Genomic DNA, 115,652 nt, shown 5'->3' on the forward strand with positions numbered 1-115,652 from the left:
TAGTATACTTACAAAAAACGATTGCCCGACTATCGCCTTGGATCAAACAGATTTTGCAAGCTTTTGACGTGCTGCAAAACACACAACAATAGCCTGAATAATTTTTTTTCAGGGACAACAGTGAAACAAGTGCCCATCACAAGCATCACTGGGTCTAGCATACCGCCTTCAAAAAACAACCCTCCCCTCATCTTCTTTCTCCAAGACATAGACCTTTAAAAGAAAATCGTTCCAGTTCACAAGACTCAAATACCACCGCTAGAAGCACAGATAATCTTTGCTTACTGGTATCAGGAGTTTAGATCAGGGCCTTTTAGGTGTGTCACAAGATGAGATAATGGATGAGAATGTGTGTCCCCGTCTTCACTGAGCACTGCCAATGGAGACGTTTTCAGATGCACATCCAATCTGTGCCTGTGGTCACCAATACAGCAAGGGGAATGGGAGCACCAGTGCATACATGGAACCCTGCTGCCATTCACAGATGTCCCTTCTTTGGTCTGTGGACAAATGTTTCAGCACCAAGTCATACACATGTTATTCATAGGGCATCCCCAGTACTTTGCCAGCTCCTGTTGACCAATTCCACCATAGCTTTGGCTCTGAAAATGTTTTGCTAACAGTTCTCTAGAGACACAACCATATAGACAAAGTAATGCAACTCTGAAGCATTTATTGAATAGATGATAATACATTTGCTGAACAGTCTGGCATTTCCATTATATGCATTTAAAATATAGTGAAATTTGCATAATTAATGTCCCTGTTTTCTATTAAAGGTTTTCACCTTTGTAATAATCAGGATAAACCTAGAATTTTCATGGAAAAAAGAACAACCTCGTATTGGTAGAATATAAAGCAGCTGACTTGTGCAGTATTTACGTTATTGCATTCGGTTTTCATTCGGTTTCATTTGGTTTTCTTTGGTGTTACAATTTATACTTTATACTTTGGTGTTACAATTTATACTAGTTATGAGAAAACACTTGTTTTTCAATCCCTTGGCATTATTAGTACTTTCTTTTAAACAAAATCAGTTATTTCTATTATATTTTTTCCAAGTAACAATCTGCAACATTTTCACATAGTTCAAAGCAGACATTGGTCAGTTGACCCAAATTTTATTTTTAAAGTTCTTGTAAAAAAGAATGTCAACGATTGCTATTTTTTTTTGCAATGTTCATATTTTGCTTGCATAAGAGAACCTCAGGGAGCTATAGATGCCACCTTCCGAATACAAAATATTTGTTCTGGTGAACCTATTTTCGAAACCTTCATTAACATCTCCGCAGAGCAACCACAATATCGTGTTTTTGGTGCTGTGCTACCATAGCAGTACATATATACAGGGCTTTTTTCTGGGAAAAGAGGTGGTGGAACTCAGTAGGTTGCCCTTGGAGAAAATGGTCACATGGCTGGTGGCCCCGCCCCCTGATCTTCAGACAGAGGGGAGTTTAGATTGCCCTCCACGCCGCCGAGTGGCGCGGAGGGCAATCTAAGCTCCCCTCTGTCTGGAGATCAGAGGGAGGGGCCACCAGCCATGTGACCATTTTCAAGAGGTTACAGAACTCCGTTCCACTGCATTCCTGCTGAAAAAAAGCCCTGCATATATACCAACTGTACCACTCCTTGGCTGGAACTACAAACCCTGAAATGTTGGGCTACTGTATTTTTTCCCAGAAAGTTGCTCCTGTGCTACACTGGAGTTCTCGTACACAAGAAGCCACTTTTCTGCCTTTTCTGGACTACCCAGTGTCTTGGTAGCATTAGTGGAAAGCAACCCGGAGTTAAATAACTTTGAAAATATATGAATATGTATATAGCATGTTGAAGAAAAAAACTATTCAATTTATATTTATTATACATTACTGAACCAAATGTCCAGTCTTTATCCAGTGATCACTCAGAAAGTAATTCATTTATTGTGTTAAATTTCTGTCTGTTTCGATTTTTGCAAATACAGCTGTGGCTGCGTAAGACAAAAGGATTTATTTATAGTGCAAAGTCAGTCTGGCTTCTACCAGATGGAAAAAAAGGGAAAAGAAAATCCTAGCAATTCACCTATAACATATTTTGGTAGCATTGGTGGCCACAAATGTCTGGTTGTATAATAATATCTGCACATATCACATACTGGGCACAATCCAGCAAATGTTAGCCCCGCTAATGGCTGAAAAGAGATTTCCTGTCCTTTTCAGACATGTACCTATGAATGTTGACAATCAGATGATTGTTAAAAAGCACATACACAAATAAGGCACATACACAAAAAATGTATGGAACATTTTCCATATGATTGTTAACACTCAACAAATTTTGGGCATTCACTGTATCATATGCAAGCTCTGAATGCTGCCTTCGGCAAATGGCGTAAATCACCTGGTTTCTTGGTTCTTTAAAGAATAGCCTTTACAAAAATAACATCCTGCTCCTTCCTCTACAAGAGTTTTAACTGAAACAAGAATACAATGACACAATTTGTATTTAATACTAAAACTAATGTCCCAATATTTTTTATAGCAAGAGTGAAAAGTGATAATTAATTTCTCATACATATTCTGAGAAAGATTCCAATCTATTTGACAAAGCTAAAAAGGACTTTCACGCACAAGTTTTGCATTCCTTAGTAGGCTGAGGCTCCATTTTCCCTCCTCCCTTTTTTTTAAAGCAACAGCAATTTTGCTAAAATATAGGCAACAGTCCTTGATCTCATAGTGAATGTGTGCTAGAATTGTTAGGATTTGGCCTCATTTATTCCACCATACAGGAAACATGCCATTGCACGCTATTTTGCTGAGTTCAGCGTCAGGCTCAGTGCTAGCTAGCTACGACGGAATTCAGTTTCCAACTGTTTTATTCTGCCTCCCCATATCCAGGCTGTCAGGCACACTGTGCTGAACTGATAAGCAGTCTATCCTTCAATTATATCCATCCTTTAGAGCTCACCTCTCTCAAAAAGCCTTTCTAGTGTATCTCTTCCACTCGGTCAAAAGAAATCTCAAGTACAAATATTTTGACAACATGGAATCATTAGATCTCTGGGCAACTTACCATGGGCTGGGCTAGATCCTTCAGTCACTTCGATATAAGCTTAAATATAAGCAGCAAATGAACTTGGATAGGGGGCAGGTTATGATTTACCACTAGCGCAAAAGGTAAGAATACTCCAGAACCTGGGTTTGTGTTAGGATTTAATTATATTTTTTGTGACGGCTGGGATTGCGTGGTTCTTGGTGATTATAAATCCAAGCAAGTGTTTATTGTTAATAATAATACAGCATTATTCTTGTGCTTTATGACAGGTCTTTGTCAGAGCTCATCTCCTGGCAGTGAAATCCAAATCATACATCAGATCCAAGAGTTCAAACACAAGACAAAATGCTAACGTATATTCCTATCCTTGCAGACTTTGTTAGAATATTTAATAAAACAGAATTGTGGGCAAGCTAATTAACTAGATGCATTATCAACTACTTCCCCCTTAAATGCAGCTATTTTTATTACTGATGCTAAAAGTCTCATAAATGCAAAATTATTCTTTGAAACAGGGAGAGTTCTATCACAATCCAAAACAAAACTGAAAGATGTTTGGTACTTTGGTTGGACCAGGTCACAGTTTCTCTTTGTTTAGTACTTCACATCTAGAAGCACTTTCTCCTCTCCCCTAACTTGAAGAGTGGAAAGGAATTCATATCTAAAAGTCCATGAAACAAAAAACAACAAACAACACTATTTTTTTTTGCTTCTAATTCGGCATTTCCTAAAATAGGAGGGCGGGGGCAGTAAAGCACACCTCAAAATGCATATAGCAATGGTAGCTGTGGTGTCTATATAATATGTGCTTCACAGGATATAGGCTGTTTAATTGCACATGTTCATGTCCAAAATGCATGCATGGTGTCTTATGGTATGATTCAATATACCACTGATACACAGTTAATGGAATATAAACACACACACATTTTAAAAGTTATGCTGTATATAGTGGTTCCTACATACTATATTTATCCAGCTTTGAATTCACCAGATCTCTTATTGATGTGTACTCTGATTAAAATGATCATCCAGTGGTTTTTTAAAATTCATTTTGTGCTCCATGACCATCAGCCGCCTTTTCAAGATTACATTCAAAGTCATATGGCTTACCTTCGTTCAGAATGTATCACAGTGTTGATACTGCTGCTGCTAGCTCTCAACCAAACATCCAGAAACCTTCCTATCACCTGTTTTAGGCACAATAGCTTTTTAAGAAATGGAAGCAGTAAAAAGAGAAAAGCCCTTCTTCCAGGTTAAAAGCTAGGTCTCTTCCATGTATAGCGCTTTGGGGGGGGAAAGAACACAGCACTGAACTTATTGCACGGCATCTACACTACCATGATCCAGCAGTATGACGCTGCACCGAGGTCTTATATGTTACTCACAGGAATTCCAGCAACAGTACACTTATTAAACAGAGAACAGTTGCTTGTAAACCTTGAGTCTCCCAGCTTGTACCTTCCATTCTTTTTCATAGTTCTTTTTCGCAGGTAGGATTGGAACCAACAGTTTTGTTTTTTTAAAGTTCTTCACTTTCCACAACAGGCTTGGATGGTGATGATGAAAACCGCCCTGGGTTCTCCACAGCAGAGAAAGCAGAAAAAATGTCGAGTCCTTGCCCGGTGAGATTTGCATATCGAGTACCACCAGGGCGAATCTTTATTGGCTGAGGGATCTGTTGATGCCATTGAGCTGAAGTGACCAAAATATATATTAATGTGAGACACAAATTTCTGTTTCAAATATCTGCTTTCAATCATATGTTAAAACTGTGATAATGTCTACTCACAGTTCATAAGTGAGATCCTAACAACTAGGGTGAACATCTTGGGTCTGTCACATTTGCCATAGACTAAATTAGTTTTTGCTTAGGTGGAGTCTAACAAATATTAAGCAAATTATCAATAGCTTTAGACCCTCTCCCTTAGCACTTGCTTAGCTGCTTAAGGAACCCAAGGGACCACAATATTGTTTGTGATGCTGGTAAAGAAGCAGGGGCTAAGAGATGATCCCAGCACCCTTTGCAATATCAGAGAAGATATTGGACACTTCCTCTGGACTGAATGCAGTCAGATACATTCTAACGAGGAAAAAAGGAGTCATTAAAGCCTCTCCCCATCCAGTTAATGGATACATTCAGGAATGTTCAATAAGCTGGAGTCCAGAAGAATCTTAAAGACTAACATTTATGCCAGAGAAGCGTTTGTGAGTTACTTCTTCAGACACCTCCAAGGAAAACTGAAGGGTTAAAAAAGAGGCAAGAAACAGTAGCATGGGGTGGCTCAGTAGCACTTTGCCTCAATAGTCCCACACGTGGACAACTGGTGCTGCAATTGCCCTTCCACAAAAAGAATCAGGTCTGAAAAAGGATGGAAAAACAATGCAAAAAAACAACGGGGGGGTACCCAGTTGACTATGATGCCTCCTAAATCTCCCATTAAACCAGTATGACTAAATCATGGTCTTTCCAACTTAAATTGTTGAGCAGAACCAACTTATGCCAACCAGCTAAGTAAAAGGGTGAGGCCTGACTCAAAGAAGCTCTGCAAATGAACAGCATGAGTCAGACATAGAGTTCATATTGGCAATAAGTCCTGTTATTGTATTAATTAGACAATAACCACTTACCATATATATCAAGCCTAGCAGTGCAGGAAACAATACCAGCTTCATTTTTTGCAGACAAAGTGTACCAACCGGCATCCATTTTCTTAGCAGGCTGAATCAGAAGGCAAACATATCCGGTAGCATCTTGATGCATACTAAAAACAAAATTACCCAAAAAGTTCTCAATATTTTAGCCTATTGGCTATTAGGTATGCCAAAAGTCCTGTAAGTACTAATGCTTGGTAACAAATTTGCAGGTTTTGGTTAAGTGTGACTAAAGCCTTGTTTCCTCAACCCCATGGAAAATAACACTTGCTTTGAAGCCTTTCCTCAAGCATTCTTTGGAGTTCATAAACACCAAGCCCTGGTGTCGTGTGTGTGTGTGTGCGCTTAAACTTGGTGGGTTGATGATTTGAAGGGAGGACTGTGTTCTAGGCAATTTTGGTGCTGTTAGCTGCAAAAACAGCTGCCCCAGAGCCTTGTTTCCCCAACCCCCCTTGAAAAGAACAATGTGGATATGTGCACGTGCAGCCAACACTCGCCTTGCGTATACTCAATGCCAGGGCTTTTTTTCTGAGAAAAGAGGTGGTAGAACTCAGTGGGTTGCCCTCAGAGAAAATGGTCACATGGCTGGTGGCCCCGCCTCCTGATCTCCAGACAGAGGGGAGTTGAGATTGCTCTCCGTGCCGCTGAGCGGCACGTAGGGCGATCTAAACTCCCCTCTGTCTGGAGATCAGGGGGTGGGGCCACCAGCCATGTGACCATTTTCAAGAGGTTCCGGAACTCCATTCCACCGCGTTCCTGCTGAAAAAAAGCCCTGACAAGAAGCAAAATTAAAACCTGGTTCTATGGGTCTTCCAAATAAATGTGCTTAGAACTGGAAACAAAGCTCCTTAGTATTGCAGTGCAACATCAGTGCTTTTCATTTAACACATCTCCACACAGAAACACCCCAAGATCCGTCCCCAATTCAAAAGTGAAAATGTAGAAAGCGGCCTGCTCTCCTTGCAAGCAAAGGTATTTTATGCATCACGCTGCTTGTAAACCTTCCACACAGAGTGTAAAGAGTACAGGGCTGACTTACTCTGGCGCTGTGCGGCTTGTAGAGTTCCAGAGTGTTGAGTATGTTTATGGTCCCTGGAAGGATGCGGGGGGGGGGGGGGGCGGAATAATTTTTATTTATGTATTTATTTCATTTATGTCATTTATAGTCTGCCTTTCTCACTGAGATTCAAGGTGGATTACGCAGAACTCAGTGGGTTGCCCTCGGAGAAAATGGTCATGTGGCTGGTGGCCCCGCCCCCTGATCTCCAGGCAGAGGGGAGTTTAGATTGCCCTCCGCACCGCTGAGCAGCGCGGAGGGCAATCTTAACTCCCCTTTGTCTGGAGATCAGGGGGCGGGGCCACCAGCCATGTGACCATTTCCAAGAGGTTCCGTTCCATCGTGTTCCAGCTGATAAAAAGCCCTGCTCAATGTGTCAAAACTCATGATAATGAAAAAACCCAAATGGATTAGATTCAAACCGGCATGAGCCCACCTGCTACAAACCAATAATGGAACAGAGTTCATTCAGAAGCTCTGGATTGGAAACTGAAATGGAAATTTCCTCAGAGCACACCTCTACTACCAACAAAGGAAGAATGGACCTTTTTTAGAATATTTTTGCATATATGCAAACTTCTGCAGAATTGATTAATTGATCAATCAATTAAAAGCCACGCGGTGACTCAAATTAAGATCAAGTGACAATCTTAGCTATAATGGAAGTCATCACTGAAGTAGAATCTAACAGTTATTCAAACAAAATAGATGTATAGGTTCTTAAATTTAGCTGAAAGTACATTAACAATGCAATCCTATGAAGAGTTACTCCAGTCTAAGCCCATTGAAGTCAATGGGCTTAGACTGGAGTAACTCTCCATAGGACTGCACTGTCAGAATACTTACAAACAGATGATAAATTCAGTAGCCAAGTTTCTGCATTGAAAACCACTTCCTAGAATCCTACAAAAAACACTGTTCTATGTAAGAAAAATCCTCAGATGTAAACTGTTGTGTAATGATCCTTCATGTAAATACAGTTGCTGCATTTACATGCTCTGGGAAGCCATGCGCATGCAGTGATTTTTATGCATATATGCTTCAGTTACGCACCCTCAGACTCCCTACATATAGGAAATGACCAAGGCCATAAACTCTCTTATTCCCCTCATGGGGATGAAATAGACGAATTGGTAAGAAGGAACATGTATAGGACAGGGTCCCTATTGTTCTTAGGCCTTAGGAAGGATTAAATTGACCTCTTGCAGAGGACCTACAATTCCATTTTCAAAGCACTTAAATCCTGCAAATACCTCATCCTTTCTCTGTTGGCAGGAATGGTTTCATTGTCCTTTTTCCAATAAAAGATTGGGGGTGGCATTCCAATCACTCTGCATTCTAGTCGGACTGGGTGCCCTTCCGGGACTCCACAATTCTGTAGCTTCTCCAGGATTACTGGAGCTTTTTTTACTTCCTTTGCTGGAAAAGAGGGAGGAAAAAAAGCAGGTGTGATTCTTGTGTGGTGAATTGCATTCAGCCACTGGAAACGGTATAATGCAAACTTCCATAAGATTCTAAAAGACACATGTGTGCGTGTGTAGCGAGTGTGTGCTTATACTTTTGTATGTCTACAGTGGACACTGAGAATGGTAAGTGTTCATCTTGCTTATGCAAAACATATTTTTCCTTATTGCTGAAATTCGAAAGTGGAATCTTAATCATTTTTATCCTTTTACTGTCCTACTCATATTAGCACTTTGTTTATTAAATAGATATCCTGCCTTTCTTAATTAAAAACTCAAGGTTGGTTTCATTAAATTCTTTAAAAAACCCACCCTAAATATAAACTATCCAATACAAGACAGAACTAAAACAATATACAATTGGCACGGTAATGCAAATAAAGTATCTGCTGATTGGGTAGGACTCATATAACACAAATACTTTCATTGTTTTTCCTTATAAAAAAGAGACTTACCTACAACACTGAGCTCCAGGCTGAATGAATTTTGTCCTGTTTTGTTAGTTGCAATGCAAGTGTAAATCCCAGCATCGTTTTGTGTGATGGGATCAATAAGCAGGGAGTGCACTCCAGTCTCTCGGACAAGCATCTTGTGAGTGGTATCTGGCAACACAGGCCTGCCGTTCAGAAGCCACATCAGGTCTGGAGGGGGCAACCCGCTCACCTGATGGATAAGAAAACAAGCTACAGGCAAGTGACAGAATGACAGACGTGTCTATTGCTTTATTTTCTGATGGCATCTTTTAAAACCCTGCACCTTGGCAGGTGGTGGTGGAAAGTGTCATCAAGTCATAACTGACTTAAGACAACCCCTGCTGGGGTTTTCAAGACAAGAGACTAACAAAGGTGGTTTGCCATTGCCTTCCTCTGCTACCCTTGTCTTCTTTGGAGGTCTCCCATCCAATCACTAACTAAGGTTGAACCTGCTTAACTTCCAAGATCTGATGAGATCGGGCTGGCTGGGGCTATCCTGGTTAGGGTACTGCTTGGCAGAACATGTTAGAAAGTAAGAATACTTGCAGAAAAAATGATTGCTTGACACAGTTAAAGAAGGAGAGAATATTTAAAGACGATTGTCTTCACTCATGAGGAATGTATGTGCTTTTTGAATCCCTCATGTACTATTAATAATATGTATGAACATTGTGAACCAACTGAAGCCTACTTGAACCTCCTGTATAAAATTCCTCTTCTCGTGTGCCTGCTTCCCCATAAAGTGTGAGGTAACATGTATTGGGCTAGCTTCAAGGAAAACAGGGCTCTTCAGGTAGCCAATCCTATTGGGAATTAGGATTATCAGCAACCAATAATTTCCCCTGGATAGGAGCCAATCGTGGTCATGTAAACATGTTACCTTTTGTTTAGTGCATGCAAATGAAGGATCCTAGTCCCTGTGTTCTTATTGGGGAGTTACAGAAATGGGGTGGAGTTGGAGGTGTATATATCTGGCTCCCTCAGGAGCCACGTTGTTCTTTTTGCAAATAAAGTTACTATCATGAGCTGAAGTCACTGCCTGGCTGACATCACTTGAGCACTAGGCTCAATATTCAATTGTAACTATGCATCTTTTTGACCCTTTATGTGCTTTGCAGATATGACTTGTGGCATGTTTCTATTCCATGGTGAACACAGGCAGTGAAATAAAGCTATGTAGCTCTCTGACACATTACTGGTGGGAAGAGTGGCACACAATGAATCTTCAGTTACTCAAGACTTATTTTGCAGGTCTTTCTTGACACAGTAGGGCTCAATAATTTCTCTGTTCTGCTGTGTTAGTAGAAATTAAGAAAGCCGATCTGTGGAGGAGGTGGGGAAATTATGGGTAATGATGTTTTGGAAGGTTGATCTTGAATTGGTCTCCTGAGTTCTTTCAAACTTATGCAATTTGGTGGGACAAACTTCTACAATTTTTTTAGGAGTCACATATTGATAGTTTTTTTTAAGGTGATGATCCTATATCTAGCCTGCATGGCATGGGGATTTGGTACATATTGCAACAGGATGAGCAAAAAACGGCCAGGAATTCCAAGTACCTTGCAATCCAGTCTACAAAGCCGTCCTTCATGAGCTACCATGTCCCCAGGAGCCTGTAGAAAATATGGCCTGAAAAATCGTTCCTGTACTGGCTCCTTATCGCCTTCTGGTACACGGGACCTTCCTCTGCAACACAAAATCCTGTATATTTAGATCAGGATTATTAGGCATTTTTCTGATCTAGAAGACATGGCCTCCAGACTTGACCGACCCCTGACATCTTTTTAATTTTCACGTAGAGGTCTGAAAGCTGCTGCTGAACTCACACGGACTTTAATTTGCTGAATGTACCCGTGCTTACCTCACAATTTATATCCCAAGCATTAGTTTGGTTACCTGTGAGACTGGTTAGCTGTTGTCAATCTACCACGCATTGGAAAAGTCTGCACCATCAAGTGACCAGAGCAGCTGATCCTCCCCTGTTAAAACAGTACAGAAGACTAGCACACAGGGGTGATTACCAGCTTTAAACAGTAGGGTAGGGCTATTGCCATCATCAGGTCTTGCTGTAGGCTCCTCTGAAGCCTTTGGCTGACCAGTGATGGAGAAAGGAAGCTGAATGAAATGTACTTTTGGTCTGCCCCAGCAAGGCAATCCTTATTTTTTATTATTTTATTATTATTACTATGAGTGATTCCGCACACGTTGGATAATGCACTTCCAATCCTCTTTATAGAACATTTGGAACGGATTTTTTTGTGTGCGGAACAAAAAATCCACCTCAAACGATTGATAAAGTGCATTGAAAGTGCATTATCCAACGTGTGCGGAATCAGCCACACATCTAATATTTAAATGGGCATTTTGTGTCAGCCACAAAAGCAGACTGCTTGCAGACAACATGAGAGTTCTTATATAGTCAGGGGATTCCTCAAGAATATTAAAAACATAACTTTGTAAATGAAACAACAGTAACAACAACAACAAAAAATCTCCTCCCCAACAAGGTCTTATGATGGTTGAACATGCTCTAGGATGCACCGAATATTGAGAAAGGTTGAGAATCAATTAAATGGAGAAAAAATAAAGAGGTGTGTGGATACTGGCCTTCTCAAACTCTACAGATCTTATAGTATGGGGTGGGGGTGGGGAATGTCCCAATCCCCTCTCACCATTGCTTTGTTGTGAGCTCTCAGCTTGAGTGGCAGATATTGAGAAACAACAGCAGGAGACAATGGCCACTGTAACTTTGATCTTTATAATATTATGTTTATCATTATCATCCAAAATATTGGACTTCAGTATGTGATAATTTCTGCATATTTATATATATGCATAAATTTACATGTATGCAAATTCAATAGCTCAGTCAAGAAAATATTAGACAATTGGTCAGCTAAAATTTCTTTATTTGAATGACAGTCCTAAATATTTGATTGGATCCAACTTGCTTTTCTGCTGTTGAAAATGGAAGGAGGGAGTTCTCTTTGACCACCCCAAAAGGCCAAATTAGATGTGGCAGCATCCTTGTGGCTACGGCAAGGATGCCGCCACCTATTTGAAGTCATTTAAAAATACTGCAAGGGCCCAATCAGAGGGCTGAGGTGCTATTGTCCTCCCTGGCATATTATCACGTGCCAGAATGGTTGACCCCTCAGTGGCTATTTTAGCACTTGGACAGATAGGTGTGGGAACAAGAGCACCAAGCTGCAAGCGGGCCCATACAACATTTTGAAATAACTTTAAAATAGCAGCGACATCCCTAGGGTGGCCATGAGGATTCCATAATGCCTAATTTGGCCCTGAGAATCATAGAATGTACAAGTATGAAAGCCATGTGGGATGGCGGCTGTAGCAGGAGGGGAACTGGATGAGCTGAAGTGAAAAAAGCCCAGTTAGAATTTGATCATGATTGCTTCATTGCTTTATCATTTCTTTGTTGTTATCTGACGGGATTTAGGACTGGAAAATATACTTTACATAATGCTGTGGTATGCGCAAATAGGCCTTTCACCGTTACGGCCCTTTGTGCACTCTACTTAAGCTTGTGGGAGAAAGTGGAGCAAACCGGTACCTGTGGATTTGCAGCCATGAATGTATAGTTTCCGTCGTCATCATTGGTGGTCGCTTCAATATGTAAAGAACATGTCCCGTCACCCTCCCTGCTCATTTTGAAATGTTCATTTTTCTTTGAAATCTGCTTGCCATCTTTAAACCAATATACCTAAAGAGATGGTTAAAAGAGAAGAAGTATTTTAGTGCAATGGCTAAGGCCCAAACAGGACAAAGTTTTGTACTGTTTTTTAAAAAAGGAAATTGCAGCAGTAGGAGATTGCTTAAGAGACTGATCTGAGCTACAAAAAAATTTCCTCAGTTCAAATCTTATATCCAGCATGAACTTGTATTAGGTAAGCTACTATATATGTTTACCTTATGGTATTGTATTGAAATGTACTTACTTGATACTGATTGTATTAATCTCATACTGTGTAATCCGCCTTGCATCTCAGTGAGAAAGGCGGACTATAAATGACGTAAATAAAAATAAATATTGCCCAACTCCTCTATCTGCAATGTGAAGACCAGCCAACTGTCATCACCGTACATTTCAACGGATGTTCTGGGCTCTCCCTCTCTGCCCTTAGAATGTGAGAAAATCTACTGTGGTGGTGGGGAAGGGATTGAGGAGTGTTCTTCCTGACAACTGACCATCTCATTGCTAGGAGCAAAGGAGAAATATGGTGTGAAAGATGATAGGAGCAACCACAATGACAAAAGGAGAGCTGGGATTTGGGTGGGATGTCACCCCAGGACGGTACTATGTGTAGGAGAAGATTTTATTGTATTGGTGTTTTCTTGTATTTATTTAAGCCTTCTTGGGGATCCTTCTGGATTAAAAGGAAATATAAAAATAAAATACACACTTTGCTGAATAAGTAGTTATTATTTGCTTCTCAATTTGCTTCTGCGCTGGTATTGATTTTTAAAGTCCAATAGAGTTTGGGGCCCACATAGCATTGCCAATCCCCTGCTGGGGGCGAGGGATCTCCCAATCCCACCCTCCACCCCCTGCCCCTGCTTACCTGGCCAACGGAGGAAAAGGTGGGGGAACGCGCCTCCTGGGGCACGTTCTTGGGTGGCGTGGGAAATCTAAGAGATCTAAGAACTGTAGTATGTTTCCTTTACTCCAAAGTTAAGGTTCACTTTAGAAATTTGTGGCTTCAGAAGCACCCAGTCCCTGGGAAGGAATGCTTACAAATACTAGATACATTGACACTAGAAATGACTGGGAGGTGACCTTAATTTTTCAGTTGCTTTTTCTCTATGCCATCTACCTTAGGTATAGGGATTCCAACAATTTTGCAAGTGAACGTGGCAGGATACCCTTCCAAGACCCGGAAATGCTTGAGTCTCTTGTCGAAGATTGGGGCAATGCACTTGCCCGTTGGGATCTCGTCATGTTGGATTTCATCATCTGATTCATCTACTGGGGTACGTTCCAGACGAAACTCTATTTCATTCATCAACCTCTGTTCAAAGCTGGATATCTTGTACTCCTGAAAAACGGTTTTGGAAGATCTGTGTAAATGTCTTATCCCAAACTGCTAAATATCTCTTGGCATGCATTCTCTTCAATCAGAGGTTGCCATGTTGCTAAACAATGCCAACCTTGAGCCATTTCACATGTAACAAACCTGGAAATATGATTCGGCAAGGATGGAGCTGTGGGTGAAGCCCCAACTAGCTCTTGCCTGTGGTGGCCATATTTTCAGAGAGGGATCAGCAACCAAAACGTGCTTTTCAAATTCCTTTTCATCCCTTTGCTTGTCTCTTGGTAGTGTTGTGGTCCTTAGGGAAACAGTAAGGCAAGAAAGCAATTGCGTCTGCCCCATTCTGCCTATCAGCAGCAACCTGTAAGTGTGCGTGCAAGTGTGTGTGTGTGTGGTGGGGTGAACCTTCTTCACTCCAGGCAGAAGAGTTTCTCCCTCTCTTTTTATATCCAAGCCTTTACCTTTACATCTGGCCTGCCTCAAGTAACATGGACAAACACAGGCCAGGCCACACTCAAGTAAAGATTGTATCTCTTTCCCTGACTCTTCCTTGTCCTACAGCAGCCGCATAGTCTGCGAAGCAGGAGTAGAGGTTCCCCTTGCCCCACAAGACTTTAAGGCCAGGGATCGATCTATTCTCTCACACAGTGGCCAACCAGTTACTCCAGAGGACTAACAACAGGTCATAGAGTTTGCAGTCTTCCTCTGAAGTTGGCTCTTGGCATTCATATCCAGAGGTTTACTGTCTCTAAATGTGGAGGTTCCCTTAGTCACCATGGATAGTAACCCCTAATAGATCTATCCCCCATGAATCCTCCATTGCACATCCTTGCTCTGAAGAACTAGTTCATCTCAACTTTCATCTGCTTCACTTAACAGAGGGGCATACACTTTTCTTTCCTCCTTTTCTGTCACTTTCTTCCATCTTCAAAGCTCTTGGCTATCCCCACCGCCAGGGCTTTTTTTCAGCTGGAATGCGGTGGAACGAAGTTCCGGAACCTCTTGAAAATGATCACATGGCTGGTGGCCCCACCCCCTGATCTCCAGACAGAGGGGAGTTGAGATTGCCCTCCGCACAGCCTTTTAGGCCAAGTCCAATCAGAGCCAACCCCAAAAACTGCCTGAACCTCGGGCACTGCTTAGCCAACCCCTCATCAGCCATGCCAGTTTATGCCAGCTCACCAGCAGCCTCTTCATGCACTGCTTCCAGTTTGAGGGATGATGCATTGGGTGAGCTCATGCCCAGTGTTGGCCACAGTGAGCAGTGCTGGCCAGCAGCACAGCAGGGGCTACTCAGTATGATTTGCTCCAGGGCCATTTTCACTTCGTAGTCCACTCCTGGCACCCATCTGCTCCCCCACCAAGCCAAACCATGCCAAGCAGTAAGTAATCAGCATGGAGCTGCCTTTGAGCAAGAGCTGTGTTCGTACATAACTATGAAGTCTGTCCGTCCACTAGATGGGGCCACTTCCCTTTCTGTATCGTTCATTATGTGAAAGTCAGCATGCGCCATGGCTTTTCACCAGCTGGCAGGCAAAACAGGCTGCTAGAATTTCACCCTGTTTAGTTTTCTCTTTCATGAAGCATGTCTCAGCAAATTGCTTTACAAAATAGGCCAAATTCCCATCTCAGTTGTTTCTGGAAACTGTTACACAATGTCTTTAAAAATAGAAAGGCCTGTGCTTCTGAAAGTTAATGACCAAAATGTATTTCATGGTGATAATTTCCAGGAAAAAAAAAAGATCAACTATTCTCTTTGGTGTGTTGTGCTCTGAACTTCTGAAACAGTAAAACTAACATTAGTCTGGACCAGGGATAATGCTGGACCTCCGAATCCTGAGCTGAGCCATGTAGTCTATGCAAACTCATACTTTACAAAACTTCCATATATTAACCCATGCATAACAGCATCAACTGTGAATAACATATATATTTTAAGCAGGAAACCCATTTTAAGCAGGGAACTGCCATTTCTACATATCACAAGGAAACCTGGACATTTAAATCTGGCCAAGTGAGTATCAAAACCGAAGATTTTTTTTTTTTTGGTGTGTGTATTGCCATTTAAACAGTGAAAATGTATGGTGTGAATTCGCTCATTGACCCAAAAGTTGGCAAAAAACCCCAACAACAGTAAGTAACACATAACACAACAAACATACTGGAATCGGTTGACAGTGGGAATATTATCCTTTCTTATTCAATAACATTTTGTAGATCATCCTTACCTACAGACACCTAGTTCTTAATTCAGACACCTAGTTCTTAACACTTTTGCTGTGTGTGCAATCCTAAGTAGAGATATACTCTTCAAAGTCCATCAAAGTTAATGGGTTTTAAAGGGTGTAACTCTTCTTAGAATTGCATTGTTAGGTACCTTCATAACATCATACATCTAATAGCCAAGTGGAACGCAGATACTTAAATCTGAGACCACTTGACTACAAACTAGATACTTCTGCTTTTATATTTTATATATGCCAATAAAGGCTTGCTTGACTTGAGATACTTCTGCAACCTTGGAAGATGCCCTAGATCTGCAGAAAAGTCTGAAAAGTTGTAAAAATTACACTAGGGGGTTTAACCCCCCCCCCAACAAAAGTATTTTTTGTAAAGACACTTATCTCTTCCACTATTGGTGACAGAGGCCAGGAGGGCCTGGCATAGGGTGGTCAGCCACCTGCTGGGGGTAGGGGATTCCCTGCCCCCCACCTATCACCCCCTGAAAGTTATGTGGTCTTGGTGGGGCTGATTTTGGCCCTGCTGAGACCCCATAGCTTCTGGCTTTCAACCAGAATGACATAATTGGGGCCTCCATAGTGCACATGTACATTCTGCATGTGCGTGAGACAGATGGTTTGAGGACTATGCATGCCTAGTGACCCCCTCATTCCCGATTTGAAGGTAGGGGACTGGCAGCCCTAGCCTGGTGGTGGTTCTGGCAGCAATGGGGAGTTGGCTTTGCTTCCCACTCCCAGCTACCCCCTCCTTAGGGTTGCCAGATGTCTGGTCTTCCCCCCAGATAGTCCATTTTTTGCCAGACTGTCTGGAGAAAACAAAATTGAAAGACTGGACACCTACTGTATATGCACCCTGGGCACATCCAGGAATGCGAGCAGGCTGACTTGCTGCACTCTTGGAGAGTGGCCGGCACGCTTGCCTGCCTGGCCAGCTGCATGCCCACAAAGTGGCTGGCCCGCATGCCCAACTGCCTAGCCTGCTATGCAGCATGTACCTGGTCTGATCACCCGACTGCCCAGCCTGCTGTGCACCCAGGGAGCATCTGGCCAGCCCACTTGCCCACCCTTTTATGCTCCAGTGATGATGTCACAGAAGTGACATTATTAAGTTGGGCTAAGAGTGTACACATACAAAGTGCACGCATGAAGTAAAAAAAGCAGTGGTAAGTGTCAGGGCTCCCATCCTGTTGGGGAGGAAGCCATCTTGCAGCCCTACTCTTCCTTACTTAATGCAAGGAACCAGCCGTGGCTGTGGGGCCCAGCATTGGGCCCAGCAGCAGCAGGGACCTGCACTGGGATTGGTGGCGCTACCCAAGGTCTGTACCAGGTCCAGGGGGGTCAGGTTCTGCCCTCTCTGCTACTACATCCAGCGTGGGTAACGACTTCCACTGCTGCTGAGCCCAGTGAGGGTCCCTGCTTTGCTAAAAGAGGCAGTTAGGAGGCTGGGGGTGGGGGGTGGGAAGCCTGCTGGGCAACTGTCACCACTGTACCAAAGTTGGGGCTGGGTAGGCTGGGAAAGAGCCACTGCCATGCAGAAGCTGGGGAGAGGGGCTGGGGAAGCAAGTTTATGCCAAAGTGAGAACTGGGGGTGCTAATGGGGGAGGGCTTTTTGAATGCTCCCTGTAGCCCTCCCCTCCTGTAATTCACATGGGGGCCCAACCCTTTTTTCACACTTTGTCAAAAATGACAAACAAATTACTTCCTAAAGGAAAAATCTTTCCTCAGTTAAGTCACACACCCACACACATCAGTTCTGGTAACTACCAGAAGCTACATTTGAGTTTTTCAAAGCCTATTGATAAATAATAACAATAATAACATTCGATTTATAAAATTAACATAGGGTTGGTGGGAGGGCAGAATTGTACCTTGGAGACATCCTGAGTTGTATAGTTGTAGATTGATGTATCATTGGTTGGTCCCTGAAGCCTGCGAGCCAGATTTTCATCATATGTTGTTCTCTGGTAGAGGGAAGTAACAGGAAAATGTTACTACAACACTTATGGGCATCATTATAATGAAAAAAAGAAAAATCTGCAGATGGAGTTTCAGAGGTGAAACTATGATTTGACTAATTATCTAGCATTGCAGTATACAGTGTATATTTAAGTGAGTATGGAATAGTTTTAGGGTTGCCGTTCCCCTGGTGAGGGTGGGGGATCCCTCACTCCCAGCCTCCTCTTCCCGTTGCCACTCACCTGGCAGGCAGGGAAAAGGCGTGGGAACGGGCCTGCCGGGGTGCACTCTCAGCTCGTACAATGACATTAGTCCCTTGAGTATCATCATTGCGCAGGCTCCGGGAGTGCTTCCGGGCTTCATGATGCCTGATTTGGCTCATTGGGGGCCCCAAATTGGCCCTGCTTGAAGCCCGGGAGCACTCTTAGGGACTGCATGATGATGTCACTCTTGGAAATGATGTCAGCGCTATGTGCTGGGAGCACACATGCTTTGAATGCAAGCGAAAACTTCAAAAAGGTAAGTGCTGTGTCTCCCTCTCCTGCCAGGAGGGTAAGGGGACCTGGTAACCCTAAGTAGTTTATATGTTCCATGTTTTAGGCTGTAGTTGCTCTCCCAATGAAACCAACTACAGAATTCCTACTAGATAAAATGGAGCTGGACTACAAATTCTGCAGTAAAACTTCTTTAGTCCGCACACCCTCTATATAGGCTTCCCAGTTGCCCACTGGTGGTAGGCAATCTTCCTTAGGTTTGCCCCGTTGCCTGCTGATCATGGTCAGCAGGAGGTGGCAAAGCCCTCGGGGATCTCCCGCCTCTGTTAGGCAATCCAAGGAAGTGTGCACCGGGTATGCTCCAGGTGAGGCATGACAACTACACTTCCTGAAGTGACATCATCATGTCGGCAGCGGGTGCACTCCTATGCTTTGCTGGAATCAGTTTTGGTACCGAATGGACCAGAAGTAGCCCCATACAAAGCGTGAGAACATGCCATGGCCAGTGTGATGACATCTCTTCCCGGAAGGGACATAATCGTGCCTCTCCAGGACTTTGCATGTGCTTTGCATGTACACAAGAAAATGAAAACAGGTAAGGAAAGCCCCAAGTTAATTTAAACATCTTTAGGTCAGTTGTCTGTGAAATGAGCCAGGGAGGACATATCTGAACTTCAGGGTAATTCTAAATTTTACCAAACAATCTCAGAGGCTAAGTAACAAGAGGCCCCCAATGTAGAACCAAAGTCTAGGCCTACATAGTCTAAAACATGAGGAAATATGAAGATTTAAAATATGGAGGGACAATTCCTTAACAACTGGCATCTTGGGACTTTCTTTCTAGAAAAACTAATATAGGGGTTCCCAACCTTTTCCAGTCTGTGAGCGGAACTACAAGTGACAAAAGGCACAGATTGGACACTTGTCAGCTTCCCTCAAGTTTTGATGGGAAATGTAGGCATCCTGGTCTTGCAGCTTGGCTCTCTGACTGCTGTCCAATGGACTTTTCAACTGTCACTTGTCCAACATTCTGCCAAGCTGCCTACATTTCCCATCAAAACTTGAGGGAAGCTGGCATGTGTCCAACCTGTGCCTTTTGTCACTTGTGATTCCGCTCTGTGAGTACCTTTGGAATTTTCACACATGGTGTTGAGCATAACTACAAAATGGTGGAGCCAACCACAAAATGGCTGCCATGGGATGCAGAGCTAACCACAAAATGGCTTACACAGGAGGCAGAGCCAACCACAAAATGACATAGAGTGAGGTTATCCATGGTAGTAAGTATTCAACATTTCAGACAGAAGCTCTGCTTAGTGGGATGCTGTTTAAAATTAATTTTATACTTAATAACTAAATTAATATTTGTTTTAAAATATTTTCTTGCCTACACACAAAATAAATATACATACTAAGCTACCTCAGAAACCCTTATTTGGCAAGATCTGTCTTCAGTTGCCATCTAACACTCCAATGTGAAAGGAAAGGAAAAAATACTTCTTTTCCTGGCTGTTCATGGTACCTTCTCTCATAAGCTCAGCCATTTTTAACTTGCCCTATTAGTGGTAGAAAGTGCCATCAAGTCACAGCTGACATCTAGTGACCTCATAGGATTTTTAAGGCAAGATACATTCAGAGGTGGTTTGCCATTGCCTACCTCTGTGTACCCACCCTAAGCCAGCCCTGCTTAGCCCCTAAGATCTGGAGACAGAAAAAAAAAAAGAGAGATACGTTGGTAAAAGGATAGTGTCTGTAGTCTATACTACTGTGTACTATCTGATGATGTAATTATACTCCTGCTGGATAGTTCTGTGTATATAAGTCATATTAATCTGCTTATGTTTTTTCCAGATTTCTGCTTGTATTTATTATGTTTGAGCTGTTGATCATATTGACTTTTCCTGTGTAATCCACCTTGAGTCTGAATGAGAAAGGTGGACTTTTAATAAACAAATAAACAAACAAATGTGTATATGTATGTCCTGATGGAATAGGTGGCTCAGCATGTCGTGGACATTGGTGAGTGCTGCACGTCTCTCTGTGCATATGTGTTACTTTCTTGTTAAGTAACCTGTTTCTCTTTTAGTGAAATCCTAAGGAGAATTACTTCAGTCTAAGCCCATTGAGCTCAACGGCCTGAGACTGGACTAACTCTGCTTAGATTTTTACTGTTAGACTTCTGCCATGAAGGCCTCATCCACACACCTACATCCAGCCTCGATGCAGAACAAGGTGGCCATGGTAATAGGGAATGTGATTCTTTATATTGCCATGAATAGAATCTACCTCAATAAACTGTACGTTCTATCTTTTGTACAGTTTAATTGTCTGAATATTAATTACTGCATGTTTGGGGAAACGCTGCTGACTGGGTAATTCTGCTACCAAACGAAATGTAACTATTTATAAAACTAGGGAGGGGAGTTCCAGAGTCTTGGGAGAAAGCTGATGAGTAGGCCTTTGCACAGGTCCCCACCAATGATAGCATAGAAGAGGTGGAGTTCCATAGCTGTGTCTCCTTAGATGATCTCAGAATGCAGGCAAGTATATACAGGGAGAGGCAGTCCACAAGGTATTTGGGCCCTAACTGTTTATAGCATTAAAAGTCAAAAACATCAGTTTTGTATTTGGTCCAGAAACAGAGCTACTGTGGATGGCACAAAATTGCTTTTGTGTGTTCATTCTGGCACACATCTATTCGGTCTGGCTAGTGAATTCTGAACCAGTTACAATTTCCATATCATCTTCAAAGGCCACCCAATGGAGACTGTTGCAGTAGTCCAATCTGGATATTATCAAAACACATGCAACTGTGGCCATAGGTCTAACTCTTCTCCAGAAAAGGCTGCAGCTGGTGAACCAGCCTAAACTGGTAAAAAGAAGTTCCGGTCATCTCATCCACTGGAATATTTAGGGCACAATATTAATCTGGAGCACTGCCAGACCACAAACGTGCTCTTTTAAAGGGAGTACAGCTCCATCTAGAGCAGTCAGTGCACCTAATCCCAGTTCAGTTTTGCCTTCAATCCACTGCAGAACTTCTAAACAGTAGATAAACTGTCTCGGTAGGACAGTTGTTCTTCAGCATTATTTTCCCCTCAGAAGACTTGCGGATGCTTTGCAGGGTGGAGAGGCATGAATATCCAGAGCTTGTGACTGAAGCTTTGAAAGTGTTAATCCTGCTTTCAACATCTTATTTATGTCATCTGAGATATATGGTTGTTGGTTGCAATAAAATCAAAGTGAAGAACTTAATAATCTGTGAAAAATGGCCTGCTGATATATTTTTTCAAATTGCCCAACACCCCACCCAATCAATACCCCAAATTCACACTGTGCTTTTAAAGGACTCTATAAAAATGAATTTTGGTTTAGTGCTAAAGCATATTCTGGTGATTTTGTTTGTTGTCAAACATATTTGTTGATGTTGATATCTGGTGCTCAATTTTTCTCTCTTGTGGACTCCCCATCTCTATAATCCATCCTATGAAATCCTAAGAGGTCATGTCTTGTTGAGAATCACTCTTCCACATTGCAAAACAGACAGATGTTCATATTTGGTACATCTTCTATCATATTTGAATTTGTACCTAACCACTTGTGAGAATGTCTGTTCCTGTCTCCAAGTGTGATAATCCCATTACAGGTTCCTTCTACACGCAGACTGATGCTTGTGCACAAATGTGCAACTTTAAGCCTCCCCCCCCCCCGAACCCTAACAACCAGGAAGGAAAACTGAAAAGATGCATGTTTGTCTTTGCACAAAATAAAACAATATTAAACCAGCCCATGAACTTCACGTATGCTTTGATGTAGACTGACAAAAAGGGGGGCGGGTGAATAAAATGGGGAGAAAAGAGGTTCACATGGGGTAACATCACGCATTACACTACACCCTTCCTGGTTCAAAAGGAACTCTAGCTCGTCCCCCCTCCCCTGAAGACAGGTGGGAATTCAGACTAGACCCAAGGCATGGCACAAACAACACAAGAGCAGCAGATGGGTGAAAAGGTCACTGCAAACAGAGAATCTGAAGCATGTACAGTAGGGCTTCAAAAGGCCTATGCCTGTTCTTTTTCCTCCGTTGACATGCCACATACAATTCTGACAGGCCTGCTATTAAACATTATTACAGAAATAGAAATCTTCAGCTTTTAGATGCGCACACTAACCATTTCAATCCCCAAGACCAGAGGGGTACTGAAGGCAAGCATTTGCTGCAACCTCCAAGCCCATAAAGGATCCATTGTCCCAACTGCACGGTCATCATGATCCCTTTTCATAGGAGACCTGGGCCTTTTTTGCACAGATAATTTTTGCCGCATTTGGCAGAAGTGCAGGGAGAAAACTCAGAAGAGTTGAAACACCGCATTGAAATCTGAAGGGGGAGTTAATCGTCTGGAATTTGGAAGAAACCCCAAAGAGGTGTGGGGCCAGATGCGGCAAAAATCGCCCATGTGAAAAAGGCCCCAGAAAGATCAGAAGCAGCATGAAAGAATTCTTCATTTTCACACCCTGCTTCTTCCAGATCAAGGTCCCCACTGAAGGTGCCTTTCCCAAGGGCTCTCCACATTTTGGAACCGATCCCCACCATAATGGCCGGCTTTTGAAAAAATGAAGAGCTAAAGAGGAAGAGTCAGAAAGACTAAGGAAAATGTTTTGGATGAAACAAGATGTAAGTAAATGATAATAAATTAGTTGATTCTCACGGTAGGTCAGAATGAGTAAAACCTAACATTTCCAAAGTTCTTGGGTCTACTATCCATCATACAGTATATAAATAACTGATACTGTCAGCAGATGGCTCTGTGGCCACAGAGTGACAGTTGCTCCTAAGGGAGTTATTATTATGCCGTTAACATAAAAGATTGGATGGTATTTCACAGTGGCCTTCTAAGCAATTTATCTCACTGCTGTAGCAAGCGTAAACTTTAGCACCTATGATTCATCCGTAAAAACATGCCATATGCTTATTGGTTTACTAGAAGTGATTTTGGCAAGTGAGTCTCTATCAGAGAAAATGTCACAAGAGCCATAAAAAACTAGGAGTATACAGCTTCTCTTATCACTTTAGAGTACCCTACCTCTATATGGCTTGGTTATCTCTCTTGCGCACCTATAAATTAGGCAGGGGAAGAGACGGAGCGAGCAAGAGAAAGACTTTTCTGCTTATGTTACATGACAGCCACAGAAAAACGAGTGTAAGGAGCTCCACAGAATTGGTGAAGACAGATATCATTCCTCTAAAGTAATTAATGTGTCCCCATATGCTACTACACAAGCACTGGGAAACAGAGGAGGAAGGGAAAGATTTAATTTGGCTCCTGCTTGCCCTGGAATCTGTTTTCAGCAACAGGACTAAAAATAGAGTACATTTGAATATGTGTAGAATGCTTCCCCTGCACCACTGAGTAATCAAAAGCGTTCAACAAGTCTCTAAGTTTGTAGGGCCTACAAGTTGTATCTAGTATGGCATTTCCACGGGCACAAGGATTTCTGCCCTCAGAGCATGACTTTTTAAGCTCTCTCCCTCCCATGGCAGCCCCAAATGCCTCCTGGAATCTTGTTTCTGGGGAAAAGGGAACCCCCAGGAACAGCTTTGTGGTAGGGTTGCCAGCCTCCAAGTGGGATTTGACAATCTGCTAGAATCCCAAGTGTTCTCCAGACTACAGAGATCAGTTTCCCTGGACAAAGTGGCTGCTTCCAAGGGTGGACTGTATGGTTTACCATAGATGCTAGGTGAAATCCCTCCCTCCACAGTCCTCCACAAGCACTGCCCCCATATCTCATGGATTTCCCAGGCCAGAGTTGGCAACACTAGTTTGGGGGCATTTGGGGGCTGTTGTGGGAAGCAGAAGCTGAGAAAGTCGTGCCCCATGGACAGAAGCCCTTGTGCCCATTGGGATCACAGTGCCAACCGTATGCATAGCAAGCAGGGTGGCACTCACCCACTCAGTATACCTCTGGTAACCACTGGATATCTGAGCACTGAGAGTATATACATAAAGTGTAACAAACCTAAGTCCCACATACATGGCTGCTAACCAAATGATCACACAGTTCAGAATGGAACTTTTGCACCTTCACGCCCCCCCCCTGCAGTCCCCCTTAAATGCTGCTCCCAGGTCACGCCCCCCCCCCCCACAGCTGGTCCTCTGCAAAACATCTAAGATCATTTGAGCAAGCTTACTTCTGGAAGATCTGAGAAGGGGGCAATGAACTCTGTAAAAGCCTGACCTCCTGACCCCTAGAAATACCAGTCCAGTACTGTCCCTTTTCTATAGGCATTGCATACACACTTCCAAGCCAAAGCACAAACCCTCCAGACATAGATATTTTGGTGCTTATTAAAAGCTGAGCCTCTTTGCTTTTATTCTCCACACAATACCCATTTCTGCACTTGCATGGTATGATTGCAGAAGGGCAGCTGTGACCTTAACCCAGACGACGATTGTCAAATTAACCCCTTATAGCACACACATTCCCTAGCTGAGGACTGATCTCCATATCATGACCATGTCTAAAACACCAGCTTCTTGGCTATTGTGAAAGAAATATACATGAGATTAAATGAAGACAACCATGAACCCTTATAGAGGGGAGTTTGCAAAGTCTCATCACCTGCCTTGATGAAGTTGGCTTAACGTCCCAACCGTAAATATTTAGACCAGTAGATCTGCTTGTAATGCCAACACGATGTTACAGTAGCCTTGAAACAATGTCATATTGTATGATTTTTCTGTTTTTTGGCTAGGGAGGTTTGTGTGCTACTATCCTAAGAATGTATGTGTTGGTGAAGAAATGGTGAGCTTTTATGCTAAGAGAACCACAGGGTTAAACTGAAGACACAGCACAAACCTGAGGGCCATGCGGAAACATGTCGTCCCTCAAATGCAGTCTTTTCTCCAGGTCTTTTACAACAGCAGCTTTGGTGTCTCTCATGGATTCCTCTGTTGCCAACTGCAAGGGTCTGAGATTTTTCTTCACTGCTCCCTGGTTTCCTCTACAAAACAAATATTCTGTTAAAAGGCTGCTTTTTAATATTTAATTTCCAATTCATTCATTTTTATTCCCTCATCCACACTTATACACTTAGGCACAAAGATACACAACATTAATAGACAAGAATCTAAGCTCTGTTCTTCAGTGTATGATAGAAAATATCCTACTGTGTTTAATGGAATGTGTTCAAATTGATGTTCCAGTCTTTGCTTATATTTTCTTCAACATTTTTTTTAGTACCATGCCTTTGATGTTGTATGTATTGCTGACCAAGCCTCGTGTAAGATCTTATAGACTGGCAAAGATTATTACTACATCTGCCCTAGTAAATGGGAAACTGTACTTTTGATTCTCATCATTGTTGTTCAGTGTTAGTGATAGTGTGGTTTGTAGTAATTGCACATTCATTGTCATTCCTGCTTATGTCCACTTTGAGTTAGTAAACATTTTCTTGATTAAGTCTCAAAATTTGTCTGTGAGGTTACTTTAAGATAGACAGATGACATTAATTCTCCATGATATTAAATTTAACTGTGAAGAATCGTGAGATCTTTTTTCATGTTTTAAAGTGGTGTTTCCCCCGATAACCAGGGATAGTCTCTGCCTCTTGGATATTTAAACCAGGTTCAGTGTCTGGTGCAGTTGTGTTGTGTTTGCACTTTGGATATGCTCAGAGGGACTCCTCTAGAGGCCAGGGGGCAAACCGGGGCAGCCATTTGGTTAATAAGCCTACCTTATAGACTGCCTCCTCCCATATGAACCTATCCATCAACTCTGATAACCTTTGGAGACTTTGCTTCAGGTGCTCATCTGAGGTTAGATGGGAGGCAACCTGAGAAAAGCCCTTCTTAGTCATGGTACTGAAACTTTGGAAGTCCCTTCCCAGGAAGAGTCACATGTCTCCCTCTTTGGGCCAAGCTACAAGTGACGAATTACACTTGAACAGCAAGTGAACATACTCCCATGTATTCCTCCCTGTTCATTTGTGTTCCACTTGCACTCCACTCAATCACTACGTAATCGAGTGGAGTGCAAGTGGAACGCAAGTGAACAGGGAGGAATACACGTGAGTCTGTTCACTTGCCGTTCAAGTGTAATTCGTCACTTGTAGCTTGGCCCTTTGTTTCATTTGATGTACCCCCAGTAAACTCTTATTGGCATCCTCCCTGTATGTATGTTTATTTATATATTTTATTGTACTTATCGTATTTATATATACATTTATATTATACACACACACAAATCCATATGCATATACATTATAATTCTTGTATTTATATATATTTCAAATGTTTTAATATTTTTTGTTCTCTGCTTTGCGGACACTGTTTTGGATGGAAAGGTGGCACATAAATGTTTCAAACAAACATTTCCCCAGCCAGATACAGCAGCTAGGACTGTGTGTCTAGTGATCACATCAGCTTGGGAGGGGAGGTTGGCTTTATCCTCTTCACAGTCCATGATGCACAGACATACACACTCCCTATCAACAAACAGCTTCTTGGAGCAATTGGGGTTTATCTTACAGGGCTTTGTGACACAACCCTAGCTGCTGCACACATAGTCTGTTTTATCGGATCAGTAATGCTGTGAGAGACAAACAGAACAACTCATTCTAAAATGGACCCAAACTGCAATCTCATGCATGTGCACTTGAGCGTAAGTTCCACTGGTTTTCTTCTTATTACTTCTACCCTGATTCTCAACTAAAAAGTTCATAAAGCAGCTACAAAGATCTCTGAAAAAAACCGAATTTCCAAAATGAAAAGCTCCATTGCTGTAAAATGAAATAGCCTAACAGTGAAACAAACAAGACACCAGGAAGAGCAAAGAATATTAACAAAGTTTCAGTATTAGTGGTTGAAACAACATCCACTAACAATGTCAAAAGCGGAAAGACTTTCTAAGAACTATTACAGTCAAACCAGATGGAACTGCAAGAAGCCGTGGAGATTTGGATCAGGGCTGTGGCTTGGGTAGAGGGGTGAACCTTTCATCTCTGTGCTGTTTTCATATGCGTTTCAGTCACATAAACTCTTTGGCACACAGGACTACTTCAGATGGTCATCAGAGATTGTGGAGAGAGAAAGGGATAACAACCCTGTTATCTTGATATTGCAAACAAACTTCTTCAGAAGATCAGGGGTAGGGTTCCCAGGCTGTGCTTGTGCAACCACTGGGAGCTTGGCAGCAGGGTAAAGAGGGTGCCACTGTCACATGCACTGTGATGTCATTTCTGTGAGAAACCCAGAAGTGATATCATATCACTCAAGGATATGGTAAAACCATAGAGTTTCTGGTGATTCCTACAACAACATGATGTCACTTCCGGGTTTTCCCTGGAAGTGACATCATGTTGCACACAACACTGGTGGTCTTTAAATTTTTTCTCTCATCGCCACTCAGAGTGGCAGCAGGCAATGAGGAAACCTCTAAGGGTCCATCTTCCTGACTCATGAAGTACTCATGAATTTACCTTAACAGAAATGATAGCATTTGAAACCCACTCTCCCATAATTATGATTTGGTAGATGTTTTCTGTGAACTTCTTCATACATTTTTTCACAATGATTAACTTGTATTGTATTTAGATGCAACATATTTTTTATTTAAAACATTGGTATGCCGCCTTTCCACCCAAAACAGGGTCCCCAAGGCGGCAAACATCAAAACACTAGCAAACAATTTAAAACTATATTTTAAAACGATATAAATTTTAAACAACATTTCCGTTACTTACGCTGCTGGTGCGCTTTTAGGTAGGCCCATGGCATTTGTTGGGGGTACAGAAGGAAGAGAAGGAAGAACAGAGCTGAGGAAGGCTACTGGATTCTGGATCCGACTAGTTGGAGAGAGAGGTGTAGGGGGCACATTTTGGGGCTGGAATTGGTTCATACTAGATACAGAAAGCAACAGCGGTGGTAACACAGTTTCTTTGGGACTTGTTAGATGTTGCTCAGTCTGGTTTGAAAATCCTCCTGGAGACCTTGCCTGGACTGGTGGAGGAGATCCAAAGAAATTTTCCTTGTTACTCGTTCTTTGGGTTCCTTGAGGTACATTGCTGAATGATGAAGGCATAGGGGAGCTAGAAGGTGAACTGACCGTTGGAGAGGTGGTCTGAGATGCCAGGAATTGTTTAGGCCGGGTGTAGGTGAATATCTGTGACGGGGAGCCTCTGTTCTGCTTGTACGTACTTGAAGAGGGTTGCTGACTGGGCAAAGCAGCAGAGTTCACAGTGCCAGTATTGACCGACGTCTCTCTTGGAGGTGTGGGAGATGGCTGCTGCTGCTGTTCAAGCAGCACCTGGTTGTGCAGTTGTTTTAACTGTGTAGGATCCCTGAGCACAAAATAGAAACATATGTAATCTGTATTACATGCCATAACAAACCATTAACCAAGCATTGTTTCTGAAACCAAATCAAGATCGTAAGTTTCCAATAAGATTAAACTTCCTTTTAAATCTCCCAAAGTTTAGTCTGAGCTTAGCCAAGGGACAGAGAGCCAGACCCTTTCCTCCCAAATGGGCAATTCAGAACATTGGGTTGGATTGAGACTAAATTGGCAATTTCCACCAGTGCCTCCTTGCCATTACAGAGCCCCTTACATTGTTCCTCAGAGTCCCATGTCCCTAAGGAGCAGCATTGCATCAAGAGATCAGTGGGCAGCAGTGTGTGTGAGGAGGGGAAGCAGGAAAGTTCTGTTATGCTGATGAAGCATTTAGTCTGGACTGAAACTTCTCTGTTTCCATGAGTCCTTTTTCACTGCTAAGGAACACACTCTTCCCCTCCCCGTCGCCTCTTCATAATTTCCTTATTGCAGGAATTCTTCAACTCAGAATTCTTGATACCAGGAGGGGAAAAAATGAATGACCTTTCCTTATCCTGATATATGTGATGTACAGATTTATCCTCCTGAATCCTCTTCAGGAAAAAAAAAAGACTGATAAATGAACCAGGCAATACACCTGAGTTTCTGGGTCCTAAAAAAGATAAAGTAGACGAGTATGGGCTAAATGTAATACTTTCATTTCTGAGAGGAAAACAAATATGGTAAGAAACAAAATGACACAGGCTTGGATCTAGGTTAAAATTACTGCGGATAAAAGGACTTCCATCCCTGCAAATGTTGCTACTTGGGGACGTCCCCCCAGAATTAGCTAAGGGAGGGAGTCAGAGGTCTGCTGTGGGAGGGGGAGAATCAGTGAAAATGTCCCCCTCCTGCAGGTGTGGAAGTTTTAGACAGGAACCAATGCTGACTGTTAAGCTATTACTAAACATTAAAAAATGTTTTCTTGCTTACAGTTTCGGTTTAGCTAACACTGGTGGTGGCTCTTTGGAAGGCGAGGTTGGCTCCTGTGTTTTCACCACCTGTCCATTGATCTTATCTGGGAAGCAGTTGGGTCGGATCTGATTCGTAGGCTGTCCTCCATCTTCTGATGACGATTCACTTCCTTTATCATCTTCTGGCAACTTAAAGTGCACATGTAGGCCTATCTTGGAACTTGACCGGGGCTCATTGTGGTTCACAAGAACCCCTTCCAGTTTAGGCTTTGAAGGCTGATCCACTGATGGAAGTGAAAGGAGAGGTGCAGAAGACGGGCATTCAGCAGCAACTTGATGTATTGAATTTATAGTGTGAAGAGCAGCATTACTATTCTGGTCCTCGGGTCCTGGAATAACCAGCATTACACCAGTACCTGTTACTCAGATATGCTAAACTGCACTGCATGGTCAACATGAATAGGAATCAGAGAGACCCGAAAGCTTCTAGCTCTAATACCCTTAAAATTGGGGTCAAGAGGTAACATGTATCAGTAGTGACTGGTAAGTAAGATTGGGAGCTTCTACAGAGACCTGGCCTTGACATTTGACTATGATTGCCAGATCTGGGTTGAGACATTTCTGGAGATTTGGAGGGTGGAGTCTAGGGATGGCAGGGTTTGGTGAGGGGAGAGACTTCATCAGGGTATAATGCTATAGAACCCACTCTCAGAAGCAGCCATTTTCTCCGAGGAAGCTGATCACTGTAGTTTGGAAATAATTTGTAATTCCAGCAATTCAATTATTGCTAAATTATTCTCACTTGTATTGTTAATGCTCTGTAATAATACGAAATGAACACAGACACAATACAACGAAATATAACCTTAATAACCATGATATTTTGAGGGATGTTTGGAATTTTTTCAGAGTATTTCAAAATTGTTATTATTTTTATTCCTTGATTTCTTATGGAACCCCTCATAATGTCCTGCAGAACCCACAGGTTCTATGGAAACCTGGTTGGGAAACACTCCTGTAGCTGCTGATATATATCTATGAATTTCTGAGTCCGTCATAGGACTCTTAAGTTTTTCAAATGTAAAAGAGCAACCAAATTGTATGTTAGCTAGCATAAGTAAAGCTTTCAGCAATGCATAACAGTCTGGAAGGGTTCAAGCAGTGAAAATTGGAGTGCTACTACTATATCCTTACTTTCATCTGTGAAAAGCTGGAGGGCATAGATCACTTACTGACCTGTCCATATTTATCAGTAAGGAGTGATTAAAATGCTCACTTACCCTTCACAGTTAGTTGAGCCATACTGGAGACTGTCCCATATTTATTGCTTGCTGTACATGTAAAACTTCCAGAATCTTCTGAAAACACTTCAGCAATAACCAACGTGCAAATCTCCTCTGAAAACCACCACCACAACAAAAAGAGAGAGCACATTTTACCTCACATCATTGAAGAAGCCATTAAAGAAGCATGCTCCATGACAGGAGTGTAGTAGACATGTAGCCAGTTATGAGGATTTTATCCTGTAATCTTCACAGCAAAAGGCACATAATCAAAATCCTCTCCAGAGCTGTCCTTATGCTGAGGAGAAATGTACTGGTTGCCTCAGGACAGGAGGCTAATTCTGAGAACTATTAACTGGAGTGAGTGACAGGCAGATCTGACTCAGTCTACTAGAAAGTTCTCCTCCAAAAGTCCCACTGAAATGAACTGTGCTTTTGAGAAGCTTCTATTTAGTTCAATGAAACTCATGCAGGAGAACTTCCTAAGGGTTGTACCCCTAAGGATTGTATCTCTTCAGTGGGTGAGCTGAAGAGAAGAGGCTGCTATGACAGCCAGCGTGGTGTAGTGGTTTGGCTAAAATTTCCAATCAACTATGAAACTCATTGGCTGACCACCAGTGTCTTTCATCCTGAGAGCCTGCCTCACAGCATATCTGTGATTGCTTCTGTACACCAGCAGAAGTGCACATACATTCTTCATCTGTGTTTGTTTAAAAGTGCAGCCCCCTTTTTCTCTTTGTACTTGTTGCTGGCCTATACCTATTAATTGGAATATATCCTCCAAATGTACCTATAGAATAGCAGATTTCCCCCCTCCTTCAATACTTCATCTAACCCTTTTGTAGACATACTTGACTATTATGTTTGAATCCTGTGGATTATATTTGTATAATACACACAAAAATACTTAAGTGCCATCCACTGAACAGTTAAACCTGCTTGAGAACCATGAGATTTCAACCTGCTCAGCTGCTTTGGACAGCAATCCGCGTGCTTGTGGTGGAAAGTAATGTATCCTCTCTCAGCACGTATGTCTCTCAGCATTTTGTGACAGGTGGCATTTGTTAGTCCTTACAGAACTAGCTTGCTCATGCCACATGGGTGAGAAGCCTTCTCACATATAAGCGTGCCTGATTTCATCAAATACATTTGGGAGGATTCACCAACCTACCAAGTCTGTGAATTCTAGAATAGGTCTCTGAAACAAACTGCGCTGTATGAAGTTCTTGTGCTGTTTACATTGGCTAAAGATTTTCTGCTACATTGGTAGTGAGGAAACTTGAAAATTCAAGAATTCTTAACAAGGCATTCTCAGATTTCAGAGGCAGAACACCTGAAATTATACTCTTGTGTCTCATTTGTGCAGTAGAGTGTGAGGACCGTGGCCTGAAGTCTGATACAATATTCTCCAACTGGCAAACTGGATAAAAATAGTACTGCCCTACGTTACCTAGTGTGCATTTGACCCAAAGCAAATAAGGGACTATTCTGTCAAGTTCATTCATTTGTAGCCCAGGAAACAGGGCTAGTTAGGTCTGGCCTTGGAGAGAGAGTGTCTGAGACCCCCCCCCCTTCTGCCACTTGTGAGCCTTCCCAATGCCTGCACTTCCAGCCATACACACTACCTACATACCCTATATACTACCTATATGACAGTGTATGCAGCTGAGAGTGTGGGTGGTGGGAGGGTGTGCAAGCAGGTAGAGAAAGGGCATGCAGATGGTCAGCAGGGTGGCATGCTGGTGATGGGGCAGTGGCAGCGGGCCTCACTGGAAGCCCTGAGCCTTAGCCACTGTCCCACCTTGGCGTATGCTGACCCTGGCCCTGCAGGGAAAAGAATAATTATCTCAGGTCTGAAATCAACTCTGAAATTATTTATTTACATTATTTATAGCCCACCTTTCTTGATTATTATTAGGAGCTAGATGGAGCATGCATATTCTATTCTGAAGTCACTTCATTGGCTATCCATCAGTTACTGGGCTCCATTCAAGATTTTGGCAATCACATACAAAGCTGTTCATGGGCCTCATATCCATGAGAGTAGGTCTCTCCCTATGCTCCACTATGTCAGCTTTGCTCATCTGAATAGGGTCTTCTGCAGAAACCATTCTGCAAATAGGTGAAATCAACAGCTGCCCTTATACACATTCTCTGTAGGGGCCCCCATCACATGGAATGGTCTGCCTGAAGATGCCAGGAAAGCTCCCACTCGCCTGGCTTTCTGCAAACCCTGCAAAACCAAATTACCCAGGAGAGATTTCTTAACCAGATAATAAGGCTATAATGGCTGAATCCACACTACTGTCGTTCTTGCAGCAGTTTTTCGCTTCCGCAGCGCTATTCCTTCATCTGTTCACACGCATCGTCTCTGAAGCCGTCATTAATTTGGCATGGCGTCGCCACAGCCCATTGCACTTTCGCCGCGGGTTATCTTTTGATGAATAACTGCCCTCCGTTGAATTCCGAGCCTCTCTTGACCTGCCTCCCAATTAAGGAGTAATTCTCCGCCTTTGTCCCCACCCCTTTTTTAAAAAAATAAAAGAGTACCGTGTCGATATGGTGACATCTCATCATATTAATCTCATTTTAAAAAGGCGGGCAGACCTCAAATATCAGAGGAACAATTTCATATGTTAATTCAATTTATATATTGGGGGGGGGCATCCACATGATACTGAAATCATGGCTCATGTTACGCCCTGACACGGACTGTGCCGACGAGTTAGGCACAGATGTTAATTTTCCAAAGACAAAAGGAAGCTCTGCTGTGGGATGCTCCTGTAGGTGATCGTGACCGCTCACCCATTCCTGGATGATTTCAGCCAGCATGCAGGCTGTGATGTTCCGAGCGCTCATTGTAAGTGTCTCGGGTGATTTTTTAAAATATATTATATTAATGGTGTCGTTGTACTATTGAACCAGGATGCTTACTCGTCAATATAGCGTCAATTTGTCCTTTAAAAAAAAAAAAACGTGGGGCCGTTCGGGTTTTTCCCGCCCCTTTACCCGTCTTTTTGAAAGGGGATGTGATCAACGGATTGCGCAGGAGAAGCGCTATTCAAAGGGTGATGTGGACAAACAAGTGAAGAACGCGCAATAACAGATGGAGCAATCATTGCACAAGAAAAGCGGGAGCTAAGGTAGTGTGGAATCGGCCAATGTAAGAAAATGGTTCAAAGAGATGCTTCGATGAAAGGACAATGACTGTAGACTATACTATTGTGCACTGTCTGTTACTGTTGTTTATTATGTCATGTCAAATTTCTTATGTTTTGTTGAAGCTCTGCATCAGATTTTGGCTTATTTTCAAATTTTTGCAATCTATACCTTATCGTATTGTTTAATGAATGCTTAATCATACTGAATTACACAGTATCCTTCCATTTCTTGACAAAATGAAAATATTCAGTTTGTGTTAACATGCTTTTCAAGGCCCCCCCAGATTAATTTGTATAGAATGTACATAACATTTATCATGTGCAATCAACAGAAATCAGTATATGCAGCAACATACCTCCTCCACACAGCACATAATTGCACATGAAACTACAAAACCCTCTGAACATTTATTTAACAAACTAGCCTTCCTACCTGGTTCAGCCATAGACCGGGGTTCTAAAGAAAAGAAAGAGAAAGTGGCTTAAACTGGTGCATCTTATAGCTTTCCAAAGTTCCTTTGGGAAATCATAGATCTGGGCTGGTTTACTACACAGTTTTTCCAGAGCAGACACAGCTTCTCTTGAGGGCTCCTAGATTTTGCTATATCAGTACAGGATATTCATAGCATTGATGGGAATTGTATTTAGCTTTTAGTGTAAAATATTAATCTCAAAGCTTGTTTACTTTTATTTCAGTAGAGAAACCCGATATTGAATAATCAAATTCAGATACCTGATCTCTGAACAGATAGTTGAGATTCTGATGTAGAGACTGAATGCAAAGTTCACTTCAGTACTAACTCTATCTGTTTCAGCTCTGGCATATTTGTGAACACAGTACAAAATTGTGCATATGGTATTCTGTGCAGCACCTCATGCATGGACTTCCATGCCAGATTATCCACAGCCTTCTGCAAGTGGCACTAGATATCTGGATTTAGTGTCCTACCACCCGTGTGGCAGCATTTCACGTTACTGCCACTTTTGCTGCAGGTGTGGTCCTGCCACTGCAAGCACATCCCATTCAGAGGTCAAAAAACTGACCCCAGAGAAGACACTATTCTCTCTGCTTTAGTCACTGTCACCTGCAATATGGAGACAATGATACTAACCTACTAGCGGAACTGTTATAAGGATGACTTGGTGAGCTCTTTGTCTGCTTGAAAAATGCAAAGCAGACATACTAAGGGCTGGAATGTTCTGGATTACGGTGAAAAACTATAAGACTGTGAATACGTTGGCTTACATTTACAACCAACATGTGGCAGAAATCACTATAATCTCATTGAGGTTTTCAGACATATGTCTGTAACAGATGCAAAACGTACTTTTCTGTAATATTCTGAAGTCTGGAGAGTCTTCTATCAATGTCCCTTCTCTGTACCACTCAACCTTTGGAGAAGGGGCTCCTTTCACGCGACATTCAAACACAACCAGTTGACCCTCCGAGGCTGATAGGTTCTGTAACATCTAGAAGAGACAGACCATAGTGGGGATTTCAGGCGTTTACAATCAAAGCTCTCTCTCTCTCTCTTTCTCCCTTCACAGAGTTCTCTATATAGTAACCATAAGAAGTTTTAAAAGACTGCTGCAGAAAGAGGAAACGCTCTTGATTTCAATGGATTTAGAAGGGTGTTAAACATGCTTAGGATGGCACTGTAAATATGCTGGAGACTTAATTTACTTTATAAAGCAGAAATTGCCAACGATTTGCAAAATTACATGCTTAAAAATTGCTGATATGGTTCTACTTATGGCAAATGCCCATCAAAATCAAGTTTGGTTGTATGGTTTTCAGAAAGATAGTTTATTATTGGGCAAACAGCCAGGTGGCAATTATGGGTCCCGCTATAACATCATAATTTTTTAAAAAGATAAAATCAAATTACCTTTGTAAACACCGGTGCAGCTATGATAGGTCTCCCGTCTAGCCCTTGTAAATAGTTTGTGGGGCTTTGACTCTGGAAATTGGAAAGCAAAAATTAAGATATAGAAATACAGCAGCCGTTAAATGATGCGTATGGGAAACACCAGGCTGACTGTGATGGGAATGTTTTTGCTTTCAAAGAACAAAATCCATTCTGGCGTCTGTATGGAAATATTACATTGGAAAGCAAAATTGGCATGGACTTTACAGAGAAAATCAGTGGGTAGGGTACTAAAATCTCATGTGGAATCCCAGCTGAATTCCGTGAACTTTCTCTTGAGGACACTACATCAGAACCAGCCCACACCACTCCAAGCACTTTAAATGGAACCTCTGGAGAAATAAAAAGACTTAAATGTGAGAAACTTCTAAAGCTATTAAATTGCTCTTTTTTTTAATGGTTACTTTTTCACAGAACAAGTTGGTAATGGGTTTGATATACCTCATTGTTTCACTGTCTTCATCCAGTGAATTCCTCCAAGGAGGTATTAACATTTACTTATTTTGCCAGCAAAGACAAACCAAAGCAAATAACAAGAACAACAACCATAGTGATTATAAACCGCTCTTCTAGACAGATTAGTGCCTCACCCAGAGCGGCAAACAAGTTAGTGTTATTGTTATCCCCACAATGCAGCTGGGGAGCTGGAGCTGAGAGGAGTGACTTACCCAAGGCCACCTACTGAGCTCATGGCAGGAATGGGATTTGAACCAGTAGAGTGCTGATTTGCAGCTGAACCACTTAACCTCTGTGCTACAGCAGCAGGAAATTTATACCCTTCTTCCTATAGCCCATCCAACTTAGTTCATTTAAGTTTAGTGGAGATCATTTGGAAACTGTTAGGAACTGAATATTGTGAAATTTCTGCCATTGCTTCTTTCTGTGTCTCATAGATAATGCCATAAATCCATTAAAATTGCATTAGGGCTTTTAGTTGCTAGAAATCTCTATGAATAATTTTTCATGAAGGACTTTTACTTGAATGCCAACTTTAGGACTTACGTTTTGTGAACGTCTATATGCTTGTAACTTGTAAGCCACCTTGAGCCATGGGGAAAGGTGGGATATAAATGTTTTAATAAAATACATACATGCATACACAGACGTGCATAGTTATATGAGATGTAGTGCTCTGCCACAGGGGTATCATTGTATCTTTAAACCTAATCTGCAGGATAGGACCCAATTTTTTAAAACCATGTAAATCCATCTTTCTCCTTCTTTCAGGCGTCTGCAATGGGTCGTGAACTGGGGGCCTCAAAGATGGTATCATGTAAGCAGGGCTGGTTCCAGGTTCTGGGGGACCCTGGGCAGTAAGTGCTCAGGGCCCCTCCATGCCCACTACTAGACTCCCCTTCATGCCCTCCCCACCCATGTGCCCCGCCTGCTTGTCCATCCTTCCTTTGCCCACTTGCAAGCTCTCCCGCCATTTGCACTCACAGCTGCCCACACTGCCTGGATGGCCTTTCCCTGACGGTACTGGGTGGTGGGTGCAGCTAGGCGTTCCACTGCCATGGCCACCCGGAATGCTGATGCTTTGTGCACCACCCAGCATTCAGCCCTTTTCCGGCAGCATTAGGCAGCATATATGTCAAAGCCCTCACAAACAGGCTGTGGAAGGGTGTAAGTGCAGGAATCAGAAAAGATGCCTGAGTAGGGAGTCAGCAACAGTGGGCCCCACCAGAAGCTACAGGCCTTGGCAGCTGCCCCGCCCTGCCATATGCTGATGCCTGGGTGAAGATTCAGCTTCGGCTAAAGAACAGAAACGCAGGGAAACCAGGGTAGGTACAAAAACCTACCCTGTACCGGTCAGACACCACATGTCTGATGATATATCTTGTCCTTTATAAAACCTCTAAGTGAGCCTTGTTTACCGGTTTGAACAGGAGATCTGCTCTTATGTTAGATCCACCCAGCTTTTTCAGTCAGTTTCACTCAATACCCTTTCTTGCTACAGGTGCTACTCCACATGCCTTTTGTCCAAGCAGGTGACCTCCCGCATAACCTTTTTGGTGCACTTCCTCCCTTTTTCATCAGTGGAAAGGTTGGTTGTATCCAACCATATAGACTGTCTTCACCTTCTTTCTATAGTATATTTTGACTGGCCCTTCTGTCAGATGCTCAGGAAGGATACAGGTCTTCTCTCTCCCCTTCTTCTTCTCTGACTTTCTCCTACTTTCTCTTCCTTTCAGAAAGCCCTACTCCCCACAGCAACAAAAAGATAATTGTGGTGGTGACCCTGGAAGATTAATTCCTTATGATACTTTGTAAAGCTACGTCCTATACAGGTTAGTGGTCCTTTCCCTTGGATGATGCATACTGTTCATTCATATGTCTTACATGGTGGACAGGTATTGGCACAGGATGTACCACAGAAGGTTTGGATGTTTCTTGATGTGAGGTTGTGGCATTAACTGGAGATGGTTGCACATTTGAAGAGACATTGGTTGGGTTTTGATACCTGGGGAAAATTAGAAAAAGGATTTACACAGAAATCACCTTCCCTTTGACAAAATATTCCCATAAACCACATAATAGTTCAATACTATATCATTATGATCTTGAATCACATGTAGATCTGAAAATAGATACAGTATCTGAAACACAGATTGAACAAGTCTGCCAGTTTCAATTTAATTTAATTTTGTTTGAGGACTGGATTGGCAGAAACCTGGTTTTAGAAGAGCTTCTAGGCACAAATCCTTATGTGATATGGCTACTGACCTCTGTGTAAAACTGGTAAATCTGAATCAGGGTCATTGGATAGGTGGCTTTTTGCTTTTCACCTGAAGTCCTATTCATTTGTCCATCTAGGTACAAGTGAATGAATTGGAGAGGGTAATTAGGGCATTGCCCTGATCTGGATGGCCCAGGCTAGCCTGATCTCATCAGATCTCAAAAGTTAAGTAGGATCAGTGCTAGAGTACTTGGATGGGAGACCACCAAGGAAGAACAGGGCTGCTATGCAGAGGAAGGCAATGACAAACCACCTCTGCTCCTCACTTTCTTTGAAATCCCCTTCAAGTTGTTCACGACTTGATGGCACACACAGACACACAATTGGGGCATGCTCTTCAATGTCACTTGATCACTGCACATTCAAGGGTCCCATGTCGAAGGTGGCTGCTTACCCAGAAGCTAGGAACTGAAATAGGAGTTTGGTTGTATGTGCTAAGGCTCAATGCAGACGGAGCTCAGGGTTGGTACACCTTTTGGGGAGCCAGATTGGTGTGTGTAGCATGGGATGCTCTCACCCATCTGTGCTGCTACTGCCAAGGTACAAGGTGGGCTACAGAGGCACTACCACAAGGTGGGCTACAGAGAACCATGAAAATCTGGAACCATCCTGACCTGGTGGTGACAGCACAAGAGGACAGCACTTGGTGCGGCAAAATACCTCTTGCTGCCCCAGAGGGACACTTGAATACATGGAAATTAGGAGTGGGTCAAGGGAACATGATCTTGAGTGTCCCCCTCCCAACATTCACCAAACACCTGAACAGGCAATTAATTTAATCTTTTGCCGTATAATCTCCGCAGATTCTGAGAATGGCAAACTGTCGATGAGCAGCTGCAGAGAGGCAGCTACAAATAGACATTTAGAATTAAAACAAATGTTAATTAAAAGAGACAGGGGAAATTTTAAATTTTCCTTCTTAAACCAGATCCATAGATGCCATTGCCTAGGAAAATCATACATGTTATAAAGTGGCATAGAAATATTGTAAATAAATAAAGAAAACCTCCTTGGCTGAGCCATTCTTACAATGGAGATGGGGTGGGGGAAGCCAAGCCTGCAGCGAGTAGACATAATGGAAGCAGGGCTTCTTGTTTGCAAATACAATACTTGTCACAGTTTTTGGCAGACACAGGATTCATTTATTTAAATATAGAACGTTAAGTTTCAGTTGGGAACAGCTGAGTGTTCAGCAACAAGAGAGGAAAACCCTTGGTAATTTGCACCCAATATATCATGATGCTTTGCTTGGAGGGCATCTAACTAGTTACTGAAGAATTGCTTTAGTAAAAAACACAGATCTATAGTTCAAAACTGTTCCCACCCACCCCCATTGCTTGAACACAACTCTTATTCACTTCAACAATGTTTGTGTAGGAAGAATTCCCCTGGGGAAGCGAGGAAGTGTAGAAGGCCTTAAACCGTAGAACCATGAAAACCTTTTCAGGGAACCTGAAGATAATAATAAAGTCTGCTGTCGCCTTTGAATTCAAACCTCAGTCACCAGTTTAGGCATATCTATAACCCCGCTGTAGGTCACATTTTATACCAGTCATGGTTTCCAGAAATGCTACAGGGAGGGAACTGTAGCTTGAAGAGATTTCTAAGAATTCTATTATAGAACCTTAGCTCTGTTTGCTGAACTAAAACTCTCTGGGGGAGGAAATAACTGTTTTAACATCTGTAGTGTAGATGTAATCATAGTGGCTGTTTTTACATGTTCTTTCACATGTCTGCCTCTCCCTGTATGTTCCCCGGAGACTGCTTTGATCAGCGGATAAATGTTTACTGGTGGTCCCCGGCCCTAAGGAAGCCCGCCTCACTTCAACCAGGGCCAGGGCCTTTTCAGTCCTGGCCCCAGCCCGGTAGAACGCTCTGTCAATGGAGACCTGGGCCCAGTGGGACATATTATCATTCCGCTGGGCCTGTAAGACAGAGCTGTTCCGCCAGGCGTTTAGTGGTTGAAGGGGGTGGTGCCATGTCGGCCTCCCACCTTTGGGGTGGGGAGGTTCTCCCCACCATTGCACCTTAATATATTTGGTTAATTTATTTATTATTGTTTATTGTATGTTGATTTTAGAATTATTGTTTTCTTGTTTTTATTGATTTTATCTGTTGTTCACCGCCCAGGGCCCCTGAGGATGGGTGGTTTATAAATCGAAATAATAATAATTATTATGATTATTATTGTAGCACCATGGTGTTGCAATTGTTCCACTATACACACAGCTGTACACACATCCTAATAATCCACCTGTGAAAACTCATCATCGTCCCGTAATCGTTGCGCTTTCCTCAAGAATGCAGATTTCCCCTTTATTCTACTGTGTAACGCTTCTTTAGCGTTTTTTCCGCCTACAAGGCTTGGAAACGCTTCTCCAGAGGCCTCCCACTCAACCCCTCCTCCTTTTTTGTTTTCTGCACCCTAGGAAGAGATTTTCCCGCTCACAACCAGGAATCCCACAAGCCTTTCTGGGCTCCTGGCAGGATCTTAGTTCCTGTTTTTTTTAAAAAGGCAAAATGGGCAGGAAGGTGCTTTCATCAGCTGTGACACGAGCTCATTCACTGCCCACAATGGCACTTTTTCTGCAGAATGTGAACTTCTGGAAGTGCAAAGAAGCGGCACAAGTCAAGGCAATGTGATTGGTGCGTCGTGATAGCGGGATCACAACTAGTGGAATCATAGCACAAAATGAGCGGAAAATTTAGGATGTGAAAACGGCCAGTGTCTTTCCACTGAGTTTGGCTGAGGACCTGTCTACATGATATATTGTTCCTGGGCCTATTCCTGAGTTCTGCAAAGCAGATGTGCACTGGGAGTTCCCAGGTGAAATTTTGTTCCCAGATGCACACGAGCCCAATCAGGATCAGGAGGACTATGGCATGTGAGAAGAAGGAGCTTAATTCTTCCCCCCATCCGGCACCATTTCCCTCACCTGCAATAGTTTCTGGAGTCACCACTTGCTGTATTGGGGAAAAGTTGTGTGTAATCTATCAGTATACACGGAAGCCTCTCTCCCTGCATGCCATAGCCCTGATCCATATCAGGCCCTTATGTGTCTGGGTAAGGGCCCCGTGGTGTGCAGAGTGGCAAGTGGCAGTACTGCAGCCCAAGCTCTGCTCGCGACCTGAGTTCGATCCTGGCGGACCTGCTCGCAACCTGAGTTCGATCCTGGACGTCGTGATGCGACGTCCCCCCATGGGTCAGTAATGACTCAGTGCTTGCACAGGGTCATGACTCAGTACTTGCACCTCTACCTTTATATGTCTGGGAATCAAGTTTCACCTTGGAACTGCCAGTGCATGTTTGATTCACAGTACAGAGAACTGATCTGAGGATGGACCCAGGAACAATATATCATCTAGACCCTCAGTAAATACAAATCAGTTTCTCATTTGTTGCATAAAATTTGCACAACTTCCCTCTTTGTAGAGTGTGGGATTCTCCCAGCACCAAAAGACCAACCAACATCAGAGTTCAGCATGGTTGGGCAGCTTCTGGAGTCACAAGAGAGATTACCATGGAATCCAACGCCTGTGGTAATTTTTAAAAAGCTGCACTTCATTGCTTTCCAGTGCGCCTCTCCCAGCAGAAATGGGAGATTACCCTGAAGTAGGAATTTAGAGGCATTTCTCATTTTAAGCTGGGAGGGAAAGAGTATGACTCTTTCATGATCCTTTAAGCCCTACTGCTGCTGCTGACAGAAGGTGAAGGGATGTGAACAGGCTACATGGTGCTCTCTACATGCGGAGGGAAAGAGGGTCTCTATAAGGGTGAACATATGTGTGTGTGAGAAGGCAACCACTCAAGGGCATTTCCCCCCAGAGCCTTCTAAAACTGAAGCTCAAGCCACTGAAAGAGATGTATTCCTGACTGTTCTCACCTCTTTCCACTGAGGGCCAAGCTAGAAGTGACATGTATTCTTCCCTGTTCACTTGCGCTTCACTTGCACTCCACACTTCTAGCTTGGCCCATAGAAGATCAAATACAATACACTAGACCTGTACTATAGAGAGGGAAATATTTGATGGGCAGTTTAGATTTCCATTCATACACTTACTGATTCATTTCTTCTTTGCCGGTGTCACTTTCAGATTCAGAAGATGAGGCCCCTGTCAAAAGCCAGAAGTCACTTTAATGTGGGCCTGTTTTTTAATTGCTTGAAACCAAGAGACTTAGAATGGATTGCACAATATCTGCATAAGATTGCATAGTAAAGCATTTTAAACTTCTAAATGCCATCAATATACCCAGGGCTTTTTTTCTGGGAAAAGAGGTGGTAGAACTCAGTGGGTTGCCCTCGGAGAAAATGGTCACATGGCTGGTGGCCCCCCTCCTGATCTCCAGACAGAGGTGAGTTTAGATTGCCCTCTGCACCGCTCAGTGGCGCAGAGGGAAATCTCAACTCCCTTCTGTCTGGAGATCAGGGTGCAGGGCCACCAGCCATGTGACCATTTTCAAGAGGTTCCGGAACTCCGTTCCACCGCGTTCCAGCTGAAAAAAAGCCCTGAATATACCAAATAGTAAACTTTTATATCCTAAATTATACATTGCAGGCTGTTAATGTCACATGTCCAGGTTTGAGAAGAAGGAAAATATTGCACATACGATACAAAACTGAATGGTTCAAGAGAGCTTTTTTCTCAGATAGGAGTGCTGCACTGTAAGGTAGTGGTCTCAAAGAGATACATCAGTAAAGAGTCAGAGACCATAAACTACTACTATGTGCTACTATGTATAATATATGTTGCTTTAAGTATGATCCAACTGGGTAGTTCTATGTTGCTTAATATATCAGTGTTAGAATTGCTAATACTCTGTTTCAGCATTTCTTCAAAAATGTGTATTGGATTTCTGCTGCTTTTAAATCTTTTCAAAATTGCATTTATATACCTTAATACATTGTTTATTGAAATGTCCTTGAAACTGACGGTACTAATTCACACTGTGTAATCCACCTTGAATCTCAGCGAGAAAGGCAGACTATAAATGATATAAATTTCAATTCCCCCCCCCCCCAATTTTCATTTTAAAAATCCAAAATAACAAAAAAATCCCAACCCACATTTCCCCCCTGTGGCTTTAAAATGTCCAGAAATCATACCAATCTAGGTGGATGATACAAGTTTTGTTGAAGAAATAAGTTGAAGGACCTGGACCTATCAAAGAAAGAATGGTTTTGTGTTCCACTATACTCTCTGGTTGCCAGCGTCCTTTTAGATCAATCCAGCTGTATAAAACCATGTAAAGAGCAGAACTGTTTATGGTTTTTATTATCGTTGTTTATTTATAGTCCACCTTTCTCACTGAGATCCAAGGCAGATTACATACTGCAAGTGATCAATAGCCAGGATATTCACAGCAAAAATACAATACGTTCAACAGTTTGGACATTCAATGAAAACAGATACAATAGGGTAGGGTAGGTGCAAATGTGAAAACTACATAAAGTCAAACATAGAGATATGCCTGGCAGGAGCATATCTACATCAGCGTATACTCAATAGCCTAGTCTATAATACCTATTTCTTACCAAGGTATAACTTTGAGCTATTTCTTATGACACATATCTCTAATCTGAGTAGAAAACCCTCCTGAATAATTCAGTCTTGCATAGTTTGCAGAAAGCTAAGGGAGTGGGAGCTTTCCTGGCCTCCTCAGGCAGGCCATTCCACAAGTGTGGGCTACTATGCAGAAAATGCATGTATGGGCAGCTGTGGCAGAACATAGAGAGAGAGGCAATTTTGCAGATACAAGGGGCCTAAGCCATAAAGGGCTTTGAATTTATTTTTGTTCCAGAAAGTTTCAACCTTACCTTCTACATAAATTTCTGCAGAAGTTGAGTCTGTTCCATAAATATTAGAAGCAAAGCACGAATAGCGCCCAGTGTCTTCTTCAAAAGCTTCAACAATGATCAGTGAATGCAGGTCTCCTGACTGGATGATGTGAATATCTGGTGAGTTTTCAAGCTCTTTCCCTTCACAGTACCACCTGAAAAGCAAGAATGCCATTTGTCACATGATGAACAAATTGACAACCTGCAACAGTAAAGCAGCTGTCCAATTGCATTGAGCAAACGAAACTATGAGTCTCTCTACTCGAGATGCCTTGGCAAGTGTTTGTCAAGGGTATGGAGATGCACTGTTAGCCGGGAAGCATAGTTTAAAAAGATAGAGCAGGCAAAGATTGCTGCACAGAGGGTTTGTTAATTTCATCTTTGCCTCCCTGAAGGCTCTGTCAATTTCACCTTTTCAGTCTAAAACTCCGTGGGATTGCAACCAGATGGCAGCAAGGAATGGAAATGGGCTGCAGCTGCCTTCTAGAACCGGGCTTGGACCTGGAGAGATAATGATGGGCTGAATTTTCCCTTCTGGCATTTTACAGCTTCTTCACACAGCTCCCGTGTATAGCAAAGCTGCAGGCTCTGTCTTTTCAAACTACCCTTCCCAGCTACCATTGCATTTCTCGACACATGTTCTTCACGTGTCACTGTCTCATGTAGAGAGACTCTATATAACATGGCAAATATAATTTTCTTTAATTATAAACAATAATAGGCTACAGTTTGTACAGAGTATTTAAACTTATTAGCTAATTAGAAAAATTAAATAATGAGGAAAGAGCCTATATGGAGCAAGGGAGAGAGACGGATTGTGCTTTGTCTTCCACTTCAGCTTCGTACACCTTGCTAATACTACTATTGTTTATATTCAGTGTTACTCTCTCTGCATATACAAAAATGTATGAGAAGCAGTTTAAAAACTGTGGCTGCACTTTGGCCACTTCTGATGTAATATTTTGCAACTATTGATGACTTCTTGAGTGATTCCCACAGATATTTACATATGAACATATTTCATAATTATCTATATAATTTGTTCAAAAAACTTTCCTGGCTCTCAGTAATAATTCCAAAACCACCATATAGAAACAAAATTTTTCATCCATTTTCAAGCCATCTTTGCAGTCATGAGGACTAATAACTTGTGTGTGCATGCACATTCGTATGTTTGTGACATATGAGGTATGTGTTTGAAATATTGATTTTTGTGGGCCAATACAAAATTTCTTCATGGGAGTGGAATCATCAGAATACACAGCCCTTGATGATGATGATGACGACAACGACAACAACAACAACAACAACATTCGATTTATATACCGCACTTCAGGACAACTTAATGCCCTCTCAGAGCAGTTTACAAAGTATATTATTATTATCCCCACAACAAAACACCCTGTGAGGTGGATGGGGCTGAGAGAGCTCTGAGAGAGCTGTGACTAGCCCAAGGTCACCTGCTGGCTTCAAGTGGAAGAGTGGAGAATCAAACCTGGCTCTCCAGATTACAGTCCCACGCTCTTAACCACTACACCAAACTACCTGTTGTGTTCAGGCCAAATTATTCCTGGATTTCTTTAAATTAGGTTATTCTTTGGAGAAGCTCCTTGAGAGTTAGAAGTTGTTGTAAAACAAGGAAGGTAACAAATGCTTTAAAATTTGGGTACTTTTTTTAAAAAATGCATTTAACGAAGAAGAAAATCAGCAGTGCCTCCCTAAGCAAGTTTACTTGGAATCCTATTCAGGTCTATTCAATGGATCCTATTCCCAGGAAAAAAAAATTAGGATTGTTCTGTAAGGTAGCATGAGAAAAGGGTAAGATTTGTTTAAAGTGCTAAGAGCTTTTAGACTACAGGCAAATCAGTGCCCTACAGTGAAATGGAGATGAAGAAAAACAACGCAGAACATTCCTGTTAAGAAATGCAAGCCAAAACAGGATGATAGAAGGAAGAGAGAAATGCCAGCCAAGGCCAGCATGAAATATAACCAGATAGGGTTGTCATTAAAAGCCTTTCCCTGTTCTCCCAACAACTATTTCCATTTATTACATGATATGATGCTAATAGTGCTGGAATTTTAAAGAAAGGACGTATCCTGGACTAGACTTATTTCATGCTCTTTGAGCATCTCCAGTATGACGAGTCTCATTTTCCCGGGCTTTCTGCTTGCAGGTTGATATTTTAAACAACAAATGCAGGAAAAGCATTTAATAACCCTGCACAAATACTAACTCCACAGTACCTTTTCCTTTCCTTTCCTTTTATTCCCTTAGAAACTCCTTGATTCATAAATCTTGAGCAGCTTTTTGGATGCAAGGGCTAAAAGGACTGAGACATATTTTGCAATTTAGGACCCTTATTGCTAAGCAAAAGACCCAGGGTTTCTGGAGTATAAGGAGATGGTTGGTTAATTAAGGGTACTCCACAGTACCACTATGTGTACAGTTATCACTAGCAGGATGAATCTTTTTGCAGATAAAGCCTTTCTCACAATCCCCTTCCCCACCAAGATTACATCTTTGGGGAGGGGCTGTAGCTCAGTGGTGAAACATCTGCTTTGCATACAGTTGGACCTAGGTTCATTTCTGGGCATCTCTAGTTAAGAGATCAGCTATCACGTGATATGGAAGACCTCCACCTGAGACCCTGGAGAGCTGTTGCTGGTATGAGTAGACCACACTGACCTTGTGGTCTCATGTGTACACAAGAGTCTAAGCCTAAGTACACGTAACTGGAAAGCACATCCCTCTTTATTCTTGTCTCCACCTCCTTCTTGTCCTTTGATTGGCGCTCTTATGGTCCATCAGATTACAACCTCCTTTGGGCACAGACCTATCTTCTTTTATTCTGTACACCACCTTAAGTGATGTCATTGTGCCAAGCAGCATACACACGCTCACTCTTCACAGGGGCTCAGATTGGCCTCTGTGAAGTGCAGGAGCTTGCCCGCCAGCAGGTGTGATGACATCACTTCCAGAAGTGATGTCATCATGCCTGCTAGTGGAGCATGTGAGAGCAAAGTGCACGAGCAAGAAAGACATTCCTGGTAAGTGCCAAGTCCCCCTCTCTCGCCAGGAGGTTAAGGAAACCTGGCAACCCTAGGTGGAGCCAACTACAAAATGGCTGCCACAAGAGGCGGAGCCAAACACAAAATATCAAGGGGTGAGGTTATTCATAACTCTAATAGTAACTCTTCAACATTTCAGGCAGAAGCTCTGTTTAACAATATGTCTTTTTGAAATGAACATAATGTTTAAAAAAAAAGTCTTGCATACACACACAATTTACATTCAGTCACATAGTGAAGAACCTTGTACTATAGTGGCAGTTGCTGCTGAAGCATCTTTAAAAATCTGCACAGCCAATCAGATCTCCAGTCAAAGTCCCACCTGGCCCTGACCTAGAGTTGCCAAATCCCTATACCCTCTTAGTGGGAGGGGGAACCCTCACTGGGACATGATGTCATTGGGCAAGCGGTAGGCATGCTCCTGCGCCTCACAGAGGGCCATTCAGTCCATCCATGGAGAAATCAGGGTTTCCTGCTCACTGAAGGGTGAGCAGAGAGATATCTTCTGACGCATGTTAATGTATCTCTTTAGTTGCCTGCACAGCTCATTACTTTTCTCAATAAATAACAGAAGTATAATCAAGTATGCAAGCTAAGAAATACATGAAAATTGATAGACTGTATAATTTATACCAGATACAGGTAAGTTTTTCTTGCCTCAGAATTTAAAATATCTTAATGTAGAATTTTGAATTTTGAGAAGACAACCATACATTATGGAGGATTGCATGACCCAATGTATGTATTCTTAGAAATAAGTCCTGCTGAATCATTTACTCCCAAGTAAGGGTGCAAAGGAGTGTCACCACAAATGTAGGAGGACAATGGACTGACTTTTTAAAATTTCCTGTGCTCTCTTCATTTCATGGTCATTCATGCCCATTTGCAGTTTTTAAAAATGCAAAACCGTGGCTGTTTCCACACGTCCTTAAAGGGATGGCCCACTCACCAAACAGTGGTCGCTTTTTGTCTTTACTCCAGACATTTCCATTTTCAAAACAGTCGCAGACTGTTTGGCTTCCGTTTTTTTGGCACCTTTTCAGGGACCACAGGAAAGTGCGTTCCCTGAAAAGGTGCTGAAAAAATGGAAGCCAAACAGCCTGCAACTGTTTTGAAAATGGAGATGTCTGGAGTGAAGGGGAAAAGCCGCCAGTATTCGATGAGTAGGCTGTCATTTAAGGACATGTAGAAAAAGCCCATGCTTCTCCTGTTTTTCTGCTAACTGTAAAAAAATGGACATAGAAATCTATGATATTATTTAAACTAATTTCAGAATAATGTAATATATTTCCATGCAAATCATGATGGGCATTTTATTATATTATACATTGCAAACATACAGTTCTGGCTACAAAGGGTTTATTGCACATTGAGACACATGGCGAAGCCACAGACACAGCTAAAGCATCAATACTCTCTGTTCTTGAAACAGAATTCCTGCCACGGATTGCTTTGACAATTTTTGGATTCCATTTCTGGATCTCCACGACCCAATTCATTCTGCCAGCTTGTATAAAGATGCATTAAAAAAATAACTAAAACATTGCCAGATGTACAGGAGGGGAGAATTTCATAGCCATTGTGAAATAGCTTTTAGAGTATTTTGACCATATTTAGAATATAAGAAACCATTTGGAATCAATAGAGAGATGAAGAGTTATCATTAGCTAATCTTTTTTAAAACGAACAGCTTTGATTACAGCTCAAACAATTTGTGTTATGATTGTGCAAAAGATTGTTGGAAGAGCGCCTGCATTTCTAAATCGTGAACAATATTCTATATATGAACATATAAAGCCATTTGATACTAAGCAAGACCACCCATCTATGACAGTATAATCTAATACTCCTAGTAGCCACAGATTTTCAAGTATCAGGGAGAGATTTCAGAACTTGGATCTTCTGCTTATAAAGTAGGCGCTGTATGCACATCCCCCAAATCATTTATATCAAAAAATTTTGGAGTTATTTCTATAAGCAAAATTACTTTGAAAGTATTTTATACATTACTTCTAGTTGTAAAGGATAAAAACTAATGTATTTTGGTGTTACAGCATATTTGTAACCAACTTTCTTGTTATTACACAGCATTACCTTCTGTATTTAATGTTTAACATTTGTTGTTTATTGATGTTTATTATTATTTTAAATACATAAATACAAAAGTTAAAAAAAAATAAAGTAGGCACTGTACCGAGTATTGGTGTAATATAGCTTAATTGAAAGACATCAAATAGAACTTGCAGGGAACTCTTCTATCTTGATGGAGATTATGGCAGTAATCCTATAGGTAAGGAAGTCTCACTGTACTCAGTGGGGTTAATTTATTTATTTATTTATTTATTTATTTATTTGCATTTGTACCCCGCTCTCCCTGCATGCAGACTCAGAGCGGCAAACAACAATCAAATACATTAAAATCCCTTATATATAAATTGCATTAAAACCATACATTACATTATATTAGTACCAAAAATCATAGTAGATCATACAAATCAGTGCAAGAGGCAACACTTGTGCTACTTGTGCCACCCTAAGCAGTGCTATTTCCAACTCCATCGAAGTCAATGGGCTTCGAAGAGTATGACTTAGGATGGCACTCTCAAATTTCTTACTCGTACCATCTCTCTCAGTGGCCTCAGAACAGAAGATGGTGAATACCACTCTGGTTACTTTCATAGCTGTACTAGTTTATTTTGCCCCTGCTTACTTTTGAGTAAGACTTTGGGACTGATCTCTGAATGTGAAGATCTGAATTCTCAAACAAAGCAAGATTAGAATGTGCTTCTCTTTGTTACTCCTCTGCATATGTCAGAGTGTTCTCATAGGAAACCCATGACAAATAGCCTGTTTATAGAGTTTCAAATCCTCTTGACTCTTACTGGATTGTGGCGTGTTGCCAAGCCAAAGTAAAATTAATCTAACAGAGGTGAGCGAAGTAGTTTGGAAAAAATGTAGGCATCTCTGAGTAGAGGTGGCAAATATGGGCCACTTACAACCAATGGAGGAAATGTATAAGATCCCAAGATCAGGCTTACTAGGTTACACTTATAGTCTGTCTAGCATGATATTCTGTCTCATTGGGCCAGCTCTGACGTAGTTTGTTGCATTCATGGGAAGCCTCCTGGAATGATTCGTATGGAAAGTACTTCAGCAGAATATCATCCATGTAATTTGCTCATATAGCCAGTTAATGTGATGGAAGGCTGAATCCTAGTATAAAACAAGCTCCAGGTCACAAGAAGGCAACCCTTTAGGATTCCAAACCCACAGCCAGAAATGCTAAGGAGAGGGCATAACCACATACTGAGGAGGTCCCCAGGTCCCCATCATTCCAAACTCTGAGAACCATTGGGTGGATAGCATATCCAGTGATTTCACAGGGTGGGACCTATTGATTCCACCTTGACTAGTAGTACTTCCATACACGACTAGGTGTTGTATGATATGGTATCTATGGATATACAAACAGTCCTGTGGCTTTGAAAAGATAGGTTATGAAAAATAATTCAATATGTGCTCACACTAAAATGTAGATTGTTGCCTCCCATCTCTGATTTACATGTGCAGTAGTTACCACAGAAGCAGGCATGCACAGAAGAGTTAAAAGAAGCCATCATAGGCTAGATGGTGGTGCTCAGTTTCAGCCTGCTTCCTGAAAATGAGCCCTCAAAACTGAGATTTCAGCCTGATAATGAGCTCCAAAATCTCAGGCAGGGTTGTCAGGTCCTCTTACATTCCCAGTGGGGCGCAATGATGTCACTTCTGGAAGTGACACCACCATGCCCTCCCCCTCCCCCTTCAGTCTAGCATTAGAGACTCCCACCCTTCACAGGGGCCAATTTGTGAGGGTTGCGGCCAATGGGAGCATGCCCACTGTGTGCTGACCTGGGAAATGTTTTGTCTCCTGGGCCCATTCTCGGGCCTTTCCCTCCCGCCGGCCAGATGAGTGGTGGTGGAGGGCAGAGGATCTAGCATGGAATCCCCTGCCCCCTCCAGAGGACCTGGCAGCCCGAGTCTCAGGGCCAGGGCCAGAGTCCTTGCCATTCAGGGGGAGGAGCTATCATAATTGGAAAAAAGCAAAAACCTTAGTAAATCTGATAGGTTTATTAATTTATGTTGAACTGGATTTTAAATTCTAGGCCCAATAATTTAGGGTGGCCGCTGACTACAGCTACCATTTGCCCAGTGATAGTGGGCATCCCCCCACTCCTATTCTCAATCCCCCACCCTCACTAATTTTAGTGGCAGGAGAAAAAGTGGGTAAGAAACAGTGTCCATAGTGATGCTCTATGAATTTCCCCAGTCTCTATGGTCTTTTCCATAGAGACTGGGGAATTCCTAGAGTATCACCCAGAAGTGACATCATGGCCTGCTCCCAAAATATCCCAACATTTGCTAGAATGGGATTCACAATGCTATACTGACTGATAGTCTGTTTACAGCATGGTCTGATACAATCTTCTTTGACTAAGAACTTTACAACATAAAGCCTTAACTTTGCTGGGCAATTTCATTCAATGCTGAAGTTCATCCTCTCCTATCAGAAAGACAGATGCGTGTAGTTAGTACATAGAGAGAGGAAATCACTCTTCTCTACACATTCCCAGAGCTTTTTATAGAATCATAGAATCATAGGGTTGAAAGGGACCTCTAGGGCCATCTAGTTCAAACCCCTGCACAATGCAGGAAATTCACAAATACCTCCCCCCCCCACCACACACACTTTGTTTGCTGCTTTGACTTCCAAATATGGCTAGATCCTCCCAAAGACCTTATTTTTCTGTACCAAGAGGTGAGCTTATGATTGCCAGGATACTGTGCTCTTTCAGCTCTTTGGCCTTCTGCAGTGAAGTACTTCATTTTCTATAGCAAGAGTTTCTGAGGTTTAAGCCTGCCAGAGTGTTACGCTTTATATAGTCTCTAATGCCAGATTGAAGGGGGGGGAGGGGAGGACAGGTGTTTGACAATGGTTATTCACTGGTGAGTAAACGGCATTGTGTACATGCTTGGAAGAAAACACATTTACACAGGCAAGCTACAATAGCATGGCTTGCAATTAATAATTAACTGCAGATGAGAGAAAGTGGACATTTCTTTTTCTGCTCCTGTGTCCTGTTCCCCTTCCAAGCCCCACCTACTCCTGAACAAAATACCCTACTTCGGACAGAGGAAGCAACCCCCAAACAGTATAAATCTGACACCTGTTTTCTGCATGGTTTTTCTTACTTGTCACTGCAGACTTTAAAGAGGAGAGAGACAAACAAGAAAGAAGCAAAGAGCTCAGGGAGAAAGGGGTATGGAACACAGCAGGTGAGAATGAATTTGGCTAGAAAGTTGTTTAACGACTCACCTCCTGCTGTTTTATAGTTTCTCCTCTCCTGTTCCTTCCCAAGCAATCCAGACCAAAACGGCACACACATTTCCCCTTTTATCTCCAGAACAAAAAAGGACTAGAGACTAGTTTGTTTAAAAATGAAAACTGGGAGTTCAGACAGAGGGCATAGCATGTTTCTAAGGGGCATTGCCCCCACATGTCCCTAAGCAGGCTCTATAAATGATCCGTCTGGAGAGAAACACTTCCACACGTTATATTGCCATGAATATCGAAAGTTCGGTGAATGCTGACTGTCACATACAAAGCCTGACAATCCCAGATGAATTATTTAAATGCTCCCCAAAGAGTCCTAGTAAGTCCTACAAGAGAAATTTGAACCCTCATCTTTGGATATCTGCTAGAAACCAAGGTGCCAATTCTGTTCCCATATTTACTCCAACAGCACAATCACTGGACCTGACAACAGCAGTTATACCATCTCAGATTCATTCTCTTGTTCATCTTCCAATGTTACATATGCTATCAAGGGTCAGCAATGCCCTTTTACTCTCTACATTGGACAAACAGGTTAGTCCCTACACACAAGAATAAATGGACATACATCTGACATTAGAAATCATAACACTAAAAAAACAGTGGGATCTTGGGATTTTGATCTTTCAGTGGGATTTTGATCTTTCAGGACATTCTACTACTGACCTAAAAGCAGCTTTCCTCAAACAGAGAAACTTCAAGGGAGATTACAATGTGAGATTGCTGAAATGGATCCCCGGGGATGAACAGAGATTTAGGATTCTAATTTCACTACAGATGCTAATTTCTGCTCTAATCAAGCTGCATTGGTACCTTTACATCCTGACATCTTTCTTTGCTACACCCCTCCCATTTGAGCAAGCTGCATTGTACCTTTACATCCCGATGCCCTCCTTTGTAACATCCCACCCATCTTTTGGCTAGGATATAAAGGCTCAGGGATCTCCATTCCTTCTTGTGTCTGAAGAAGAGAGCTCTGACTCATGAAAGCTCATACCCTGAAAATCTTTGAAGGTGCCACTGGACTCAAATCTTGGAGAAAATGGCTGCTTGGACAGTGGACTCTATAGCATTTTACCCCTCTGAGGTTTCTCCCCTCTCCAAACCCTGTCCTCTCCAGTTGTTAGCAGCATGCAGATCCAAAAGTACAAACCAAAAAATCTGAAAGCAATCCACATTGTATATTTTATCAGGACCAACCAAATGACACATAACAGTGTGCAACAAATTAAGTTCACTAGAACTCTTCTTCAGGATGAGTGTTACTGGTTTTTTTAAAATGTTGAAACAGAGCAAGAGAAGTTCCTCAGGATATGACAGTGAATTCAGAAGACCTGTACTCAGCAGCAAGTCCTGGGAAATTCTTTTTTAAACATTTTATTTATTGTTAACATCCAGCCTAGGGAAGAGTTCCATTAAATCTGAAAGCTCGTACATTGTTATGTATAGTGTTGCCAGGCTGTGTCTAGAAAGTGGCAAGAGGGTTGGAGGTGGGGATGCGGGGAGGCATGACATTGTTTGTGCCACAACAGCACTTTTGGGGGAAACCCAGAAGTGATGTATGGTAGCTCTTGGAATCACTGGAAAGTCCCAGAAACCTATGGTTTCTAAAGCTACTCTATATCACTTCTGGGTTTTCCTCAGAAATGATATAATGGTGCAGATGACATCACCGTTTTTGAAAATTTTCTCTCTCCGCTCGAAGTAGCAGCAGGCAACTAGGGCTACCAGTGGGAACTCTCTCACCATAGCAGGAAGCCTAGCAGCCCTAGTTATTATGTACCATTTGGTTGGTCCTAATAAAATGTATAATCTAGATTATGTTTAATCTTAAACTCATCGCAGGAAAAATAATTTTTAAGCTCAATTTTTAAACAAAATATTGCTCCAGATAGCAGGCAGGGGTGGAGGGCTGGTTTCATAGCTGACAGCCAGTCAACTTTGTGCGCAGCCTGACCGGAGGGGGTGGGGAGTAAGGTTGGTGGTTTTGTGATTGTCAAAAAGACCAGCCAATCAGCACTTTCCACAAATCCTGAGATCCATGACAGGATCACCACCCAAACTCATCATTACAAAGCCTTAATTTTCTAAAAGGGGCGTCATACATGCTCAGGTATACACAAACTCATATACAAGTCCCCAGTGTCTATGAATTATACCGAAAATACTGGTGCACAGGTATATGCAATGTACAAAACCCCTGAAGCTAAAGATATGATAAGCATACATCTGCAGTCATCTTTAACATATGAGACTTAATCCAGATTCAGATCTATATTTTATATCTACAACTGTGATATTTTCTGTGTGTGCGAGGATGGCAGCCGTGCCTAGTGTCCATAGGAAAGATATATCTGAAGTAGCTATTTAAATTATATATGTACATAATCAAATCTTCCCTTTTTCTTGAATACATATGTTAATCTTTTGTCAATATCATGGCGTTGGTCAGAGTGGTTGGTAACTTTTTCGAAGTCACAAGAGGAATGACTAATGAAAGAGAATTCTAATGGTTAATTCCCATCATAATTAATTTGTATTTATTTTATGTATTATAAACACTTGTATTTATTTTATTTATTATAAACACTTCCAGACCAGGCTTAATTTGGTACATTGAAAAAATAGCAACAGCCTGCATACATTTTCTGTTGCAGAAATACAATAGGGTCATGTTTACCTGACTTCAGGTGATGGAATTCCTATCACAATACAATCCAACTGCACTTTGGTTCCTTCAAGGACCTCTCTGCTCCTCAGTTTTTGAGTAAAATGTGGTGGCTGGCCTATAGGTTCCCCAGAATAAAAAGACGCATCTGATTCAGGTGTTAATCCTGAACTTTCTAATTTGTTTACAGCTTCCAAGTCTGTTTGCTGAGGAGTATCTGGGTTGTCAAGTGAGGACTCAGCTTTATCTAAACCTTGAAGTACTGGAACACAAGGCCTTTCTCGGTTTTCAGACAAATTTGAGAAACTGTTGTCTTGGGTAGACTTATTTTTGGATTCAAGTTTGCTCTTGTAGTTTTTGCATGTCCTTGGTCTGATTCTTTTTGAATTATGTGCTTTGAAAAGTGAAGAAAGCTCCTCAATAAAATCGGCAGCCTTGTTGAGGAATTCCTTTTTGGATTCCGCCTCTGAACCGACCTGCTGTTTCTTTAGATCCTGAGAGCCTTCCTTGGAACTTTTAGTGTCTCGGACATGCTCCTGACAAAAACTGGCATGAAGAAGGCCGTTATCAGAAGATGAAGCTGTGGGCTGGAATTGTTGTTTGTTTGGAACAGCTTTTCTCAACTCAGAGGGATAAAATACGTGTGGATGCTGTTCGTCCTGCTTGCCCTCAAGTGGATCTTGACTGATTGCCTGCCTTGCCAGGTTCACACTTTCGTCCAGTTCTTCTTGGCTTAGAAAGGCAGAAAGATCTGGAAGGTCATCTTGGCAAGCCACCTCTTCTGAAGTCCCAGTGATATTGCCACAATGGAACGAATGTGGAGATGGCTCCGATCTACTTCTTTCACTGTTTCCTTGGTGGCTGTTTTCAGCTAAATAGCTCTCTCGCAGAAGTTGAGTTATCGAAGTTGAAGATTCTGAAGTATTGTCTTGCATGCTGTTAACAAAGAGTACAAACAGGACCATAACCTCATCAATAGCAAGTTGGTTGCTAATACTGAATCACGTTTCTGCAAACAGGAACACAAACTTCTAAAGGACATTTCTACCCCAAACACATTTCTACTCCTTTCTCATATCGGGTCTTAAAGACTTAGTCTGGGATGGCCCATTTCTCTTTTCTTAGGGACCACTCTATTCTCCAGACAATGGCCTGTATCCTACCAGTCCATTCCATGAAGTCTGTTGCCTTCCTTCAGAGTAAAGGAGCCCTCATCTGAAAAAAGAGTTTTTCATTGGAGTAAGTCTCCTTAGGGTGATGAAAGGTTTCAAGGTTCACTGAGTAGTAGGTTATAAGCAACTGCTTTGGGGCTGTGAGTTTTATTTGCTGTACTAGCCCCTGCCCCCTTTCTTATAATGAGTTAGAGACCAGGGGTCCATCAGAATCAGTAGTGTCTGTTCTCACCAGCAGCAGCTGTCACTCAGGGAGAGAATTCTGCCCCACTGCTGCAGGTGCTTGGGAGGGAACTGAGGACCAGCTGAATGCAAAGCAGTACTCTAAGCTACATTCCCTCCCTAAGGAAGTGCTTCCTACTTTCAGAGTGCATGCATTCAGGCACAACAATACATACAAATCTTTATCTATAAAGACCAGTGTCCTGATTGACTCATCAACACCCAGCCCAAACCCCTGGACCTACAAACATGAAATTTGGGGAGAACATTACTTTCATGATGTAAACACCCACTAAGAAGGGATTTTAAGAAATTGTCTCCCTAAGAGGGTAAAAAGGACTAAAATGTATTTTCCCAAAGGGATACAGCTTTCCTGTGTGGCTGGCAGGCTGCTGCCTGCTTGCACCCCTGCCTACTGCCAGCTCAGCCACTCTTCCCTGATTGGGTCAGCTGTTCAAGGTCATTTGCATATGCAACCTGATTGATCTTCACCCCAACATTCTAAACAGTATGCAGTTGCTATTGGGAGTCATTGAATATGTCCTGAGGTAAAATGCATCTCCCAGTCTTCTCTAAAAGTTCACTCGGGTTGCCAATCTCCCTTTGGGGCCTGGCTTTCCTGTGTGACTGGCAAGCTCCTGCCTGCTTGCACCCCCCTCTCTCTGATTGGTCAGCTGTGGAACTCTGTGTTCTGAGGTAAAAATCAGGTCGATTGAAAAAAGTTAAAGAAAGGCGGTAACTAGATTTAAAGTAGTTAAATACTGTAGCGAAGCATGGGTATCAAGCTAGTATATTATATACAAAATCAAAACTAGATATAATTTAAAGTGTGGAATATTTTTATTTCTTCCACCTTAAAAATCATTTGAGTAAAACTGTCAAGTAAATCAACACGAGCCAAACTGAGGGCAGACTGATTACCACTCAAAATTTCACAGGGCTGTTAAGAGCCAGATAAAATTGCCCTGGGGTCAACCAATTAGCCAGCCATGATTTACACAGTGAGATGTGAAATTCCTCTAATATACAATGCTATATATAAGAGGCTGGTGGTCACTCAATGGCGTTGCACCCTATCATCTCCTGCAATGTTTTTTTTTAAAAAAACAGTTTTCTTCCTAAATGGCTTTCTGATTCTCAGTCTGAAACTGTGCCTCAAGGTGGCACAGTTTTTATATTTTAGGCAAATCCGAGTTTGAAAGCAGCACCGATTGTCATTGTTACCAGTAATAGTATATCCTGACCTGGGTGGCCCAGGCTAGCCTGATTTTGTCTACACTCGGAAGCTAAGTAGGGTCAGCCCTGGCTAGTATTTGAATGGGAAATCACTAAGGATGTCCAGGGTCACTGTGCAGAGGCAGGCAATGGCAAAACACCTCTGAATGTCTCTTGCCTTGAAAACCCTACAGGATCATTATAAGTCATCTGTGATTTGATGGCACTTTACACAGACACGTTACTGTTGTACTTGCACATTCAAAAACGACCATTAAGAACATCTTATACAGACATCTACTTTTAAAGTTTCCACTGAAGAGGGTGACTAGTCTGTCTTATGAAGGAGCAGGTGGTTTGTAGAGGACCAAGAGCTGCACGAGAGATATTTTGACCAGCTCTACTGTACGGCTGATTCAAAGAGGAACTCTAGAGCAATCGGAAGAGTTCAGTGAAAAGGTGCCAGCTGGGATCTTAGATACAGAATTGGAACCACATCAGAGGAGCCATTGCTATGTTAAGTATACCATCTTAAAAAGCCTTGGGAAATTAATGCAGCAGAAGACTCTTGTGCTGTGTGCAAAAGTTACAGAAGCTCATGATATACCAAATATGCAGGTAATTAAAATATACCGAACGGGTCGGCTCATTTTGCATGGTTAGGTTGCTTTGCCTTTGTCTGGCCCATATAAAAAGTTGGCTCAGTTCAGACATAATGCAAACCCATGGTTTAGTTAAACTAACTGTAGGTTAATTGATCATCCAAATTTACACCCACCACATTACCTATGGTTAGTTCAGGTATCTCAGACCAGAATCTGAAGCCAGGATCTAAAACTGAGTTAGTAACTGCAGCTTGAACTGCGGTTTCATGTTAGGTATGCAACAGCCACAGAGCTGGCCATATCCATATCTCTAAGTCACCCCACTTCTAAAATTAAGCCATGGCTTTACATTATTCCTGAACCAACACTTCCCGTGCTGAAGACTTAATACCAGAAGCTGGAAAAGCCTTGGATTTTGAAATAGTTGAAAATGTTATCATTGTCTTTGGTATATAGAAAATTTTATGTTTTGGTCCCACTGTTCTATGCTTTGGTTAAACCGGATTTATTGGTTTTTGAAGCACTATAATGTGAACAGAGATGGGATGAGGATGCATACTACAGGTAACAATATCTTACACCTCCCTTCAACACCCTGAAAAGTAGTATTTCCTGTCCCTCCAGCCTGAAAGTTGGATCCAAAGGCTCTTTTCTGCTACGTGAGAAGTCTTCCTCCAGTGCAGGAAGAGAAGAGATACTTTCCATCAGGCGAAAGACTCCCTCCAGAGAAAGAATTGTTCTGTTGGAGGATGACTTTTCATGTAGCAAAAGGAAATCTATGCATCTAACCCTCAGGTTAGTTTGTAAGCCTCTCTGAAGAACTTTCTCATTTCCCACATGTAGCTACTATCAGGGCTTTTTTTCTGGGAAAAGAGGTGGTGGAACTCAGTGGGTTGCCCTCAGAGAAAATGGTCACATGGCTGGTGGCCCCGCCCCCTGATCTCCAGACAGAGGGGAATTTAGATTGCCCTCCGTGCTGCTGAGCAGCGCGGAGAGCAATTTAAACTCCCCTCTGTCTGGAGATCAGGAGGTGGGGCCACCAGTCATGTGACCATTTTCAAGAGGTTCCGGAACTCCGTTCCCCCGTGTTCCCCCTGAAAAAAAGCCCTACCTACTATTGTCATACTTACCACGGATTAGCAGCTGCCCCACCAGATGTGTCAGAAATTCAGCAAACTAACTTGAGTATGTAGCATCTCAGCCCCCTCATGATGGGCAAACTGGTTGGATGGGAGCCAATTTTCTTGCTTCTCAAGTGGGACTATTACCCATTTAGAAAGTGGGGTACTGGAGTGTTGCAATTGCTGGTGACTAAATTTCCTTACCTAATAAGAACTATGAGTGGCCAGTTATTAGTGGAGATGCAGAAAGCTAATGCAAAAAGCTAAAGTCATAATCTAACCAAATCACATTAAAGTCCCACTTATGTCAGATGTGAAAGTCTCCCTTTGAAATCAATAAACTTTTCAGGTGGCTAACTCTGGCTCCAGTGTACCAACAATTAATTTCTCTGGTAAGTTGTAACAATAATGATAATAATATCAACAACAACAACTACTACTGTGCTCATATACCACTCTTCTAGACAGATTAGTGCCCCACTCAGAGCAGTGAACAAAGTCAGTGTTATAATTATCCTCACAATACAGCTGGGGAGCTGGGGCTGAGAGGAGTGGTTTACCCAATGCCACTTGCTGAGATCAAGGTAGTAGTGGTATTTGAACCAGCAGAATGCTGTTTCTTAACCCAACCACTTAACCACTATGCTTCAGCTCATCCCTGGGAGGTTTCATAGTCCGAGCCAAACTTTGTTTTAGATGTATACACAGGAGCCTTTGATAAACAAATATTAGAGCTGAGAAACAAAACATTTTGGGTTGGATCCAAGGGAAATTTGCCACCGTTTGAATAGAAGGCATAATTTCTGCCAGTTCCCCCTTTGTGCTGCCCCTTATGCCATTCCTGATGGTCTCCTGTCCCCCAGGAGTGTCATTTCAGGGAGATAAATGAGTTGCAGTAGGAGGAGGTAGGAAGCAAAGTTATATCCTTTCTGTTAGCGGAAATGCAAGGCTGCTTCCACACGTCCTTAATGGAAGGGCCTACCAACAGAACTCTGGTGGGTTATCTCACTCAGTACACACATCATCGTTTCCCATGCGCGAGCAGGTCATGATGATCCTGGTTTTTAAGTGTTTTTTGTGAGACCTGTTTTGATCTGTGTTTATTTTTGATGCAGGTTTTCCACACAATTATCCTACCTTATCAATGCATGCGGAGGCTTTTTTTGCGCTTCAGAAGAACCCTCCCACAAATCTCTAAACCCTCCTCTAACCAGTACCCCTCCTTTAAACATCACACATGCATCTGGCTCACATGTGTGATTGTATAATTCCCCTCCCCTTTTTTAAAAACCCTTTTTAACGGTCCTTGTGCTATTATGATATCTACATATATAAAGGGAATCAGTGCATGCTACATTGGATCACTCAGCAATTGGACTATCAGTCTAGGAATAACATTGAGAATGGAATGCCATTTCTGACTTTATTTTAAACTAACAATAAGGCCCGCCTTAGCAGTGCTTCCTGCTGCGCCGCCCTGTGGCATCAGTTGAGTGGGGGACTGGGAAAGAGACCAGGGACTCCCTCCTCCTCTGGCCCCTTGGCCGCCACTTGGCTTGTGCGTGGCCCTCTCAAGGCCTCGTGGAGGCATTGGGGAGCCCTGCCCCCTGGAGCTGCGGGACCTTGGGAGGGCCTCACCGCCATGCTGAGCCTTCCCGCAGCCACGCTGGGCCCTCCCAGGCCTCTGGAGGCCCCAAGGAGGCAGCAGAGAGGCACACTGTTTTGCTCCCCACTCGCGTCTTATCCCTGCATAATGTAACTCTGTGGGGATAAAGAGTGAGTTGTCTTTTATATATGGAATCGTGTAAACATGCTACTCTACTGTTCACATATTTATTAAACACTTTTGCATTTAAAACTTTGAGTGGGAAATCAGTGGTGGAGAATGAAGCACTACGCACGCCCAGTTTCTACTGGAGCTGAAAGACAGGACAACGTTATAGCGCAATCCCACATGCGTTCGAAAAGAAAAAAAAAGAGGAACATGTGGAAGTGGGCCAAGTATGGATCCAACCCTTCAAAATGATTGATTATCTTTCTATTAACTGTTTAATTAACTCGATAATTAAACTGAAATAAATGTGCATATTATCAAAATCAAAAAAATGGAGTCTTTTAAAAATGTTGTAGGAAGTATCAGTTAATTTACAATTTAAGTGAGTAAAAGCTGCCATTATTTTTAGAAGTAAAAAGCTGTCTTTCACATTTTCTTCTTCATTCCCTCATATAGTAATATACTAGAACAGAAATAGCTACTAACATATATACCCGACAGATGGAGCTCAACTAACTACAATTTGCCCCCAAGACTGAAATTGGTTTCCACTGATTAATCAATTAAAGCTGTAGTTGCTTAATTTACCAATTATATTGATCAAAGTTTTCATGTAAAAGAAGATTAGGTTGCCAAATTGAGCAGAACCAGCTGGGAAAATGAAGAAAAAGCCAATGTGATACAACTTGTACAGACTAGGAGGACTGGCTCACTGTGGGTTCATGCCTTATTCTGTCATGACGCTCTGCTTGCGCTTTGGTCCATCCTACCACAGTGTTATGACAATGTTCTGAGCTCCTTGCAAGAAGAGAAGATTATTTCTGCCAGATGGAGACTGACAGTCCCCTCAGGGAACCTAATTCCAAGGTGTTCATGGGACAAATTCAGACCAGAACTATGGCACTTACAGAAAAAGGGGCTTAAAGTTTCCCCTGTGTTTCTTTTCCCAAGCTGAAACAGCCCTTGGGAGTTCTTTTGCCCTGTGGAGAAAAACTTTTATTTGGAGGTTTAGACTATGTCAAAACCTTCACTCCTGGCTTGAAAAGTGAGAACAAGTAGGAAGTGGGAGGGGAAGCCAGATGCTTGCTAAGCTGCACCCAGCCTTGGGTTTTAATTATGCCGATGTGGCCAGAAGGCTTTCTGCTAGAAGCTTGCTTTTCCAAGGTGAGACTCAGAGCCAAGCTACAAGTGACGCCTGACACAGGTTGGACACTTGTCAGCTTCCCTCAAGTTTTGATGGGTAATGTAGGCATCCTGGTCTTACACCTTGGCTCTCCATTTAATTAAAGTTTACAGAAACCCCCTACGCACACCCAGTGTAGGGGAAGGGGGGCACCTGGCAAGAGCCTGATGCCTGCACTCCCCTCCCGACCGCATGTTCTCCCTCCCATAGACTGCCGCTCTGTAAACTTCTGTAAGCTGCGAGACCAGGATGCCTATATGTCCCATCAAAACTCGAGGGAAGCTGACAAGTGTCCAACCTGTGTCAGGCATAGGGGATGGTGGAGAGCCTTGGCACTCCCCATAAGCAATTCCCATTAGGGATTGGGGGGCACCACGTAGGTGGCACATACTAGATAGAGACTTGGACTGCCACTAGTGAAACCCCAGAGGGCAAGTAGGGGCAATGCTCATGGGTCAGTGGGGCTGTTCCCCCACAAATGTTTATTCATCAGTAAAGGTTCGGTATGGGGCAAATAATAGCTCCCTACAACTGTTACAGGTCAGCAAAAAGAGACTGGGGGAAGGCTTAAGCATGTCTTGCTAAGCATGTGGCTGCAGTCTAAATCAAGGCCCCACCAGGGAATTTTGTCCCCAGCAGAGAACTCCAGAATCATGTCTGATAGAAAACCTTCATGATGGCTACTAGGACTTTATAACATGTGGAACTTCAGTGTCAGAGAGCAGTATTTTCATGGCTAAAGCAGATTCATGATACTGGATTTCTTTCCCAAAGCATTTACATTTGGCCCACATAAATGAAAACAACTCTAACATCTGACTTTGTTCTGGTCTAAATTTTAATATAGATCATTTCGGGTCATAATGTTCTATCAAACTTTTGTTTGCTAACCTCAGCTGGTGATTGAAGATAATTCTTTCCCCTATATTTAGCAACCAAGTACTTGGCTACCAGTCAAATCTAACACACTGAAGTATCTTTTGCCTGTTTAATTTTTTTAAATGGTCAACAACATGAGCCAGAATCATCCAAGAAAAGGCTGAGTTTTGCCATCACTGTAACTGGGAATGGTGGACAGCCAAGTCTTATATATGCCCAGGGACAAATGCTTTAAAACTGAAGTGTTCAAAGTTTGATCACATCTTGCATGATATTTCTACTATGAAACTAAACAGTGCAGGTTCATATTTACAAATTGGGACCTTTGGAATATTTCATATATAAGTATAGATTAGATCTTTATTCACTTCTAAAGGGGTACATTTTTTCTATCTTCCCGAGGATAATGGTACACTTGCAATTTCTTTTGAACTAGTTATCTGATTTGCCATACTTGTTCTGAATATTAATTCTGCCTTAAATCCTGTGTTTACAATCCCTCTCAAGTTTTCGCTGAACATATCATCAAGTCCAGGGTATTCTCTAATGTTTTCTACTCTTTGGGATGCAACTGATCAGCCACTAATGCCCCTGGGGTCAAACCACTGGGGTCAAACCAGCCAGAGTTTAGTGTCAGAAGTCCTACTTATTACTGTGGGAGGAAGTCAAGTACATGCTAAATTGTCCCATTTAAATCCATGGGGCTTAAACATTCTTAATTTTCACTGAATCACACCCAGCTTGTCCATAAATCTCACATGTTTGCACACCATATCTTTTAAGTAGAGGTGGGCATGGACTGGGAAAAGACCACGGGCTGACATTCCATGGTCCGTGGAGTTTCACGGACCAGACAGACCATGAACTTCTACGAACCGTGAGTCCATTGGTCTGTGGGGTCACTTCTGGGGCCTAGAGCAAGGGGGGGGGGTTAAAGCACTCCCAGTGCCACTTGCCAGTGGCGCTGGGAGCACTTTAACCATCCAGTCAGCTGGAGTAAGGGGGGGTTAAAGCACTCCTGGTGCCGCTTTCAAGAGGAACTGGGAGCAGTTTAAACTTTTAAGAAACGGACCAACGGACCATGGACCGGCAAAAAGGTCATGGGTCCGTGGAAAATGGGAGTCTCCATGACCCACTGGTTTGCAAACAATGAACTGGGCTGGTCCATGTAAAATTTAGGTCCATTTTCTGGTCCATGCCCATCTTTCAAGGAGATTCTCATGTGTTCTCCTGAATGGGCATTTCAATGCTACACCAGAAGTGAAAAATGCAGTTACTAAAAATAAAATGAAGAGTGGCACGGGGGAAACGTGTGTTGACATTGCCCTTTGGCTGTTGCATGTTGCATTGCTCCATGTTGCACCCTCATCTGCCATGTAGACAGATAAGTGGCAAGCTAATGTGGGCTGACTACTAGGTACTTAATGAATACATTTGATTATCCCCAAAGAAAGCTCCATAGAAATGCCTAACTTTGTCTAGGAGAATATCAAATGGGGCTCAGTCTTATTAAAACTCATTGCACTTGAGGATGTACCCACTTCAAAATTAATGTTTAAGGACAACATTGATCTATGCCCCTTAGCTAAGTGTTATAAAACTTAGATCCAGACCAATAATTTACCAACCATTAAATCAAGTGCTTGGGCTGTTCTTTGGTTCCTCCTGTTCTCTCTTCACTTAAAAACATGGAACTTCATTTAGAACCAAGCTACAAGTGATGAACTACACTTGCCTGGCAAGACTCACGTGTATTCCTCCCTGTTCACTTGCACTCCACTTGATCAAGTGGAGTGCAAGTGAATGGCAAGTGAACAGGGAGGAATACACGCGAGTCTGTTCATTTGCCAGGCAAGTGTAATTCGTCACTTGTGGCTTGGCTCTAAATGTTATGCATAATATGGGATAATTTGCCAGCCAATGCAGTGATCCACATCCTTTTGGCTTCCGTTTCTTTTTTTTAAAGAACAAAAGACCACCTGCCAGTTTGATTTAATTACGTACTAAAATATTTGTCCCTGTCTTTCCTTTCATCCACAGTGGCAGTTTAGGGATGACTCGCCTATGTGTAGATGCCATGCAACAGTGTATAGCTTGATGTGGATGGTCTCTGTTGATGCAATTATGCATTTGAGGTATGGTGGCATCATGAAAGATTCGTTTGTGATGGTTGAGCTGGGAAGGCTGTTTTTCATGCATGTTGTTGGAATTATTCAATGGTAAGTTTCACAGAGCAACAACACAGCAGAGAAAGAACCTGCTCCTGGAACACTCCCTTCCCTGCTCCCCAGTGCATACTGGTTGCCTCAGTTTCCTTAATGGTGTGGAGGAGCACTCAGTCTGCACATTGCTTAGTGGCCATTTCTTCTATAGAAGGCATGGGCATGCAATCAGTCAGCTTAATGAATTAGGCTCAGGTTCAACATTCTACCTCTTTTTCTAATAAACTTGATTTCTGTTTCACTTTGTTACAACAGACTAACACAGTTCCCCTTTTGGAATTTTTACTAATGGCAAAATTGATCTGGTGGTAGAAAAAAGAAACAAATTGGATTCCTTCCTTCTATCACTGAAATTGGTATATTCTGTTCCATATGCCTGTATATTCCCAGGTACAGACTAGGAAGATAAAGTGATCCATAAGCAAGCCCAGTTGAGTTGTCCCAGCACTGCAAGGACGACTAATCTCAAACCTAGCCAGTAATGCCATAATGGGTGCTTACTGGCCCATTGCACCCTCCTGCATGAATACCAACCTGTAGTAATTCAGTGGGAGGCAAATGCAAAGCTGATACTTATAATTGTTGCTGTTGAAGAGTCCAAGCCAAGGGAGACCCTGCAGCAGTGGGAGAGAAGCTGAGGTTTTGCTAGGCTATTTCCTAGCTACCAATGATCCTCCAGGAGCAGCCCAGCAAGAACCTTCCCAGTAAGTTAAATGGCCAGCCTGCCTTTGTACATCCCTTTGGAATAGGAATATTTATACCTGAACAGCTGGTTACAGGGCATGGGATATTCTTCTTCTTTAGGCAGAGATCTGCATGAAATGTGTTATTTTTCACTGTTTCAGAGTTTGGCCCTGGCTTGGAAAACAGGATGTTTCCTCCTTGTAGAAATTATATTTTGCTTTAAAGAATACCTTGTAATCCCTTAGTAAGATCCAGATCCAATAGCACCTTAAATACCAACTTGATTTCCAAGGTATGAGCTTGGAAATCTAGTTGGCCTTTAAGGTGATATTGGACCCAGATCTTGCTCTTTGACTGCAGACCAACATGGCTATCCACCTGAAACTTGTTGTAACCCCTGTGTTTGAAGTTATGCTTTCACTGACCTCAAATATAGGTCACACTACATTCCACTGTAGTTATTTCTTATCCAAGGAAGCTGGAGCGCATTCTGTATGGTTCTGCCTTGTGCATGCAATTAACAGCAGTTTTTCGCTGCCAAAAACCTCCCCAGCTCTATTTTTATAGTGTATTTTTACATTATTAAACTCTCTGCTACATTCTGTTCTGTTACATGCATCACGTACCAACACAGACTGGGGGTGGGGGGGACATTGCATAGCGAAATCTGAAGGCACAATTCAGTCCACCATCTGTTTACTAGAGAGGAGGTGCAAGCAACAGAAACTGAAGCCTGATACATTGAGAACCTGTTGATTCTCTTCTAAGGGGAGGCGATGGGGGGATAGTTGTGAGTCGATTCACGGGGGCGTAGTTTACAAAATCTTTTTCACATGTGAATCATTTTAAGATAAATGTATTTTCAAATGAAGAAGAAGGCTTCTGCAGCAAATCAGCAATTAGCTCTGTTATCATCACAATATTCTTCCTTTCTTCGTTCCTTTATGTATCTGTTAATCTATTTATTATAGCCAATATTGTTTTTTCTTATAGTTTAACTGCAGACTAGAAGTTATGCTAAAAATAATAAACCCATTGATTTCACTGGAACCTATTTCATATAAGTGGGTTTAGGACAACAGCCTAATATTCAGCAAGAAAATGCATTAATTGATTCAGAGGAACGGCTACTGAACAAATGGCTTCAGGACTGTAATCCAGATCTGAAATGAAAAGATTTCTGCAAACAGAAGTTTGTTAATGATCTGACACATTATTTTAATATAGACCTAAAAAGCATTCATTTGACAGTGAATTTCATTGTGTTTAATAAAATCGTTTGGTCCCAATTATCTGTAGATTTACCCCAAAATAAAATATCAAAATTAATAACGGTAATATTATTGAGGTTCCTTTCCTTTCCTGGTACAGCTGTTTTGGAAGCAAGTGCCTTGAGAAATGAATCTTTTAACTACTTTAAGAATCACCTTTGAAAACATTTTAATTCTTGGTAAAGGGAAATACATCAGAATACACCTTGTCTTTGTGGATCATTCATTTAGGCAGGTGTTTATACCAGGGGAGGTTTACATTTTTAGCCTGTACTGCATGTGCACACACATGTAAACGTGCTTTAATTACTAAAACTAGGAATTTATTTTTTAATGAAAGTTTATCTGAAGATCTTCAGTCATAAACGATGTTATGTAAGCAATAATTGTACCAAAGAGATCTTAGGGCTTAGTGGATTCTCTTTCTATTGTCCATGCCCTATTTATTACAATTCATCACGACACACTTTCGATTACTGCTTTATCTTGCAATACAGCAAGCCAAACATTTGCCACTGACAGTCAAAAAAATTTTTTTTTGCAGCGAGAGCAAGCAGGAGAGATAAGGGGTGGGGGCTGAGAGCCCCATGCCCTTCTAGCAAGGCTGTTTCTGCAGCTGTTGTGTACATTAATCCACAGAGCAGATCTACAAACCCTAAATATAGCCAACAGTGTCATTTTACACGACAGACACGACACCACACACACACACACATACACAATTAAGAAGAAAGACTTTAAACATGGGACAGTATTAAATTAGCGTATGCTTTTTCTTTAAGGAGGCTCTACAAACTACCAGTGTGAGTTTATTGATTGAGTTTATATAGTGGAAAATGTCAACTAACATTGGAAGGGTGGAAAAGGGAAAATTTCATCCATGTGGTTTATGTTCATAAGTGTCTTCTGTTGACTCTACCCAAATATACTAAACAGGCACAGAAAGAATTTGAAAACTGCTGCCCACCCCCCATTCAAGCTCTTTATGATTCAGCAGAACAGTCTGTTTCTTTTTATTCTTCCATGGCTCTGTGTAATTTAAGAAAGAGAGTTAAAAATAAAGTTATTTTCTCCCCTAATATGATTTATCAACAATAATTTGCGTTCAGACATAAACATGGACAGCGACCTTCTGTGCACCTGTGCAATCCTCCCAAAACAACGCCGCTCTTGAAAGTAAATAAAAGAAGTTACCTTTAAAAAAACTTGTCCAGATGTGGAAATCCAGCCCTGGCACACAATGACGTTAACGATTCCCAAAAGTATGAGATTAAATCAACCAAGGAAACGATACTCCTTCAGGTCCTTTGGAACCGAAAGGGCTTGGAGTCCATAGGGGGGCGGAAAAGGCGTTAACCTTCGTTTTAGTGAAGATGGCAGTAAGAAGCTGGGCAACCTGTCACCACTGAAGCAATAGCATTTGTCAGTTTGCAGGTCCCAAGTTATTTTGAGACACATAAACCATGTGCCTGGGAAACATTCCACCTCATTGGACAGGATAATATTGAGCAAAGGGATTCCATTGCTGTAACAGCACCTACCAAGGAACAGTCATTTTCCCTCCCCGCAGAATGTCAGATAGATGAGTATGCATTTGTGGCATGACTCATTCACAAGAAAACGCAAAATCCATTTAGCATTGTCTTAAGTATATGCTGGCTACAACGGAAGGTTTTATTTAAAATGAGAAATAGCAGAATTTAAGCTCTTCCTTATTTATCCTGTTTTTGTTCCTACATGCGATGCCTAAGATTACACATAGCTAACAAAGATACTCAATTCCATTTAACATTTTGAATATTAGAGAACTAATGCAAAGGCAGAGACTTTTAGAAGAATCAAATGGTTTAAATGTGTTCATATCATTTGAATGTCACCGCTGAATTCCGTAGGACATAGACTATATCCAGGTAACATGATCCTAAAAGCTGGCAATGGCTTTATAAGCAACAGTTGAAAGATACGATGGTTTGGAAGTGCCACTAATTCAATCGAAGGATCTCGTTTGCTAGTACATCAAGCTTGAAGAGTTGCTCTCTGAAATAAACATGACTGATTTCCAAGCTGTGCCTAAGGCTGTTTGGCTTCCGTTTTTTTGGCGCCTTTTCTAGAACTGCACTTTTCCACGGTGCCAGAAAAGGCACCCCAAAAATGAAGCCAAGCAGCCTGCAACCCTTTTGAAAATGTAGATGTCTGGAGTGAAGTGGAAAAGTTGCCCACATTCGGTGAGTGGGCCATCCCCTTAAGGACATGTGGAAATGGCCTTGATTATGGTTCTGTTCCTTGATTCTAAGATGGAACATGTCACCATAACACACACTTTATGGATGTTATCCTATGAACGTATGATGATGGCAACAACAAAAAAATGTTTTGCTGCGATAAATTTCAGATGAACTATTTACCTTGTTTGCCTTTACAAACCACAGTTTTATCTAGATCACCGTTACACCCATTTTACAAATGGGGAATTGAGGCTTTACTGTTTATTTAGGAGGTCCTCATATTAAATGATATTTGAATCTAATGACAGAATTTACCACCATGACAAAGGTGGTTCCAGTATAAGGTGGTATAAGTATAAATGTCATGTCATTCCAGTATAAAATGACATGACATTGAGACTTATTAGACCTGTGTATACCTTGGAATATGAGGGAAAGTGTTTGGATATTCATATAAAATTATCAGTGTTCTGTAATAAGTACAAATCTACCATGTGAATCAAATGCCTATTGATCAAGAACGTTTTAGCACAGTTCCTTGAAACGTATTTTTAAATCATCTCAGAGACTGAAAAGAAAAATAATAATTGTAAAATGCAGAATTGTATCTGTAATGGAAACAACCCGGTAGAAAATCCTGAGATTTGCCCCCAAATTGCTTAAAAATATTATATGCTTGCATAAAGTCGAATAGCCTAGATCCAATGGTTGCTGTGCCCGTGAATAGAAGTTTATAACTGGGTAGGTCAAGTCCATCACTCCAACTATGGCACAAACTGTGTCTATGAGACATGATGGCCTTTCAGAGAAGTTATAATAGCATTCCCAAAAAGATATCTCAGTAGTATGTGTGTGTGTGAATACTACAATTTGCAAGGAGCCTTGCACGTAATAATTGAATGCCTACAAGAATCATTATAATTTAACATTGTTAGCCGAGTCTAAATAAATCATTTTGAAATCATAGCCAATTTGCTTTCTCAGGCTGGTTCAAAGTACTGGCAGAAGAGACACTTTATGTTTTGTCACCTACTGAAATAGTCACTGCCTCATATTATTAGATGGCTGGTATATTTGTTTTAACAAGTATTTTGTATAACAGTCAAAGAGATTACAGTAAAGATTACTCTTATTATGACACGTGTTACTGATCAAAGTATGGGAACTTTGTCTAACATTTTACAGCTTTCTAAAGTTATTTCAACGTCTTTGGAATTTGGCTGAAATATTCATAATGACTCTAAAATTACTGACCTGATTCACATGAAATACCAGATCATAATTTGACTGTTTGGATTCTGTCCTGAGTTTGCACAATTCCTCCTCCACTTTCAAGTGCTGATTCCTACTCTTGTCACTTAAAGTCACAGCAAACCATAGTTAGCCATTACATACAAAATATCCCACTATGGCTTGTGCCACAATGAGAAACTAAAGTTTGAAGTGGGTTTTAATCTGTGGCATGGCCTAGACACTCACATCATGGTGCAAACCATGAATCAGATCATTGTGTTCCTTTGATAATTCAGAATTTGTAGGAAGGTGTTGATTTTTTTAGAGGGTAGTAGAAAAATTTAAAAAGAAACTGTTAAACGGGAATAATGTCAAAAGTTTGAATTACTATCTTTTAGACAATGTACAATATTGTGCGGTTGTATGTTAAGTTGGTGTCAACATTTCTTTGGAAAGAGCATCTTGTTCATTAATAAATCCTTAAACCAGTATAACAGCAACAACAACAACATTCAATTTATATACCGCCCTTCAGGACAATTTAATGCCCACTTGGAGTGGTTTACAAAGTTTGTTACTATTATCCCCACAACAATAATCACCCTGTGAGGTGGGTGAAGTTGAGACAGCTCCGAGAAGCTGTGATTGACCCAAGGTCACCCAGCTGGCTTCAAGTGGAGGAGTGGGGAATCAAACCCGGTTCTCCAGATTAGAGTCCTGAGCTCTTAACCACTACACCAAACTGTATTGTTGCTATTAATGAAAACTGACACTGGAAAGTTGTATAACTAACATTCTACTAAAGTCTTGTGGACTAATTTTGTTTTACTTCCTTGCTGTTATTCCAAGAGCTCAGTGGTGCGTTTACCTATAAGATGTGTCTGCTAGTCAGGGTGACTTGTTTTTAGTAAACAGGTCTAGTAATTTGTTCTTCTGTCGCCTGCCTGGATCTGCATTCTGGTTTTTGCAGGTGTTGGGAAGACAGTGTATTAGTAAAAACAATTTCTTGGAAAGTAAATACAACTTTGTGGCTCTTGGAGTTTAAGCCTAAATATGCTCGCTCAGAAATAAGTCCTTGATTCACTGAATTCTGTGCCACTCCTTAGTAGAGATGGGCACGAACAGAAAAAAAAATGAACATGATGTTCGTTGTTTGTTGCCATCCATGAACAGGGACTCACGAACAACCACAAACATGGCCCTGTTCATGAACATGTTCGTGGTTGGCAGCTCGTGGGGGCCAGCAGGCTCTCCTCCAGCCATCATCCAAGTTTGGTCAAGATCCCTACTGCACCACTCCCAGAAACCTTACCTGAGCAGGCAGCAGGAAAGGTACCAATAATAAATAATAGCTTGGCCCAGAGCCTGGCAGCATCCCTGAAACTTGAAGGGGTAGATTCCTATCCAACCATACACAAAGAAAATTCAAGCTCCAATGCACTCTCTCTATCAAAATGCCAACAGCAACTGTCTCTCCCTCACCACTGTCTGCAAAGTCAGAGCTGGGAGCCCCCCTCCCCCCTGGTCTTTGCTCCCTTGTTGTAACAAATTTGGAGCTCCACACTTGAAGGAAGACCTGCCTATCAAGCTAAATTGGGTTTAGATTGGGGTTTCCAGGGCAACATCAGGAGTTCAGACAGAGTTCAGAAAATCCCTGCCTAAGTTGCCAAGGGAATTGATTGCAGGTGCCAGACTGTCTGGCTTGACGAACAGCAACGAACAGCAACAAACGAGGTTTGCAGCAACCACCTCATGAACAGCTTGTTTGCGAACAGCAGATTGGGCTGTTCGTGGCTTTTTTTTGGTTCGTATTGCTGTTCATGCCCCTCTCTACTCCTTAGTACATGAGTTTCAAATACCAACATTTGTGTTAAAAATTGTACTAAGGGCCAAAATACACATTACACGTGACACAAGTTGGGCCATGCAGGGGCTAACCTTTAAAAACCTCTCTGTCTCTGTGTGGTCCAAACACTATGAGGGAGAAGGAGGAGATTCAGGCTTCCCCACCCTGTGCCATTTTCACATTCCCCTATGCCCATGTCCACTGGCGAAAACAGCAAGGGAGGGAAGCCTGACACCCCTCCCTCCCCCTTGCAGAGTTTGGAGCTGAATGGAGTGACTGACAGATTCTTAAAGATTAGTTCCTGTGTGACTGAGAGGTGGGTCAGGCATCCAAGACCTGACTTGTATGACATATAACATGTATTTTGGCCCTAACTATGAAAGGAATAGTTGAAACTTCCTCCTGCCTTATCCATCTCCCAAAGACAACAAAGAAAAATCACATTCGTGGGAAGAACCACAGGCTGCTTCAGCCAAGTCTCCTTACAGGTTGCGGTCTTTACCTGCAGGACCTTTTGCTAGAGCTCTCCTTCCTTATCAGACAACTTTTCAGATAGCCTTTATATCCAAGACCCAAGTTTCATGCTCGCTCAAAAGGTAGTTCAGGCTATCTTGGGAACTAGTTTCAGTCTTCCCCACTGCTTCTCATAACTTGGACACTGGCTGCTGCTCAGGTAGCCAGATCCCAAGTGCCTAAGAGATAAATGTATAAACAAACAACAACAGAATTTGTGCTCATTCTTTTGCTCCATACAACAGTTCCACGCATGGCTCCTCCTTCTCCATTACGTTCATCATTTGTTCATATTGTCTTAAATTGTGTGAGACTATTTAAATAGTAATTGAACTTCATAAAAACTCCTCCCAAACCTCTTTGTAATGTGAGCTTTTTATTTTTCTTGCACGTTTGACATTTTGCAATTAGAGATGGGCACGATCCAAAAATTTTTAACGATCCAGCGGATTGTGGATCGGCGCCGACGACAATCCCGAATTAACGATCTGTGCTGATCATCTCCCGTTCCCGAGCCGTGGATCGTGGATCATAGAGGCAAAAGCAGAGGGGCGCCCTGCTGTTCCCAGCGATACAGGAACAGTGGGTGATGCCGGTGGCATCTGTGTTTGTGTTTGGCCATCTGTGTTTGGCCGTCAGAGCTGCCTATCAGGGTTTGCAGGGATGAGATTGGAGTGCCCATGGCTACAGAACACCCCCTTCCCCCTCCCTCCCCTGGGTGTCTTCTCTCAACTTGTGACTGCTTTGCTGCTCCGTGGTTGGAAGGAAGCCCTGCTGATCAAGGAAAGCTGGGCTTCCATTCGGGTTTCCAGGGCGACAGAAGGAGGACAAACAGAGCTCAGGTATTCCCCTGGCTCCGTTGCCAGAGGACTAGATTGCTGATGCTTGAGTGTCTGGATCCCCGATCCAAGTCCGATCGCCCCGATCCAGGCCTCTCCTGATCGCCGGATCGTTGGCCTTGGCCGATCACAATCTGCCGGGTCACAATCGCGCGATCGCCATTAACATGGTGTTTTTTTTTATCATAATGCGGATTGTGCCCATCTCTATTTGCAATCCATTACTAAGGTAACTTTTAAAACTTTTGTTATTGCTATTTTGTTATTTTTTGTACATCTAAGTAAATTTAATGTGCTTCTAGGTGTGAGCAGATATGGTATGGCTTAAAGCAACAGCTTAGTCAGTTCTCAAAGCCTTCTGAAGGGTGACCCACTGTGTAGGAGAAGCCTCAAGATGTTGAGTCAGCCTGCTCTCTCTGAGAGACAGACCTGCCTTTTGATTTAGATTTGGGCCCTAAACTTTATACCCCAGACCCTGCTAAACCATAATTTTCCCTCCAGCTCATCCCTCAAGGCTCTTTAAACCCTGAACCACTCAGCCCTGCCATAGTGTAATTGAGTGCAGAACCTTGAAGTACTGATAGCCTGCTCCCAGAGAAGAGAGACCAGCATTGGCACCTCCTTACAGTTGTATTTAAGGCTTCAATTCACCCATAGCCTTAGCTGGAGCAATATCCAGGCTTTAGTGCTGCTGGTTCCCACACCTTGCCTAGACCCCCTGAATCTTAGCCTTGAGCAGGACAGAGAGAAAGATGGGCTGGTAAGTTAGAAAGTAAAATAAATAAATTTCTGTTAAATAACCTAGAAATGTTAGGAGACTAACACAGCAATTCTAAGCAGCTCTATGCAGAATCCTACTCACTCAGGTTCATTCAGTGGGAGGTTACTCCCAGGAAAGTGGTTTTAGAATTGCACTGTGAAGCAGCTTTTACTGCCAAATGGGTCAGTTATGTAAACCTGAGCAAATGAATTCTGCACTGATATAACCAAGGAAAGAAACAGCATGTTAAGAATTTTAAGAGGCATGCTCCAATACAAAAATGTCTTAAGCTATGCCTAGAAACTAACTTTATAGTAGTAAGTGAAAACTGACCAGCGGTAACTGGAGCCAATCGCTAGTGTAGTGGGAAGACAGGTGGGCAAGTTAAAGGCTATTTTTAAAAAAGTCTGCGGACAGAGAATCTGGGCATACTAAAAGCCCTTCATCAGAAATGTCCAGAAACTCCTGTTGAAGTTTACATTATTGTTCATTTAGATACTATTATCACTGCACTTTAGTATTTATTTATTCAACAAAATTGTTTATATCTGTTTTCCAATATATATTAGCCAAAGCAACTAGCAAATAGAACAGATTTCAAAAATGAAACAATTCAAGTAAATAAGCAACATTCAACAAAAACCACCAGCAGATTAAAAAGTTTTCATTTCAGGCATCATAGCTGAGCAGTGTAACTGGGTTTTGCTTCTACTGAGGACAAACTAAGGTCGAAATAAAACATTATGAGGGTCATATGGCTGCTGCCCACATGTACCTCTGATGATGTGTGTTGTGGCTTCACCATGTCCAAAGTTTCTCTGCCCTATGCATGTGGTAAACAATAAAGAGGAGTAAGGTTGCCAGCTCTGCATTGGGAAATTCCTGGAGATTTGGGGGTGAAGCCTAAGAAGGATGGGGTTTGTGGAGGGACTGAACCTTGGTAGGGTAAAATGCCATAGAATCCACCTTTCAAAGCAGCCATTTTCTCCAGGGGAACTGATCTCTGTAGCCTGTAAATTAGTTATACAATTCCTGCAGATCTTCAGGCCCCACTTGGCAACCAATTTGAGTATGATGGCGTAAATGTTACAGTTTTTTTAAAAAGGAGATTGCAGATTAACAGATTTAGGAGACTTGGGAGATACAGATTAACAGCAGCAACTACATATTACCTTCATTTTGGTCCAAGGGATTAAGCAAAAAGTGTCACAAAAGATGGGCTTTGAGGAGCAATCAGATTATGGCAAAGTACTGCTTAAAGAAATTCCTGATTATGTATGCTGTACTTTCCCAGACATTGGGTGCAAGGGTAACAGAATAAGCAGAGTTCCAAATATTTTAAATTCTAGAAAGGATCAATATGCTTATTTAGATGTTTGAAAACCCCTTGCCCCAAAAGCCGCATGCAAAGATTTCTGCTGATGCCATACTTATTGTAAAACCTGTACAGACTCTCATAGAGCTTTGCAGTTCTGGAGAGCCTCTTGAGGAGTTCCGCAACAGGAATCCTACACAAATTCTTTCAGAGGTTTTAAATCCTGCATGGAATCCTGATATGGATTATGCCACATTAGCACTCCACAAACATAGCGATAAATACATTCCATCTTTGGAAACCAATAATATATATCAGAGTATCACATCACAGAGCCATTCATAAACACTGTAGAAATACTTCTAACAGCAAATAATCGAAGATGGAGTTATGGTTATTCAAAGTTGTAAAGTTACAGACTGTTACTTAGGGACTGATCCCACTTCTGCTTAAGTAAAAGGCAATCTTTCACTTTAACATTGAAGGATGAGGTCTTAATAATCTCTGTAAGCAAAAAATCATATGAATTAATATTTGGAAATTACAGTAGATTAAGACTGAGATAATAACTACTCTTGTTCGGAGCAAGTCCTACTGATATTAGTGGAACATGCTTCTATGAAAACGTCTTAATATTGGGTTATTAGAGTTCCCGGATTTAAACAAGTCCTTGATCCATGCTGAAAGTAAAGCAAATAAAAATGTCCAGGTGTCATAATATTTATATTTACATAACTATATTAACAGCACAGTCCTGAAGTCCACCAGGTGCCTGAGGTTTGTGTAACTGCGGCGGCACTGGATCGCTCCCTAAGGACTTTCACAGAAGAGTTGCATTGGTGGGCTGAGCCTGGCAAGGCACAGACAGGAGAGAATGCTCTGTAGTTGCCCAAGCAACGCTGGCAGGATCCACCAATTGCAGGGCGACTGCAATTGACAGCACATGAGGGGCAGGGAAAGATGGAGCCAGTTGGTGGGCTGGGCCGCATTTTCCATCACCAGCTGCCAATGCTACTTCCTCGACCCGCAGAGAGGGGGTGCAAAGGGCAGGAAGACTCCCATGAACAGGTTTGCCACACCCCAAAAGAGGCGCTTGCCTCAAGAGGAACCTTGCCCCATGAGGGGAGGGACACTGAAGGTGCAGACAGGGAATTTGCCCACCTGATCGCCCAACCCCCATTCCCGACAAGGGCTCAGGCTGGTGGCTGAATCACCACTTGCGTGCACATTCTCCTCCCCCCCACCACTCCAAGATTCAAGCACCCTCTCCTTGAAAAGTAAGATGGCAGGACCTGGTGAGGGTCACACCCCAGCCCCCAGTGCTAAGGATCAGCCCCCCAGGTCTCAGAGAAGCAGCTCTGTTGTCACAGGTGCTGCTGGCAACCAGATGAGGGATGCCTCTCCAGTGGGAAAGTGCTCCTCATCCACATATGGCTGCTCCGTTTCCGTGGCAATTTGGAGTAACAATCTTGTGAGGGAGACAGTTATGAGGTCGCGCACCCACCACTGCAAGGGAGTTTCAAGAGCAAGCACCCAGTTACCCTGACCCGCAGCTGCTCTTGAGCACTGCTCCCTGGGTGTCTGCCTCCGTGGCAGGCATGAGCCACACCAAGTCACAGGCAGGGACCATGGCCTCCAGCAAGCCTCAACTGCAGGGGCTTGGTGAGGGAAGAGGGGAGGCTGGTATGACTGAGTGAGCTGGGGCAGCAGCCTCACTAGCACCTTCTTACTTCTCAGTGTACTCTTGGCCTTTCCTGAGCTGGGACTCATGAGTCAGGTAAACCTGCAAGGGAACTTGGGCAGTAGTTGTTAGACATTCTGGACTTATCTCTCCTCCCCTGTGCGAGTGCAAAGTACTCCCCAAATTTCACTAAGTTCCCCCAGCACACTCTTGCCCCACCACCGCAAGCACCCTCTCTTGCCTCGCGCTCTAAGTCCCTACAGCGAGGAGCTCTCGAGCAGAGCCTCTGGCCACCTTCCTACCTACCCGGGGTCATGGCCGCCCCAGCTGGAGTTTATGTAGGGTGCCCAGGGAGCAGATTGGTTACTTGGGAGAAGGTCAGCTGCCTTGGGAGACATGAATGGATAGGTTCCCATGGTAGTCAGCATCCTATGCTCCGCCAGGCCACTTGAGCAGGGCCAGGTGGGAGGGAGGCAGACGAGTTTTCTTTTTTAAAATATTTTTTTTATAATCACAAATTTGTGAACACAAAGCAAATATTCATCACAAAGTAAGAAATAAATAACAATATGGAAACAGTATCAAAGGTTTCCAACAAATAGACAATCAGGTTAAGTTAATGATCACTTCTGTTAGAGATGTTCAAAGACACTGGCCGTTTTCACACTGTCTATAAATCGCATGAGACTCACAGAAGGCTGCTGGATTTCTTGCTCGATTTTTGACGCCATCTGTTTGCAAAATGCCACAAACAGTGATTTACGGCGTTTTGTAATCGGATGGTGTTAAAAATGGCGTGAGGAAGCCGGCAGCCTTTCATGAGTCTCGGCGATTTATAGACAGTGTGAAAATGGCCACTGTACTATCATTATAACACTGGTTAACTGCTTAGAACATCACGTGCAGCTTAGCTATAATACACATGTAGAGACATACAGAAATCCTGCCTCTGGAGTGGAAGACTACTAGGGCTACGGAGCACAAGACAGCAGAATCTGATGTTCCTGCTGCTACATTCTACTATAGAACATCATCCACCAGACCATTCTGAGATGTACAAATATGCAGTGAGGGAATGTGTCTCCCAGCACATTAAACGTCTAAAATTAATCCCTGGTGTATGAGCTACTCATTCAGCTGCAGATCTTTGCGAAGGGAGAGACTACTCTGTCTGCTGCCATTTTTCTCTGCTGGTGAAGGGGTCACACGAAACCCTGCTTCAGCCTCAAGGATACTAGATGCTGAGCCTGGGGTATTACAAGGCCCAGGAGACTTCATCTGTTCACCCACTAAAAACGGTGAGCCTGTCTCTTTAAGTGGGACTTCTAATTTAGATGGCCTAGAAAGAATCTCTTTGGTTTCCCCAAAGCAAGTGTCCATACTCTTAGATTTATTAATGTGAATCATTTCCTGGTGGGACTCTTGAGATCTAACATCAATTTCTGAAGCGCTAGTCATCTTATTTGAGCATCTTGTAGAGAGATAGTAAGTTTATTTCAATTAGCCATTGACCATAGGAAATTTACAATTAACAAATAAAATATATGGTTGATATATACTCCATAAACTCCAAGGACTACAAAGTACAAGTACAGCAAGTAATACCCTAGGACCATAAGATATAGAAATATTTATCCAGATTCCCCTCTAGTTACCACAGATGCTCTTATCTTTCTTGCTGCAACTGCGAATAGAAAGACTTTACAAGAGACTTCCACGTCTATATCAGATAGCAATACAGAAATTTTCTCGACCTCTGAGTATTGCTTTAAGTTACCTAAAATTGCTGCCAGGAATTTGACTCTAGGGGTACAGTTCAGTGGACAGGCGAGGATATAGTGGGGTAGATCCTCTATTTTTTTAGAGTCACATATGCAAACACACTGAGCCAGTGGGAGATGGTTGGCCATCCAAAACTGCCGTGGGCATTGTTTGAAAACGTAAGGAAGTAAATGATACTCTGTGTATTTCGAGATATTAACTAAATAAGCAGCTCTAGTGAGCTCTAGAGTTTAAATAATTTATAGCATGGTGCTGCCTTTGAATTTAAAATTGATGTATGATCTGTCTTTGCATCAAAATCATATATCCAGTTCCTAATTTCAAAATTATCAGTTGCCGAGCCCAAAAGGTCATCTGGGATAGAATATCTGGAAGATATACTGTCAAGAAACACAAAACGTTAGAGCGTCTTGTACAAATCGGTGGCAGTGTGTATCAATTGGCTTGGCCAACTCCACCACTGCATCTTCATTAGATGACGTTTCCTAAAGTGCTTGATCTCCAATTATGGTCTATTAGATTGGTCTCCACACTGTTCAGTGTGGATCTCTGTGGGAACGGGAATACGAATATTGATGTCAGCACTGCTCATAGACTGGGACCAATTGCTTTGATGAAGAGCAGAAGCAATGATACCACAGCTAGACAGGACATAATCGATCTGGCCCAGATTATCTAGGGAGTCAACAAACAGCTGGTTCTCATCAAATTTAAAATATGTAAGGAAATCATCTGAATGGAATGAGTCATTATCCAAAGAGATTTCAATGTCTGATTCTGCACAGACTTTAGTATCAACCACGGGATTTTCCTGGTTCCCAGGCTACTGTCTGATTTCCAAAGATTTACTTTCAGATTGGGCTTTATGTAGGGTGCCCAGGGAGCGGATTGGTTGCTTGAGAGAGGGTCAGCTGATATGGGGGGCATGAATGGATTGGTTCCCATGGTAGTCAGCTCAGCAGCCTATGCTCTGTCAGGCCGCTTGGGCAGGGCCAGGGGAGGGGGAGATGAGTTTTCCTGTTCAATAGGTGCCTATTTGCTATGCCGCTGTTTACACAGCATAACTTTCTGCCATTGCTGAGGACATGGCCGTGCCAGAAACAGCTTAGAGCGCTGACTAACTCATGCCTTCTCCCTGGCCCGCCCCACTGCACAACAGTGCAGTGACTTATGCTGCCTCACTTATGCCCATGCTCGGCTGCTGCAGCCGGGTGCCAGCAGACTGTTGGGACAGAGCGGCGCCATAGTCAGGCACCGTTGGGTGGGGGGTTACACTGGTGTAAATCCGGGATACACTGGCATAACTCATAGTTGGCTCCCTGTGCACTTTCAGCCCCCCTCCCTCAGGATTGTGCTGTAAAATATGGACATAAATAGCAGTAGAACACATTGTAAGACTATTTCCAATTATTTTTCTTTACTCTGGCATGCCATGTTATTTTGTCTGCTTCATTAGAAAATACATAGTAAATCAGAAAATATCTTGTGTAATTTGACATGAAGAAGGACCTATAGAGCTTTTTTCCTTCCAAAAAAATTAATTTTCAAATATTACAATATTTAGTACAACACAAGAATATTTTTTCCAGGTATGCCATAAAAGCAAGAGGTATACATCCACATAAAAGTTACAGTTATGTCCAGTAAAAAAAATGGGGTGTATACATTTGTTTTCTGTCTGCCCACTGTTGTTGCATAAAATTATTTAGTTTAGATAAATTCACAGTGCTCAACATTTTATCAATTTTTTTCTCATGTGGAGGAGTGTTACTTGTTTTGCACAATTATGTTTGTGTAATTGCACAATAGCAAACATTAAAAAAAATAAAAACAAGGACCAACTGCTTTGGCTGCAAAGTAGGGTTGCCAGCTCTGGGTTGTGAAATTCCTGGAGATTTTGATGGAGGAGTCTGGGGAAGGTGGGGTTTAGCAAGGAAGGGACCTCAGCAAAGTATAATGCCATAGGATCCACCCCCCCCCCCAAGGAGCCATTTTCTCCAAAGGAACTGACCCCTGTCATCTGAAGAACAGTTTTATTTCCAGGATATCTCCAGCCACCACCTGGAGGTTGGCAACTATACTGCAAAGAAACTTTTCCAGGGGGAAACCTAATTAGGAAAATTTAGGAAACCCGTGGCCACAGATTGAACAGGAAAGAACTAGTTAGTTCAAGTACAGAAGCCTCTCAAAAGCAGTGGGCAAAGAAGAAAGTAAAGGGATAGTGGCAAGGAGAGCAGGTCTTTTACTGTGCAAAGGTTACACCTGAAGAAAACTTATCAGATCTTAGAGGGTAACTTGCCTAAGAATACTCAAGACTCACTAGATGACATAAGATGAGATCAGACTGGGGTAAGCTATCAAAATGACTTACTTTCAAAGGCAGCTGTGGTCTGTGAGTGATCTGCCCTGGGGCCACTTTAGGGTTGCCAACCTCCAGAAAGTGGCTGGAGATCTCCTAGAATTACAACTGATCTGTAAGCAACTGTGTTGGCGGCTGCACAGCAATTAGATATAAGTTTGCAGAGTTGCAGCGTTTGATAATAGCGCAATGGAAATAAGTAGACAGACTTCTGTGATTCTAGCGGTACAAAAATACTTTACTACATAATAGGGTAAAAAGGGTACATTTGGAAGGAAAAACAAGTTTCTGACTACATCTTGATAGTCCCAACTAGGTACTAGAGAGAAAAAAGCTTAGACTGCATGGTCTAGTGAAGTAGTAGTAGTGTAGTGGCAGCAGACTAAACAAAGAGCAATAAAACCTTAGTATATGTTGCTAGCTAATTGCCTCCCCAATAAACTGGCTCATCCAATAGACAATCCTGGATTCCTTCATTAAGACTAAAGACACACATTTTCTCTGGCGGGAACTTCTCTTCCTATGCTAACTAGCTATCTGACTAAAGAAACAGAACAGCAATTTAACTCTTTCATGACAGCGTAGGACGCTTGCAAAAAGTCCAAACAGTTCCCTGGAGAAAACGGCTTCTTTGAATGGCTGGAAGCCCCATTAAGATCCGTCTCCTCCCCAAAGCCTGGCCTTCCCAAGCTCCACTCCCCAAATCTCCAAGAATTTCCCAACCCATAGCTGGCAAGCCCAGCCCCAGCCCTCCAGATAGCATTGATTGGCATTTTGAGTCTGATAACATGCACTTCATCCATTTTGAATGGAAGTTTGATATGCGTCTCTATGTAGAATTTTCTATGGAATATATTTTTACTGATTGCCTTTTACAATTCTCATACATCTGAGTGGAGTACTTGACAAGATCAGTCAATCTCATTCTCATTGTAATAGTGTAATGACTTCAATACAAACGTTGTCTCTTTCACAGCAAATGTGATGCGGCTGTGTGTTGCATCATATCCCTTACCCTCTCTTGACAGGCCCAAGAGAATGTCAAGAGATGAAGACAAGTGAGAGCATGTGTAGAGATTATGTCCCCACCATTTTTGAGGATTATAAATCCATATATCATGTCCTTGCCAGACAAGTCCTCCTGGTGAGGAGAGGTGTACATCTCCCTCAAAATGTCAAACATTGGAGGAACAGACTTCACATGTAAGATCCTGGTGAGCCAATCTTACTTTACCTCAAGTCTCTACCACAAGCTTACTTTTTCAGGTTTCTTCCCCCACCTCTGAAATCAAGAGTCAACAGCTTTTCCCAACATTCTTCATGTTGCCACCCTTATTTTCTACAACCAAGTTTCTTCATCTTCTTATTCAAGAAGACTGTTTTGTTCTTAGGGTCTGTGCATGTCCCCTTCTTCTGGAGAATAAACATCAGCATAAACCAGCCTAATACTCCAGCCCAGAAATTCTAGACCTTCCAGTTAATGTCTGTTTTCCTTGTTTTAAAATCGCAGAGCCAACTTTAATGTCATAAATCATTATTTCCAGTGATGATAACATGCAGTCTTTATCATACCGTTCCTTTAAAAAGAACATTACTCAAACAGGAAATATATTCCTTCAGTAGAAACAAAAATATTTTGCCCACATATAGCCTTTTCATGTAGCATATGTTCTTACATTATTTCTGTGGAAAACATATCTTTAGCAACACCAATCTAGTTATTATTTCCTTTATTTAAAATAATATCACCTATGAATATTTTTATACTAATTGCAGTACAATTCTATCTACAGTTAGTCTTTTCTAAGCCTGTTGAAATCAACGGACTATTGAAACAATCCTAAGCAGACCTGCTCAGAAGTAAGTCTCATGTTAGTCAATGAGGCTTACTCCCAGGAAGGTATTTTATTTATTTATTTCAAATTTCTATTCCGCCCTCCCCATGAGCAGGCTCAGGGCGGATAACAACATATTAAAATACAATAAAAATTCATCTACATTAAAACATCATTAAAACAGCAGTGTATTTCTATTAATACACATTTAAAACATGATGGTGGACAGCCTTCACAGGGTGGGTTAAGATTTTATACACCTTTAGGATTGCAGCCTTACACTAGAGTAACTCTGTATAGCTTTGCTTGTAAATTGCTATACAGAGTAACTCTGTATAGGTTTACTTGTAAATTGATAAGATGGAGGGAGTGGATAAATCTTTCTAGCACTATTCAAAGAACAGAATCATTTACATGCCATTTGGTAATGTAAAACTATCACTAAGAGGTACTCCCTTAGTGAAGATTTCAGATTAAATGCACCTGTGCCACACTGTTACTGTTCTCCGAAAACAGCAAGTGCTGTGGTTTTAAACTATTAATTATTCATTATACCACCTGACATATGAACTGATCTCATTCCCATAATTAAGGTATTTTTATTAAGGTTAAATGGAATAATACATGTTTTCAAAATCAACTGATACATTTAAACAATATCTTTAAATTTGGATTACTTTATATTTGCATTGGCCTCGACCTGGGCCGTCGTCACACGGGCGTTTATTCCGTCAAATTTCCATTATGTGGCACTATTGTTCCTATCGGCGCCATGATGCAATCTTTTGTCAAATACCGTCTCCTCCCGCTTCGAGTTGTTCACACCGTAGCGCTCTGTGCCGTCATTTTGAACGGGCACAGAAAAAACTCCTCCCCCCTTTTTTTTATTTTTTTCCGCTTTATTGCATTATAACGACATTACATCGTTATAACCAAACATTAGCCCAACCCCAAAAGAGCAGGATAGGTTGGCCAAGTTTTCCCGCCCTGGAAGCAGCTTGAACATTGGCTAAGATTGTTTTTCTTCCTAATTTGAACATCCATAAATATACTCTTGTTCTGAGAAAAACCCCTGTCTGACGTGATCCCCATCGCCGAAGACTCAACCATGGCTCCACCGAGTGAACTTGTAGTTCTGGTGGCCCAACTGGTTGTTTTGATGGTTCAGAGCACGTTCACTCTGTGCCATGCACACCTGCGATCCCTCCGCCAGAGGCAAAGGGCAGCGGAAAGACTTTTTCGGTCTAGGCTGCTCGAGCAGCATAGAAAGAACACTCTTTCATTGCTTTGTATTTTTATAATATTATGACATTATAGCGATATAAGGACGTTAAAAAAAAAAAAGGAGCTCGCTGCAGGAGAGCGCGAAAGGGCGTCTGGGATAACGGGTCAAGATAAGAAAGGGAAAATTCCGTCATTATGGGATAGAAATCGATGCCGGATGGTCACACGGAAGCAGATTATAGCACGAAAATTGAGACCAGAGGAGAAATCTCAGACTCGCAACAGTGCCAGAATAAGGTGGGAATTTTGCGGTAGATTGCGCAATTTTCGCGCTAATTTTAAGCCCGTGTGACGACGGCCCTGGATAGCCCAGGCAACCCTGATCTCATTAGATCTTGGAAGCTAAAAGGGGCTGGGCTTGTTTAGTAATTGGATAGGGGGCCTCCAATGAAAACCGGGGTTGCAGAGGCAGGCAATGGCAAACCACCTCTGTTAGTCTTTTGCCATGAAAACCTTACCAGGGGTTGCCATAAGCCAACTATGACTTGAGGGCACTCTCTACCACCATATTTGCATTGACAAATGTATTTAAAATCTAAGAAAAATACCGGGCAAATTCCAAACAGTTCCTACAACTATAACTTGATTTATAAATTATAATCCAATACAAATCAAATGGATGACCAAAAGACACTTGCTCCAAACTATTCATGCAAGATTATCAAATCTGGTTTGGGAAATTCCTAGAGATTTGGAGGGGATACCTGGGGAGGGGAGGGAGATTTCACTTTCAGTCCTCCTGAAAAAGGACAGGTAAGTGGCAACCCTACTTGTAGTCTGGAGATCAGATGTATTAACAGGAAAACGTCAGGCCTTATCTTGAGGTTGATAATCCTATATTGGGGTAGTTTTCCATCTGAGAGCATGCACCTCCCTTTGCTAGACTGAGAGGCATGCATGAAGATCTGTCATATGTGAAGATCTGTGATATGCATGAAGATCTATGATATGATGAAGATCTGTGATTCCACCAGGCTGGGGCCCTGGCCTGGTGGAACGCTCTCCCGCTGGAGATCCGGGCTCTGCGGGACCTGTTACAGTTCCGCAGGGCCTGTAAAACGGAGATGTTCAACTTTTTGAATGTTGTTAGCCGCCCTGAGCCCATCTGTGGGGAGGGCGGGGTATAAATAAAATAAAATAAATATAGCAAATGCAATCCCTATTAACAATGCTCAGTTTCCCATTCATTCACCCCATCTATCTCTCTTCATACAGAACTATTCTGATACAAAACTATCTCTTTGATGAATCATAAAGAAAACAGAAAAGTCACAGGAATGACCAAATGTCTCCCATCCAGTTTTGCTGTGTGTCACATGCAACACTTCATCCGGTTAACAGAATCATTAACTTCTGCAAAAAATACTAGCCCCCAGATTTACCTAGGGGATCCGGTTGCAGGCCGGGGGGGGGAGGACAGAGAGGCACATGGTGGCTGCCTTGTTTTGAGGGCAGGGGTGGCTCCCTGCAGTTTCCGCAGTGTGGCTCATGCTGCCACAATTCAAATCCTAGGCCAGCCAATTAGGGGGCTGGCCCTGTATCTCATCACTTGGCTCATGGCTGGTACAGCATATAGTGGGCATGCTCTCACTGGCCGTGATGAGTCACTTCCTTAAATGACATCATTGTGCCTGGGGGTGGACATTCTCCCGCGCTTCACAGGGGCCCAAATTGGCCCCTGTGAAGGGCAGGAGCATGCCTACCAAGGGGTGCAATGATGTCACTTACAGGTAAGTGCCATATCTCCCCTCGCCGGGTGGGTAAACAACCTAACAACTCTATATTAATCATATCATTTCACAGCATGTATACAAGGCTATAGTATGAATGTAAACAAGTGAAGAAAGCTAATCATTGCTGTTAGTGTTGGTGGCATCCCCTGCTAAGGAGTTTTCAAAAATATTAATTCTAAAATGTACAGTATAAAATAATTTTAATAATTATTTCAGTTCTAAAATAATTTTTAAAATCCACAAATAATCAAATGGGAGGGAACTCTATAAACAGAGATTTTTATTTGCATACCGCTATGTCTACAAAATGATGACCTGCAGGCATTCACAGTTCAGTCCAAATGGTTTCTAAGAAAAAGCAGGAGACCAGCCTATTAATAGGTCTTAAGTAGGCACAGCTGGATTGTATGTTATGGAACTAGCAATCAGGTTATACACTTCTTGAGTATAATCTTTTAGTTTTCTGCAGTCTTGAGTATTTGGCTGTACACTGTATATTCGATTAAGCAACAAGCAGTCATTTGATTAGCTGCTAGATTCTTATTTTAAACCACAGTTGTTTTCTAGCCATGCCTTTCCACCTTTTTCCTTTTTAATTGCTTGCCATGCTCCATCTGCTGTTCCTGATCTTGTACTACACCTCACGAAGCCTCCAATTGATAATTACCCCAGGATGAAAAAATTTGCTCATGATCTAGTGATAATAATCCCCACAATCATTGATAAAAACAAAAGTTTTCCAACCTACATAATCATTAGAGATTTCTTGGAAACAAGACAACTAAATTCTCAAGAAGCAATAAGAACAAAATATGATCTTAATGCTGATGTTGCATGTTGGAGGTGAATAACTTCAGAACAATTGGGATTTCAAGTAAATAATACAAATGGCATTAATCATGTGTCATATTCAAAATATTATATTATATATCATGGTAGATGATTATCTGAGCATATGTTAGCAGTATGTCAGCAAATTCTGCCTTTGTAGATGGATTCATTCTTTAAATGTATTTTATTTGCTACAAATGTTTTGACACTTTTTGGTAGGGTTGCCAGCTCCAGGTGGGAAATTCCTAGAGATTTTGGGGTGGGGGTTTTAGCCTGGGGAGTTTGGGGTTTGACGAGGGGAGGGTAACTCAGCTGGGTATAATGCCAGGGTCTACCTTTAAAGTCAGCCATTTTCTCCAGGGGAACTGATCTCTGTTGCCTGAAGATCACTTGTAATTCTGGGACATCTCCAGCTACCACCTGAAATTTGGCAACCTTACTTTTTGGCCAGTGTGCTAAACTAACAATAAACACTAAAAACATAGCTAAGATAATCAATATAAAAAGATAAAGCAATAGCATCAATACTGTAACCAAACTAAAGCTCAAAGGCATTGTCGTTTGACAAAATAAAAATGTACCTCAACCGAAGCAAGTAAAGTGGGCTTTCATTAAGAAGAAATCTTACTGTTCCGAAGCCCCCATCGAAAAGGCCCTGTTCATAAAGGTCGATCTACAAAACATGACACCACTTCAACAGACCCGTATTCTCGGATAGATTTAAACTTTTATATTCTCTTCATCTCAATTTAAAACTCTGTGAATGATTAATGCAGAACATTTGAAAGACCAGCAGGAACATTGGAACAAGTCTGTATATCGCAGGTAGTACTGTGAAGCGGAAAACTGTACTAAACCGGGGCAAATGTTGCTATAGGATTTGTAATTGCCCTTCCACTCTAAATCCTGCCTCGTATTTTTATTAATCAATATAACATGTGACTTATGAACATTAACATCCATCCACAATCTACATCAGATGCTGGTATGGGAATCTTATGTATCAAATCCTGCTAAAAAACTTCTATGATCTCATCAGCAAAATATCTATGCCCTGAAACGCTCTCCCTCCCAAGTCTGGAATTCTACCAGGTTAATTAGTCACTTCCCCCCTCTAGCCTTAGTTCTCATTTATTTACACATAATGTGATGCAGCATTACTTCTATGAAAAAGTTACACTGTAAAAGTATTTAAATAGCTCCTTATTAAAGTGAAAGAGAGAGAGAATGAGAGACAGATCTGCTGATCTTATGGTAGCTGTTTGCACTTTGGGAAGGAACTAAAAAAGCTGTCATCATGATGCAGGAGGTAATACAAGAAGAGAGATCCCACATGCAGAAGCAGACTTCCATGTCAGAGATCTACTCTTGTAGACTGGGATCTACTCTTGTAACAATCCTGCATTTGTGAGCAGTGTTAGTAATGCTTGACCTGAGCTATTGCATTCATATGGACAGAGTAAAGCAAAAGGTAGCCCTTCAATGATCTGTGAAAGAGTGTGTGGCCACACAAAGGGAAACAAAAGCCTACACCTGCAACCAATGAAAAATGAGTGAAAAATCCATTCGTAGTTAACATTTAAACTTATGCAGTAGATAGACATCCAAATATAACTAAATCCAATGACTATATGCAAGAAACCACGAATGACAAAAATACACGAAACCAGGTGAGTTCCATAAAAAACATTCCACATTTCAAAGCGTATGAGAAATTATATGAGACCCGGTAAACATCACAGAAAAACAACCACATATCCAAACATTACAGCTGATAGCAGAACACATTTTGAAATATCTTCTTCAGACAGTAAAATATTTGTTCTTGTCTCCAGATATATGAAATAAACTTTTTATCCTACATGACAACATCCATGAATTCAAAATGCTCACTGGAGCTGGTCCAGTGGAGGAACTGCAAGGTTGGATACACCCAGGGCTTTTTTTCAGCTGGAATGTGGTGGAACGGAATTCTGGCATCTCCTGAAAATGGTCACATGGCTGGTGGCCGTGCCCCCTGATCTCCTGGCAGAGGGGAGTTTAGATTGCCCTCTGCGCGCTGAGCAGTGTGGAGGGCAATCTAAACTCCCCTCTACCTAGAGATCAGGGGGCGGGGCCACCAGCCATGTGACCTTAATTTGCCGAGGGCGATTTAAACTTTAAAAAACTCCCCCTTTGTTCCAGATGACCCAAAGTGACGTCATTGTGTGGTCCTGGGAGTGTGCACTCACTTTGCGCATGTGGTACCAGGGACACTACCCCCTGCCAAGAGTTGCCCCCTGTGCTGGCAACCCACTGAGTTCTACCACCTCTTTTCCCAGGAAAAAAAGCCCTGGATACACCCCAGCTAGTTTAATGAAACCATGGTTTTATCAGAGGTTTGACCTGAGCCATAATATGTCTTATACAACCACACAAAGTCCAAAACGGTGCAAATTAGAAGGCATGTTTTAACTACCCTGTAAAGTTAAGATTCATCCCTTGAGTGTCAATTTGACTCCATATCCCATAGGTTCATTAATGTCTAAGCTGACTCACTATAATTTCTCATAAGATATAAATCATTGCATTTAAATTATAGTCTGATGTGATAAACCATGTATTAACACAAACATATTTAGACAAGTTACTACAAAACCTATGTGTAACCTTTACTATCCAATAAGGATTCTTATTTCCCAGTGATATACACACCTACAGCAAAGGTAAGCATGAAAGAAAATGTGGCCTGCAAACTTCTAAATAATAAATTGTTTAAAAACAACTATTTGGGTACGTCTATTGAACTCAAATGAAATAATTATAAATCATTTTATTAAATAAATAATAATCTCTGCTTAGTAATTTCTTGTGATACTGCCCGTTCATATGATTAGAAAGAAAAGTATTTTAAAAAATAGAGTTCAAGTCTGTGAAATACATTGAATATATTTTAATTAATATTTTATTTTTATAAGAGATAGTGTTAACCTAGAAAAGGGTTCGAAGGAAAACAGTGACAATAATAAATATGTATGAGGAGGAGGTGCTTTTATAATAATAATAACATTCAATTTATATACCACCCTTCAGGACAACTTAACACCCACTCAGAGTGGTTTACAAAGTATGTCATTATTATCCCCACAACAAAACACCCTGTGAGGTGGGTGGGGCTGAGAGAGCTCCAGAGAACTGCGACTAGCCCAAGGTCACCTAGCTGGCTTCAAGTGGAGGAGTGGGGAATCAAAACCGGCTCTCCAGATTAGAGTCCTGCGCTCTTAACCACTACACCAAACTGGTAGAGAAACTGTTTAGTCAACAAAAACTGATAATTGAATAAAAAAATTTCCCTCAGCATAAGTATTTCCCTTCACCATTATTCTATCACATATTATTTATTCTATAAATTCTTAGACTGTATCCTTAGGAACTTCTTAGGAACTTCTTAGAAGTAAGCACTAGTTGATTCATGTTACATGTAAAATAATACATGTAATGTCTTATTTATAAAAAGGCACGCTGTTAGTAAGGTCATCTACATTTTTTTCTTTGCATTTTTCATTTTAGGTGAAAAATAAGGCATTTCAGTTTGTTAGTTGCACAGAAGGACAGACGGCAGACATGTCAAACTCAATGTTCTATGCAGTGAATTGTCCTGTTGATTTCCTAGGGTTGCTGGTTCCCCTGATGGGGGTGGGGTTTTTCCTGCTCCCAGCCTGTGCCCGCCACCACCACTCACTTGGCCAGTGGGAGGAAAAAGTACAGGAAGAGGCCTCCTTGGGCACGCTCCCGATGTGGTGTGATGATGTCATTTCCAGGAGTGACATCATTGCACAGGCCTCAGGAGCATTCTAGGGCTTCATGCCAGGCCGAATAATAAATAATCAGCTCATCTGGGGCCCAAATCAGCCCTGTACAACACCTAGGAACACTCCGGGGGGGGGGGGGCTGCATGATGACATCACTTCCAGAAGTGACGTCATCACACTGCACTGGAGCGCATGCACGCCAAGCGTGCACACGTGAACATCATAGAGGTAAGTGCTGGGTCCCTTCCCTCCTGTGGGACGGTAAGGGGACTTGGCAACCCTAGCAGAGACACCAGCTGGTGATCAGTGTAGTCTTTTGTTTAAATTGTTCTTTCTCATAGAAAATCTATTAGGAGAGGCCTAGCAGGGAGGAAACATAGTATGTGAAGAATACTGTGGACATTTCTCATGATATGATAAAATTGAGCAATATGTGGAAGTCATAAATTTTACAAAGCGACTCTCAACTATCCTTGAAAGCAGCAGTTTCAACCCTTTCAGACCCAGAACCTACCTTTAATCTGCAACACTGGGCACATTTTTAAGGAATTTCACACATCAGCTGTTTAAAAGGGAAAAAATGCTCTGGAGTTCCCAATCTGATTTTACCCTGTTCTACAGAAACTTGGTACAGACAAGAGTGAATGCATGAGGAGGGATAGCAGGCATGACAGCCCTGGCCCTTGCCTCCACACCATCGCTTGGTCATCTGCAGGGGTGTCCAGTTGGAGAAAGTGGCTGGCTGACTGGCGGTGCATATGCACCCTGTGATCAGCTTTGCTGCTTTCCAAACATCACTGATCCCAGGAAGGGGGAGTTTCTGCTGCCACTTCCTCTACCTGGTAACCCTTGCCGACAACCAGGCAATTACATGGAGACAAGTGGTGGAGTCAGCATCCTCAGGCCTGGTCTCCCTCCCTACACACATTAAGTAAATGTGTGGGGAAATCATGCGTACCAGGCCAGAGATAACTCCTATTAACTTATTTTTGATGACTTCTTGAAAGATTAGCCACATAGGGTTTCGAGCCGTTTTGCCTCTTTCCTAAATGTCTATAACTCAAACTAATTTGCAGGAACAAAGAAGAAAAAAGAATGATTATAGTGGCAAATAGGATGTCTTGGATATTTGCATAGCGAGAGAACAAAGAAACCCACGGATGAATGGATGCTCGCCGTTTTAGATAACTCCCAGAATCAATGCAGAATTTCAGCCCTAATAGGGTTACGTTGTGACCAAATACCACCCCAAGAAACCTGGGGCTCTATAAACCTGGGACTATCGTAAAGATGCGAGGCTCTTGATTTATGGGAAACTTGTCCTCAATGCTCTTTAACATCCACATGGAGAAATATGTTTTAGTTTTGGAGGTTTGGACTTCACCTTCAGCTTTAAAAAGCATTTCTCTCTCTCAGCAGAGAATGGGAGTGGGGGAGGGTGAGTCAGGTTGATTGTTCTCCAGCATTACCCAGTCCAATGCTTTAGACATGCTGACGGCTTCCTTGGCTGGAGACAATGAAACAGTCAGTTCACACCTCCAGCTGGAAGCTGATGCCTAGCAGGAAAGAAAGACTTGGGATGCTTATGATGCTAGAAGGTCTCTTCCTGGAGATTTCAGGAAAGGCTTCTTTGACTTGCAGGAAGATGGGCAAACAGAGATAATAAGCCTCCTTGACGTGGAGGGGGAAGGAGTTATGAAAAAAAGGAGTTATGAAAAAAAACCTTCTGAGAACTGAAAAAGCCAAGAGAGTGGCATAGGCCCAGGCAGAAAGTTGGATGGCAGTTGGTGGCTAGATGCCCTGGAGGGCAAGACGGAGCAGTGACTATGGGTCAGTAGAACTATTCCTCTACAATCCACATGAAGCACTTGGAGAGATCATCTCGAGATTTGGACTAAATTGTCATCAATATGCAGATGTCCTTCAAGGTCTCTGCCTTCCCAACGATTGTCACTTCTGTCTTGTCTGGGTTCAGTTTCAATTTGTTTGTTTTCAGCCATTTGACCACAGTTGTCAGGCAGCGACCCAAGGTTTCTACTGCATCTTGCAGTGATTGGGATAGTGAAGTATAGAGCTGGGTGTCATCCACATATTGATGGCATTCATTTCCATAGCTATGGATGAGTTCTCCTAAACAAGATGGGGGATAAGGCTGCGCCCTGTGGAACTCTGCTAGATAATCCTTGCTCTGGAGATAGCTGGTCTCCCACAACAACCCTCTGAGTCCATCCCATGAGAATCAATTTAAATCAGTCCAAAGCACATCATTTGATGCTCACTTCTGCCTCCAAACATGTCAAAAAGTTGGCATGGTCTACTGTGTCAAAGGCTGAAGATAGATCCAAGAGGAGAAATAACAAAGCATGGCCTTTGTCTATATTTAGGCAGAGATCATCCACTAAAGCTACTAGAGCTGTCTCTGTACCATGGCCTGGCCTGAATCCAGACTGAAAAGGGACTAAACACTAGAATAATCCAAGAAGACCTGAAGCTAAACACCTACTGCTTTCTCAATCACTTTTCCTAGACAGGGCCGATTAGAGACTGGGGCAATAGTTGGCTATGTCATTTTTGTGTAGAGATTTTTTTTAAATTAGAAGGTGGATAACCACCTGGTTGAGTGGCTATAGAAAAGTGCCCTGAGGTAGTGATTGATTTATAGTAGACCTCAAGGCTCATATATGTGGTCCTTACTTGATTTTTAACAGCCAAGATGAGCAAGCATCCAGTGCACAAGTAGTAATCTTCACAGTTGCCAGGATCCTGTCAATATCCATCATTGTAACTGGCTAAAAGTGGTCCATACTTGAACCAGATGTTGTATTAAGCATTTCTTCATTGTAAAGGTTCCGATTTAGTTAGTTAGAAGATGTTGCGATACCTTGGATAGTTCAGATGGTCGCGAACGAACTGATTGCAATGGTTGCAGAAAAATGTTTCTTTGCTGCTCTCATCTCCACTTCATTGGTCTTCCAATGCACTCTGTAGTACACTCTATCAGTTACAGCCAGCACACTGGAAGTGATAACTAGACATGGGCATGAACAGCATTACGAACAGAAAAAAACCACAAACAGCCTGTTCGTCTGTTCGCGAACAAGCTGTTCTTGAGGCTCCGTTCAAAACGAACAAGTGGTCGTTGCAAGCCTTGTTCGTTGCCTTCATCAGCCGTTTGTCAAGCCAGACCATTTGGGGTCTTTCAATCAATACCCCTGGCAATGGCAGGGACTGAACTCTGTCTGAACTCCTTCTGGCTTTAACTTTGCAAAGTACTTCCAGCAGAGAGTCCCGTTTTTGCCACTGTGTAGAAAAAATGACAACAAAGGGGGAGAGCCATGCATCACACCTTTCCCAGGGTGCGATGTCTCTGAAACTTGGGGGGTCTTCGGAGGACAGTGAGGACTATGTCTCCTGCAAATTTGGTGGGTATTGGACATCGGGAAGGTCAGTTTGTGGGGTGTTTAAAGGGCCCTGCCCCTTGCACATGGCAGGAAAGGGCCCTTTAAACTATCAGCTGGCAGGCGGTAGGGGGGAATCCCCCCTGCCATCTGCCAGCTGATAGTTTAAAGTGATCTTTAAAGGGCCGCAAACAACGAACATGTTTGTGAACAGGGTCATGTTCATTACTGTTCGTTGTTTGTGGATGGCAACGAACAACGAACAGCTTGTTTGAGGGTTTTTTTCCCGTTCATGCCCATGTCTAGTGATAACCAAAAGTGACTCCATTGAGTCCCCCAAGTGATGCTGTAGCACTCAGTCAAAACTCTATGGTTAAACATAAAGTTTGGGCTGAATGCAGGGGTTCTGCTGGCAACTTGGTGTCATCGCTTTTGGTTGCTCTGGAAATGGAACCCACCACATTGCCAGCAGTATTGTTACATTGCTGGTGAGGACCTCTGCAACAGGTTAAACTTCTGCTAGTTGCCAACTTCATGCTGGCAACCCTACATGTTGCACCAATGTCACAACATCATTTCTGGCTCAGACCTGCAAGAGTCCTCATTGTGTTGATGTGATGCTCTAGGATTCCCGCCTCCCCCCCCCAAGTTCATAATGTGGATGCAATGAAGTCACTTCTGAGTTCGCACCAGAAATGATGTCATGGCAGCCGCATGGTGACTATTTGCCTCCCATTTTCTCCTGCCACAGCAGGAAACCTGGCAGTCGTAGCATGCCATCTATTCTGGTTTCTGGTTTGCTTCTGAGGCTGATACCAGGTGCTGGTTTAGATCTTATGCCCAGAGTACTTAAAGGGCCATCTCCACCTATTCTGTCCATCTTGGGAAATCTGCACGAGGGGGCTTCCTTAGGGAACCAGTGTTAACAGAATTTTGGTTGGCTGTGATGAGGGAGGGGCTTTTAAAGGAACACCCTCTCCCAGAATTTGAGAGTGAGCACATCCCAGAAGGCTTTCCAGACTGGTTTAAAGACCTACCCTTTCTGGACAGCATTTTATTTAGGCTGAGAGGTTGCAATTGTTGGTGCCTAAGCTTCTCAAGTATTGTTTTAATGATTTTTAAAAATTTAATATCATTTAGTTTCAAATTGTATTATGAACCATCATGGGGGCTGTTTCTAGGTGACCTACATACTAAACAAATAAACCAACACGTCTTATTTCTGAGGAAATATTTAAGCACACTAATATAACTGGGTTTTAAGGTTTTAAATCACAAGTTATAGGACTCTGCGCTTCTACTGTGAATGCAAATATCGGCTAGTGGTATTCTGAAATGTTGCAGTTTTTTAAGTCTTTCCCTTTCGTCACCCATGAAATTCCTGTGCGGGCGTTGCACAGATGCCCCTCTGAATTTTGAGCAATATCTTTGTTTCTAGGAAATGATTAAAAATATTTCCTTTTACATCTGGAATGATTATGATGGTGCTGTATACCGGAAAATCCTGACAGTAGGCACAGTAAAAATTATGAAAAAAAAATAGTGGCAGCAATTAACCTGTTTAAATATGTAGAATTTCTAAGTAGGTGGCAGATTTTAAAAATTGTGTGAAGTCTGCCTATAAATATCTGCTATTGAACTGCCCCCGCACAATCTTTATGGTCAGCAGAGGGTGGCAATTTGATATTGTCCTCCATGTGTCCGATACAAACGTAGAAGTTATTTACAAAGTTGTTCTTCACTGGCCACACCCTGGCTTTGGAACTTCCTTCAGAAGTCTGCCAAATTTGAGCTTGTAGGGAGGCTTTTATTTGGGTAGGTATTTAGGAGCTGGGGATTAGATGTATTTATTTGTATACAGACTGTGAATGTATATTAAGACTCTGAGACATATCATATGATACATTTTCATATTAGGGTGAAGACAGACATACTTTCTGAAGTGCAGCAGAAGTCATTTGAACACTCGCTTGCTGCATTCTGAGGCATTTGCTTTCAGGGTGGGGACTGTACGTGTACATTCAAACCTCTCCTACTGCATCCTTATGTTTTATATTCTGAAAATCTTTTTTTAAAAAAATCCTGTAGTGTGAGGCCAAGCCGCTGCCTCTCCTGTGCCATCAGCCATCCCGTCGCAGGCCAGTCAGAGATGTCTCAAGCCTAAGAAAGAAAGTGAGGCAGGTCATAGCATCACCCAGGGCTCCCCTCCTCTCTTGGATAGACTCTGGCCCTGTCGCCCTTACCAGCCACTATTCTCTCTGGATTGTTCTGGACTCCCTGGTTTTATTCCCTCACAAATTCCCACCCCTGCCCATTAGTAGTTAGGCTGCAGCATGGATTGCCCTAGGTAGCCACACCTGGCTGGAAGTCCACACCAGCCCCAGCTGGGCTTGTTGGGACAGACTTTGGCCTCCACTGACTCCCCTGAGCTTGCTGCCAGCTCGTTCTGCCTGTGTGCCAGGGCTGCCAACTCCCAGGCTGGGTGGCCACTTGCCCCGCCCATGTTGGTGCTGAGGAACGTCCTGGGCTCTGCTGCTGGAGCACTGCCATCCCTGAGAGCCCTGGGGCTGTGGCTTGTCTTGGTTGCTCCTGCCTGTGTTTCTCTTGGGCTTGGCCTCCCTATGTCCCTCACTACAGTCAGGCGGGAGCTTGCAGCGTTGATGGGAGGGGTTGTCAGGTCCTCTCGTTGAGCCTCTGAGGGAGCCATCCCCCAGAGGCTCTTCTAAGGCCGGCCTTGGGGGCCGGACATGTAGGTTTCACTGAATTTACAGGACAGATTAGGAGTATAAGTGTAACCAACTAGCTAAGTAATTAAATAAACAATAAGCTTCTTATGTGGTAGAACTCACATGACTCTAATAAGGTCATTCAAAAGGTTATAAACAAAACCTGTTTCTAGGCTTGTTATCCAAGACGGATTATTAAAGTTGTAAATGAGCTCTTTTCTCCATACCATAACAAACTCCTTAGAGGAGCCAGCAAGATATACAACAGCCGTTAAGAAACTTGTCATTGCTTCCCCTGGGTCTCAGACCACACCTACATCTTCAGCACTGTAGGGAGGTCCCCGGGTATCTTCCTCGGCCCACTGCCATGTGGGGCCTTGGATATGCCTTCCTCCCAGGGATGCTTTCCTCCTGCCTGCTGCACCATCTTGCTCCTGCTGCCCAGCCTGGCTATGAGGAGTCAGGGAGTTCCTCCCCAGTGCCCCCTCTTTAGCCACCTGCTCCATCGCCCTTTCCAAGCCCAACTCAGTTCTGGCTTTCCTTGCACCTACACGTCAAGTGAGCCACAAATCCTCTCTCCTGGCTCGTGCACCTTCTTCTCCCTTGTCCTCAGCCTTGCACCAGCTGTCTTTTTGACATCCTGACAGGTCATGCAGGCTCTGCCACCCCAGTGGCATCCCGCTGTCCTCTTAAAGTGCTGATAGCCCCCTCCAGCTGTGCACGTTACAGTGACAAAAAGTTCACATTGGAATGTTGGTGTCGGGCCCAATGGAGGACCGTGAAAGAATAAGGTTGTAAGGTAAGCATCCACCACTGGACTTGCTCATTGTACTAGTCCCTGTCTTTCATCCAGTGGAGGGCTGTGTGTTCTGACATTTAATTAAAAGGGTTACGCAATAAATAATAGCAGAGGGAAGTTACAGCCCAATCACAGGAACAAGATCCAGCCAAGTGATCATGACTGTGCTCCCGCTATCCAGCAGGGCAGTAACTGGATGCCCAAAAAGATGGCCTTGCACAAACAACAGTGGGTCTGCCGACTCCTTGGATGCCCCCACCAGGGCACACTCCATGAACAGGCTGCCACACTGATAATGCCCCATCTGCCCACAGGTGAAACAGGGGCCCCTCCTGGGTCTAGGTGCAGGGACCTCCCATGACTCTCCCCGAGCTTCGGCCCTCCACTGGTCTCCTGGGGTCACTCCAATGCATCTTTCACCAGGCTGCCCAGGTCAGTTGGTAGGTACATCAGGGGCCTGGCTGTTATCCCAGGGGACTCAGTGCACCACTTGGGCACTCCATCGATATGGCCTGGCCCCTCTTTGCCTCCCCTGCTGGGGACTCTTGCCTTTCCATGGCGGGCCTTCCTTTGTTCTCAGAGTGCTTATCCTTCCACAGCAGTGCATGCTATCTTGGCTGCCCAAGGGCTAGGGCGTCCAGTGATTCAAGGTGCTGACACAGGGTGTGGCAAGCCTCCAGCATCAGCATAAGGAGTTGCTCCATCATGGCTTTGTCCATAACCAATTCTGCTTGGGCTTCTTCTGGCTTTAGCCACTTGAGAGCCAGTTCTTACAAGGCATGGACTGTCTCAAAAGGGCTTTTAGTCTTTGCTCCCTTATAGGCCCTGAATCTCAGTAGTGATACACAATTTCTGGAAAATGACCTTTTTTACCTTGTCAAAATCCCCTGCATCTCCCACATTCAAGGCCTGGTATAAAGACAGCGCCAGCCCAAACAGGAAGGGCCCTAACATTGAAACCCATGTTTAGGCCATGCAATGGCTGTGGCTGTCCTTTCAAAGGCCTCCAGGTATGCTTCTGTAGGACCAATAACAAAATATTTTTTTTTTATTTTTCTATGGAAGTGTAAGTGCTATAGTGCAGTATATTGAACAAAATATACTGCACTATAGCACTTGCACTTTCATAGAAAAATAAAAAAATATTTTGTTATTGGTCTCTTTGGACCTTTGGTCCTGTCAGTCTACTGGTTGCTGAGACCTTTCCCCTGTATTGTTGTATCTATGCTTCTGTAGGAGCCATCCTTGAGACATGGAAAAGCTCACTGGTTGGGGTCCCAATTGCCTGTGTTACCCTGGTCAGGAAGTGGCCCTGGCTAGCTCCTCACCCACTGGTCATGCACCACCTGCTGCTGATCCATTTGCTACCATCCCTCAAAGTGAGTTAGGTCAACAGCGGAGACAGCTGCCGCGAGTGTCTCAGGGACATCTTCACCTGAGCTCTTCAGATCCTGAATGAGCTCCCTAAATTGGTCACTGACCCTGCGGGTCACTGGCCAGGATGTGTTTACTTCCGGCCAGGTGGGTCGAGCATGGAGAGGCTGGGCAGGCTGGAAGTATGTGGCACATAACTATTTAGAGGCTTGTGGCTTTCACACATTCCACAGAGAAGCCAAAAGTGCTCTTTTTAGGGAAAGGGAAACTTTTCTAAAGAAAAGAGAGATTGTCATGTCTGTACCCCTCCATCCACGCCATTGTTCTATGTGTTGAACCATTGCTAATGCTGTACCTTGATTTCATTTTGCAAATGCTCTAACCATCACTTTCGTTTCTCTAGCAGCCTGAGAACACAGCTGTCTTATCTCTTTTCTTTGAAGCTCACAGAAATGACCTTGTACTGTCTGAAATGTTACAGTTTACTCTCATGGATTCCCAGGCCATTTCCCACGCAAACCTGTGGTCTAGGTGGGAGGGGGGAAATGAGTGGGTATTTAGAGTTGTACTTTCTTCACGTCACTATTCCTATCACGGAAACGTGCATTGCTTAGATGCTTTCTTGCCTCTGAGTAATTCTATGGACATATACATGGAAATGATTGGATTTCTGAATAAAACCATTTAACCAAGAGCTTGGACTTCTTGTTGCAATGGTACAGGGACCTGTCTACCATATCCTGTCATCCAGTTTTGCGACACAGGAATAACCCATTCATGGTTGCCACACTGTGAATAATTTTCATAGGCTGTTCATATTTCAGCAGCTGATTCTCTAATAAATAGAAAATGTATTTCTGACTGTTTTTTACATAGTTTCCATTAAGGTGGAATCTTGTGAGCTGAGCAGTCTGATCTTGTGGCTATTTACTCAGAAGTAAGCCCCAGTGACTTAAACAGGGCTTACTGCCAAGTAAACATGCACAAGATTTCAGTGTGCTTAACTCTGTGTTGGATTGTGGTAAGTGTGTTCATAGAGAAAAAGGACTTCTGGAGGCAGCAAAGAGTAACATAAATGTTGTTATTCTATAAAGTGTCACTAGATGTTTGTGGATTTTTTAAAACACCAAGTATATCCTCTTTCAAAAGCTGGAACAGATGAGTTGTTTGACAGAAACACATACACACATGGTATTACTGGTTTGTTTCCATCATAATTTGAAAGTAGGCAATTCTTTGTATGGTAATAAGGGCCTATAATGGCAATTGAGTGGCTGCCAATTTCAAAAGGAAAAATTAAAACGAAGCAATATTACTGGGTGCCTGTTATTATACATAACAAGCCCTTGAAGTTATAATAATTTTGTTCCGTATTTAGCTGAGTGGCTAGCCCTAGCTCCATTTACTCTTTCACTGTCCCTGCCAATCCATTTGACAGAGAGAAAGACCTACTGAAGCTGAAAAATGCCAACCTGCCCCAGTGAAAGGAACATTTCTACACCATCTCCTCTCTCCCATTTGTACACAAGGAGGCTTGAATGCTCACTATTTGGTCCCATTGCCTCTGGCTCTAGTTTTTCAGGAATAAGGACTAACAACACTAATTTAATACCTGGGCAAGAAACAGAACAACAGAATACTCCAACTAGGACTAAGATCTGAGTTACCCAGGTTCGAATCCCCACTCGATTGTGGAAGCTCAGTCGTGGGTGACTCTGGGCCAGTCCAACCATCTTAGCCTAAACTACCTCACAGATGTGTTGTGAGGATAAAATGAAGGAGAGGAAAATGATGTAAATCATTTTGAGTCTTCATTAGAGAGAAAGGCGCAGTAAAAATGAAGTTAAAAAATTGAACAAATTTTCTTGTCCCCCATCTTACTATTCAGCCAAGATATTTATATCACAGTGTTTTCTGGGAGACTCCTATCAAACATATTTGGAGTACACGTGCGCACATATGCACACACTAATCAATGTCACAGAAATTCATGGCAAAGAGAAAACTTGGGAGTTTTAAAATATGGAAAATGAAGAAAAAAACTGTCAATTTTTTTTCACAGATCTAATTTTAGACAGTTCAAGTTTAGTGATTCCTTAACAGGAGGTATCTCAGAAAAAATATAAATTATTTCTAGGTCATAAACATTATGGCCGTTTTCACACGTGCCCCGGGGAGATCGTGCAAACTCACGGCATGAAGCATCTCCCTAGCACGATCTCCTGGCACGATCCCCTTTAATGGCCCAATGATGACAGAAAAAGTGCCATTAAACGGGATCATGCTGGGAAATCGCGCGAGGAATATGCTTTTATGCCGTGCGTTTCGCGCGATCTTCCAGGCGCATGGCCGTGTGAAAACGGCCTATTTATGACACAGAGATCAGCTTAATTTAACATACTGTGATTCATTTCTTCATGATCTGGTTGAAGTTCTCCTTCTAAAAATACATAACCATGGTACTAATAGACCATGTTATATGGTTTTTAAAAAGTTAACTACCAGGTTTAAAGCTCACTGTGAGACTTGCTATTAAGATTCAGTAGAGTTCATGTGTTTTGTTCCTTTTTAACTCAGATTTTTTTTCTGTATGCACTAGAATATTTTCTACATTAATTCCAAAATCACAGAATGTCCTTTCCTGCAACTTTTAGTTTATTTGCATCTTTCCTCCCCTCTCCTCCACTAATACGCACATTTACCTTGATTATACACTGCAAAAGAAGCAAATATGATGTTATCACATATATGATGTTACCAGTAAGCTTTTGGTGTGGTGTGTTGCTCTGATGGTAAAACACTGCTCCAAAGGAACAATGATAATTCAGTCACACTCAGACTGCTTTTTTCGCAGTGTTTTATCAATGCATATGCTGACATCAGTAATGTAGATAGGTTGGAGAGATATACAAATGAACTAAAGGGATGGATAACTCTGGCAAACTGAGCCTGTGCAGTGCTTTGCATAAAAGTTGGAACTAAAAAGTAGAACTGTGAAGGATTTCTAACGCACTGGTTCCATTTTGGAAACAAGACTGCATCGTTTGGAATTCCAAAATCCTAAAAGAAAAATTTGGACATGAAGTTTGATAATTGCCTGTATCCTACCACAGCACCCAGCAAACTTTGAGCTTTCCTCCAGCTGAAGGAACCATCCTTTAACTTCCATCAGTGGAAAAGCCCTTTAAGTTGAAGGAAGGTTTCTTAGGCTGGAGGAACGCTTCAGACATTGCTGAGAATGGGTACAAATCCAGATCAATAACCCTACCTTTCATATTTTGCCATATATCATTCTCAGTCCTATTCTTTCCATGTTATAGGGGTTTTGCACACATATTATGTATCCTTCATTATAAAAATCCATTCTACCTTCATTTGCCATGGCCTGAAATACCTTTCTTCTTTTCCCCATCCCTTTGCTTTTTAATATCCAGCCTGATGAAGAGCACTGCAGAAGTCCAAAGCTTGCACACCATTTTGTGTCATTTGGGTTGGTCTTAATAAAAGGAATAATGGATTTTTTTAAAATTTTTCTTTGGACCAACATGGCTATCTGAAACCTCTGTTCCACTATTCATGTAAACCATGGTTAAGAAAGCATAACTGTGGGCTCTTGGGATGTTCCAGATTTCCAAACCATGCTTTTTGAGCCTAATGTTTCCAGGGGTCATTTCGCAGAAAAAGAGCTGCAGGAACTCATTAGCATAACTAATTAGAATAACTCATTAGCATATGCCATGCCCCTTGCCATCACCTGAAGTGTGTCATTAGCATAACTGATTTGTGTATGCCACACCACCTGACATCACCTATCCTGGCTGTTTTGGACCCAATCCTGGCCATTCAAGGACAAAATTGGGCCCAAAATGGCAAAAAGGGGCTGAAAATGGCTGAAAAGGGGCCCAAAATGGATAGGATTGGGCCACTTCTGAGTGGAACCGTGATCCACCACCCATCAGAGGCCCAATCCTGGCCATTTTGGAACCAATCCTGGCTGTTTTGGGCCTGATCCTGGCCATTTTGAGCACGAAGTGGGCCCCAAATAGCTGAAAGGGACCCCAAACGGCCAGGATCGGGCCCGAAATGGCCAGGATTCGGCTTCTGCCAGACGGGGGAGTGTTCTCTCACTTGGCAGTGGCCCGATCAGGGCTGTTTTGGCCCCAATTTGGGACAAAACTACCCGATCCAGGCCGAAATGGGCACAAAATGGCCAAAAATCAGGTGGGCAGGGCCACCAGACAGGTTACCTCTTTGGAGAACTGCTGGAACTGTGTTCTGGTGCATCCCCCTCGAAATGAGCCCTGAATGTTTCAACGTACATGCCATGGTTTGTGCTAAGATTTTCATGATTGCTGAGTTGACTATCCATTGATCTGCCTCCAGAGACTGCTGTATCGTGGAGATGGGACTGAATGTATGAATCTAAAAAGATGGGAAACAACGGCATACAAGCAGCCCCATGCCATGGTTTGCCTGTCGAATACCTGAAAGTTCAACCTACGGTTCTGCTTCTAAACTAAGAATAATGTAAACTTTGTTTGGGTTGATGCTTGAATCGGCATTCCTGCTATAGATGAGACTCATCACATTCCTCAAGGCATTCCCCTGTCCCCCAGTAGCAGTGGAGATCAGTGGCCTGCTGTGGGAAGAGGAAGGCAGGACAGTTCCATTCTGCTGATGGAAAATTTAGTCTGGATCCAATTTAATGTCTTTACTGCTTGCTCATAAAAGCTCAGCCCAGAAAACCTCTCAGAGCTCAATGTATTTTGGAAGCACCTGCACACAGAGGGACAGGCAAAAGGAAACAAAAGAAAATAATTTCTTCAGCCCACATTTGGAATGAGAAACAACTTCAATTTACCAGCTCAGGTTTTCCAGCTCCCCTTTCAATGAGTCATGCTGTGAAGATGTGGGAGCTGGAAACTATCTCAAGGGAGATGCAGCATTATCATTCCACGTAGAATTACACGCCCTCACTGCTCACCAATTTTCTAGCAATCAGGAAGAAATGAAATATAAGAGGCTGACTGGCAACTCTTCTGTTCTGACTTCTGAGACATGCAGAATGCTACAAACATGGACCAACATTTGCTTATCCTGATGGTGACTTATGTCTTTGTTGTATGTATGTATGTATGTATGTATGTATGTATGTATGTATGTATGTATGTATGTATTTTATTGTAACGGTCCTTAGACCAGCTATATATAATAAAATCAAAGCATAAAACAAGATAGAATACATTGTTTAAAATTCATATACTTCAAATAAAATATCCAAACACATATCCTAATACATCAATATAGAGGTAAGCTTAACAAAATCCTGAATGAATTTTGTTTCACTGTATTCTCCTGATATAAAAGCAGTATTTGTTTACAATTCCATTCTCTGGCAAGAATGAGAAATAAATGATTTAAAATACTATGGTCAGTTTTCTAGGCCACTTTTCTCATGTTCACATGAGTGAAAGCTCCCCGTTCATCATTACTGATATTCTGATATTAAAGAAATTAAATGGGAGGGGGGAGGGAGTTCCACTGATTTCTATCACATTATCCCAAGGGAGCCTCGAGGCAGAACCTCAGGGGATTAAAACAATATAGTGATTCTTAGAGAGATTCCCAGGGATTTAATTATTTTCATAATGAGGTGCCTTATGTCTAACATTTTAATTTGGGTTAAAAAACACTTCGGGAAACTTCATCTCCAGAAGTTTAAAAGCATGTGATTGCTACCATATGGAAGCTTCCATTTTTCTTAAGTTGTTTTAGAGTTTCTAATGTATGAGGATGGCACTGTAACTGACAGTTTTAGACATTTCCTTCTCTGTATATCAATGCTGCTGGTTTTGATACTGCATTTATTCCTAATAGTCTTTTGAAAATGTGGCCAACATAGCTCATAGCCTTTCTCTACATGCTAGAGAATACATCTCTCCTTTTCTTTTACCTTTCATTTATTCTCAGCCCCCTACCCCACGGACTCTCAGGTGGAGAGAACAGTTCCTTCCCTTCTCTGTGCCCACAATTGTTTCCTGCTTTTAATGTAAAGTTCTCTCCAGCTACAGCTCAGAACACTTTGGCACAATGGCCGAAATTTAAATAACCCATTGTGGAAATTTGAAAAGAAGCCAACTCAGCTCACCGTGTAGCGGCGTGACCTTCCTGCGTGTGTGAGGGTGTCCCAGGTCTTCCCTCTCTTGTGCCTCTTTTCCTCTCCCAAAAGCAGGCTGCCTGCCTCCCCTCATGCAGTCTTTACAAAGTAGTAAGAAGGCTAATTTTAGGGTACTTCATCATAGTGCCATGGAAAGCCATGGTGTCATTTCAAAATCAGCAGCACATGGCACGGCTTTGAGCTGCTGCTGTTGTCGTCGTTTTCTGAGGGGAGACGAATTGTGGCCTCAGTTTTATCGGTCTCTCAACTTGTCCTATTAGTGATAAACCCCCTCACAGCACACTAGAACTAACCATCCATTCCCCCCAAAACAAAAGATCCTGGAAATAACCATGGGGACATATATTTGAGAGAAGGGCCTGTCCTTCAGCCCCAGTATTGGCTTCTTATGCAGTCCTATATACAGAATGTCATCAGAAGCCTCTATAGTGCTCCCCCACCCCATATCTCTGTGTTTCCATATCCTGACACATCTCTGCCTGGGATTTCACTCTTCCAACTCAGCCACCTTTAGCAACCTGAAGGGGTCTTGTTCTCTTAAATGACTACTTATTCTCCATTATTGACTCTTATTCCTGCAACTTAGGTCTACCAGAGCCCATCTATATGAGGAGCCACCTCTCTCTCTCATCCTTAAAATCCTTCCTCAAAACCCACTTTCCCCCATGAAGCTTTTGGTGTAACTAACACCTTGCAGAAAGTAAGTGTAAATACCTGTAATTGCACTGATGCACATACTGCCCTAGGATCACTAGCTTCTGTCTTTCCCTTCCTCTCCTCCTTCACCTACTGTTGCCTCTCCATCTGTAAGTCCCTTGGTGCATGGACTTAGATGCTTTGTTTATGTTACACTGTAAAGCCCCATGTATATTGATGTTGTTGTAATAGGAGGTGCTTCAGAAGAGCTTTGTGACTTCAGGGGGTACCCATTTGAAAACAGCTGCCTTTGTCATAGGAGGACTCTTGGTTTGGAATCTCACAACAATGCCCATGTTTTGTGATTTTGCTGGGGTGCCCACTCCCTGTTCTCCAAATTCCAAATCTGCCTGCAGGTTCAACATGAGTGGGGAATGAGGATCCCTGAACTGGACAAATTATCGGAGACCTGTTTTTTCACTGGTTTGTAATAGAACTAAATGCACAGTTGTGATGAACAGAGCTGGAAGGCTGGTATTGAGCTTGGTTTGATCATGTGAAATATGGCAACTGTAGAGAAGATCTTGGGAGCCTTGTGAAACCTGCTTCCATTTTCACATTTGAGTGTTCCAACGTTACTAGGAAAAGTGGCCATTTCCTGTCTGGCTCCTTATACAGACTGGAAAATGTGAACATGGAAGATGGATTAGGAAGTTGCCACCTATTTTTTTAAAACCATTAGTAGCAATTAATGTGTTCAAAACCTTTTCCCCTCATCAACCACGAGATCTTCAAAATGATTCCTTTCCTTCTAAAAAATAAAACTTCGTTAAGTGGAGAACCTTGCATGGATTCTCCACTTAATGGATATGGGGATTGCTTGGTTTGGCAACTTTCATCTTGCCCCTGGAAAACTGCCCATTGCCTAGTTGGTGTCAAGTGACAATCATGGTATTCTAGCTTTAGGATGCTTTGTAAAATTTGCAACAGACGGGCTGTTTTTTTTTTAAAGTTACAAGACATGTGAATGTAGACTTATGGACACTCCATTTATCAACTGTCAGATATTAAAGGAAGCCTGACTGAGCAAATAAGGGAACATGGGCTAAATCTTGAAGGTCCATTTCACGAATTTTGGTGGCTTCTTCCAACACAAGGTGCCTTCCTCTGACGCAAATGGCTCTTCAGAAGAGCCTTCGGAAAGTGCTGCTACAAGTGGGATGAATTTGTGGGATCTTCTGTATGCGTGTGAGCTACTTGCATTTGAATGACGGAGTATATTCCTTCATTAACACTGTAAAAAGCATTTGCAAAGCATCTAAATATTAGACTGATATTTACAGTATGCCATTTGTTTCCACACAGCCGATATTGTTTGCTTTGTAGCATGAAGTTGAGAATTTGGTTCCCTCTGCCTGCAAGTGAAGACACTGCTGCTCGAAAGAACTAGGAAAGAATAGAAACATATTAAGGCTTTTTTTTAACTCAAGGTCAAACTAGACATCATGTGCCTGGGTTAGGGGAAGTCAGCCACATGTATGAATTCATACATTTTCCTGGTCATGTATAAAGCCTTTTGTGTGTGTGTGTGTGTGTGTGTGTGTGTGTGTGAATTTTTCATAAATTGGCTCACATGGGTGAAGAGAACTAAGCCCTGCCACCTTTCCCCCAGAATCACTTTGCTGCACTCCTGAAGAATTTTCCTTTCAGCCTGGATAACTTCTGGTGTCAGAGCTGGCTGAGACTAAACTTCTTAAACTTTAAGCAACAAAGCATAGTAAGATAAGGTATGAGGGAGCAAAGTTTTGCTCCCCTTACCTGCATGCTCCATTTTCAGTAAAAGTCTGTTTTAAAAACTCTCCATCCTGCCTCTTGCTTCAAATGTGACTGGGTGGATATTTGAATGAATTCACATGGCTGCTCCCTTCTCCTCTAAGTTGGTTATGTTTGCATTTCTCAAAACTAGCAGGTTTTAAAATGTTCATATGAATCAGAGAGGGGATGAAAGCATCCTCCAAATAAGTGTAGATCTTCCTTTTAGCTTATTTTAGACTGATAGCCAGGAATTATTCTTCCCTATAAATGTATAACATTATGTGCTCCACAGTTCCCCATGTAGGGAGAAGTCCCTGGAGCATGGCTACTTGATTTGATTCCTATTGGAAGAGAGAACAATGGAGAATTATGGTTATTAATTGGTACTATTTGCTTTATTTACAAACATATTTATAGGTAGAAGCAAAAAGGCACTCTTATCAGGCAGCAGATCCCATACCCTGCATCAGATACTCAGAGAGAGAGAGTCTCTACGAGGTGCTTCTACCAATGCAGGGCAGTTTGCTTCTCTCTGTGGTCCTTCCAAACTTTCAACCTCTTTTCCTCCCCACACATTTCTGCCCCTCCTCCAAGATTAGATGCATACTAAATAAAGAGAGACAAATAAAGAAAACCATCAGTGCCCATTGAGAAGCATTAGCATTCTTTTGTCATATGTCTCCGGAAGTGTGGCACTTCAGTCTAAGCCTATTCACTGCTACCAAACCTACAACAATCAAATAATTCTACAAGGCAGTCTAGTTATAAAATTACATTTTTCAGTCAATTAAGAAAGGGAATAGAGGAATCCTCACAGGAAACAGATTAATTTGGTAAATTCAACACGTTTTGAGTATAAACTCCTTTTTCAGAGCAACTATAAAATACGCATATAAAAATAATTTGGAAGCAAAAGTTTTAAAAAGTATGTCAGGCAAAAATATGCCCTAACCTGTAGTGCTCTAAATGAATGTAATACAGAAAATCACTAATATATTGTTCCTAAAAAGATGTTCAAAATCTCAATGGTTATTAAGACAATAAATAAAACCAGCAGATTCCAGCAGATTTTAGTTTATTTATTTCAAACATTTTTATGCCGCCTTTCCACCCAGTTCAGCGTTCTCGAGGTGGTGAACAATCAAAAACATTAACACAAGCTTTTAAAATACCAAGTATAAAAAGAATTACAAACAATTAGACAACATAAACAGTTAAAATACATACACAGAAAGGAGGATCAGTGAGGGAATGCCAAGCAATAACACATTGTTGCTGCCTCATTTAACTTTCACATTTTGGATTATCAATGTGCCTTATGCTTGACTAGCTTCAATTTCTCAATATTCTCATTGCACATTAAATTTTTCTTAGCAGCTGGTGGACATGTAACAAAGCAAAAAAAATTGGAAACAAATACATTCAATTATTCAGAAAATTTTAAAGACTAATATTCAAATGAAGCCAGAAGCCTTTGTGCTGGGGTTAATGGATAAACAAGTAGAAGCTACACATGGCATACTATTTTGTATATAATAACAGCAGTGAGACTATTATATGATCAAAAATGGAAAATTTCAACATTACAATAGAAGATTGGCTAGAAAAAATGATGGACTATGCTGAGATGGTCAAATTGATGTCTTTAATCAGGGAAAAGAAATTAGATATTTGAGCATTTAGAAACCTCTTACTGACTTTTTGTAAGAAACAAAAAGAAATCAACTAATGATCTGTACTTTTGAAGATTAGGGAGAGGAAAAGAATATATGGATGGAAAGGGGACGTGGTTACCTATGGTAACTTTGAAGTTGGTATATAATATGTAATATTGTTAGACTTTTTCAAATAGAAGATTGGTATGTATTCCTACCTACACATGTATAAGCTTCCCCTCCGCTTTATGCTATTTTTCTTTTTATTTTTTTCCTTTCTTTTGTCTGTATTTTTATCAAACTCTAAAACTTTAAAAAAATTCTATTACTTTTTTTTTCTTAGTAGCTAATGTGATGGAAATTTCAGACATGCCAGGTTATCCCTAGTGATTGAACCTGGAAATTATCACTACTCACTCACAGAAAGTTTATTTAAAGTGCACAGGCCTAAGAATCTAAGTCCAAAGACCCCAAGAAGCAAGGCACACTGTGTCCGGGGTCTACAGCCCAGCCCCCAGACTTACCCGGATAGGAGGACAGGAGACCCCCAGGAGATAGCAGCCCAGCTGCCTCGGCAGACAGCCAGACCCAGATCCAGCCAGCCACAGGAGGAAGGGAAGAGACACCCAAGCCCCTGCCAGCCACAGGGGGAAGGGAAGAGACACCCAAGCCCCAGCCAGCCACAGGGGGAAGGGATGAGACACCCAAGCCTCAGAGGGTTAGAAGGGGCAGGTGGAGGCCAGCCAGCCCCACCCTCCAGTGGGAGTCCAGGGGGCCAGGTAAGGAGACTGGGGGCAACCCAGAGGGGGCTAGAGCGGACAGAGAGGACCAAGACAGTGGGGACAGGCAGCCAGCAGCGGGCCAAGCTAAAGCCTTACCAGCCAGGGAGGAGAAGCAGCCTCAGCAGCTGAGAACCATGCCCCAGCCTGCAGCCCAGCTGGAAAGCAGTAACCTAGCCCAGGGGATGCTAGGAGCTAAGCAGCTCCAGGTGGAGCTGCCTGAGGCATTCTGTGGGAGGAGATGGGCAGCCAACCAGGGAGGCTCAGCTGTGCCTGCCTTCAGCCATCAGCTCAGCCAGGGAGGCTGGACAGCCAGCCAACAAGGCACAGGTGGACCGGCCCAGTGCTTCTAGCCAAATGAGCACAGGTGCAGCTGCCTAGGCCAGCTAGGGCCATGGGTGGAAAGCAGCAGGAGGGTGTGGTTGGCAGGTGCAACATGGCTAGGCTGAATGGATAAAAGGGAAGCACACCCACAGGGTGAGGTGGGTTGAGTAGGAGCAATGGAGTGGAGTTGGAGCAGAGGCAAGGAGGAGAGATGGCGGAGATCAAAGGGGGTGAGTGGCACAGGTTGAACAGGCCAGCAAGTGGACTGAGAGGGAGTCTGGGTGAGGTATACTGCTCCTCCTTCCACAGAGCAGGGTCCTGCAGCATCCCTGACACCCCTTTGATGTCAGGGCTGGTCAGACCAGCGCCCCATCCAGTGGTGGCTGCCGCAAGCCCTGACACACTGGCTTATATAGATACTAAATTCCAAGTCTTTTACTAACCAACCACAGAGTGAATTAAGAAACATTTCCATATATGGTAAATGGCAACAACTTGTCAGATGTTGATTGGTTGAAACTTGTTGCTAAGGCTAAACATGTGCAGGGCAGACTAGAGTACCTGCCTGACCTTGCTTACAGATAATGGTTCCTGAACCAAAGATTTTTAACACACTAGTAAATAAATTAGATTTCCTAAAAGTATATGATTCTCTTGACAGAGGTAAGACAAGATGGCACCATATGCCCATATGCCTGTACTCAGAAGTAAGTCCCATTGGGGCTTACTACCAAGAAAGTGTTAGAATTGAAGCCAAACAGGCTTAAGACTATGACCTGAATGATCTGTTTTTCTCCCTACCACTCTTTTATTTTTTATGAACCAGCCTGATGAAGAGTTCTGGAGGATGGGAAATCTTGCACATTGTGTTGGGTTATTTGGGTTGTTCCTAATAATAGATATTGCATGGCTTTTGTATTTGTGTCCAAACTCAGTGTTTAATGCAGCAGATTCACTTTGCTTTATGTTAGAGAGTCCTGACCTGGACAGCTCAAGTGAACCTGATTTCATTACATCTCAGAAGCTAAATAGGGTCAGCTTTGGTTTTTAATTGGATGGGAGACCTCCAACGAAGATCAGGGTTGCGGAGGCAGGCAATGGCAAACCACCTCTGTTAGTCTCTTGCCATGAAAACCCCACCAATGGTCACCAGAAGTCAGCTATGACTTGAGAGCATTTTCCTCCACCTCCATACTAGAGAAACTGTGCTGTTCTCAATGTATCATGGAAATCCTGCAATTTATGTTTAACATGGCCTGTAGCAGTATTGTTCTTTACATCTGAACTGTTATCGATGTGATTTATGGTTTCTGCTTAGAACATATGGATTTATTCTTCAGTGAGTCTCTGCAAATAAATATAGTGACTGTACTTCTGCAGGTTCCTAGAAACATCACCTCTCTGTTCTAGAACACCTGCATGGAAAATCTGGGGAGTTACCATGGTGATTTTCTGATATTGCTCTGGAATACGTGTAAACTGTAAAGGGACTGCTATGGCCTACAATCCCTATTACTACATTGTTAGTCTGCACAGGCAACAACATACTCTTCTTTTGCTCCTTAAGCTAGAAAATGTGAAAACGGTCCAATTGCATTTCTGCACCTGATAGATCAGAGAGTGAGGAAAACTGCAAAGCTAGGACTGAGGCTGGGCCGTGCCACAGGACTAACATTATTATTTCCATGCACATGGCTGACAAAATTAATAGAGACAGTGTGGAAGCTGCACTGGCACCGGTGTGACTCAAAAAGTAGGTTTGGATTTGACTTCCAAAACACTGTAGTCTCCACCTTAAGATGACTTTGCCTGATTTTGCTGGATGTTTTCACACCGATCCAGGTAAAAAGTGAAAGAAAAATAGGAAACACAAACATTCTGGAGTAAAAGTATCTTTTCTAGTGAAACGACTGTAACAAATGAATGACAAAATGTACATCACATTGAGGAGACTGAGCAAGAAACAACAGCTCATGTCTTCCTCTTTAGTGAAGGGAGGGGGGAATAAACAGAATCACAAATCCAGTTTGTAGAGTTATGTTATCTACTGGAGAACAGATCTTTGTGCTGTTGTTGCGCTTCCATATTATTTCCTTCAATTTTTTTAAAAAAAATCCTCAAACCCTAAACATTTTAAGAACTGCAGCATGTTATGTTGTTATTCTGGTTCCTTGCAAATTTTTGGCATTTTTAAAATAACCATTTATAATCGGCCTTTCTCCACCCTGCAAAGAGGAGCCAAGGCAATTCACAGTAAAACCAGCAGATTAATAACACTTCAAAATAACAACCAATCATCAAAACACCCTCCTAAAAAGAACCGCTTTGGACATTTTCATAAAAGCTTTTGGTTCATAATCAAACCATTAATTTCTTCTGGGGAGCCATTCCGTAGAATCAGGGCCAACACTGAAAAAGCCCTCCAAGCTGGCTGATAATGTTTTAATCACTCTGAGAGGTAGCACTAGGTAACCAGCAAAAGGAGAATTCACAAGTGCTTGCAGAGTATCTCCCTCCCTGCTGTCTCTTTTCCCATTCTCCCCACCACCTCCAGCCCGCACTTTCCCTAACACTGCTGTCAAGCGTGGCCCCCACTTCTCGGTCACTTCCTACTCCTCAATGTGGCTGCTACTGTTGCAGGCCAGCATTGTGAGTTGCCAAAGCTGCTCCTCATGATGTCAGGGCCTCTGTCTCATGTTGCAGTTTGTGGAATTGATTGTAAATTTTCAAGCATCTTGTCTGTGCATTTTTTTCACACAGAAAATAATGCGTTGTTTTAACATGATGGTACTGTAATATGCACCTTCATCTGGATAGCCTGGGTGAGCCTGATCTCATCAGATCTTGGAAGCTAAGCAGGGTTGGCTTGGGTTAGTAATTGGATGGGAGACTTCCAATGAAGACCATGGTTGCAGATCCAGGATATGGAAAACCACCTCTCTTAGTCTCTTGCCATGTAAACTCTGCCAGGGGTTGCCATAAATCAGCTATGACTTGAGGGCACTCTCTACCATACTACAATACACGTGAGCATGAAAAGTTAAAACATTCCTTCTTGTGAGAAAATATATACATAACACATGCAAATACTGCTATACTAGGTTAAAAGAAGCATTCCTTCTTGTTCCACAGGGATGGATAGCCATGTTTGTCTGTTGCAGCTAGCAGCACTTTACAAGCTTAACATTTATTCCAGCACAGACTTTGGTGAGTCAGCGCTCACTTCTTTAGATTTGATGATGTGCGAGCTCTGATTTAAGACACTTTATGCTGGAATAAATTGTGTTAGTCTTTACAATGCCATTGAACTTTCAGTTCAGCATTCCCTCTTGTGTTCTTTCTTCCAAAGCACTGCTTCCTGTCAGACAGCCTCATTAGAGTAACCCCACTCTTTAGAGTAACTCAAGCAAAAAGAAAAGGGGGGAGGAGGTCCCTACATCAGCCCCCTTACAATTTAAATCTTCAGCCCCACTGAGTTCTGTGGTAGATCAAGATGGACAGCCATGTTAGAGTCTCTCTACACAAGACTTCTTACACAATGATGCTCAAGTGTAGAGAGACGCAATGTTGGCCAGGAAGCCTAGTTTAAGAAGACAGAGCCAAAGGCTCTGTCGATGTCACCTCTCTACAGGAGGGTAGTTTAAAAAGTCAGAGCTGGCAGAGAGCCCGCCTCAGAGGTTTTGTTAATTTCATCTTCGCCTCCTAGAATGCTCTGTCAATTTCACCTCCCCTTTGCGGAGGCGATGATGAAATTAACAAACCCTCTGTGGAGGGCTCTCTGACAGCTCTGATTTTTTAAAACTACACTCCTGTAAAGAAAGTGAAATTGACAGAA

General features: G+C 42.4%; 1 protein-coding gene across 2 annotated transcripts; it reads right to left on the reverse strand.

Annotated features, from left to right (window-relative positions):
• Window positions 1–4,550: 4,550 nt before the first annotated feature.
• Window positions 4,551–106,633, reverse strand: MYPN (myopalladin). 2 transcript variants are annotated; one of them, XM_054983452.1, is made up of 21 exons: window positions 106,579–106,633; window positions 55,771–56,694; window positions 44,630–44,805; window positions 42,875–42,926; window positions 38,417–38,537; window positions 36,038–36,109; window positions 35,477–35,618; window positions 34,582–34,605; window positions 30,985–31,101; window positions 29,724–30,093; window positions 28,165–28,761; window positions 25,281–25,425; window positions 17,841–17,933; window positions 13,517–13,738; window positions 12,256–12,405; window positions 10,578–10,660; window positions 10,241–10,367; window positions 8,664–8,871; window positions 7,999–8,164; window positions 5,665–5,798; window positions 4,551–4,728 (listed from the first exon to the last, which is right to left on the reverse strand). In XM_054983452.1, exons 2-21 carry the CDS (start codon window positions 56,691–56,693, stop codon window positions 4,556–4,558), a joined length of 4,095 nt encoding a protein of 1,364 aa, XP_054839427.1. In that variant the 5' UTR covers window position 56,694; window positions 106,579–106,633; the 3' UTR covers window positions 4,551–4,555. The 2 variants fall into 2 exon arrangements, with proteins under 2 accessions (XP_054839427.1, XP_054839426.1); XM_054983451.1 differs by lacking the exon at window positions 106,579–106,633 and adding an exon at window positions 69,301–69,490.
• Between the last annotated feature and the right edge of the window lie 9,019 nt (window positions 106,634–115,652).

Source organism: Eublepharis macularius, chromosome 6 (genome assembly GCF_028583425.1).
Source record: "Eublepharis macularius isolate TG4126 chromosome 6, MPM_Emac_v1.0, whole genome shotgun sequence".
Lineage (NCBI taxonomy): Eukaryota > Metazoa > Chordata > Lepidosauria > Squamata > Eublepharidae > Eublepharis > Eublepharis macularius.

What these genes read in the sequence shown, in the direction of transcription:
- MYPN (XM_054983452.1), bottom strand. Translation starts at nt 56,693, where the DNA reads ATGCAAGACAATACTTCAGAATCTTCAACTTCGATAACTCAACTTCTG. An exon ending in TGTTTCCGCATGGCCCTCAG is followed by an intron (nt 17,934 to 25,280) that starts GTTTGTGCTGTG and finishes TCCCTCTACCAG; the next exon opens with AGAACAACATATGATGAAAA. An exon ending in TTGGAATCCCTATACCTAAG is followed by an intron (nt 12,406 to 13,516) that starts GTAGATGGCATA and finishes CCATCTCTTTAG; the next exon opens with GTATATTGGTTTAAAGATGG.